Source organism: Danio aesculapii, chromosome 9 (assembly GCF_903798145.1).
Source record: "Danio aesculapii chromosome 9, fDanAes4.1, whole genome shotgun sequence".
NCBI lineage: Eukaryota > Metazoa > Chordata > Actinopteri > Cypriniformes > Danionidae > Danio > Danio aesculapii.
In genome coordinates this window covers 44,736,590-44,880,768 of record NC_079443.1, presented here as the reverse complement: position 1 = coordinate 44,880,768, position 144,179 = coordinate 44,736,590, and the positions used below count along the sequence as shown (strand labels likewise).

Genomic DNA, 144,179 nt, shown 5'->3' with positions numbered 1-144,179 from the left:
TAAGAGAATAAGCACAACCCTGTTAGACCATGCGCCTGTAGTTTCTGTTCTTAAAATAGCAAAAGTGGATTTGGATACAGCCTTAATGCCTTTGCACCATGCGCTTTAGACTTTGCGCCTAGATTGTTAAAATAGAGCCCTAAATTTGTCTTTTGAGAGGTGAAGGGGCAGCATGCCAATTTGTTTTGTACTTTTTCTACCGAACAATGTATTGCCATTAGAGTCAGAATTGCAACACACAAGTGCCATATTACACATAGTAAATGCACACCTTGACCTCATGCAGGAGATATTGGCAAACAACATTGTTTTTGCCATTTTCTTTCTGCACAAATGTTTTTTTGTTTTTTGTTTTTTTTTGTTTTGTATGATTACAGTTGAACCACTGAATGTTTTACACATCACATGGAATGTTTTAACAATCTTTTTGGTTTCTTTTCTGGAATTTGAACATTTCAGGAGTCTTGCTGTCTATGGACAATGAGAGAGCTCTCTGATTTCATCTAAAACATCTTCATTTGTTATCTGATGATGAATAAAGGTCTTGGGGGTCTGGAACAACATGAAAGTGAGTGATTATTACAGCATTTTAATTTTCTGAGTGAAGTAAATGTATTGTGTTTCCTTCTTGTGCATCAGTAAATGTTTCCACCTCTCAGTTGCCCTCAGTTATCCTTGGTGTGAAAAGCTGAATCTCAAAATCATATAATGACTGTTGGAAAGGGGGTTAAATATGCAGAAAGTGCTGGAAAAGAACAGAACCTGGAGGAAGAACAGCAGGTGGGAAACAAACAACTATCACAAGCCATAAAAACTCTGGTGAATTATCCAGGTTAAGAGTCAATGGTACATTTGAACAGGGCAATTTATATTCATTTGATTAATATTTTGTCTTGTGGAGTATATTGTTTATGTAGGGTTTTTATGATTAATCTTATTTTGTTAATAGTTTTGATATGTTTCATATCTTGAAGAAGTGTAAAAGTGTTTCTGCTGTTTACATTAATTGTCAGTTACAGTTTGCCCTAAAGTTCAATTTAAATTAAATTAAAATTGGAAGGAATCTAAGATGCTTTTCAGATATTATTGTAATTTTAGCACCAGCTATTTAAAATTCCAATCAGTTACTCAAATTTTTTATTTTAATGCAAAAATAAGTTACATGTACAGTATTTTGCTTCAAAAATAAATAAATAAAACCAAACTTATTAGAAAAACCAACACTTTAACATCAACCAGCTTGATAAAACTGCCTAAAATGGCAGAAACTATCTATATGAAACTTCCAAATTGTACTTATATTATTTTTTAATATATTTTATTTCATTTAAAAATATGTATTTTACTTTATTTTATTTTTATTCTTTAACCTTATTTTTAGCTCTCAACTTTGCTATTGGTGGACCTCATAAGAGTGACAGTCTGTGAAGTCAAAGATTTTGATTGATTGTTCAAATTATTTTAAATGTTACCAAAAAATGTACTCAATTTTAATAAATGCTGCTGCATTTCAAAAAAGTAAATCAGGATCAGTCCGTTTTGGGACGACACAGTGGCTCAGTGGGTAGAGCTGTCGCCTCACTGCAAGAAGGTCGCTGGTTCGAACCTCAGCTGGGTCAGTTGACATTTCTGTGTGGAGTTTGCATGTTTTCCCCGTGTTCATGTGGATTTCCTCCGGGTGCTTCAGTTTCCCCAAGCGGCAACATCCCACTCTCCATCGTGAAGTAACTGAAACAGCAGTTCATCGACTCACCTTTGGGGGCTGGCTCCAGGAACTCCAGATGTTCACTGACTGCAATGCTAATATGGCCAATTTTACAGGTCATAAAAACATGTTTACGGCCTGGTACAAAAGATGGTTTTGGTGCATATAACTAATATTACCCTTCATGACAACTGTAAGAGGGTGATTTTTTTTTTATAACTAATCCGTTTCCTTTATATTAGGTTATATTAAGTCTGCATAATTAAGGGCGTGGCCACTTGAGTGACAGCTAGGTCTTGCTGGTCGCCGTCACTACACCTCAGTTGATTCTGGCTGATTAGCCACTAAACTTGGCTTATAAAGTTGAAGTTAGAATTATTAGACACCCTTTGAATTTATTTTTCTTTTTTAAATGTTTCTCGAATTATGTGTTTACAGAGCAAGGAAATTTTCGTAGTATGTCTGAAAATATTTGTTCTTCTGGAGAAAGTGTTATTTGTTTTATTTCGGCCAAAATAAAAGCAATGTTTAATTTTTTAAACATGATTTTAAGGTCAATATTATTAGCCCCTTTAAGCTAATTTTTTTTCGATAGTCTACAGAACAAACCATCATTATACAATAACTTGCCTAATTACCCTAACCTGCCTAGTTAACCTAATTAACCTAGTTAAGCCTTTAAATGTCACTTTAAGCTGTATGACAAAGATAAAATAAATCAGTTATTAGAGATGAGTTATTAAAACTTTTATGTTTAGAAATGTGTTGGAAAAAATCTTCCCTCCGTTAAACAGAAATTGAGGAAAAAAATAAACGGGGCTAATAATTCAGGGGGGATAATAAGTCTGATGTCAATTGTACATTGTATTTTTGTTTTGTTTTATGTGGCTTTACACAGTCAGTTGCATTTTGGTATAATTTCCTACAATTATCAGATAATACACTCTCAGAAATAAAGGTATGCGATCTGTCACTGGGGTGGTACCTTTTCGAAAGGTACAAATTTGTACCTTAAAGGTCCATATTAATATCTCAAGGGTACATATTAGTACCTAAAAAGTACAAAAGTGTTCCCCCTAAAATTTTTAGATACTAATATATACGTTTAAGGTACTAATATGGACCCTTTAAGTACAAATGTATACCTTTTGAAAAGGTACCATCCCAGTGACAGCTCGGGTACCTTTATTTCTGAGAGTGTAATATAATATTATGCCCCGGTCGGTGCAATGATGCGTGAACAAAATGGCGATGGTTAGCCACGCCTACTTGTAGCTTCATTTGCGCTCTTCAGAAACCTCTGGGTGACGTCACGGATACTACGTCCAGTGCTTCTCACACATAGACTTTACTTGGGCGGGCAGCCCAGGTATATTAAAGTCTGCCCAAGTATATTTCTTTCTATATTTTATCATCCTTTTACACTTTTTTGTATGCATCCAAGAAAGCCAAACATTTGCGATTGATTAACCAGTGGAAAATCTTCTCTCACTTTGCACGTTTTATCACCTGCTCTGCAGACCCACAGAGACATGCCTTTTGCGCCAAAATGCATCCAACCGTAGTTTCTGAATCCCATATAGAAAATGTCTGGGATTAATTTTTTACTTTAGCTTTCTAAAGTTGCCGTTATTTGTATGCGTTATTGCATTACCTTTTTCGCAGTTGACTGCACATGCACAGCCGTGAGTGAAAAATTAAATGATTAATCATTTTATAAACGACTCAGAAGGGGGCTGCATGGTGGCGCAGTGGGTAGCACAATCTCCCCACAGCAAGAAGGTCGCTGGTTCGAGCCCCAGCTGGGCCAGTTGGCGTTTCTGTGTGGAGTTTGCATGTTCTCCCCGTGTTGGCGTGGGTTTCCTCTGAGTGCTCTGGTTTGCCCCACAAGTCCAAAAACATGTCGAATAGGTGAATTGGGTGGGCTAAATTGTCTGTAGTGTATGTGTTTGTCCTAGTGATGGGCTCCGCTGCGTGAAACATATGCTGGATAAGTTGATGGTTCAATCCACTGTGGTGACCCCAGATTAATAAAGGGACTAAGCCGAAAAGAAAATGAATGAATGAATGACTCAGATAAAATTTACTATATACTCGGAGAGAACAAAATATACTGACTGCAAAATGTTTGTGCACCTTTAGAATCGGCTAATCAACTAATTTACCTTATTATATAATCTACATTTTTTATTCTAGTAATTATTACAATTTTTAGCAATAATGTATATTTTTATTCCTTTTTTCTGTTCTTTATATCTCATTGGCTGTATATATGCATACCTAAAATTCTTTGGCAATATTGACATTCCAATAAAGTAATTTTAGAGAGAAAGAGAAGCAGCCTTTACCTGTCAGTGGGTGTACATGGCTTCTAAATTGCATAAAAGTAAGATAAATAGTGGATTTCTTTTATTTCAACAGCCTTTCTTTAATAACTTTAACCCATTGAAAAGAAAAGGTGCGTAACAGTGTCATATTAAATAAAAAATATAGTTTAAAACCACATTTTTTGTTTGTCGCATGTAGTTGACCCTTTATGTGCTGTGGGTAAAAGGTGTGTTTCAATCAGGCTACCATCACAAGTATATTACAAACCTGTGGAAAGCACTGCTACGTCCGTATCTTTTACAGTCTATGGGTTTCCCCCACAGTCCAAAGACATGTGCTATAGGCGAATTGAATAAACAAAATTGGCCGTAGTGTATGTGAGAGTGTCTGGGTGTTTCCCAGTACTGGGTTGCAGCTAGAAGGGCATCCGCTGTGGAAAACATATGCTGGATAAGTTGGCAGTTCATTCCGCTGTGGTGACCCATGATAAATAAAGGGACTAAGCTGAAGAAAAAAGAATGAATGATTGAAAGTCAGTTTTGATTTCATGGTGACTTTAACCATGGTAATAAGTGGGCTCATTACATTAGTTTGTCACATTTCCCTCTCTCTGAATCTCCCCGAGCACACACTCTGAATTAAACATTAACATAATGGGCCGTTTTAATTATTTATGCTGAATTTCAAATTGTGTTTGGTGTCATAAGCAATATAGGTGTCAGGCGAGTGTCTATTGTCGGATTAAAGCAGCGCTATCATCTCACCTGCTTTTGACAGGCAAGGCTGTGCTGCCTGAGCAGACATGAATAGACATTTATATCTGTGCGGAAAAGCTAAATGCATCTGAACACACAATGCGGATAAGAGAAGTCTCATGGGCTTAACCGCAAAGATGATACTCCCTCTAGAAAAAAAAGCAGGATGACACCACAAATTGTGTTAAATCATGTTTAATGAAAAGGTACCTCCGCAAGGCAGTCAAGTTAGATTACATAATTATAGGAAACTGGGGCATCGGCACAGCAGCGCCAACACACAAGGCATTACACCAGGAGACAAACACCTCAGGGGATGAAAGGCCCAGAAAACAAACAATGATTTATCATCCTCGCTCAATATTGCTTTTCTTCTCTCGCCTTCGCAGATTTTCATTAATAATCAACATGAAGTCAAAACTGACCCTATTTGCTGTCTTAATAAATGTCTCTGGTCTCGTTGTGCACAATTTGTTGCTTCCAAAAAAGTCTCACTATTCTTTCATCAACTGAAATTGCTTCAGCCTTTTCTTTTGTGGAAAACATCAAGAAAATCCTTCATTTGGCCTCCAATCGCTCCTCCATTCTTTAATGTGGACTCCACTTCTGAAAGCACAATCAATTTTTGATAGGTCAAGTCCAACCCTACAATTTTTCTGATTACTTTTCTTTCAGTCAGAATTGTCTATCTAGTTGCTGTATGAGAAACACATTTAACTTTTAAGCATTTGGGTCTAAGATTAATGGTTTTATTCAATAAGAGATCTGATCAAAACTTAAAATAAAGACTACTGTGTCGTTTTTCAAATACACTCACTGGCCACTTTATTAGGTATACCTGTCCAACTGCTCTTTAACGCAAATTTCTAATCAGCCAATCACATGGCAGCAACTCAATGCATTTAGGCATGTAGACATGGTCAAGACGATCTGCTGCAGTTCAAACCGAGCATCAGAATAGGGAAGAAAGGTGATTTAAGTGACTTTAAATGTGGCATTGGTGCCAGATGGGCTGGTCTGAGTATTTCAGAAACTGCTGATCTACTGGGATTTTCATGCACAACCATCTCTTGGGTTTACAGAGAATGGCCTGAAAAAGAGAAGATATCCAGTGAGTGGCAGTTCTGTGGGCGCAAAAGCCTTGTTGATGTCAGAGGAGAATGGCCAGACTGGTTCGAGCTGATAGAAAGACAACAGTAACTCAAATAACCACTCGCTACAACTGAGGTATGCAGAAGAGCATCTCTGAACACACAACATGTCCAGCCATGAGGTGGATGGGCTACAGCAGCAGAAGACCACACCGGGTGCCACTCTTGTCAGTTAAGAACAGGAACCTGAGGGTACAATTTGCTAGGCTCATCAAAATTGGACAATAGAAGATTTGAAAAATGCTGCCTGGTCTGATGAGTGTCAATTTCTGCTACAACATTCGGATGGTAGGGTCAGAATTTGGCATCAACAACATGAAAGCATGGATATTTTCTGCATTGTATCAACAGTTCAGGTTGGTGGTGCTGGTGTAATGGTGTGGGGGATATTTTCTTGGCACACTTTGGCCCCATTAGTACCAATTGAGCATTGTGTCCATGCCACAGCCTACCTGAGTATTGCTGCTGACCATGTCCATCTCTTCCTGACCACAGTGAGTACTGAATCATCTCAGACTGGTTTCTTGAACATGACAATGAGTTCACTGTACTCAAATGCCCTCCACGGTCACCAAATAGATCCAATAGAGCACCTTTGGGATGTGGTGGAACCGGAGATTTGTATCAAGAATGTGCAGCTGACAAATTTGAAGCAAGTGCGTGATGCTATCATGTCAATATAGACCAAAATCTCTGAGGAATATTTCCAGTACCCTGTTGAATCTATGCCACGAAGGATTAAGACCGATCTGAAGGCAAAAGCGAGTCCAACCCGGTACTAGTAAGGTGTACCTAATAAAGTGGCCGGTGATTGTATATTCTGTTCATTAAACTTTTCATTCATCCGAAATCATGAACACAAATTTAAAGGATATCACAAAAATATATCAGTTCTGTGAACAAGGAAATTGTACTTTTTTGTTTATCCGTGAAGTATATTTTAGGTGAAAGCAGTTATCTACAGTTATTCCAATAGAAATTCATGTGATTAGGAAAATCAAATAAGGATAGAAAAGTTCATCACACAGATTTGTCTTGTGTTTAAGTTGGTCATGCTTGATTTTGAGTTTTGAATGTCTTCTATTTAACTTTCTCTTTACACATGTGAATGCTTTTAACAATGGACAATGTGCCTTTTAGCACACAAAAAGCAATTGAAACTGTTAATTTAACAATAACTTGCACATGTGTCAAATCCATTTCATGGAGGGCTGCAGCTCTGCACAGTTTATTTTCAACCCTAATTAAACACACCTGATCAAACTAATTGAGTCCTTTAGGCTTGTTTGAAACCTACAGGTAAGTGTGTTGAAGCTTAGTTGGCGCCTGTGATTTAATGGCTGAAGGACGTTCAACTGTGCATGGATTAAGTGTTGTATTGTATTAAAAAACAGAAAAGAGTTTTACTATTGTGAAATAGTAATATTTCACAATATTACCATATTTTATTTCAAATACTGTTCATACAGTTTTATGGTGAGCAAATGAGCCCTAAAAACATGTTAAATGTTATAAACTCTAAACTTTTGCACCTCTCACACAGTAAAATCCTTAACCTTTTAGTAAAACTTTTTTAACATCTTATTTAGGGGTTGATTCCTAGGCAAAACAGGTGTAAATAAAATAATTACCTAGAAATGCACTTGCCTCAGATAAAAAGGAAAGAAAAAAGTTAATCTTTGTTTGACGTTAATAAAGCTTTAATAAGACCATTTCAACAGTAATCTGCTGGTTTTATGACATCCTGCTGCTAGACCTGCCATTTCTTAAACATACCAGAGTGCATTAGTGCCACTTTATGAACAGTAGAGATCTGTAAGTATTTTCCCATTCATGGAAATTCAAATAAATGACATGAACCAAACCAACAGCCATGGTGAACAAAGCAAACTCCAGATAAAAACAACCCAGACTCATACACACCCCTATATATATTTCTGGAGATTGCGAAAAAACGTCCCAGGAGGTATGTTTGTGCCATTCGCGCCAGCTGTTCTCACGGAAATCCACCAGAGGTGGCGACTGACTGACTGACCGACCTGTCGATTCTGCCACCCACCCCCTTTCCTAAACCCAACCAATTGTGTTTTCAAAAACACAGATTTACCCAATCACTCCCTTCACTAAACCCAACTGACAGTGTTTTCAAAAGCAACCCAGAAAAAGAAAAGCCCTTGCCTGATTTTTTAAATATTTTCGATCTTACTACGTTCCCACCCTGTTATTCACTAATTTATTTTTTTTCCTTTTGTTATATCTGCTTTCTGGAACTGTTCTTCACCGGATTCGAACCTCATTGTCACGGTCAACTCCTCTCTGCTTCTCAAGTCCACAGACGTGCATGGCGAGGTAACTGGATAAAATGGCAACAGCAGAAAAGCCGTCCATACGGAGGTAAGCGGTCAGCTGGGAGCGCGAAAAGAAACAGGAAAAGAAAAAGATCTATCCATCTTTCTTTCTTTCTTTCTTTCTTTCTTTCTTTCTTTCTTTCTTTCTTTCTTTCTTTCTTTTCTTTCTTTCTTTCTTTCTTCTTCTTCCTTCCTTCTTTCCTTCCTTCCTTCCTTCCTTCATTCCTTCCTTCCTTCCTTCCTTCTTTCCTTCCTTCCTTTCTTTCTTTTTTTCTTTCTTTCTTGAGAAAGCAAAATGCATCCCAGGACCTACGTTGTTTTCTTTTTGCAGTTTTTGTTTCTGTGAATCCACCAGAGGCCGCTGTGTACACTTTTTCACGAGAGAAATTTGATATCTCAAGAAAGAATACACAGCGGCCTCTGGTGGATTTACGTAAGAAGAATAGGTGCAAATGGCACTCGTGAGAGATATTTGAGATCTCAAGAAAGCATACACAGCAGCCTCTGGTGGATTCACAAAAACTGCAAAAAACGTACCTTCTGGGATATATTTGGTGCTCTCCAGAAATGTATATAGTGGTATATTTTTTTAGAATGAGACTGGGTTGGTTTATTGATTGTTTGCCATCTGTCTCAACCCCTTCGCCTGGTTCATAATTTACTCTTTAGATTGCCCTTGTATATCTGACTGCTCCTGTAGTGAACCTTGCATGCCGGACACTCAATTAAATCTGCATTTGGATCCGACTCCTGTCTTCATTACAATAATCAGCGTACATTCTCTAGAACTATTTCACTTTATTGACCTGATTTTATTCTTTTGAACTTGGACTTTGTCTTGTCATGAACTTGAATCTGGTGTCAGATTTTGATCTGGACTCATACTTGAATGACCCAGTTTGTAAAATACAATGGAAAAAAAAGGGGGCTTCCTGATTGGAATTAAAATGTTCCACCCACAGTTTCACTTCCTACTGCTTCACTTCATTACATCCTCCGCTCATTTAGAAAAGAACAGAATCACTGCGGTTGCCCACAGTGTAGAGGCAGATTCCTAAATAAGCATTGGTATTCAGATCAGACAGCAGCTGCATCCCCTCTGGTCCAATCGCCCACTATTCAATTTATACAAATACAAGGTTGCAGGGGTTATGAAAATTGTCAGATCTCCCGCTTTTCAAACACAGCTTTGTCAGATGTAAATGACAGACCAGCATTAGATGTCTGCCTTGCAGCATCACACATCCATTGGCAGCTCTTTCTCTCTCTTTGTGATGTTTAATGGACTGGAGAACATCTCAACAGGTTGGTCAAAGCAAAGCACTGGGAACGAGGTAGGGGGACTGGATTTCTCACAGTGGACTGTTAAAAAATGCATTTATTTTACTAAGATGCAATCTTAGTATGAATGTATGTATGTATGTATATATAAAAATATATATATATATATATATATATAATATATATATATATATATATATATATATATATATATATATATATATATATATATGTGTGTGTATACGGTTGAAGTTAGAATTATTAGCCCTCTTGAATTATTAGCCCCCTGTTGTTGTTTTTTCCTTTAATTTCTGTTAAATTGAGAGAAGATTTCTTCAACACACTTCTAAACATAATAGTTTTAATAAATAATTTCTAATTACTGATTTATTTTATCTTTGCCATGATGACAGTAAATAATATTTTACTAGATATTTTTCTAGACACTTCTATTCAGCTTAAAGTAACATTTAAAGGCTTAACTAGGTTAGTTAGGTTAACTTGGCAGGTTAGGGTAATTAGGAAAGTTATTGTATAATGATGGTTTGTTTTGTAGACAGTCGAAAAAAAAAAATAGTTTAAAGGGCCTAATAGTTTTGACCTTAAAATGGTTCATAAAAAATGTAAAACTGCTTTTATTCCAGCCAAAATAAAACAAATACGACTTTCTCCAGAAGAAAAAATATTATCAGACATACTGTGAAAATATCCTTGCTCTGTGAAATATCATTTTGGAAATATTAAAAAAAGAAAAAAAAGAAAAAATCAAAGGGGGGCTAATAATTCTGACTTCAACTGTGTATTTTTATGTCTCCATAAAATGGACATTGTGAACTTGTGAACAGTTTAAATATGTATAACGTAGCAACACATAGCAATTCACAATACACAAATTGTTCTTTATTTGTTGTTGATTGTATCATTTATCTGAAAAATGTATTACATTATATATACATGTAAATATAATACATACTACATATTCATGGCTTGACATTATCTTTCTTGATCACCAGCCACTGTAGCTAGTAGTTTTTCAACATTACTAGCCACTCGCCATTTTCACTAGCCACGATTTTGTTGTTGGGAAAATATATTTTATATGCATAAATTTGACTTTAGCTTGCTATGTGTTATGTCCACACGCCTCCTCGTTCATTTAATTTTATTTTTGTGTGCTGTGAGCTTGCTCAATAAGAATGAGCAAATGGGCTGTGGTTTCATAGTGTCTCGTTGCAATTAATTTTATTTCACGTGACTTTTCAGGGCTCAACACTAAGGATTTACCAATTTTTTTTCTCTGGCCACATCAAACTAATTATTTCCTTGCCACAAATATTAAATAGTTTGTCAAAACAAGCAAAATACTGTAAAACTGTGTACATACATTTTTATTTAACACAATTTTTTTTAAAACAATTGACTTTTAAAACAATTATTCTCATGTATCTAAAACTATGCACAGTCATTTGTCCAGGCTAAAGGATTAATCCCAGATCACCATTTAACTATATAAACAGAGAGTTAATCTTCTATAAAGCAATGTTATTGTAAAGGATAATAATTAAACATGTTAACAAAAATAACTGTAAGCAAAAGAAAGCAGGTGAAAAACATTCTGTGTGCGATAATGAAAGGATAATCGCGTGCACACAGTTAACATTAGGCCCGTTAATAGTCTGTTCAAAGAATGGTTAAAGTGAAAGCCGCAAAGGAGCAAGACTGTGGGTGTGTGAGCAATGCTTTTTTCCAGTCATCCCCTCATTCGGTATTCATCTGCTTTCTTGTTCTCACTCAAACAGTTATCATTCGTGCTGCTTCTCGATTCTAAGGGCACATTTGCAGGCATATTGACAAACGGTCTTAAACTAAAGTTCTAATCTTTAGCGACAAGCCAGCATTGGCAATTTAAAAATGATTTTCAGCCAGCCAAAGTGGCTAGTGGGGTTGTCTGTCCAACCTGTCACAGCTGAAATCTACCTGCATTTGGTGGGTTGGCTGGTGTTAATATCAAGCGCTGTATGTATTATATTGTATATACTTAGATATCACTGTTTTGAAAGTACACTATTTATTGTATACCTGCAGGTCAATGAGGAGTATGCTTGACTGCTGTACAGTCCACCGGATTCTCAACACCTTAACTCTTTCTGATTTGGATTGTAATTTAATTATGTGCACATTTATAAAGCTGCTTTGGAATAATAATTATTGTGAAAATTGCTACACAATAAACTTGAGTTGAAAATTCAATGTCAGTTTAAAGAGGGGCACGATGGCTCAGTGGTTAGCACTGTCGCCTCACAGCAAGAAGGTCGCTGGTTCGAGTCCCGGCTGTGTCAGTTGTCATTTCTGTGTGGAGTTTGCATGTTCTCCCTGTGTTCACTTGGGTTTCCTCCGGGTGCTGAAGTTTCCCCCACAGTCCAAAGACATGTTCTATAGGTGAAATAAATAAACTAAATTGGCTGGAGTGTATGTTTGTGAATGTGAGAGTGTATGGGTGTTTCCCAGTACTGGGTTGTAGCTGGAGGTGCATCCACTGTGTAAAACATATGCCGGATAAGTTGGCGGTTCATTCTGCTGTGGCGACCTCTGATGAATAAAGAGAAAATTTATGAATTAATGTAATTTACAGTCTGCATGAAATCTGTAACATGGGGAGTCGGAATGACAATGGAGGTGAGGGTCCAAATGCATGTCAATCATGTCAGTCAGGCAATGGTCAAGGCAGGAGCAAACAGAAGCATGAGAGTAATCCAAAAGCGTAGTCGTGTTAACGTGCAAAATGGTCGATACAGGCAGCAGAAAATATACACGAGAAATCAAGGCAAAGGTCAAAAGCATGGCAAGACTAGACAAGGGAGTGCTTTGAAATGTTACAGCAATCAAGACTCAATCTAAGTCTATGTGTGTGAGAGTGTGTGTGTGCTGTTTATATGGTCTATCTGATTAGTCCATCATGAAATTCCAGGTGTGTGTGTGTAATCAGGGGGAAATGGGAACTGGTGTGTCTGAGGTACATGATGGGAGTTGTAGTTCATTAAATTAACATATGTGTAGTTCTCCAGCAATCTCCACAGGCTAGATCACTGGTGATTGTGACAAAATCAAAGATTATTTACTTCCAGGGCCATTTAGATCAAAGTTGATATTTAGCCGAACCATTTTGGTGTTTCGTAACATGAACTGTTTACGAGGTGGGTCGTTAGCCCAACGCTCAACCCCCAACCTGAAGGACTAGGACATACACACATACACTACAGGCAATTTTGCTTACCCAATTCACCTCCAGTCTTTGGACCTGTGGGGGAAAATCGGAGCACCTGGAGGAAATCCACGTGAACACGAGGAGAACATGCAAACTCCACACAGAAATGCCAACTGACCCAGCCGAGGCACGAACCAGTGACCTTCTTGCTGTGAGACAACAGCGTTACCCATTGCACCACCGTGCTGCCAAAATCAAAGATTACAGTGTTTAATTTGCAAGCATATATTGACCATACTTAGCCATGCCCCTCCACCAATTAGATTGTTGCATCTCGCGAGTCAAAATTGAGAGGGGAAGGGCAAAAAAAACACCCCTATTCAATGTTTTATTTCAAAAAGTTAACGATTTTTGTTAATTACACAGTATTTAACTGTAAAATGACAGTTATGCAGTATGTTACTGTATTTTAAAGTTGCATTGTGACAATTACTGTATATTTTACATTAAAGACAAATATACAGCAAGATAAACGGTGCTGTAAACATAAATACAGTATTTTGTACTGTAATTTGCAGTAAGTTACTGTAGATTCTACAGGAAATTGTTAACAGTGCAGTTGAAAATACATCATCATACTGTAATAAAGTCTACTGCAACTTCCATAGAGACTTTCATTTTAATTTCAGTTAAACATTGGGGGAAATTTTTAATTTACATACAAATTGACACCTAAGCAGCACTTAAACGCGCCATCTTTATTTTTTTAGCTTTCAAATATGTTCTTCACAGGATTGTGGGATATCGAAGGCAACAAAGGGCACCTTTATGTCTTCAAAATTCAAAGAAGATACCTCCCAAGGCAGAAAATGTAGCAAAATGTGGATTCAAACGTGTCTTGATCCCTTTCTGCCTTTGAATGCTGCCTCTGAAGGTAACATTTTAGAGCTTTTGGATGCAGCCATTACTGCCATTCATTAACAGCTGCTGACACAGTTGCTAGACAACACGATCAATTCTCTGTAGGCTAGACTGTCTCATTTCACAATACTCTGTTCAGTCTTTGTGGACTTCAAAATCTGCATTCTGGAAGGATGTTGCCTTTGAATTTGGATGTAGACTTCATCTTCCTTGCACTCTAAATCACTTGCACTAGAACCGGGCTGATGCCAGATGCCCAAGTCTTGCCTATTCACTAACCACAACAAAATACATTTTATATTTGTCGATTCCTTTTCACAATAAGGCAACATATTAAAAATGTAACTGAAATACAGGCATGTCACAGTAAAGACAAGGCCTCTGGTCACCTTAATGTGCCTAAATAGCAATTTTTCTGGTCCATACTGACAAATATTCTGGTCTCAAAATGCCTACAGAGAGGAAGAGATGTGCAAAGCAGCTATGCTCATTTTGGTTATTTAAATAAGAATTTCCATGTTCATTCAGTATAACATATAGACTTACAATGTAAATTATAGACTTTAATACAATTAATAATTCCGTATATGATTACAAAGAAATAGTAGCATGGCAGCCTAAATTACTAGTTAGACATAAAACAACATGCAAATGTGCATATTTTGCTCATCAAAAAGAAGTAGCACAGAAGTACTTTAGTGAGCAGACAGCAACTGAAAGTACAGAGACTGTGATATATCTGGCTCCCTCAATTCAGAACCAAGATGTACTTTTCGTGAAAACACCAGGAGCATGTCGATCAGTTTCTCTGTTGACTCTGAGAACCCCAGAGATCTGTTCCCTGGGATGAAAACCAACAATCAGATTGTGTATCACACAATTTATTTACTCTGAGAGCTCATCTTTCTCAAAAAACGCTCAGTGGCTCTGTTCCAAAACCTACTGAGCTGCCTTGATATCTTCTGGCTATAAAGACAGCTGGTGTTTAAGGAAACATCCTGACTTAAACAGATCTTCATAAATGACTGATTTGGAGTGCCCCACATAGGAAACAACATATTTTATTAACACAGCAGAAGATCAGATAACAATTGATGTTAATGCATGTAACGTTTCATGCTGGTAGTACAATGCTTTGCAAAGTAACCAAGTCACTTCATCAAAATGCTTTACTTTTGTGGAAAACACAGAGATTAAAAGCAGCACAGAGTAAAATTAAAACTAAAGTTTCAGAGCGTTACCGCAGTCAGAAATAAGTGGAAAGTGTAAAAGGAGGCTCTTGTTTTCATCATTAGTCTCTCTGCTCTGATGTAATTTTGTTCAATCTTCTTCAGTTTCTTCCACAGTGTACTGTCTGTTGTAGGTTTCTTAGCCATCACTTTGATTTTCTAATGATTTTCATTAAGGTTTAGGTCAGGACTCTGGGTTGCCATTTCATGATTTGAATTTTTATAACTTCAAGAACGTCTTTACCTATGACAGGGCTCACTATCCTGCATGAAAATCACGTTCTGATAATTGTTTGTGTGTTCACTATGCCATGTAAAGTGTCTGTATAAGAACCTTGCTGTCTGTGGAGAATGAGGGAGTAATAAATAACATAATTTTCATTTTTGAGTGAAATAACCATTTAAAAGCATGTTGTCAGACAGACAGACAGACAGATAATTAAGGAAATCACCAGCAGGTAACAGATTAACACAAAATAACGGATACATCTGAAATTGTTCTTTAATTTTGATCAGTGTTCGTTTTGAAATATCTCATTTTTATAATAAGCGTTCTGTAATTCTAAAAATGCTTAAAGGATTAGTTCACCCAAAATTAAAAAATATGTCATAAATTATTTTCCTACATGTTGTTCTAATCCCCTGAGACCTTTGTTCATCATCAAAACCCAATTAAAAGATAGTTTTTAAATCCAAGAGCTCTCATCCTAACACAATTTTGGTCAAAACATTTCTGAAAACGCACAGCTATTTAGATTTCTGGAGCGCCAAATACGTCTCAGGAGGTAAAATTTATTTTATTTTTTTGCAGTTTTTGTTTTTGCAAATCCACTAGAGGCCGATGTGTATGCTTTTTCAGATCTCAAATTTCTCTTTCGAGTGCCACTCGCGCAGTGCCTAATTTGTAAATTGCGAGGTCCTGGAACAGATCGGGGTAACGGATCCAGCATGTTTCCAGAGGAGGGAGAGGTGTCAAAAGTGAAGAGAGTTGGGGGAGTTGCGGAAGAAAGTGAAGAGCGGGATGAAGCGGGAATGCGTGTGAGGAGAGGGATCAGTAAAATGAGGTGCTGGATAAGATTATTTTTTGGCTTCTGTTTTTGTCTTACTCACTTTCTGGAACCGTTCTTCATCGGACTCAAACCCCGTTGTACTCAACTTCTCTCTGTGTCTCAAGTCCGCCGACATACATTTCGAGACACTGGGCAAATGTAACAGTGGAAAAAGTCAGTTGGTAAGAATGAAAAGTTATCACACCAGCCCCGTAGCTTTCATTTTAAAGACAAAATGCAGCCATACGTACTTCTGGCTACATACGTAATTCACGATCTCCAGGAATGTATATAGGGCTACATTTTCAGAATGAGCCTTTGTTGAACATTGAGTAGTTGTAAAGCCATCCTATTGATATCATTGTCCTGCTGGAAGATGAATCGTCGCCCAGTCTGAGGTCAAGAGCACTCTGAAGCAGGCTTTCATTCAGGAAGTCTCTGTACATTGCTGCATTCATCTTTCCCTCTATCCTGACTCATCTTCCAGTTCCTGCTGCTGAAAAACATCCCCACAGCATGATGCTGCCACCACCATGCTTCACTGTAGGGATGGTATTAGCCTGGTGATGAGCGGTGCCTGGTTTTCTCCAAACGTAACGCCTGGCATTCACTCCAGAGAGTTACATTTTTGTCTCATCAGACCAGAGGATTTTGTTTACTATGGTCTGAGAGTCCTTTAGATGCCTTTTGGCAAATTCCAGGAGCACTGTACATGCATACAAACAAACAAACATACATAATTCAGGACAAAACTTTAGAAAAAAAGTAAAATGTTTAACATGTGCAATTTTTTATTACTTTTTTCTTGCTTAATCCATCAACATGAACACATCTGCAATCTCTGTCTGATATTTATAGTTGCTTTCTGACAGTCCAGCTCTTCAGTTTTCTCTTTAATGTGAAATTCTCTTGTTATTCTTCCTGTCTCCTGTGGTGAAACCACGCGAGTCGCCTTTGATTTCACATTCAGACATATAAAACTCCAAGCTGTGATAACCTACCCTCTAAACAATATTGTGTCTCATAACATCATGGCAGGACGGCAGTAATGGCTTGAACTCATGTCAGCTAAAACCTATTAGTCACACTTAATGGAACAGAAAGGAGATAAAACGGGAATCATTTATTCATATCCTCCGCGGACAACATGAAGAAAAAATCCGACCTCTCTTTTCTTTTTTTATTTGATTTGACTATGTGATATTGCATTTAGAAAGCAGCCGACCATTTCTATTTTAATATCCATCTCATATCTGTGTTTGCAGTGCTATGAAAGCATTCCTGCTCTCACGTCCTGTGGATATTTGTTCTGGGTCACATTCAGCTATTGAGTCTACATGACGTACTGTAAACTGAAGTAGCTGGTGGATTGGCATGATTATAGAACATAAGATCTGTTAAGGCTGTGCTATAACATTTCTGCCTTTATCCGTATATGTTTGCCTATGATATTTTGTGTATTTCTGTTTCATATTAACACATGGCATTATCATCACACTACCAGTTTTGGCCTTATTAGAGTCTCTTAGAGCAGTGTTTCCCAACCCTGTTCCTGGAGGCACACCAACAGTACATATTATAGATGTCTCCCTTTTCTGACCCATTAACTTCAGGTGTTGGAGTCTCTTCTGATGTTATGATAAGTTGATTCAGGTGTGTTTGATTAGGGAGAGGTTGAAAATGTGTATTGTTGGTGTGCCTTCAGGAACAGGGTTGGGAAACACTGTCTTAGAGTATCAAGCTGCATTTATTTGATTAAAAACAGTGAAATTGTAATATGTTAAATTATCATACAATTTAAAATAACTTTTTTTCTGTGAGTGAATCATTCTTGTTAATTATTCTAATTTGTGAAATATTTCTTATTGTTATTAATGCTGTAATCAGTTTTGTCACTTCATATTCTAATACTTCGTGTTCTTCTATGAATTCTATTAATGAATTTTGCAAACAAAATATAGTTATAAAAGTGTCAATTCCATTCATTCATTCATTCATTCATTCATTCATTCATTCATTCATTCATCCATTCATTCATTCATTCATTCATTATTTCCTTTCATTTAATTGTAATTTCATTTTAGCTCAATATTTTATAATTTTTAATATTAAAGTAAATAAATTACAAAATTTTCCATTCAGGCGTCACGGTGACACAGTGGGTAGCACGATCGCCTCACAGCAAGAAGGTCGCTGTGTGCAAGCCCCACAGTGTGCTATAGGTAAATTTACTTTTCTTGACTAACCGCATCTGTTTAATGTTATCATTTTTATTTTATTTTATTTTATTTTATTTTTTATATTTATTTTGTGTTGTCACTTGTCACTTTATGTACACTGGAAGCTTCTGTAGCCAAAACAAATTCCTTGTGTGTGTGAAGCACACTTGGCAATAAAACTGATTCTGATTCTGATTTAGTAAGCTAAATTGTCCATATTGTATGATTGTGAATGAATGTATGGGTGTTTCCTAGTGTTAGGTTGTGGCTGGAAGGGCATCTGCTGCGTAAAACATATACTAGATAAGTTGGTGGTTCATTCTGCTGTGGTGACTCCTGATTAATAAAGGGACTAAGCTCATAATAAAATGAATGAATGAACAAATTCCATTCATTATTATTTAATTTTATTATCATTTCAGTTTAGATCAATATATAATTATAAAAATGTAAGTTTCATGTATTCATTATTATTTCATTTCAGTATCATTTAATTTTATTGTCATTTCATTTCAGCTCAGTATTTAATTCTAAAATAAGTTCCATTCAATCATTATTTCATTTCATTTCATTTCATTGTAATTTCATTTAAGCTCAATATTTAATTACAAAAATTCAATTTCCATTCCTTTGTTTTATTATTGTTTAACAAAAATACAATTTCCATTTATTCGTTCATCATTTATTCATTATTATTTAATTTTATTATCAGTTAATTTTAGCTCAATATATGATTACCAAAATGTAATTTCCATGCATTCATTTCATTATTATTTCATTTCATTATCATTTCATTTTATTGTCATTTCATGCAGCTCAATATTTAATTACAAAAAATAATTTCCATTCATCCATACATTCATTATTTCATTTCATTGCAATTTCATTTTAGATCAATATGTAATTACAAGAATATAATTTCCATTAATTCATTAATTCATAATTTATTTATTATTATTTCATTTTATTATCATTTAGTTTCAGCTCAATATGTAATTACAAAAATATAATTTTCATTCATTCATTCATTCATAATTTATTTATTATTATTTCATTTTATTATCATTTACTTTTAGCTCAATATATGATTACCAAAATGTAATTTCCACGCATTCATTCATTCAATATTTCATTTTATTTTAGCTCAATAAATAATTACAAAAATGTAATTTCCATTCATTTATTTCATATATCATTTCATTTTATTGTCATTTCATTTCAGTTCAATATTTAATTGCAAAAAATGTTTTCCATTTATTCATTATTTCATTTAATTTCATTGTGATTTAGCTCAATATATAGGTTCGCATTCATTCATTTTTTTATTATTTCATTTCAGCTCAATATTTAATTACAAAAATATAATTTCCATTCATCGATTCATTCATTTGTTCATTCATTTTCTTTTCAGCTTAGTCCCTTTATTAATCAGGGGTCACCACAGCTGAATGAATCGCCAACTTATCTAACATATGTTTCACGCAGCGGATGCCCTTCCAGCTGCAACCCACTGCTGGGAAACACCCATACACACTCAATCACACTCATACACTATGGCCAATTTAGCTCACCCAATTCACCTGTACCACATGTCTTTTGACTGTCGGGGGAAACCAGAACACCTGGAGGAAACCCACGCGAACACGGTGAGAACATGCAAAGTCCACACAGAAATGCCAACTGACCCAGCTGAGGCTCGAACCAGCAACCTTCTTGCTGTGAGGCGACAGTGCTACTCACTGCGGCACCATGTCACCTTTGTTCATTCATTCATTATTTCATTATATTTTAGCTCATTATGTAATAATAAAAATGCAATTTCCATTAATTCATTTCATTATTAATTCATTTCATATCTGGTCAATGTAATCTATTACTGCTGAATAAAGTATAATAATAAATGGAATAAAAAACAATCATAATAATAAACTTTCTGCCCCCAAACTGATGAAGGCAGTGCCAATTTAATATCTATACCAATAGATTTGTTTAATTTTATTTTATTGTAAATGTATTTTCCTGGTATTCCCAGTATCAATTCATTTGTTTGTCCTGTTCTATTAGTTGTCATTTTACACTCTCATATTTTACCACCATTTAAACAAACGTGGGTTTATCAATTTAGGTGTTTTGAATCTAAAATATATTTTAAAATAATTTGGTCATATGAAGAGTTCAGATGCAAAAACCTCTAAGTGCCATCTGGAATTTTCTTCCGCAATGAGCCTTTTTCTCTGGCTCTTATGTTTATGTTCAGTTATTTCATGTTAATATTGATGAAAATAACCTATTCTTTGTCATAACAGTGAAATTACTGAATCAAGACATAGGAGCCTGAGAAAAACTGCTAATTTTAGAGGAAAATGTCAGATGACACTTCATATATTGCTTAATCTAGTTTAGTAAGTACAGGTCAGAATGATTTTCTTTCATTTTTATATAAATACATGTTGAATGATGGGGCATTATTTCACCCATTTTTTATGTTTTTATTTTAACAAAAGTTATTTGGAGTATTTAAAATTAATAGTTCACCCCAAAAATAAAAATCTATCATATCATCTAATAAACCCTTGACTTCTTCAAAACCCATCTCAGTTTTTTTCCTTCTTCTTCTTCTTCTTCTTCTTCTTCTTCTTCTTCTTCTTCTTCTTCTTCTTCTTCTTCTATTGAACACAAAATAAGATAGTTATAAAAAATTGCTGGTTGCTGGCACACACTGACTAGCATAGTCATTTTTTTACTATGGTAGTCAATGGGTGCCAGCAACCGACATTCTTCAAAATATCTTCTTTTGTGTTTAACAGAAGAAAGAAACTCATAAAGGTTTAAAACCACATGAGGGAGAATATATCACGAGTTAATTTTCATTTCTGTGTGAACTTTCCCTTTAAGTGGGCACTTTTAAAAATGCATTCTTTGCCATTGTCTAAATGCGGACACCAAAATGGGGCAGCTCGTCTTTGACCCAGTGGTGAAATTTAGTAGATTCAATATAAACTTTTATGTCAGGCACAGAGATCTGATCTTCATACAGATACATTAAAGACACTCATTGTGCTGTTTGTCTATCTGAAGTTCACATTTAGCAGCACTTAAGAGACATCAAATGCATTGCTACTTAAGCAGAAGCATTGATCTTGTTGTGTATAGCATATACATGCTTGTGCTTTAGCTGCTCTCAAAACTCTCAAAAGTCTTTTTAGCAGCACTCGAATGTAAAACTGTCTGTTTAGGGTCAATGACAGGACACTCGTTTGATTGAGTTATTCAACGAACTCCTTTCAGTAATGAGTATAAGTTTTTGGTTGAAATGTTTGATGTTTACGAAAAGGATAAGATTTTAATGTTATTTTGAGTGTATACCCTTATGTATATTGAATGGGGGAATGTTTTATTACGTTCTTCGTGTTATACAATTTGATACTAATATTCAATCAAATTTCAGCTGAAAATGATGAGATCAGACCAATATGAAAATATATACAGTTACGAAAACATATACAGTTGAAGTCAGAATTATTAGCCCCCCTTTTAATTTTTTTTTCTTTTTTAAATATTTCCCAAATTATGTTTTAAAGAGCAAGGAAATTTTCACAGTATGTCTGATAATATTTTTTCTTATTTGTTTTATTTCAGCTAGAATAAAAGCAGTTTTTATTTTTTTAAAAACCATTTTAAGGTCAAAAATTATTAGCCCCCTTAAGCAATTTTTTTTTCGATAGTCTACAGAATAAACCATCGTTATACAATAACTTGCCTAATTACCCTAACCTGCCTAGTTAACCAAATAACCTAGTTAAGCCTTTAAATGTCACTTTAAGCTGTATAGAAGTGTCTTGAAAAATATCTAGTAAAATATTATTTACTGTCATCATGGCAAAGATAAAATAAATCAGTTATTAGAAATGAGTTATTAAAACTATTATGTTTAGAAATGTGTTGAAAAATCTTCTCTCCGTTAAACAAATTAGGGGAAAAAATAAACAGACAGGCTACTAATTCAGGGGGCTAATAATTCTGATATATATAATCAATTCTTTATCGCTGATAGATATCAGGTAAGGTATTTTACATAATTTCTTACAACCGCCATTTCAATTTTAAAACGGGTCAATTAGTATTTTTCAATACGGCTTCTTAGAAAATGCATTGTTTTTAATGTTACAATTATTCTGCATTCAGTTATTCATTGTAGCTTGAATACGATCGTATAAGTGTTTTAATTACTTTGTGTCTGCCTTGAACGTGACTGAAATATGTGGACAGTCAATTGTTTTGATTGCCAGTAGATGGCAGTGTTGTCTTTCGGATTAGAGATGCAAGTCATTTGAATGAAAATATGTATAGAAAACAATATTACGTTATTAATTATTAGTATTTCTAATAAAAAAGTAAAATACCATACAAAATAGCTAATATGTCAATTTGTAGGGTTGTTTCAGACGCATTTATTATTAATTAAGAAGCAATTCATACTAAAGGTTAGTGAAAATAATTAGTCCCACTATGATCAATTAAATAATATGAAGTTAAACAAAATACTTCATTTAAACTGTTAAATAATAACTTGCTATTGTCAGTTACTGTGTCGTTTTAATTACTTTATAAATGTATTGTTTGTTTCCTTAATTGTAGCTTGTCCTGTAACTTATTTTTAAACTCAAACGGATAGAAATTCTCATTTATTTTAAGTTATTTTGAATATTGAACATTGGCTGTGTTTGTTGTATATTTCTGATATTTCATATCTTATTAACTTTATTATTATTTCTTAATTATTTTGTGCTGCATAATTGTTTTACTAAATAACAAACTCTTTTAAATGAAACGTGCTGCCAGACATTATATAGTGAAATGCTGGGTTCCTGGAAGAGGACGAGATGTCTTGAGTAGCCTGAAGCCTGACACAGATATTTTATGTCTCTTGACATTCACGCTTTCGCAGACTAACTGCTCTGAGAGAGTCAGAGGTGGAAATAACAACAGCAACAGGGAGACACTTCAGGTCACTTCACAGCAACAGTGTCGCTTCACTTAAAGAAAATGTCATCTAAGCCCTAAAACAAACTGAAGGAAAATAAATGTCCTCCAGGAAAAATAATAATTAAAAACTAAATCATGGTTGCAAGAAAGAAAAAACACTGTCTGTTTTGAGATTTTAGGCTTTGGGTTTTATAGTTTAGTCTAATGTAAAGAAAACAAAAAATATACATTTGTTTAGTTTCACCGTTTGTCAATTTGTGTCCTTAGATTTCAATTGCAATACAAAATTTTAAAGGATTTTTCCTCAAAATTAATTTGTTCTCAGATTTTCTTCACAGCTTTTTCTATTATATTTTTCTGCTGGAGAAAGTCTTATTTCTTTTAGTTTGACTGTAATACAAATAAATTGTTTTAAAAATGTAAAAATGGCCAAGATCAATATTATTAGCCCCCTTAAGAAATTACTTTTTATTTGACTGACTACAGAACAAACCACTTTTGTGATTTGCCTATATATATATATATATATATGTATATATATATATATATATATATGTATATATATATATATATATATATATATATATATATATATATATATATATATATATATATATATATATATATATATATATATATATATATATATGTGTGTGTATATAACACTCAAAAAAATTTGTAATTTTCACATGATTCTTTCAAGTGTTTTTTGCTAAAAAAAAATCAAGTTTTCAAACTACTTAAAAATAATACGTGCAATAGTGTTACCAATATTTTTTTAAGTAAATAGCACATAAGATTGTTTACAGTGTACTTAACTTGCCTAGTTTTCATAGTTAACAAAGTCCAAAAAAGAGTAAATTAGATGTATAGTATATTATATATTCATTCATATAATTTTCCCTCGGCTTAGTCCTTTTATTTATCAGGAATCACAAAGGGGAATGAGCCGCCAACTTATCCAGTGTGTTATGTGTGCTATGTTCTATACACAGCGGATTCCCTCCCAGCTGCAACCCAGTACTGGGAAACATCCAAACAAAATAAGGCTGATTTAGTTTATTGACTTCAGTATTTGGACTGTGAGGGAAACCAGAGCACCTGGAGGAAACCCACACCAACACAGGGAGAACATGCAAACTCCACACACAAATGCCAAGTGACCCAGCCGGGACTCAAACCAGCAACCTTTGTGCTGTGAGGCGACAGTGCTAACCACTGAGCCACCATGTCACACCGCTATATATATAATATTATATATAAATATATGCAGTATTATGTATGACTTTCAGTTCTGCAGTAAGTACAGAATATTTGTAACTTAATGCTTGTCAATCTATGATACATTATATATAAGGAAGACACATTAAAATAGTGAACATATTTTTATGCCTCTGAAATATTATGCAATAAAAGAGATTCATAAAATCCCCTCTGTAAAATCCTTTTAGTCTAATATGTCAAAAAAAGAGAAAGAAACAATAATTCATCCAAAATGTATATTTTTGTGCTAGACATTTATGCAAATTAGTGCATAATAAAAATGGCTGATTTGCATATTCAACTAAATATTTTTGAGAACTTTGTGAGTCATAACAGTTTGCAAATCTTAATATATGATCTGAAGAATATGGTTAAAACGATTCTTTTTTTTTCCTCCTTCAATTTTCACCTGCAGTGTCTTGTCTTGGGATAGGAATGCTTCCCTAGTGGTTGTTAAATGCTCACAAAGACTTTTTGTTTTGTGTGAGTATGAATGCAGCTTGTTTACAGCATCAAACATGTGGTTTGAACGCAGGTGTAGGTGCTGTATTTTTAAAACCACAAGCTGTTTGTGTCTCATGCCTTTTTTTCTGCAGGCAGAATTCGTCTGATACATCAACGGCACGATTCTTCTAAGAAAACACGAAGGCTGTGTATTTAAAGCTACTATGATTATTTAAAGCTGTTATGATTATTGAGTCAGAGATGGTGTCAATACATTGGTGTTGGCGTGGGTTTCCTCTGAGTGCCACAGTCCAAAGACATGCGCTATAGGTAGATTGGATTAACTAAATTGGCCATAGTGCATGAGTGTGAAAGTGTACAGTATGGGTGTTTCCTAGTACTGGGTTGTGGCTGGAAAGGCATCCGCTGTGTAAAACATATGCTGAAATAGTTGGCGGTTCATTCCGCTGTGGTGACCTCTGATAAATCAGAGACTAAGCTGAAGGAAATGAATGAATGAAATGAAAGGTAGATTTTATTAAATAAATAGAAAACTGCAGTACTATGCATAGTAGATTCAGATGCATTTGTTGTTAATACACAGAGGATGGCAATATGGTCATGATTTTTATTTAATTATTTTAATTTAACATATCAATTCTAATATAATTGTTTTAAGCTCAAAACAACATGTTATGGCCTTGGTTTTAAATTATAAAAACGAACAGTTGCCGTTTCTGTGTGGAGTTTTCAATGACCAAAATAATGGCTTGATATTTTTAGTTTTTTTCTATTTGTTAAATATTATTCTTTACTACTACTACTACTAATAATAATAATAATATTCATAAGTCATTTAATTGATTTATTGATCAATAATGTCATTAATTACTTTATTTTAAGGTTGTTAAGGTGCAAATCCTAGATCATCAGTTAATCAAAACGGACAGTTCTGATAGACAGTATAGCTGTGATTCCTGGAAACAATATTTGCAAAAATCTACAGTACACTTCTGATTCCTGGAAAAATGTTTTAGGATAAAGGTTACATTTGTTTGTCCTATTAATCATTAAATTTAATTTCCTACCTCTGTTCTGAACAGCATCTTAAATTAGTTTCAAGACATTAATGTAATGTAAAAATAATATCAAGACATCTGTTTCCTGACGCATAGTTGTTTTTTTCCATCAGTGATGATAATCATCCAACATATGTTCAGTAATGCAGTTTGACTGCTGAGGAAAAACGCGTTTGCCACACTTTTAGAACCTCGCGGGCCTCCGTAGCATCACTTCCGGAATACGGCGGAAAAGATGGCGGCTGAGTCAAACGAATCTCAGACGGCAATGAATCTGAGGCCTACATCGAGAAATGAGGTAAGAACTTCGCTGTTAGTTCCAGGTTATGAAGCCGATATGTTTGTTTGACCGCGCTGAACAGTTTTAAAGCGGCTCGTGGATGTGTTCCGGTGGGTTTTTACGGTTTGTGGGCCTGCACGCGTGGAGCAGATGGCGCTGCTTTGGTTTGTGTGAGATCATGTGTGTACAATATGAACATAAACACACTGATTTAAACCCATAACAAACAATTGTGTTTAAAATTTAGTCCACTGAGTGTCTCTAAAATTCAAATTATGATAGGGACGAGGCCATACAACAATAACAGTTGACTAATTTGAAAACAGTAACATTATGAAATATTATTGCAATTGCAAAATCAGTTGTTTTACTTAAATATATTTTACCATGTACTGTCAATCTCTTTAAACATTTTTTTATTATTAGGGATGCGCTTCGATCGATTGACCAGAGATCAGTATTGGCCAATATCACATTTCATGATTCGATTGGTACTCGCTGATCTGGGGTGCGTTTCCCCAAACAACAACAAAACTCGTGGCTGAACTATCAAAGTACGATGCTTCGTTTGGGAAAAGAACAATGTAGTGACGAGTGTTTCCCAAAACCCACAATAGTGCTAAATATCTGATTTCAGACCAAATATTCCAAGTAGCATGGTAAACAATAGAGGGAGCATGTCACAAGTTGTCACTGTCCAAAAATGAATGATAATGCAAATATAAAACCAACTTTACTTCAATGTTTCTCTGTCACATATCCATCATTTGAACCACGTTAACGTAAAACACCCATAATGATGCTCTAAACGAGTGGTAAGTGAAGATTGAAGATTGCTAAAACTGAACTGTAAAAATTCTTTGAAAGCAAGTGTACAAGTTGGCAACGCAGTTTGCGAATGTTCGTTGGATGGATGGATTTGTGAAACGCCAAATCAGCAAACTATGTTTGTAATGACGGAACTTGCGACATTAGTTAGCTTATGATGGTTTTTGGAAACACACCTCTGGCCGATCTCATAAATCGATCGCAAGTGTTTGTTTATGAGTTTACAACCCGGGTTATACATCCACAGCACTACAACACGTGAGCAATGTCTCCAAATTGCATTGTCAGTTTTTTTTTCTTATTATTTCTACTTGTTTTATCTATTTTTTTGCATCTGACCATTACATGTATGCAACATCCTTAATTTATTCTCTTAGGTAAAGCGAGATCTCATACATGGAGGGAAAAATGTGCTTATGCAATGGCAAAGTTATATAAAGCATGAGGCATCAGAATCGGTACTTGTTATCATCTGATCACAATCACAGGAAATCAGTACTCAGTATCGGCTGTAAAAATCCTGATCGGAGCATCCCTATTAATTATTATAAATATTAAAAACTAGGCATGGGCTGGTATAAGATTCTGACGTTATGATAAACTTGGATAAAAATATCATGGTATCACGATATTGTGATTACTGCTCTTAAATATATTCGTTTTAAATGTCTGGGTAAAAAACAACAACTTTTCCCCCCTTTGAAAACAATATATTTTCTTTTTTGAGAGATTTATAATATTCTGGAGCAGTAAACATGTTAGGCTAAATTATTTAAATTAATCATTGACTTTTGCTGTCTTCATTAGTTCAAAATTTCTTTACATTTTAAAACGGCATCTTTGGATATTTTTTCTGCTGGAGGTACTGTTGTCTTAAAAAAAAAGGTAAATAAAAAAAAAATCTTACACATACCTTGGGAACGGTATTACAGAAAATTTTGGCAGTTTCAAAACCTTGACTTTTCCAAACTGGAATACCTTGAAAAAGGTTATTAAAACGTATTGCCAGATTAATATTCTGCATGTTTCTGTATGGTTCATTATATGGTATTTTTGGTTCAAAAGCACTGGCACACAACTCTACAAGGAAAGATTGTACTGAAATGACCTGTTCTTTTCAATTTTTACCTTGTACCTAACAGTAGATTTGAGTTGCATAAACTGAAAAATATAATCAAATATAACACTGCTGTGTCTAATCGTCACTGTATAATTTAAATAAAGGTTAACCGTTACTGAGCTATACAGCTATTCAGTCAAGAGCAGAGTGATTTCATGTTTTGTAGTTTGATTAATATTAAAGGTGCATTCCTCCCCTGCTGTCCAAAAGCCACGTCTCCTTAAGTCATGAACGAGCTTGTATAACACTAGATCATGTCATTCACCAGTTAGAAAACTCTATGAAGACACGCTTTTTGTCCAGCGTTCTAAAAACAGAAATATACTGCATCGTTTTACATTACACTTATATTACCAAGACAGCAAGTGACTTTTCATTTTCAATTGTGCTCACAGATTCTCACGTATGCCACTTGTTTTCATCTCCTTTTCCACTTGAACAACTAAACGAATGCTTAGGTCTATTTAACTGAATATGCTTTCAGTGGCTGAAAAACACTTTGGTGCATAGAAATCCATTCTTAAACAAGAACACAATTTCCATAAGCTTTGCGTGACTCAAATAGTTTTAAAACATACCTGTCTGAAAGCAACACCTCAGCCATGGTGTCACCCTTCAGATCGTTGTTTTGAAAAGCATAAAGTCATTTCCCTCCAGCATGCAAAAGTAATTCTGATATTGCTTCAGGATTTAGAAAATTTTGATTCTGCATTTTGGGCTGAAGCCCTTTCTAAAACTAAATCTTTTCACGGATACAAGACCACGTTGGTCTTTCAGAAAGAAGTTCAGATTGCAGAGTTTACCTGATGTCTCTCTCTATCAGCTGTAGGTGGCCATGCTTCACGTGTATGTACATTGATGAATGGATCTGCGTGAAGAAGCTGCACAGAAATACTAATTTAAATTTGTTGACAGACAGTTTATCTGTGGTAATGAAGTTATTTGTCAGCTCTGAAAATTTTAATTGAATGAACATTTTTTTTAGTCTTATTCCTCACCCAGAAAATAAAAATGCATATAAATACATTTAGATCATTTACTTTAATCATTACTATTAGAATGCAAAGAGACTTTTAACGAGCACAACAAAAAATGATTCTGAAGACAATCACCTACTGCTCCTTTGAGAACACAGACAGCAGGACTAAGATGTTTTTACTTTAAGATGCAGCACAGTGACACTATTTCAAAGGCATAACCATTCCTGTTGCGTGACTTTTTATCCCCAACACAGCTTGTGAAGGTCTTCAGGATCACTTGAAACATTCAGGCTTGTGGATTATCTGAAGCTAAACTCTACAGCACAGTGTGGCCCTCCAGGAGCAGAATTGGACATCGCTGGTTTAAATCATGATCCGGCTGTTAGTTATTTGCTGTAATTTGCAATAATGCCACTCTTTTCATTGGCACTGAAAGAAACTCCAGTCTAGCTTTTTTAGGTTTATGTAGAAGTGCTGATATTGCTCTCGCTCCCCTTTCTCACTTATTATCCTTTTTTTGTTACCGGCCGGGCAGTGTGTTTCTGAATGATTTATTCCTTGAGTGCTCAGCGTTCTCAGTGTGTGTGTGTGTAAGACTGAAATACCAGCCTACCTGCTGAATGGCAGATCCATGTTTGAAAGACCAGTTTGCCATAAGTTTGCAAAATTCGAGTTGCCTACTGTGTAGAGCCTGGGATTAGGCTTAGTGGGGACATATAGGATGGCGAGTGTGTGTATGTTTCTTATACAGAGGAAAGCAAGCTCATGGCTATTTTTTGAGAGTCCCGTATCCGTCTGTGGCAGATGCAGCAACAGCACAGAGAGATTCGCATTACTGACACCCCAGAAAGCACGCATCTGTTTTCCACCCATCCTGCTGAAATGGCAAATTGAATTTTGATTGAAACAGTGACGGTGGCAGCTGTGAGTGGCATATTCAGTGAAATCGAATTGTGGGAGTGATGCCGTACTGCTGCTCGGGGAGAATCAGACTGTAACTGCAGATGTTAATTTACCGATCGCTTGTCTGCTGTCTGATCACTTCCCCGTGCTGCTTGCAATTGAACTTTGCATTTTTTTTTACTGCAAAAGCTGCATTATTTTCTGAAGTATTTTATATGACTTTCAATTCTGGAGTAAATATGGTAATATTGTGAATAGGGCTGCACAATATATTGTTTCAGCATCGATATCGCAATGTGTGCATCTCACATCGCAAGATATGCAATGTTGAGTCTGAATCACGGCTGTCCAGGAGCCACAGAAGACAAAAAGAGTTTAACCATAATAGAGTGAAAGTTTATCATTTGCTTATGTTTTTAAGGCCTGTGACTGAGCGTTTCAATAATGTTTAAATTATTTGGGCACAAAAAATGATCATGTTTGGAGGTGAAACAAAGATTAATTGTATTAAAATATTTATACGATTTATGGTGGGAAAAATGAATTTCTGTCTTGTTTGTTGTACAAATATGTACATTCAGTGAAAATAAGATTAATTTACTCTTATTTAGCTTGTTTTAAGCAAAAAGGCTTAATTTTGACTTATTTCTTCTAAAGGTGAAAACAAAACACAATTTTTACTTCTAAGAATCTAAGATTTTTTTTTCCATATTTGTACTAGAAGTGGGACAATGTAAGGAAAGTGTGTTTTTCCTTGTGATTATTGAATGTCTATTGGAATACTGTTAGACTCCCCAGAAAATTATTACTAATTAAAAAAATGATTGCTATTCAAACCATCTTTTGAAACTTTTCATATCGCAATTATTTTTTCATTCATTTTCTTTTTTGGCTTAGTCCCTTTATTATTCCGGGGTCGCCACAGCAGAATGACCTACCAACTTATCCAGCACATGTTTTACGCAGCGGATGCCCTTCCAGCTACAACCGATCTCTGGGAAACATCCATACACACTCATTCACACACATACACTATGGCCCAATTCACCTGTACCACATGTCTTTGGACTGTGGGGGAAACCGGAGCACCCGGAGGAAACCCACGCGAATGCAGGGAGAACATGCAAACTCCACACAGAAACGCCAACTAACCCAGCCGAGGCTCGAACCAGCGACCTTCTTGCTGTGAGGCGACAGCACTACCTACTGTGTCGCCATCGCAATATTTTATCACAGAAATAAAATCACAAAATCAGATTTTTTTCAATATCGTGCAGCCCTAATTGGGAATTTGTAACATAAATCTACCAGTTTAGCTTTATTAAATTTAATCATAGATTAGATATAATGATATTAACACCACAATCTATTTGTTTTTTTTTTCATTTATTGTGTTCAAATACTTTGCTGAGATGTAGTTTTATATTTAAAGTACTATTAAATTTATTAAATTGTATTATCAGTTATTTTTGTAAATATTTCATTCAATTGTAGTTCGTTTATATGTTGTACTTAAAATTATGTATTTTTTTTTTTGTATTTATAAAATGTATTTATTAGTTATAATTAAACATTTAATTTTGATTAGTTTTTTCTTCAGTTGTTCAAGCAGTATTTATTTTTAATTTCATTTAGCATTTATTCCTGTTAATGAAAAGAACTTTTAAACATTAGTTGAATTATTATGAGCATAACATCATTTTATAAAAATTCTTTTTAATTTTTTTTATTGCAGTTAGAACTTCAGAAATGTCCAACTTAATAATCAGTGGAATTTATTTTATGTAAAAAACTATTTTATTTTAACTTATTAATGACATTGCTAGCTTCATAATTAGTTTTATTATTCTTTACATTATTAATACAATTTTCAAAATACAATTTTAGTAATCTGTCATTTGAGCCATAATTACCTCGACATCTTCATCAATAGCAGTGTAAATTGAGTTTAAAAATGTTTTCCCAAAAGCTCAAACCACATTTACAGTTCACCAGAGACTTTTGGCTTAAAATTCACTTCTGGTCACAGGAGCCACATTCATATGCATGTTAATACATGTAAAGATTGTAAACTGCAGTCTTTTTCACTTTTTAAACACCTGAGTCAAATGTATGAGGTGTAAACAGAGCTGTAGTTACACACAGCTTTAGAGTTTTATTTAGAAATCCAGTCCCCCGCTGATAGACTGCTTTTATAGCACATTGCTCTCAATGGACACACACAGACACAAGTACACTTAGACCTACTGTATTTTATTACGGCACTTGTGTGTTCTTCTTACTCTGTGTCCTCTCGCTGTCTTCTAGCCTCCCAGCACAGAAGAAATGGAGCAGCGACAGAGAAAGGCCAGCACAAGTTCATCTGAGGATGGAGAGCGTGAAGATAATGACCGCAGGAGAGATGTTGGTAAGCTTGTCCTTTGACTTTGTTTGGCACCAACAAAATAGTCATTAATCAGTGTTTTTCTACCCTTTTGCTCTTTTTTTTATGCACTGTGGTCATTTATATCCGTTTAATGTTTTTTTAGCAGACGTTTTGTGCACAGTGGTCAACTACTGTTATTTTTGTGTTTTAAAAATACATTTGATTTGATACCATTGGTTAAATAGTCCATTACACAGCATTGCAGCAACACACTTGTCAATCATGAATTATTTTTTTTCATTTGTTAAATTGTTAAATAGATATATATCATACATTAAAAAAAATATATATTTTATGTTCTGATTCATTTGTCTGTGGAAAACAAAAAAGAAAAGATTTTGAAGAATGTTTCACTTCTTTTGGTCCATACATTGAAAGCCATTGATGTAATGTGCAATTTTGGGTCTACTGTCCCTTTAACTCAAAATGCCACCTTCCCAATATTGTCTGAATGTTATGTTTAAAAATAATCCAAGGTAGAACAAACCGCACATCTGATGACCGGAAAACTGTTACCTCAGCACTATACTGGCACATAAGCCTGCTTGTTTCCTTACAGCTGAGACCTACTTCCAACATTTCCTAAGTCAGCACAAGGACAAGCACAGTCAGTGGCAGAGCAATGCTTCACTGTACACGCACCTGTTGTGGATGAACGCGCAGTTTGTGTAGCTAGCACGTTTCGGTTGACGTGAAAAATGACCTCAAACAAAAGGCTTGTTTCTACCAACTCTGTGAATTTTTTTTTTTTTTTTTTTTTTGACACTCTGTAAAATTAAGATTTATGCTTTTTGAAGTTCTAAGCCTTTTATAGAGCTGTACTTTTGAATAATTGTACTTTTTATAATTACGTTTTAGTTTTTTTTAAGCTTTTATAGGACAGTAGAGTTGAGACAGGAATGCAATGGGGAATAGAGAGAGAGTGTAACTACCCGTCGGTTATTAAACAGTCCACGCTTTCGAAATACTGATGCCCATGCGTTTTATTTATTAAACACCGGGAAAACTAAAAAGATCGACAAACAAACAAATCAAATGTTTAACACCAACACAACAAACACAATCAAAAGGAGATCAAAATAAAATACAAACAATGTTTCGTTTACAGTGTTGGCCTGATAACCAGCAGGAAAAGAATCAGGAGCATTTAACATGTGTCTGCATTGAGATCTCACAATGCTGTCTATACCAACTCTCGCAGGTTAAATTAATCAAGGATCACGTGACCTCCGACTCAATCCAACCGGAAACAGGGAAATTTATTAAATAAACAAACCAATACACATTCAAATAATGAAATATGAAAAGAAATAAACATTAACAAACTACAAGCTGACCGATTAGCATCAGCTACAAAGGGAAAGAATTGGCAAATGAGTTGGGTTGGGAATCGAATTCTGGTCACCATGAGCACCTCGGAGTGCTATGTGTCGAAACATTAACCACTAGGCTATTGGTGCCAACTTAAATTCATTATTAAAAACTATCCAAAGCAATAATGTCAGTCCACAAATGGTGTTCTATAAACAACACTCTGCAATGAGTCAATCAGTTGTTTATACCTGTGGTCCTCAACCACCAGGCTGCAGACTGGTATCGGTCAGTGGATCAATTGGTACCAGGCTGCAAAAGAAATCATTAATTATTTCCGTCTTGAGTGCCCAAATTTAACCCACAAGTAGCAAAATGAGTAAGAATCAGACGTCTTTGGAAAGTTTCTTTGCGAAGTGGAAAAGGCCCGGTGAAGGACCCGCGAACTGCCAAGGAATGAATCCGCAACCCATTTGTCAACAAATCGGGTGAATCCAGCATGTCTGTGCAAGAAGATCAACTGCTGGAGATCACAAATGACAGCGACCCTTGATAGGCCATTTGCATATTGCGTCTTTTGCACAAGTTCGTGATTTCCATTAGAGATGCACGCCTTCCAGATGCACCCAGCTGAATGAATGCCACGAGTGCACTGTGAGTGATGTGGCAAGAAAACGGCTTCATACTTTGCATAGAATATACACATTTCGGTAGACTAATTATCTCAGACAAACACAGAACTACCCAAACACTGCAGTAGTTTGTAATTTTCTCTATAAATAAAACTTGTATCAGAGTGACATCATCCTCAGTAAAATTGTCGAATTGACTGGTCCGTGGTGATAAAAAGGTTGATGACCACTCTTTTATGCAACTCATTATATTATAAATCTATATATATATATATATATTTATTACTAACAGGGTTCCCACGGGTCATGGAATTTATGGAATATCATTAAAAGAAATTTGTCCAAGTCATGGAATATCCGAGATTTTTGCCCATCGTTTAATGTTTTACTTGCCATTTATCAAACTAAATATTTTTTTATGTACCTTGTTTTTTTTTTTTATCACATTGTTTCACATGTTTTGCCAATTGTTATGGTTTATCTTTTTTTCACTGCTATGTTTAGTCCTTTTCTACTTGTCAACCGAAATATCTAATTAATTCAGCCTAAAACGACAGATTTTGCGAGTTTTTTTTTAAATTAGCAGCAATATCTGCTGCATTTTTTTGTGCTGTTTTGCTGTGAAAACATACACAAATCTGCACATTTTGGTTCTTCATTACATTTTGACCTCAAGATCCATTGGTATTTATATGAAGTGAACACTGAGAAATACAAATAGAGAGATTGTTTACCTCTTAACCATATAAAGCCTACCACATCGTGTTTGTAAAATAACCAAAACTGTTAAAATCTCTTCAAAATTAGCACTAGAAAAATCATGGAAAAGTTTCTCATTTTTAGCGATTGATACAAAAAATGTAGCCTTGTTCAAATAGGCTTTGGCTGAATTCACATAGTGATAATGTCGTGAGATATGATGCGTCAAAAATCATGTCACACAGCTAAGGAGAAGCGCAGAGCTGTCTGACAACTCAAAGTATTTCACACCGGATAAGTGCTTTCTATGAATGAATAAGATGTTATTTAATATAAAACAATGCAGATAGCATGAAAGGAATTTGAACAGTCTGCTGGCTGACCGAAATCTGCCTCAATAAAGAAATGGTAAGCTCCTCTTAATGTCACACCATTTGCTTAATTTTACATTAAATTCAGCAATCGCAAAAATGCTCAGTTCTGGAGGGACTGCTCAACACCACAGTTGGCTGTTTTTGTATTCATTATAGGTCATTGAAATTCAGGTTTTTATTCAGTCAACATCAATGAAAAGTCATTTGGCTCAGAGTGGGAACCTTAAAATACATTTTATACTGGATGACTACATTTTTATTGTTAGCAACTGGCTAATAAACTGTTAGATTTTACTCAGCATTGATTGAGTTGGAGGCTTAGGTTCTGATATATTTTTCAGTTGTCTACTCTTGAACATTGACTGAGCATTTTACTCTGTGTCCTGACAGCACAGTCAGTACACTGTTCCTTATATCAGTGAATGCGGAGTGTATCTGACACACCATAAACTCTGGAGCACAAATACTTGATATACTGCCTTGTGGCTGATATCGCTCTGTCATATGAGTCGCTGTCTTCCCGTGTGTTTGAGAAAAACACAGAGAATGAATGCACTAAATGTAAATGATCTTAATTGCTTGTTTCTGGGGTTGTTTGCCAGAAATGGCAGCAATTCAAAGACCAGCGCTCATGTATTACCACAGGCATTTTAATTGCAGCAAATTAGCAGACAAAAGGATTGATATTAAGAAGACTGACAGATTATCAATAGCAGTAATTGTATTTATTATGAGTGTTATTGTTCTGTTTGTGTATTTTCTATGATTGAGGTGTACAAAGAAGACTGGATAATAATAGAGCTGCACGATATTGGAAAAATCGGACATTGCGTTTTTTTATATATATTGTGATATACTGTATACAATTTAACCAAATAATCGGGAAAGCACCATTTGGAAAGAATTTATAGTCACACTTTACTTTTAAGGTTCAATTCTCTCTATAAGGAATCATTAAATATGCTTTTGCTTCTTATTAGATATTAAGGTAGTTTAGGTATTGGGTTAGGTATGTAGAATAAGATCACAATAAGAACATTATAAGTGCTATTAAGCTGCTAATATCTCAATAACATGCATGCTAATAAGCAACTAGTTAATGGTGAGAATTGGTCCATAAAGTGTTATCAAATGTATTTATTTTGATTGAATGGGCTGATTCTGTAGGGGAGTGAATCATGCATAAAATGTAATCAACAACAAGCATAGGTGAATGCAATAAAGCTAAGATAAAAGTGAAACAGTGTGTGCTTTATGGCTTTGTATATTTAAATGTAAAAAATAAACTGCAAAGTCAACTCTGCATTGTATATCTTTGCGATGTGACTATTGCGGATGCACACATTGCGATATCGTTGCTGAAACGATATATTGTGCAGCCCTAGATAATATTGTAATTGATGGTTTAACAATGTGTGAGGTGTCATTCCCCGTTTCAGAAAACAAAGCAAAAGATGTATTTTTATTAGTCTAATGCTGCACCTTTCTTTGTGAAATTGAAATCTTACTTTGATATAACAAAACTAAATTTTTTAATTTAAAATATTAAATTTTATTAAATATTCAATTTAATATAAGCATTTTTGGGCACAACCTATAATAAGGTTTCATTAGTTAGCGTTAGTTAATCTATTTACTGACATGAACATTCCAAAGTCATGCTTGTTAATATTAATGAACCATGAGTTAACATAAACTAACAATGAACAGCTGTATTTTCATTAACTAAAAGTGACTCTTTACATGGACATCAGTAATCAAATGTGTTTACATGAGTTGCTTTTTGAAGGTTCCTTTCATGTTCCTGTTTTACATGTTATAGCACATGGTTCGATAAACGTCATTGCGTCAGCACACTATTCAATGTTTCTTCTGGAGTTTCATGTAATTTTGGGTGTTGTATTTTTAATTTTAACTGCAGTTTGGCACTATCACTTGCATTCAGGAACATTTCATGCATGTATTTGCTTTGCTATTTTCCTTAATCAACCTCGCAGGACAATGTCATGTCTATAATCAGTGTTTTCCCAGAGAGCTCTCTGTATCTCAGAGCTCATCTACATCCGGTCTCAGTGTGGCACTGCGGACGCGTGTAACCTCACCTCTCCTGCTTGTTTATCTGATTTATTGCTCCCTGCTCTCTGGAGCTCATCACCAACAGTCTCACTTCAGTAGCTCTCATAGCCTGCATTATCATCCATAAAATGCTTTCAATCATTCCTTCTGAGCGGTTGCAAATCCAAAATCTCTTTAAATGAAAGCAACAGCCTCCTGACACCTGCACAAAGATACTCGTTCACACATGTGATTGTTGTCAGTTTACTTACAAAAAGTGCAGTGGGACATAAATGGAGGGTTTTAGAAAGCTGTGTTAAGTGGTCAATATGTAAATTAGGGATGCAGGATTAATCGTATTATGATCACAATAACGAGATTTGTGGCCCACGATCAATAATTAAATATCGGCGCGATTTTACAGTATAAAGACCAAGCCATTATTTTAATGGGTAGAGTTTACGGATTGTACCACATCACAAGCATGAGGTGACTGTGTCTATATTGCAAGTGTTTTTTTTTTTCGAGGAATGCAATGTTAATCAGGTAGCCTTTGCTCTTGTTCACTCAACCTCCCAAGGTAACACAACAAACCTCATTAACCACCTTAAAAGCCATCACAAAGTGGCTGTCGTTAGTGGGTTAATGAGCTCAGGAGAATTCAGCTTTGCATTTTTCTATGCATTACTAACATCACTAAACCAGACAACATTTGTTTTATAAGTTAAGCAAATATTCGCGGAGATTCAGCAGTTTTTTTTTTTGCCAGTTATGTAGACACAAGACACTGTATCCAATTGTTTTGATGTAAAAAAAAAAGTCATTGTGGCCCTGTTCACGCAGGTATTCAGGTTCGTTTTCATCAGTCTGATGCAACTTTTATTATTTGCAGGAAATAAAAATGCAATTAAAAGTTTCAAATCAATTAAACTCAATTTATAAAAAGACTAGCCTATTTTATGCATTAAATAATGAAATGTATAACTAATTTCCTTTATTTCTGATTAGACCATGCACTTTAGTCTTTTTTACAGTTTTAATATGTATGTATACTTTTTAAAAATAACATTCATTTAACAATTATTTTAGCACATCGAAAGTAATTAAATTACCTGTCTTTTGATTAAAACCTTTATGCAAATGGATCAGGAATTGATCGTGCGTGCGCAGGAAAAAAAGGGAATCATCCGACACATGCATTGCTCTCATGCCTCGTTTTTGAGGATAAATTCACATCTAAGTGCTGCTTTGAATAGAATAAAATTATTAAAAAGCACATTCTAGACTTTACTCATAAAATAAAACATTCATAAAGGTGTATCTTATGGAAAAACACCAATTGACGGGCTCCGCTTTGGGTCTTAAAAGAGTCAAGCAGCTTTAAAAAAAATCTAATTTGCTGAAGGGAAATGACAAAAAAAGATTAAACATATCAGGACTGTTAAAAGAACATTCTGCTTTAATATATTCTTTCGACTCCGATACAAAAGCTAAGATTATGAATGACAGAGTGTAAAGCTGTTTCTCCTGCATGCGTGCTTCAGCAGCACGTCCTGCTGTTCGTGAATGAGGCGGCGGAGAGAATTGAGGTGTTTAGTTTTACCTCAAGGTATTTAAATAAAACCAACACCAAACTACTCAAAAAGTTAAACTAAAATGCACAACGCTTGTTGGTTGCACCTGCAGGATGCACAATGAACCTAAAACGCCATTCTTTTAATTCGATATTTGTGAAGTATGAACCAACTGCAGATGCTATCATGTTGGTCGCAACACTCTATAACTTATTCGTTTATTACAATAATTGCACTTCCCTTTGCCATCGTTCTTCACCACATGTAGCCACTCTTTTGAGCACATCTTGGTCCATCTCTAAACAAATGTTTAGATTATTATTGAAGGTGCTCTCCAGCTGCGAAGTTCCAGAGTAGCGAGTGAAATAAATGTGCATGCAGAAACTGGACAAGAGGAATCGAAATTTAAATTATATAACAAGCATTTTATTCTTAGGATCTAATCCCCGCCCAGTTTTATTATTATGTTTTTTTTTTTTTTTTATATTTGTGGCTGTGAAGTTTAATTAAAATATATATATATACATACATACATACATGCATACTAGGGAATAATCGTCATTATTAATCCTGATTAACATTTTGAGCAAAATAATCGTGATTAGCATTTTTTTCTATTATCGTGCAGCCCTAATGTAAATTAGAGCAGGGAGCTGAAATTGAGGACAAGTTGTATACTAGTGTGCTATTTGTATCTAAAAGAATATTGAAAACTGGGAAATACTGTATATTGAAAGGCTACTTTCTGAACTAAGTCCATTTAATGTCTCTTTGGAGTGTTTGTTTTGAAACTAAGTGCATTCTGAACAATAATGTCCTTTCTAACCAGTCTGTCCAACAGGAAAAACAGTTTTTAAACAATGAAATAGAAAGTGTCACCACCACAAACTGGTATATTTTGCTATCCAGACCCTATAACTTCCACCATCATTTAGTGCATTTTAAGTCATGATTTTGGCCCCTGCTTGCATTTGTTGCTTCAAATTGTCCTAGCAGGTTTATTTAATGTCCTTAATCAACCTATAATGGAGGATTTCCATTTTTTCATGCAATCTGTTCACATTGCTTGAATCAGTAAATCTTAGACTGTCAATCTTAGAGTTTAATTTAAATGTTGAAATAGAAAGTGTCACCACCACCACCACCAACTGATATATTTTTCTTTACAGACCCTATTTTCCTCCATCATTCAGTGCATTTTAAGTCATGATTTTGGCCCCTGCCTGCATTTGTTGCTTCAAATTGTTCGACAATAGCAGGTTGACTGCTGAAACTGGATATTAAGAGTGAAGCTGCCGCAGAGATTGACTCCATATCTGCAAATGATAGCAGCTGCCTGGGAGCCACTTCACACAGTGACTGCAGCAATTATGCATTTCAAGATCATTTAACAATAATCCACCCCTTCATGCATTTTTAAAAGTGCTGCGCTGTTGTGCATGTTGTGATAAGTCATTATCGTAAATGCCTCGGAAGAAAGAGCGAAAACTGCATTGCTAAAGGTTTCAGTGTTTTTGTTCTCTTTATTTGGTGGTTGTGTTTGAACTGACAAAAGGATCCGCAGGAAAACAGCAGGTGTGGAGTCATGGGACCAGTCGCAAGCTCGGCAGAATCATCTGCTCTTTATGATTTTTTCATGGGCTTTTATGCTCTCCGGCACTGATTCAATGCTCGGTTATTGAGCTTTGGCTTCTGTTTGGTGTGAATGTCACTTCAGGTTTGAGAGAATCATGAATTGAATCATTCTCCCAGCAGCAATTCAACTTAAATAGAAATGTAAATCAGCATTTGTCTCCAAGCCTTGGCAGTTTGATGGCATTTGTACAGTGCAACAGTAAGCGAATGCTTGAAACGTTGCCATCCGCTTCGGGAAAACCCATTTTAGTTCCTTGCTGGCCAGGAACTGTGTTCTTCACCTCTTCAACATGCATTTGAAATGCACCTTTTATGGCATTTTAATAGGGATGGGAATCTTTAATGACTTTGATACGATTCAGACTCGGGCGTTACGGTGCGATTGCAGAATGATTCTAACTCACATTTTCGCTCTTTCTTCTGCTATACATTTACATCTTTACCACTTTACATTGTAACCAGAAAAAATTCTATGCTTTTGTATAATAACTAGGGATGCTTTGATCAGGATTTTTGGAGCCGATACCAAATACCAATGCCTCTTCGTGGTGATTGGTAGATACAGAGTACCGATTCTCATGCTTCAAGCTTTAAATAACTTTAACATTTGATAAAGCACATTTTCCTTATAAGTATGATATTTAAGTGGAGATCTCTCCTTTCCTAAGAGAATAAATGATGTTGCATGTCATCCCTTTAACACATTTCTTATAACCATTTAGTGTGGACACGTCATGGTTAGAAGCAGCTTTACAGAAAATAATAGATAGAACATGCAAAATTTGGTAAGAAAAATGACTAATAATGCAAAAATGATGGAAGAATAATTCAACGTACCTCAATGAAGAAAAAGTTTAGAGTACATATTTGATGCATAAGAAGTTAAAATGCATCTTCCTCTGCTTGTAAACCTATGAACGAACATTGCGATCGATTTATGTGATCGGGCATATTAGCGAATACTGATCAAGTCATAAAATGTGATTATTGGCCGATAACGATCTCCGGCCGATCAATCGGAGCATCCCTAAAATTAGCTGGAATCTCTGCATGACTGTACTGGCATCATTAAAAATAATTTAGTTTAATCAAGCTCTGAATGTAAAAAGCCAATTACAAAAAGCAATTATGAAAAACAGGCTTATTCTATCCAAAATTTAGCAAGAGCAAGAGGTGGGGCGACAGAGTAAAATGACAACAGTGAAGTGCGCCTGACAAAATACAAACTGTGTGCAAATACTGCAAAAAGAGGTTTACTTACACTTACAAAACAACGAATGTTATGCAACTACGGTCACAGATGTCTATAAGCAAAAAGCTATTAATAAGCCAGACCACCAGGACCGGATGATTTGCAGTTCCACTTGCTCCAACGATTGCTACAGAAATCACATGGTGTATCAGTGTTTTCATAGCGAAAGTATGAAGATGTTTTTCAGACTGAGAGAGTTTTTCTGTTACATAACCAGGTATTAGATTTTTACCTTATTATTATTGAATATTTAAAATGTTCAAGATTATCTCTTCTTAAGTGTATCACACTGATACTTGACCACCTCTGTACACACTGCTCTCTGGTTTAGGAAAGGCTTTTCTCTCCACACCAGCCATTTCAGTCCCCAGTGAAAGAGTTTTTTTCTTTTTCTTTTTTCAGCAGCGGACATTGTAAATGTGCAAAGACTTTGGCTTATACCAGAAAACAAGAGATTTCTGATATTTTGTTTTAAAAATGTAAAATCCTAGCACAGTCACCGTTTTAGCTTGTTTACATTGAGTTTTAGTTTGTATTATTGTTTTTTTTTTTAAATAGCAATTTATTTATGGCAGAAAATGTATTATTTTGCAAAATATGTGCAGCATTTAAGACAAAAATGAAAGGGCTCTTCACCTTAAATTTGTTTCTAACAATTTTGTTAAAAAATCGTGAGTGAATCATGAATCGTGAGATTAGTGTCGTGAGTTAGGTGAATCGTTACATCCCTACATACATTTTAATAACTAATTTCTACTGATTTCATTTGTCATTGCCAATCATAATGACAGTACATAATATTTTACTAGCTGTTTTGCCAGATACTAGTATTCAGCTTAATGAATAAAGCAAGCTTTAAAACATAGTAATGCTTCATTGGTTTGCAACACAGTGCAGGATGCTTGTTCTTGATTCTAACTCTAACTAATCCAATTCGAACTTTTAAGAATCGATCCAGAATCCTTAAGAGAAAGAATCGCGATGCATCGATTATTGTTTTTACTCCGACCTCTGCGTTTTAAAGGTTACAAATAAAAAAAAAAAAAACACTTTACACATAACTTTTTTTATCAATGTGTGAAATGGTTTGTGACTGTAAACACATGAATCAAAGTGGACATTTTTGAAAACACCCAAAATGAGAGTAGTTGAGAACAATGACATTGTTCATTTATCAGCATAGTTTATTTTAAATTGTGGCAGCTTTTTAAAAATCTTTTTCTGACGTTTTGATTTTTTTTTCAGGGTCTCCAGGCTCCAGAGATGGAAGTCCACAAGTTGGAAGCCCCGTGGCGAGGGCATCACCCAGAGCCAAACGTGATCAGAAATCCAGCGACTCGAGCAGTGACAGCAGTGAAGATGACAGTGATGATGGCGTAATGCATAAGATTAGGAGCAGTATCATGCATATCAAGGTGAGTTACAATCACACAGCATTTTCCTAAATACAATATAATGTAATGGAAATACAATTACTTTTGGCATTTTCATAATTGATTGATTGCTTGTTATTTGATTGATTGCTTGTAATCTCTGTTGGTTAGGCTGATGAATTTTTTTTATCATTATAAATGTTATCATGTGTAAAAAAAAAACATATAAAACTGTATACAGCAATGTTATTGTTACATTTTAGTTCATTGTGTACTCTTCCCATGTTGTCCCAAACCCAATAAGTCTTTTGTTCAACACAAAATATTTAATTTAGAAATACTATAATAGAATGCAAATAATACCTTAACAACATTGCTGAACTTTATCCAGAGATTAACACTATTAAATAGTGGTGTAACAGATCACAAATCTTTTTTGTTACGTATTGGACCATTTTTCGGAGCAGCCGATTTTTGATTTCCATTTATTACAAAAACAGTACTGCAAGACACTTCTGGTTTTAACAAACATAACTGAGAACCTGCAATTTTATTAATGATAAAATGAAGAAATAATCAGCTGAATAAAATATTCAGTACTGTGAAAAATTCACCATTACAACTACTGTTGCTGATAACACTAAATGTAGAAATCTAACATCATAATTTGTACAACCCATATTTATTTTTAGTCCCATTTTAAATAAATGATTCAGTTATTCACTCAAAATTTCGTTTCATTGCTAGATGTATAATGTTTGAAGAATTATTCAGTGGCATATTTTTGATGGCTGGTTGTCGCCACCTATTGGTTAACTAATGTTACCTATTGCTTTCTACAACTTTCATTTTTGAGCGTCGTTAAATGCATATGGCGGTGATTTTAGTCTTTACCATAATCATCAGTGGTTTTATCTAAGCTATAAACTTATCCCATTACTTCTGTGTTATTTGACTGTTTGAAACTTTAAAAGTAACTCAAAAGACTAAAGACTGAATCTCTTTCTTCGAAAATTTTAGCGTTTTCAGATTTTAATGCAGCTATTGGAAGGATTAATAAGCATAAGCAAATCATCATCATTTATAATTTGTTGCGTGGGCGTTGAGATCCCATTCTTTTAATGATTAATCGTGCAGCTTACGCTGAATGCATTAATGCAGGCTAAACGAGTAGTGACAGAAAACACCTTTAATGAAACCCACCACATCTCGAATAACCTACCTCAGCTTCTTCCATTGTCATTATATTTTACAGGAAAGCCTAAATGCTTTCATACATTTCATTTCATGCATCTCTCTGCAATCGTTACAAATTTAGGATTAATCTACCAGTTAAAAAAATACGAATCATACGAATCACGATCAACCATGATCCATTACACCCCTACTGTTTAATGGTCCTATTGAAATTCAAATGGAGAAAGATTTTCAGATATTTCCAGCTTTATTTAAAATTTATACAAATATTAATATTTAAGGTATTTTAACTTAAACTTATTTGTATGTTACATAAATTATTTAAATATTGTTAATATTTACAGTTTGTGTATTGATTTTATGCACGTTATATGGAGTATGAGTGAATGAATCAAACAATAAATTGATGCAGAACATTGTCAAAATATCACTGCTTGTTTTCTTTCTCATTAATAAACCAACTGTATTGATTTATAGATTGTTTATTTAATTGACCGTTGATGATCAATAATGAAGATGAAAACTCTTCAGAATTCTGTATTTTAAATGCGTAGATCCCACAAAAATGTGTTTAAAATTCGATTAATGCCATTGCCAAGAAACTCTCACACAGGTGCAATGAAATGTGTTTTTGCTATTACCATGAATAAAACAAACATTGTCGATACACAGCTAGTCTTCACACACCCGGTGCTTGAGTTATGGCTCTGTTTTTCTAATGCTCTTGTTTCAATTTCAGCGTACCTCTGATGATGAGAGCAAAAACAGAGGAAGAAGATCCTCACCTGATGGGTAAATCTTGTGTTAGCATCGACTTAGCAAAATCAATGCAGAATTAAGACCTGTTTTAAAAATGTCGTCTGTCTGTATTACAGGGATGAAAAGAAGTCAAAATCCAGATCCCGCTCCAGATCCCACTCCAAATCCCGCTCCAGATCTCGCTCTCCTCGTGAACGTTATAGAAGGCCTCGTAGGTAAGCGGAAATGAGTGTTTGTATGTCCCTGACAGATTATCTACCATCATCTTTTGGTCTTTTTCTGGAGTATTGATCTAACTGATTCATTTAGAACAGAGGTTTTCCAAACTTTTCAGCCCTTGACCCCCAAAGTAACAATGCCAGTGACTCGCAACCCCCTTCAGGGATTTTTCACCTGCTTTTAACTGTATGCAGCATATTTTGGCCGATAGGCTTTTAAAATTTTCAAGCATTGACCTGGGCACGGTATGCTGGCTGGTTAATTTTTTTAACAGTGAGGCCTCAGAGAACCCGAGTTAACAACAAACTGTCTAACTCAATTTATTGCTCAACAGGTTCTCCACAGGGATGTTTTTTATCACCATTATTGTTTGTACTTTACACTAATGACTGCCAGAGTAAATTTAAATCAAGGTATATACTTAAGTATGCTGATGATTCTGTCATTGTTACTCTGTTGCATGATCATGAGAAGGGCCATGGCCCAGTGTTGGACAACTTTGTTGCTTGGTGCAAAGATCCATATTTCCAACTTAATATCTCAAAAACTAAAGAGATGCTGATTGATTTTCGCCGCAACTCTATTTATAATGCTACTACTACTACTATAAACGGTACTGTTGTTGAGACAGTGAGTAAGTATAAATATCTGGGCACCGTCTTGGATGATAAACTGAATTTTGAGGCCAACACTAGTTTTATCTGTAAAAAGGCAAATCAAAGACTGTTCTACTTAAGGAAGTTGTAGAGATTTAATGTGGATAGGCCTCTTTCTAGGACATTTTATTCTTCTTTTATCGAGTCTCTCTTAACTTTTGCAGTAGTATGCTGGTATGGTAATTTGAGGGTGACAAGTAAAAACAGACTTTCAAAAATTGTTCATCAATCTCAAAAGATCTTGGGCATAAGACAAGTATATAAGGAGAGAGTCATAAAGAAGGCTAGGTCCATTTTAGCAGATGAGAACCACCCACTTTAAAGTTTTGCCTCTTGCCATCAGGCAGAAGGTATACTTATTCTCGACGGGCAAGGTCAAACGGATACTTGTAATCATTTGTTCCAACTGCAGTTGGGTTACTAAACAAGCTTTAAATGATTACTGTATTGTTTACTGTTATTTTATGTTGTCTAGTGTGACTTGTTGCTCTCAACTGTCGGCTATTACTGTAAACCCAATTGCCCTTCAGGGACAATAAAGATATTCTAATCTAATCTAATCTAATCTAATTCCTGTAAAAAATATAGATGTAAAATATAAATATACAAACATTGCACACACAACAATAGGCCTATATAACACAAGCATACAGACTCAAAAAACTTGTCTATCAATCATATAATTTTTATAGTCATCTATTAAATTTGTATAATTTAATGTTAACCTGAACTAATGAGACCAGGGGGCACAATGTTTTCAGCACAAATCTATTCTTGCTTTAATTTTGGAGACGGCCAATCAGAGATCATTTTCAATATTCAGTTGTGGCCTGTATTTATTTTTAATGTATTTTATTGCCATAAAGGAGTCAGAAAGTTTAACCTGGTGCTATAAAATCAATCTGCTGCAGCTGACGGTATTGCTGTGTGGTTAAACTAAAGTAAACACACCAATCCTATGAAAAAAAATAATTGAAAGACTGACGGCTTTTCAATTGCATGTTGTTGTATTTATGTAATTATTAATTACTATTTTTATCTACTGTGGGTTATGGTTAAAATATAGTAATTCTAATAGTTTTATAAAAATTTATTTGACCTGAAATCACCTAGCAACCCCCTGTCATTGTCCCGTGACCCCCACTTTGGGAACCACTAAATTTAAGAAACAAAAGCTCGGCGAACAGTTCTCAGGTTTGTGATTCTTCCGTATAAATACAGATTTCCGTATTTTCCGAGCTCAATGGGGCGAATCCAAAGTTTTTTTCTTTTGAAGAAACCTGACTGATGGTTTGTGCCTTCATTGCTCATCATTGTGCGCAAGAAGGAGCATTACCTGCTTCATTCAGGACGTCATTCAGGTATAATGATATTGTGTAGTCCTTTAATGTGCGCATATGACGAAGCCACTGACAATATTCAAGATATGTAATCACTTTGAATGTGTGCCGCTGTGTACTTTTTCGGCGCTCGCATTTGCCTGTCACAACCATGTGCGCTCTATGTATATTATAAATAAAGCCAGGACGCACTTTTGTTATTATCCTCTGCAAGTCATCTGTCCTGATGTTTTCATTTATTCAGTGCTACAGCATAGCAGCTGAAATGTATTACCTGTAATTGTCATGAAATTGTTTAGATGATAATACCAATTTTAAAGTTTATATTTTATAATGAATTAAACCTATTAAAAACCAGGGACTATGCCGAAGGAAAGTGAAAGTGATAAACTCTTTTTAGCAATACATGATATATTTTTCAGGGTGGAATGTTAAAATATATTAGGCTGCTCAATTTAACTGGACTTAATAATTTTACAGTTTGAATTGTTGACTGACTAGTTTATTTATCGAGTGGAATAAAGAGTTGACTAAATTACAGAAAAAAATATATTTTTTGCACACAACAGGACTATCCAGTTAGTGGCGCCATCTAGCTCATCTTCCATTTTTTTTTTGTCCTCGGCTGATCACATGCCTAAGTTTTGGAAAAAGGTTTCAAAGAAGGCCACTGAGTGAAACGACTTTCATTAAATAAACTTTGGTATTACATAAATGTATACTGGCAAGTGAAATGCGGTGCTTTGAATTAATTTCTGTTTCAGTATGAAAGGGAACTGTCGTCATTTGCTTATAATTGCACTAGAACAGAGATGTCCAAACTAGGACCCGCAGGCCAAAGTTGGCCCATAGTAACCTTTGATTTGGCCCACCATCCCATCTGAGAAGAGGAGAATGTTGGGGAGAATGCTTTTAACAGAGATAAAAAAACAGAACCTTTTTGTTTGTTTGTTTGTTTGTTTGTTTGTTTTATTGTTCAGCTACAACACAGCAAACTGGAATTAAACGTTTCAATTAAATGTTGAAAATGAATAAGATTTTTAAAAAATGTAGCTCAATACTGTCTCTCGACGGATAGAGGACAATACACAAAACATTGCAAACAAATCAGTGCAAAAGCTTTACCGAATAGTGTATTCGGTATGGAACTCTATTGTGTAAATAACTGATTATTTTTGTTTTGGCTGTAATACATTCATTATATATATTATTTTTTAATTATACTGCATTAGTTCATAAAAAGCAGTGTTTTCTATTTATTTATTTTTTTAATATTAGCAAAATAAATTAGGAAATTACTCATAGCAACTTTAATGTAATGCAGTTTGCTCTTTTTACTTTCGACCCACAGCCCTCAATCAAGTTTGGTTTTTGGCCCTTATAAGTAAAAGTTTGGGCACTCCTGCACTAGAACTACCAAGACAGTCATTTTGACTGTTAAAATTTCGGAATTTGATAACTTTATTAAAATGAACCCATATAACTATAGTACCCTGACTTGCAAATTTTCGTTCTGACATTTTCTTTGTTCTCTATTGTCCTTGCATCAGGTCCAGGGAGCGAGAGCGGGGCCGCTATGGTGATCGGGAGCGCTATGAGCGGCGCTCCAGCAGAGAGAGGGATTGGGAACACAGGAGGAGGGGAAGGTCAGCCTCTCCAGACAAAAATGATAAACCTCCCACTGAGGAACCTCCAGTGAAGAAGAGGAAGGAAACGCTGGACCCCATCCTGACACGTACCGGTGGAGCTTATATCCCACCGGCCAAACTGCGGATGATGCAGGCTCAGATCACTGACAAGAGCAGGTTGGTTTCACTTTACTTACCAGTTCTACACACTCATGTTTATTAATATCTACCCACTGAAAAAAATGACGCTTAAGATTTACTTGATAAAATCTTCGTAACAATTTGCACAAGTAAATTTTACTGTCTTGTATCAAGTTAAAAAAATGTTAATAAAATTCCTTATGATGAATAAAAAAACATGTCAATGTTTTTATTAAAATAATACCTGCATCAAAGTGTTTGGCCTAAATATTTAATATAAAAGATTTTTGTTTTGTTTTTAGTTTTCAAATGTTTGGGGTCATGAAGATATTTATTTTAGGAATATTTTCATTTAGCAAAGGTGCAATAAAAAGTTACAATTATGATATTTAGTATGTTCCAAAACATTTTAATATAAATAAATGATGTTCATTAAGCAATCTTCAAAAAGAAAAATCCACAAAATGTTTAATATATTTTTTTCAACATTGATAAAATTTGATAACAATTAAAATCGTAAGATATATTAAAATAGAAAATGTTATTTTATTTGATATAATACAGGGGTGTCCATGGGGTCCTAAAAAGTATTAAAAGTTGATAGATCAATGTAGAGAAATTTAAAGCCGTTAAAAAGTATTAAAACGTCTTAAAAGCTTACGTTTTGCAGAGGATTCAATTTTATATCATTTTTGATTATGCAATGTATGGTTGTATGCTAAAGTTTGCCTGAATTAAGTCTGCGAATATCATGATGCTGTGTAGTTTATAAAATTGATAAAATCCTGCTACATTTGACATCATGCTGCTTTGTTTACTGCAGTAACCAAGGCAACACCATTATTTCTGCAGTTCTATATGCGCCAACCTGCTGAATTAGCTTGATTTAATAGATTTTTATTCAGTATATGAATAATGTTTTTGGATAAGATTCTTACATTAATATTTACTAAATATGCTGTAAGCTAAAATCTCGCCAGTGTTTCCTGTTGAAACCTAAAGTGGCTATTAGGGTTGGGTCAATAGATAATGCCATCATCCATCGCCGATAGACATCATGATGCTGAGCTGGCGTCACGATTCTCCACCACGCCCTGTCGTAGCAGCAACTTGCTCGCAAAAAACACACACTTAGGCCCCAGTAGTACTTTACACTAATACGTCTTAGCTTTAAAATGGCATTTTAGAACGAAAACGATCCACAATTACACTGGCGTTTCATCTAGCATTTCTGAAAAGCCTTCCTTCCACATTATACCGCTGAAAATGCACATCATGTGACCACAAACACACACTCTAGTAGTCAGCAAGGCAAGTTTATTTATATAGCACATTTCATACACAGTGGCAATTGAAAGTGCTTTACATAAACAGGAATAAAAGAAACAAGTATAAGAGAAATAAAAACAAATAATAGAAATGGTAAAAATAGAAATAAAATAAAATAAAAGCTGATAAAATGTGTTATAAAAGAATCAAAAAGAAGAGAAAAACATAGTACACAGTTGCTGTGAGCACAAAACCCCAAAAAGCAGTGCACGTTGAGCAGTTTATCAAGGATGTCCTGCTGGATCGCGTCTCACTATAGTTGTTAAACGTGATATTTAATTAATCTTGTCTCTAACGACTCTTCGGTCATTTGAATCTATCAGGTAACGTGTCACAGCGTCAGTACACTTCAGTATCTTTTTTACCAACCAAGTTTGTGGACGCCATTATAAGGACTCAGATCACTCTGCCTATTCATGCCAGAGTCCTGTGAAAAAAGTAATTGACAGGTGGTACTTTGTGTGTAACTTATCTTTATTTATTTATGATTTGGTTATGGGTAAAACTAAAACCATGCAGGTCAGGTAGTTGAAACAGTAGGCTACAAATAATTAATTTGTTATGAATTAATTAATTATTTATAATTAATTCACTTCCACTTGCAACGACGATGCCATCGTCCATCTCAATGTTTCACATTAGACATCGTACGATGCCAAATTGGTCGACATCGCCTAACCTTAGTGTCTATGAGGTCTAAAAATGTATGGAAAGAGTCCTAAAAAAGGTGTTAATGTAATGATATTCACTCTCTGGTTCCTGTAGATACTCATTCTTGGTTAGCATTTATAACTTTTTTAAAAGACAAACAAACAAGTAAATCAAACCCACAATATTTGAATGATAATGTGTTAAATAATATTCATTACTCTTTTTGAGTTTGTATTTATTAAAAAGAATATAGTCATGGAGTAAACAATATTAGGAGAGCATACTTTTTAAATTGTATTTTTTAGATAATCAGACTATAATGAAGTCAAAGCAAACATGAGTATTTGCTCTCAGAACATTGAAAAATAAATAAATATAATTTACAGCTTTATTGCCCGCTCTAATAACGAGTGATCATCAGGTTAGAAAGGTGGTCTTTGTGGATCCATCTTCAAGTCTATTGATTTTTAGGCCCTTTCAGACACTGCGATAAGAATAGATTGTGATTTATAGATGGCGGGAAACGCATCCACATGAATTTAGTGAAGGGGTCGATTAGATTTCCTCATGTAGAAGAATGGAGGTCACCAGCCAGGATATAAAGAGGTGTCCCTTAGGGATGCGGGATATCTATAGCGGGAGTGCTTTAGGCCAGACACTAGAAGACAGGTGATGGAGATAATACATCACAGATCAGTCTCAAGAGCAGCTAAGGGCAGGAAATTAGATAAGGTGGAGGGGAAAAGCTGTTCTCCAAAAAACTCCTCACCATCAGCAATTTATATGCTACAGACTGGGGAAAAAAGACAACGCAGACGTTTTTGTTATAATCGTTGAGCAATCTGTGACCTTTAAAATACTCTATTACGGGGTGCTAAAGACAGGGATTAGATAATCTACATCTTTGCAGAGTTAACAGTATGAAATAGTTCCTTTTAAGAGAGGAAGCGTTAAAGAGTCAGTGTAGTTGAATTTTAATCCATTGTTTTCTTTTTATTTTTCCAGTTTGGAGTATCAGAGGATGAGCTGGGAAGCTCTGAAGAAGTCCATCAATGGTCTGATCAACAAAGTGAACGTTTCTAACATCGCCAACATTATTCAGGAGTTGCTGCAGGAGAATATTGTGAGGGGCAGGTAAAAATCGCCTCTTTCTAAGCTCCTTTTTTATTTTTTGACTGTTCATAATGTGTTGTCTACATAGAGAAAGTGTCACAGTCCAAGTGCAGTTGTCTGTTTCATAAGGTATAGAAGGTCTTATTATATGTATAAGTTATTGACAATAAAAATGATTCAAATATAATATTATTTTTATTATAATACATTTTTAATATCAGAACAGAAAGTGAACATATGGCTCAGTATTTTGTGTTTTCCAATACAAAAATATAAACCTCTCAATTAAAGATAAAAAATAAACATGAGTCTTAAAGAGATAGTTCACCCCAAAATTTTTATTCCGTCTGTATAGTTTTACTCACCCTTTGCTTATTTCAAAGATTTATATGTTTGTTTCTTCTGTTAAACACAAAATAAGATATTTTGAAAAATGTTGGAAACCTGTAACCATTGACTTCAATAGTAATTGTTGTTCTTACTATGAAAGTCAATGTTTGCAGGTTTTCAGCTTTCTTCAGAATATTTTATTTAATGTTTAACAGGAGAAAGAAACTTATACAGGTTTAGAATCACTTGAGGGTGGGTTAACAGTGAGGACATTTTCATTTTTGGGTGAAATATCCCTTAAAAAATCTCATTGGCAGATATTTGTTGATGTTAATCTTTTTTTATCACGTTGTGCTCATTTTTACATTTTTGACTGGTCGACCAATGAGGTACTTTTTGTTCATGTGCCTTGAGTTACAGTAAAACACGACTTGGTGGTGCTCAACAAAAAAAACAAGCACACAACAATTGCAGATCAAATAGGATCCGGTGTTGAGCGTCATTTCACTTGATGGCTAATTCACTTTCATGGCTTGTTACTTTTTAACTCAAACTTTAGACCAGGAGTTTGTGTGCTGTAGCGGAGGACATTAAACAAAAATGGAAAAGCTTACATGATAAATGACTGAGGGTGACTACTACTGTACAACAAACTAATTTCAGATGTGTACTTTTGTGCAGCTCCACCTTGTGTACTGGAGTATTTCTGTTTTTCATTAAGTAAAAACCGCTTGGGTCTGAATGCCAAAACAAAGAGGTTAAGGGTTTATAGTCAGATATATTTTTGTCATTTGTAATTACTGTGATGTTTCTCTATGCAGGGGTCTTCTGGCCAGGTCTACACTTCAGGCTCAGGCTGCGTCTCCCATCTTCACTCATGTATACTCTGCAGTGGTGGCCATCATCAACTCCAAGTTTCCTCAAATTGGAGAACTTATCCTCAAGAGGCTTATCCTTAATTTCCGTAAAGGTTACAGAAGGAATGATAAAGTAAGCCCTTAGGAAACACAGGGTACAGGCTTCTAAATGGAGCACCGGTTTAAATAATATCCTGACTTTTCTTTTTCAGCAACAATGTCTCACAGCATCCAAGTTCGTGGGTCATCTCATCAACCAGAACGTGGTATGTCCTATTGACCCTTTAAAGGGATAGTTCACCTAAAAAATGAAATGTTTCGTTCCAAACCTAAGTTTCATTTTTCTGTTGAACTCAAAAGAAGATTATTGTAAAATGTTGTAAAACCTATTAGTTATTGACTTCCATTATATTTGATTTCTACAACGGAAGTCATTAGCTTTGTTTTATACAAAGATGTGAATTAAATTTATGCGCAAAACTGAAATACTGCATAAAACATTTGTGAATAAAGCACCTTTTCCATCCAGTCCAAATAGCAGCAAATATCAAAATAAAAATAGAAGTTGCCGCGTTACCAGAAGGCCTTTTTTCATAACTAATAAAATGTGCTCTTATCACCTGCTCCACTACGTCTGAGTTTTCTTTTTTCAGTCATGTCATTTTGCCAGGTTTGTCATATTCTTTTAGAATCATCTCCGCTCGCGCTTCTTGAAAGATTTGTGCGTACCACTGATGTTTTCCATCAATGATGGTCATCACTTCTTTCTCATGAATAACATTTAAAAATGTTCGGACCTCATCGTTCACCCAAACATATGTCACTTTCTGCCATATTTGTTATCACTTAATAGTCAACTTTATTAAATAAAATGAGTGTAATTAACTCAAAATTGTCTGAAAGTTAATTCTACTCATTGGAAAAGAGTTTTTAACTCTGCGTTGAAGGTAATGAGTGAATTAAATACATTACTTCAACTTAAATGGAGCAAGTTCACAGTACTCGTATAGATTAGTTTCTTAACTCAAATGGTTTGTAGCAATCGCTTTCCTCAAACAGTTTGAGATGCCTTAACTTATTGGGTTTTACAGTACTCAGTTAGAGTTCTTTTCATTTATCAGGTTTTACTGTGCTCGAATTGCTTCTTTTACTCAAATGGATTAAGTTCACAGTACTCATTAGCATTAGTTTTGAACTTAAATGGTTTGTAGTAATCGGTTTCCCCAATCAGTTTGAGTTACCTTAACTTTTTGGGTTTGACAGTGTCACATTCCAAAATGTGCATACAAATAGGTTTATGGAAATGCACATAATGGCTACCAGTTACCAACATTCTTCAAAATATATGTTGTTCTAGAGAAAACAAAAAGGGTTTGAACCACATGAGGTTGAGTAAAATGTGACCTAAGTTTCATTTTTGAGTGAACTGTCCCTTTAACAGATTTTTGTGTGTAGACTACAGTATGTTTAAATGTATTTTATCTCCCTCAAGGCTCATGAAGTCCTCTGTCTGGAGATGTTAACCCTGCTGTTGGAAAGACCTACTGATGACAGTGTGGAGGTGGCCATCAGCTTTCTAAAAGAGTGTGGTCTCAAACTGACAGAGGTTTCTCCTAGAGGCATCAACGGTACTTGACTCCCTGCTTTCTTTGATTTGATAATTATAGACAAGAAAACTGATCATTGCAATAGTCTTATTTTCATTTAGTGATGGTTAGCCATGTAAAATAAAAAAAAATAGTAAAAAAAGTCTAGGGTTTAGTTTTGTCAGTGATGAATTGACTTGTGGTTTGCTATTTGTCAATCTCATGTGATTGACAGGTTGATCACCAATAAACTCTTCATCAGATAAAAGGTTTTGTTTGCTTGTCTATTAATACAGACAAGAAAACAGAGTATTGCAATAGTCTCATTTTCATGTAGTGATGTAATCCACGTAAAATGGGAAAATAATAATAATAATAGTAATTGTTGTTAGTCATGAATTGACTATTGTGGTTTGCTATTGGTCGATTTCATGTGATTGACAGGTTGATCACCAGTTAACTCTTTATCAGATAACAATTTTTGTTTAAGAGTGAAGGGAAGTTATTATGATTTAAAGATTACAAAGGCGAATAGATAAGCATTTATATAATACTGCAATTCTCCATGAATAACTTTTGATTTCACGGTGACTAACATTATTATCAAATGGATGATTTTATCTGCATCTTTACGTTGTCATTTTTTCCAGCCATCTTTGAACGTCTGAGGAACATCTTGCATGAGTCAGAGATAGATAAGCGTGTACAGTACATGATTGAGGTGATGTTTGCCATCAGGAAGGATGGGTTTAAGGACCATCCCATCATCCCAGAAGGGCTTGACCTAGTGGAGGAAGAGGACCAGTTCACACACATGCTTCCTCTAGAGGACGAATACAACACAGAGGACATCTTAAGTAAGACTTTTCACACCCTTTAAGAGTGTGTAAAAGAATTGTACTTTCTCTGTATAAGCAATGGGACTGGGAGTTGAATGCATGATTTGAGATTTTTAGATCAGTTTGACAAGTATATTAGTGATTGGATTTTTTTAAAAATGTCTTATTATTTATTATGTTTTCTTAAAGAATAAATAAATGTATTTATTTAGTGCTTTTACTGTGTATTTAACACCCAAAATGCTTTACAATCGTATTAGGTGTTTTGGAGAGACCCGAAAGTAATTATTTGACATTTCTGTAAACTATAAAATGGACATTTTTCCCGCATCTCATTTGAGAATCCAGAAAACATCTGATTTGTTATTGTATTGAAATTTCAGTAATATTAATTCATTTGGTAACACTTTATATCGCAGGAGTCAAAGCCAGTTCCTGGAGGGTCGCAGCTCTGCACAGTTTAAATCCATCCCTGCTTCAACACACTTACCTGTAGGTTTCAAACCAGCCTGAAGGACTCAATTAGTTTGATCAGGTGTGTTGAAACTAAACTTTGCAGAGCTGCGTCCCTCCAGGAACTGGCTTTGACACCTGTGCTTTATATTAAGGCCCTGTTTACACTAATTCGTTTTCGTTTTAAAATGCACAAGTTGCTACGGTTACGCCTTCCATCCACACTACCCCAGAGTTTTCGAGCGCCGAAAACTGAGCTTTTTGGAAATGCTGGAGAGGCTGTTTTCATTTTAATACGCTGCTGCTCCGTCTCAGTGTGGATGGGGGAAAGCTACACAAAGTACAGTCTTGCCTCCTTTCCTAGTAAGTTCAGACTTTGCAAGTTTGATATGGAAAACAAACTCCCGAGGACACATTGGGTGAATCTTCGAAGGGAACAGTGTACTTTATAACCTCATTCACATCACCCTGGCTACGTTGTTTCACTTTTTTAACAATAAAATGAAAACATGATATGAGGAGCTGTCAATTTTCATTTTGATATTAACAACTTAACAGAAACTTAACAGCTACATATTTATATGGCCGTCAACACTGTATGCATACTTATAACAAAATGGAGCCTATAACATAACTGCCTCCTTTCATTTTCAGTAAGAAAATATGAAACATACCCTTGCTTTTGCTGAATATCAGTTTTAATAATCAATAATGGCCATTTTTAAAGAATAATGTACAATATTTTGGTACATTATAGGGAAAAAAAGCAAGCAATCAGTCAAATATACAAACTAAGAGTACATGGTTACATTAATTAATATATTAACATATCTTTGTGCTCAGCCAAAACACGTTACCTGAGAACAAGTAATAGATTTAAAAGACCAAAGTCTGGGAATATGTCGTTAGGTATAGACAACAAGATAAATATCACATTTAACAAATATAGTGAGATTAGATCCAGCGGTAGATCCTTGATGAACTGTCTGACATGCACAGTTCTCACCTGGGGTTCTGTGCTTAAAGCACACGGTGACTGCCTGGAGCTTAGACGCGCACATACATTGCAGCACATGCCAGAGTGTGTGTGTGGTCATGTGATGTGCGTTTTCAGCGGTATAGTGTGGACGGAGAGCTGCTCAGAAATGCAAGGTGAAACACCAGTGTGGACACAGATTGTTTTCATTCTAAAACGACATTTTAAAAACTAAAACATATTAGTGTAAACAGGGCACAAAAAAAGTCACAATTCACACTGTTATTAAGTCATTAACTGAGACATTTACCTCAGTAAACTACTAATTAGCAACTTATTAATATTAAGTAAGAGAAATTGGGTTTAGGTTTTGGGTAGGATTAGGGATGTAGAATAAGATCATACTTTATAAGTGCTAATAAACAATTAATATCTTAATAGGCTGGTAATGCGGCAGTAAAAATAGCATTTATTGTGAATAAAGTTAAGGTTGTTAGATTTTATAATTGCATAAAATTGTCTGTTATTGCTCATTTTATTTGATTGCAAAATAGATGTAGTTAAATATCATAGCAATCTTATTTTAATGTATTTAAATGCAATTTATTCCTGCTATGAATGAATTTGAAGTGTCTTCATTGCTACAGAAGCCTTCAGAAATTATAATGTGCTGATTTGCAGTTCAAGAACATTGAATATAATCAATTCTGAGAACAGCTATTACATAATTTAGTTGTGAAAAGCAAATTTGTTTTCTTCTGGGTATATTTTTTTGTAAATATAAAGTAAAAAAAAAACATCAGTAGTTTGAAATGGAAATCTGTAACATCGTAAATGCCGAATAAAACTTAAAGTCTTACTGACTCCAGATATTTGAACAGAACACATATTTGAGTTCATAACTGTGTCAGTGATGATTAAACCCCATGCTTTAAGAGTTTAATTTTAAGCATTTCATTTAAAAGCATTACTGCTTTCATCGCTGCCGCTGCAGGTGTTGAGTGAATCAGATTCACCAGCTCGCTCACCTAACCTGCCAGCCCTCAATTTCTCATGTTTAGCAGCTAATTACCTTGATATGATCATAATAGATGACTTCCTTCTCTCTACAGCCACACACGAAGGGAACGCATGCTCTCAAACCAGAGGCTGCTGTCCCTGCTCTGTGTCTGTAATTGAGGGTTTTGCTCTCTCACTTCTCATATTTAGCCACTGTTTGCACTGATGTTTACAGATAAGCATCTTTTCTGAGGCTTCTGAGACAAAGTGCGCTAATTGAAAATCCATAGAAGCAGCCCTTCGGGGAACAGGAACAGCTATTATCGCATAAAGCTCTTTTTATGCATTACGACTAATACACAGCAAGTTTTTTTTTCTTTATGGGTAATTGCTTCTGATTACATCTCGTTGGCACTGACTTAATTGCTGTGAAACGTGTAATTGCAAGCGAACGTCTGCTTTACATCAACAATATTCCTTTTGCAGATGTTTTCAAGTTGGATCCTAACTTCCTGGAGAACGAGGAGAAGTACAAGACAATTAAACGGGGTAAGTTAATGGCTCATTTTTATTTTATGCGTTCTCTGTTCTTCTCATTACGGTCTATTAAAAAAGATGCCCTCTGATGCAGCATCTCCACTTGCGCATTTGAATTTTAATTGTGCAGTAATTGTACAATGGACTGGAGATGGCCATATGGTACGGGAAGCTGAAATAGTGGCCCTTGATTGCAACAATTGGAGATGCTTGTTCTCTGATGTGGAAATGATGACTTTATTTACGGCTTGAGAAGCAAAGCTAATGGAATCGTTCAGCGGTGGAGAAGGTGGCAGAACGTGATTGTGTCACCTAAGATGCCAACAAGAGACCTGGGCGAAGATGAAGAGTGTATTTGTGTGATACGCTGGTCACTTTTTCCTGAAGTCAAGTTTAAATGAATCCCAAGTAGGATGAAGTTTTAATTGATAGAGATCTAGTTTTCCATGGATATGCAGTTCTATCTATTTTTCCACTTTTGTAGATGGACATCATTTCCAAGCAGTCATTTAAAAGAATGGTTCATTCAAAAATGAAATCTCTGGTTCTTGGTTACTCATCTTTCACTTGCTCGAAACCTTTTTGAGTTTTTGTCTTCTGTTGAACACAAAATACGTTCTTTGAAGGATGCCGGTTGATGGTACCCATTGACTTCCATAGTAATTTTTGTCCTACTATGGAGGTCAATGGGTACCATCAAATTGCATTTTTCAAAATATCAATAAACGAAAGAAACTCAAGCGCATTTAAAACCAGGGAGAGTAAATAGTAAATGTGTGATTCAAAAGAAATCCTTTCATAGAAATGTTATTGTATGTTTTTAATTTATTACATTTATTTCGAGCATTAAAATGGAATCAAGAAAAATGTAAATTGGAAAAAGTAAAACTGACCTTTAGGGAAAAAAATCGAACAGATTTTATTTGACTGTAAATCTTGATATAATTCTATTTGTTATTAGTCCATTTTAGTGTGTCATAGGCAGTTTGTGGTGGTTGAATTACTCAAAATAAAAAAAATGTGTAGACATTAGAACTATTTTCATTTATTCATTTTCTTTTCGGCTTAGTCCTTTTATTAATTAACAGCGGAATGAACTGCCAACTTTTCCAGCATATGTTTTAGGCAGCGGATGCCCTTTCAGCTGCAACCCACCAATTGGAACACCCCTACAATCTCATTCTCATTCACTCATTCACATACACTACGGACAGTTTAGCTTACCCAATTCACCTATACTGCATGTCTTTGGATTTTGGGAAATCGGAGCACCTAGAGGAAACCCATGCGAACACGGGGAGAACATGCAAACTCCACACAGAAATGCCAACTGATCCAGCCGAGGCTCGAACCAGCGACCATCTTGCTATGAGGCCACAGCGCTACCCACTGTGCCACCGCGCCTCCTAGAACTATTTTTACACCATTAAAATCAACTTGGAATTGACTGAAATGTAAAATAATCTCAACTGAAATTACAAACCCAAAATATAGAGTGCAAAAATCCTACAGCTTTGTTTAATAACTGAAAAACACCTTAATTTGAAGTTCGATAAGTGATTTAATCTGTCTTCTTTTCATATCTCAGAAATTCTTGATGAAGGAAGCAGTGATTCTGGTGACGATGCTGGCGGCAGTGGAGATGATGAAGACGATGATGAAGAAGATGAAGAGGAGGCAGCTGGAGAAGGTATTTCACTTTTCTGTATAGTCAGAGAAAATGCGTAGTTTAATAATATTTAGTGTTACTGTAAGACTTAATTTTGGTAGCACTTTTCTTGTTCTTATGCGAGTGCTAGTGTTTGGGGACATTGCTCTGCATTAGTTCCAGTAGATAATCCTGCTCATATAGTCTCTTGGGTCCTCGAGCTAAAGAGAAACTGCATAAACCACTGCGGCCGACAGGAGACTGCCTGTTCCAGACTGTTGCACATTGTGTTTCGACTTTAAGGCATCATATCTCTTTTTTTGTCCTCCCTGAGGTCCACTAAAATGTGTTTTTTTTTTTTGTATTCAAAACAGTCGTAATTTAGTTTGAGGCCAGACACATTCTCTGTAGACTTGGGCTGTTGAATGCACACACACACACACACACACACACACACACACACACACTGTTGAAAATTTGCATCATAGGAAACCTCAGTAAGCTAGTGGGTAATGGTTAGTTTCAGATGTCTCATTCACATCGCTGCTGTAAACATGTAGACCTCAACACACAAAGCATGATTCTCATTAAACTGTTGCTCTGTTTTGGAACATAACAGATTTAAATGAGATAACTGGCCATAGATGGTATTTGTTATTTACTCATTTTAGAAACACTTGTATTGATGCTTTAACTGTAACTAGTGTAGTTTTGGAATCGTTTTGAGCTGATTAATTCTTTAATTTATGGATGCTTGCTTTATAATGTTCATTAGATACATAATGCATTACACTAAATACATTTTGACAAAATATAATGCTAAAATATCCAAGAAAAAAAAGATTATACGTATTAGCCATAGACTGTAAAAGATATGGATATAGTATTCGTGACGTCACCCATAGAGCCAGATGGAATCTGCAGAAATCTTTTGCAGAAAGTCTCTCAAGTATTATCTCTACTAAAAGACAGAAAATATTACTTTACAAACTATATTGTAAATAAGTCATATAAATATTTTCATATTAGTCAGTAATATTACTGAAAGTAATTTAATAAATGAAAAAATATAAATTTACACACATTTACACAAGTAAATAAACAGAATCAATGATGGGCTAAAAATCGGCGGAATTCGCACAGATTTCGTGTGGGCCTACCCATAGGTTTCTTAAGAATGCAAAAGAAGCTACCAGTAGGTGTGGCCAACCGTGGCCATTTTGTTCACACGTCATTGCACCAACCGGGGAATACCAAACAAGGGCAAAAGAGGCAGAGCGTGAGCGGAGCTACAGATGCCTGCTAGCATTTTGCTTAGACAGGCTTTTCTTTGGGAGAAACACTTAATACTCTATTACCTGCGACTCGTTTGTGTTCTGACCACATGTGCTTGGTTGTACACTATATATTATTATTGGTTGTAAACTAAGTTTTTAGACTTTTAAAAACACTGTTGCAATACATTGAGCCACTAAACTTTGTACTTGTGATGTTTTTCTATAGGAAGAAAACGTGAATTACTTCCAAACACTTCAAATATAGTCTGTGTTAGTAAATGCAAGGCTATTTATGAAATCCAGGCATAACACTGTATGACAACATTTCAGATGACTTTTCTATAGCCTACAGCTTAAACAATCATTCAGATTTTGGAGTGCATTCAAGTTCTAAAGAAAAATACAAATGATCTTACAAATACATTTATAGAGATGGTATTAGTATATAATTTCACTCACCTGGGAAAAGGAGGCCACGTAAATGGTTTGTGAGCACAATTAAGTGCAAACAGCATGCCATATCATCTGATAATTGTAAAAAAAACAAATAATTCCAAAAAGTATTCTAATCAGCCGGAATCAGCTGAGGTGAAGTGATATATTTAATATAGTTATTAAATAACACAGTAAATGAAAAAAAAAAAAATATATTATTAAATAAATATATAAATAACAAAAAACTAACAATAAAAGTAATAAAATAATAATAATAAAAGCTAATAATAATAATAACAAAAATTTACTTATTACAAATTCTACTTGCTGCAGCTTTGAAGTGCATCACATGCAGATGGCAAAATTCTGAACCTCCTTTATAAAATGTTTGGATTCAAAAAGTGTGGGAACTGTATCAAATGGAACAAATAACATGCATTACGACATCAAAAAACAATTTTCCTAAAGAGATGGTCTCCTGTCATGCCTTTTATTCAATAATGAGCCATACTGAACTCCGAGAAGTATCGTTGAACAAGGCCGCTTTTTATCTTCCTTTCTCTATTTTATGCTTTTTAGAATTTTTTTAAATTAATTAATTATTATTTTTTTTATTAATTATTATTAATATCGCTTTCGTTTTTATCTATTATTATTCTTTTCTCTCTTTCACATGTGCTAAGGATATTTTTGTTCTGTACATGTAACTTTCAGCAGTAAAACTTAAACCATACTGAACTAAACTGAACTTCAACTCTGAAATCTGGAACTTTACTAGAACCATGTTAAGCTGCTTTGACACAATCTACATTGAGAAAAGCGCTATATAAATAAACATGAATTGAATAGAATTTAATGAATTTACAGCCGTTTTGGTAGCTAGAAATTTATGGTCTAACATGCAGAAAAAAACTGTTACACTGTATTGTACACCATGCAATTTTGTATTCTCTAATAAAATAAAATAAAAATAAAAATAAATAATGCTCACATATACTAGAAATACATTTTAGCATGATTTACTATGGTTCAGACCATTAGGTTTTGCCCATTTGTAAGCAAGAGGTTATTAATCATTAAAAAATATTACACAATTCCATGCATTATCATTTATTCTTTTAAATATTTTAGTGTATTGTATGTCACAGTATGTTTAATTTTTATAGAAATATGGATGACTTTTCTCTTTATATATTTTTTGTAATTGAAAAATTACATATTTTATTTTCTATTTAATTTGTTTCTATTAATTTGAAATAACTTATTTCTATCAAATTTTATTTACAAAACAAATCGTACGTCCAAGGCATTCGAAAAAAGTTAAGCCTTTATTGAATTGTGACTTTTAAGTGGCTTGGACTTGTGAAAATATAAATTTATATAATCTAGTTTCAAATTAACAATAATTTTTATATAACTAAAAAGTTATTTTCTTTGGTTTTTGGAATTGTCATTTCATTGAAAACTATAACAGGAAAAGTGTTAGAGACATTTTATCCTATTGGTCTTTATGCACTTCCTGACTATGGGCATGGTCTAACTACTGTGTCTTTGGGTGGTACTTTCAAGCTGGTCAGAGCAGGTGAATCCTCAGGATCTAATCAAGACCCTAAAACAAGATCTTCAACTAAAACTAGTCATGCCCATTTTCTTTGTCTCCACCTACAAACACTGGGCCCTCCTAATATGCATAATAGACAGGATGACTCTGTCTCAAATAGGCATTGGATGATAACCGTTTGCAAGGTGTACCATGTTTGACAAAAGTCAAGGTTTTTAAACCGCCAAAATATTCTGTTATACCGTTCCTACAGTATAGGTAAGATTTTATTTTATTTTTTTTACTTTTTTGTTAGGACAACAGCAGAAAAGATATCCAAAGATGTCTTTTTAAATTGTTATTAAATCTTTGTTTTGCAACCTAATGAAGACAGCAGAAGTCAATAATTCATTTGAATTATTTAGCCTGACATGTTCACTGCTCCAAAATATTTAAATGTTTCTCAAAATAAAACATATTGGCTGTGTCCGAAATCGTCTACTACATTACTACATTTGAATATACTACTCGACTGATAGAAAAGTACGTTTTATACAGTATAAATGTAAGTAGTATGAATGAACATGGCACGTACTACATCTACCATTTTATCATGACCACTTGACCTACCCACATCACTCTAATTCACGAATTCTCTCACGGGGCATCATGGGATAGCATAGCGTCCATTGGATGCACACTTTAGAATCTCACCGGAAGTTGTAGGTCACTTCTCGCATACTGTTTTTCGATGTCTATGAATTCTATATAGTATGGAGGTCTGTGATTTCGGGCGCAGCAATTGTATTCAAAGGGGAAAAATGTTCTTGTTTTTTTTACCCAGACTTTTAATAAGAATATATTTTAGAGCAGGACCGTGAAACCATTATATTTTTATCCAAGATTTTTATACTGTTAAAATCTTATACCAGCCCATGCCTAGTCTCAAATTATACTCATTTTATGCTTGATTTTAGACTTGTGATAAAACTTGCAGACTGCAGACCTATGACTTCTGTAGCCTCTTGCAGACTCGTGGACTTCTCGAAGACGCTGTATGACTGCAGACTAACCAACACGTCTCAATAAATCAATTCTGCTTGTACGAGTCTCCTGGACTGGGTGCTCACTCATTTTATTTTTTCAACAATATCTATTTGAATCCCTTATCCAAAGAGCACAGACACGTTAATGACCCCTGAATCGCTTTTTGTTTGATTTTTGGATTAAATTGTTGTATTTGTTGTGATGGACACCTAAATGCAAATTAATTTAAGTTGATAATAATTCTGTTTTTTTGTTTGTTTTAATTTGTGTATAAAATGTATTAAACAAAACAGAGCTTTATGCAGTATTTTAGATTAACCCCCCCCCCCCCCCCCCCCACCTAAAAAAAAATCATAGAGAACTACATCTAACATCAAATCTATTATCTCTCTAGTGTTTTTAGATGTTCTTGAATTTGTCACTTGTTAAATATCCCATTGATTATAATGAGAATGTTCAAGTGTTCCCTGTCATTGAGCTCAGATGGTGTAAAAGTCTGTGTTCTTTAGTTCTTTTCTTGTGATCAGTTGAACTTAGCTGTGTTAATTGCTTCATCAAAAAAAGACAGTAAGCCTGTGAATTAAAATAACTCTACAAAGAGCAAGTGCTATTGACCTCTGGAGGGAGACATATCATATGACTAAAGCTTCAGTCAGCCTGTTTTATCTATGACTCTTTGGTTATTCTTCTTCTTAACTGTATTTTTGGTTCTATCTAGAACAAGAGAAAGTCACCATTTTCGACCAGACAGAGGTGAACCTGGTCGCGTTTCGTCGAACAATTTACCTCGCCATCCAGTCAAGGTGAGTGTGTGCATCATGTTCTTCAATGATTCTGTGTCGTCTTCCATGAGCAGAATGAAAATGGCTCTAAAAGCCACCAGAAATAGTCAGTGCAAAGGCTTGTTTTGGCTGGAATTGAAAAACAACCTACATTTGAGATCCCATGTGCAGAGATGAAGCTGCTTTTTTTCTTCTTGTTTTGAGACCAAAGCTCCTGAGGCTTCAGTGAGCAGATTGAATTAATAACATTTCAGATTAGTTGTTTTTAATTGAATTTCGCCGGCACAGAGCAGCAGACGTGCCATCGCGGATCACAATTCACTTTGGTGACTTCAAAATAAGTCATCCTTTGATATTAGCAGGGTTTGAAAACGGTCTAAACAACAATTCAGGGCGCTGATTGACGAGAGTAGGAGAAAGACTGTTTTCCTTGGCCGTTTCTCAATGTATCTGCTTATCACTAGGGTATAGAGATGGAGTTTTTTTTATCTGTTTGGTGATATTTACTATGTCTTGATGTTGATTTTTGGCTTGTTGATTCATAACATCCATGAGGGTTTTGTTTAATGACCAAGACTTAAATTCTGACATCAGCTTTTGATTATTTTAGACAAGTCTTTATTTGAACGTCTTTATTTGAGCGTGCCTAATGTTGGAGCACATCTGATCATTTCTGAAAGCTGATTCCAGCAGCAGGGGGTGTAATAGCTGAAGGCGGATCCACCCTGCTTTGACTGAACTCTTGGATTTTCTAATTTACTTGATCCTAATAATCCGAGGGATATGTTAGTTTTGTATTCCGTGAGCATATCCATAATGTATTGAGGTCCTAGGCCATTTAGTGATTTATAGACAAGTAAAAACGCTTTAAAATCTATTCTGAATGTAACCGGGAGCCAGTGTAAAGACATGAGGACAGGTGTGATGTGCTCTGATTTTCTGGTTCTGGTCAGAATCCTGGCCGCAGCGTTCTGGATGAGCTGCAACTGTCTGACTGTCTTTTTTGGGAAGGCCAGTGAGGAGTCCATTACAGTAATCCACCCTGCTGCTGATAAAAGCATGAACAAGTTTCTCTAAGTCCTCACTGGGAACAAAGCAAATAATTCTTGTTCTGTTCTTGCAATGTTTTTGAGATGATAGTATGATGATTTACTTACTGTTTTGAGATGATTGCTGAAACTCATATCTAACTCCAGAATCACACCAAGATTCTTGACCTTATTTTTTGTTGTTTGACCCCTAGAGCCAAGGTATGCATTCACTTTGAGAACCTCATTTTAGCATTTCTTTAGAATGTAACGTGTATTTTAGGATTTAAAGCAAGGTTTATTTTTTTTCTGTTTTTTTTTTTTTTTGATAGGTTACTTTGAACCGTTCTGTGGTGTGACAGATTCATAGATTTGATTTGAAATGTGGTTAGCAGGTCATAATAACTACAAATGTAATAATAATAGCAATCACTTTTTTAAATAAAGCTTTTCCATTAATATGAGGTGTATATGTACTGCAGTGGGAGAAATTAAGAGACCGCTTGACAATTCTTAGTTTCTTTGGATTAATTAGGTATGGGTTTGAGTGAAATGTTAATGTGTATTTCATTCTATAAAGAGATAATGACATTTTCCTATTCCTAAATTGTCATGTATTTCTTGTTTTAGGATGATGCCAGGGATTTTACAATCGTCTTACTAAATGTTGCATCTTACTTTAAATTTGCTTGCAAAGGCTATTTAGTGATTGTTACAAATGCTTGTGAATGTTTATATGGTGTGTTTTTGAGTGTAGTGCTAGCTGTGTTTATGGTCGTAACTCACAGGCAGCCTCGCAGCTTTCCTTTTTCTCTTCTATTGACCTGAAGCTTTAAAAGGCTTCTGTCGTGGAGTATGTTTGAAAGCACTAAAGCTTTCAGTGCCTCCGGGCTGTTGAGCACTCGCACACCAAAGATGCAGCAGAGGCTGTTTCTGTGTCAAGAAGTTTGTGTGGTCAAGAGAGGCTACACAATTTTTTTGGAAAAACAAAAACGGCTCCATAATTCCAGATTATAATAATATAAATAATATAATAGTAGAGTTTTTAATTTATTATTATTATTATTATTATTATTATTATTATTATTATTATTATTATCATTTTATTATTATTATTATTATTATTATTATTATCATTTTATTATTATTATTAGGCTGCATGTCCACTGAAGTGTTTTTTTTTTTTCTTGAGCTGAGCATTAGTTTTCTGATTCTGTCAATGGTGGAGCCGTATTTTTGAGCGCCTGCCTTGCAGTGAGGTCCATCAGTCTGTACGTTTACATGGACACCAATAATCTGATTTTAATATGATTAAGACAATACTCTGAATAAACCATGTCTGATTGTACCATGTAAACAGCCATGTTTAATTAATTTAATCAGATTAAGATCATGATCGAACTGAAATGAAATTTTAGTAAACACTTTAATCATATTATTGTCATTCAGGTTAAGGCAAATCATATGGCTACATGTAAATGTAGTCAGTGTCACTTTTGAGCTAGCCGTCCAATCACAGTGGAGAATATGTGTGACAATACTACGCTACTGTCTACAAATAATCTGCTGAAGATTTTTAACTTGTAACAGTACATCGGGGATACTCTGTATTGAAGCAACAAACTGAAAAAATGCTGAGCTGCAAGAATAATCACAGCTGAGCATTTTTGTTTTCATGTTTCTGCAGCACAAACACACTTTTGTGGACACGCAGGCAAATTAGAAATTTTGAAACAAAAAATATTGTGGAAAAAAATATTTTAAAAGTATTATTAACCCTTTAACTGCCCCAAGAAAAAAATATTGGATTGCCTTTCTTAACACCTTATGTCGCTAGTTAACACACTCGATGCATTTTTTTCAACACGTCCCATAATTTCTAAAATCTCAACCTTTACCAAATGGTTGATATGTCAGTTTATGGTAAAAGTACCGGAATTAATACGTGTTCTATGGAAAATCTAAAAATATGAAGTGTAAGACCAACTTATTTAAAAAAAAATATTCAAAATAAAACATTTTTGAATACTAAATCTTCTTTATTTTTTAAAGTATACCTTAAAATATTTCAGATTTTCATTTAAAATGTTTTTTTTTTATAATAAAACCTATATCAAGTGTAGTAGTGCAACAGGATGTTTGTTTGTTTGTTTGTTTGTTTGTTTGTTTGTTTGTTTTTTTGTTGTTTGTTTCCAACCATACTGTGTGTGTAACCCATTATTTAAAACAGTGAAAACATGGTAAACCATTTAAAAGGGTTAATAGCAGCAATAGTATTACTCTTTAAACATATTTTTGTGAAGTTTACTGTTAAATGTACATTTTAAAATAAACAAAAATCTGTTTTTTTTATTTATTTATTTATTATTTTTTTGGTACGGTTCTGTGATCTTAAATCTCAGAATCTTTGATAAGGATTAGGTTTACGTTATTTAAATTCATTTTAATTAATAGCAATAATAATAATAATTTCTATTTAACCTTATTTATAAACTAATTTCGAGAGGATCACATGCTTATGATTGCTCACAGCTGGTCCCGTATTATTCAATTATGATTCACCAATCAGGTTATTTATGGATCCTCCCTTCCTCCCCTACTACTTCTTTCCTAGAGGGCTGGCACAGCGGCCCAGTGGTTAGCACTGTTGCCTCAAAGCAAGAACGTCACTGGTTCTAGTCCTTACCAGACCAGTCGACGTTTCTGTACGTCTGTATGTTTCTAAGTTCACATGTTCTCACTGTCCTCTCGTGGGTTTACACTGTGTTCCCTAGTTTCCTCCCACCATCTAAAAACACGTAACTTTAATTGACTAATCTAAATCGGCACTATAGACGTGCTCCTAGTAAGTAGCAATCCCTAATTGTACACTAGCTTCAAACAGCAGGGGAGTTCTCGAGATCTATCTGAGCTCAAACTCCCCTCTCGCCCTGCAAACGGGAGGGAGCCCCGGGCTCAAGGATCTTATGAGCTCAGGGCTCTCTCCCGGGACAGCATGCCAAACACCCTTTATAATCAATCATCACCTAAGTGTGAAGTCTTGCATTAAAATGACTCCGGATTTGCTGTGCTTGTTTTTAGAGCTGCTCAACTTTGCATACACTTTTTAAAATGTATATCAATTTGACTGTAGAATAATAATAAAGCTAATAATAACTATAACAATCATACATCTACAACACAACTGTGAGAAAATGTAATGTAATAAGTTGTTTTTTGTTTGGAGAATTTACTGCAAACCAGTCTTTATTGTGATTAAAAGTACAGCCCTACATTGCATGCATATTAGCAGATAAATGCATGATCACAGCTCTACACAAATACATAAAATGTGAAATTCAGCTTCCCGTTCCAGCTTCATTCATTCAGCAGCTGTATGTGTGACAAGCCTTTAAATATTTCACCAGCTGCGAGTCAACTGGATTTCTTAAGGTCTTTAAACTTGCCTGCTGGCAGCTGGATTCACCTCTTAAAACAAACCCAGCATCTCACAGCTTTCTATTGCTGTACTGCAGCTCAGCTAGGGGTCGACCGCTCTGTTAACTGCCCCGAGTGCAGAAAGAGGGCACAGGCTAAAAGAGAAAGGCTTTACAAAGCTTCTCGCTCATTCCTTCTACAAAGTGCCTTTGAGGTTGATTTGGCCCACAAATCCCCTGGCCAGAGGCAAGGCTCGTGTGCGTGTGTGTGTGGACAGGAAAAAGTATGACCCAGTAGGAAATTAGATTAGCCCAGCCATTTTTCTCCCGAAATCAAGTGCATTCATTTTGTGGCACAACCCTGTGGTTTCTGTTGTGGGGTTTTCTTTCTGTTTGTGTAGAGAGGAAAGGAAGTAATATGAAGGCATTTTGCCATTCGTGTACACTGCTACAGATTTAAAGTGATAGTTCACCCAAAAAATAAAAAATCTGGATTCATTAACTCGACTTCACTGATCCCAAACCTGCTTAAGATATTTTTTTTGTTCTGTTGAACACAAAAGAAGACTTTGTGAAGAAAGCTGGAAACATGGAAGCATTGACTTTCACAGTACACTGTAAAAAATATCCATAAATTAGCAGTTTTACATATTTTGTGATTCATGTTTTTATGTTTCCTGCTTTATTTATGCTTTTGAATTGCATTATGTAACCTTGACTTTTCTTTCAACAACTTTTAACCTGGAAGTTTGGATAGGTGACTTTTATTAACATTTTTAATAGTTTAAAGTGATATGTTGTCTGGGTTGATGTTGTATATTAAGGCACAAACACCTTGTAATAAACTGTTTGTACATTTTCTGTTCTTTTTACAGACTTATTTCTCTATATATTATTTCTTATACATTATTTCATTTCAAACTACTAAAATGTAGGGCTGGGCAATACAGCAAAAAAAAAAAAAATCACTATCATGTCATCAGTATCGATAATTATTGAATATATTAACAATCCATTTAGGAAAATTAGGATTTTGTTATTTTACCACTTTAATTTACCAACTTTACAAAGGCAAATAGTTTTAATAGTCAAAAACAAAAAAGTAAACAAAAATATTTCATTTCTTTATAATAAAATAAACAAAAGTGTTAACAAGACTCTTAAACTTGATACATAAAATGTTACAAAGTGTGTGCAGTGGTAAAGTTTAAATCAAAGCAATGATTTGAGGTGTGAATGATCATGATAAAGTAAACCTCAAACTCTGTAAACTAAAACAAAGTATGATAATCAAATCTGAGCTTTCAAGTAAAGGAATCAGCCATCATGATTTAAATACACACACTGTAAAACTCTAAGTTAACTGAAACTGTTTAAGGAAATTGATTGTGGCAAACTTATTTTAAAAAACAATGGTTTACTGTAAATTTATATAAATTAAGTCATATACACTTATGTTATTTGAGTTGATATCGTCAAACATTTAGAGTATTAGTAATTTAAATATTTTAAGATCAGTTATTAAATCTGCATGAGTTCAGTTAACTTAAACAAATTAAGTAAAAGCAGCTGTGTAGTTACTCAAACAGTTTTAGGAAACCAATTGCGGCAAATGGTTTAAGTTGAATGGTTTGCAACAATTGGCTTCCTCAAAGCATTTGAGTTAGCCGTACAGTTGTTTGGAACACAAATAGATTTAAACATGAAGCAAAAACTTGTGGAAACAAGAAATTGCATAAAAAGGAGGTATTTTCAGAAAATTAAAAAATTATTTATTTCGGTCAAGCATGTTAAGAACAAAGGTTTTCCGGTAATAAACCGGATCAAAAATCAGTTTCAACGTTACCTTTTTCACAAATTTCAGGAGGTAAAAAAAGTCAGAGTTCATGCACTGTAAAACCCAACCGTCAACTTTATCAAATGAAATTAGTGTAGCTAGCTCAAAATTTAAGGAAAGTTAATTTTACTCATTTGAAAAGAGTTTTGAACTCAGTGTTGAAAGTAATGAGTTAATTAAAGACCTCAATACTTCAACTAAAATGGAGTAAGTTCACAGTACTCGTATAGATAGGTTTGTAGCAATCAGTTTCCTCAAACAGTTTGATTTGCCTCAACGTACAGTACTCAGTTGGATTGAGTTCTCTTCATTTATTGGGTTTGACTGTGCTCACATAGCTTTGCTTACTCAAATGGATTAAGTTAACAGTTCTCATTGGTTTTCCTCATGGTTTGAGTTACTTTAACTTTTTTGGTTTTACAGTGTGAGAATAGCATAAAAATTATGTATCTCAGAATATTAATAGCACTTTAAAATTAAAACAAAAAAGAACATATAACAGTCAACTTAAATTATTTCTTAAAATACTTTTACATCCTGAAAATAATAATATAATTGTTAATAATATTATCAACCCCACATGGAGTGCTCAGATTTGACAGTGGGAGCTCAGACTCTCCAGGATTTTGGAAGTCAAATGGTTCTTAAGATTGTTAAAAGAAACAAAAGAACACGTAAAAAGGTTCGAATGTATTTTCATAGCAAAACACAAGTATTGAAGCAAAAAAAAGGTGTAAGACTTAAGTAAAGCAGCCACATTTTACACCGCAAGGATAAAAAGTGTCCCTGCAAAATCCTTTAGGAACTGTAATAGTATTGTACACAAATATCTCACACCCCTATTGGTAATCAGATCATGTTGGTAACTACTGACCTCCATTGTATTCCATTACAGGGATAACAAAAAGGGTTGTTTCTCAAAATATCTTCTTTTGTGCTCCACAGCAGAAAGTCTACAATCTTAGAAGGACACAAGAATGACAGTGTTGACAGTTTTGATTCAGTATGTGCGGTGTACGCTTCTGTACTGCTGAACTGTCCTGTCAGTCTGGTGATGTGTGGATCGGTATGGGCTTGAGTGGCATTTAGATGGAGTTGCTCTGAGCTCTGACTGTGCACCATGGGGCCTGTAGTGTCAAGTTGAGCCCTCTTTTTCTTTTTTCTTTTTTTGGGGCTGCTCGTGCCCTTTGAAGTAGTCTTGGCACAGCATTCAAACATTAAAGAAGTAGAGCAGAGTCAACTTTATTTAGAGCTGAAATAAAGTATTCATAGGGGTTCTTCTGGTTTGGTCAGACTTAGCCACACATCCCTACTGTAAACCGAAGCATTTAGCTGAGCTTGTTTTGGTCTGTGTGTTGGACAGATTAGTATCTGCGGGCATCACATGATGCTGTTTGTCAGCACTTTGTGAAACTAACTGATAGATGCAAAATTCTGTCTGAAATGTCTGAAGGAGATGCGAGGTTCATGACCATTGTTTGCTTTGTGCAGGCTGAGTGTTGGAGCCTGTTTGTTTAGCCAGACCTCATTTAATTAAAAATCAAGTTAAACATAACTGGAGTAGCACATTTATATTGTGTTTGCAAGCTTTTATTTTATATATTTTTTTTATTTTGGAGGCCTGTGTCATAGGTAGGGCCAGACAGAATCTGCTGAAAAAAAAGATCAGCGAATGTATGCCTAGTGATTATGGGATTATCAGAACTAAACTTAATATATTGTGTAAAAAATAATATCTTTTTAACTTTTATTTAATGTTTACAATGCACATCCAATTAGATCCAATCAGGAATGTTTTAACTCTCGGTCCTGGAGGGCCAGTGTCCTGCAAAGTTTAGTTCTACCTAGGGCTGTGCGATTTAGGGAAAATATCTAATTGAGATTTATTTATTTTTTTGACAGATATTGTGATTGCGATTTGATTTGCGATTACATTTTGTAGTCAAGCTTCAGCTCAATAATCAGCAAGTCGTGGCAACAAGCTCTTAAAAGTTGTTTGTTTGGTGTCTGTGACTTTGAATATACCAAAATATTCCAATATTACCAATGCTGTTTTTCTTTTATATTAATTCATCTGTCAATGCTTTTGAAGCAGCAGATGCCATCATCCCAATTATCCACGCTTTTCTGTTTGTTTTCTTTTTTTTTCTTTTTTATTCTTTTTTTATTGTGGGCGTTCTGCGTAGTTTGGTTGCTCAATTCTGATTGGGCAGAACGAAAGTGTGCTCACTCAGTTGGCTAGTAAGACTGTCACACACAGATGGTAGTCATGCATTTGCTCTGGGTGGGGGAAATAAAAATAAAAAACATTTTCATATCGCAGCCTTCTGCGATTTAACTAATTGCAACGTTTCAAATTGTGTTTGTGATTCGATTTCGATTAATCACACAGCCTTATTTCCAACCCCAATCAGACCTGGGCTAGCTAATTAAGCTCTTACTAGGCTTTCTAGAAATATCCTTATAGAAATATTTCTCCATCTAGAAATTGGAGCTAAAATCTGCAGGACACCGGCCCTCCAGGACAGGGTTTGGACTCCCCTGAATTAGATCAACTTATTTGGTAAAAAAAAACAAAGTCTCTCAGATAATATATCTACTAAAGACACTAAATATAACTTTATTAATTGTAACGTAAACAATCATATGATCGATATTAGTTTTATTAATGAAATGCATTTACAAACTGAATAAATATAAATGTATACACATTTACACAAGTAAATAAACGATGGGCTAAAAATCTGCAGAAATTTGTGAATTTCTGCGTGCACAGATTCCGTGTGGGCCTAGTCATGGGTCATCTAGAATCTGAAGGTGCACTTGGTGATTAAAGACAGGTGCGATTGATCAAGGTTGTAGCTGAACTCTGCAGGAAGGTAGATCTCCAGGACCAGGGTTGAGCACCACTGATATACACTTTACATAATCAAACCTTTACTTTTATTTTTTTCATTTCTTTTAATATATTTATTTAATTCAGAGATGTGATGAATAACCAATACTCAAGCACTTTATTTCATTTTAATTCTTCACTGTAAAAATGCCACATAATCGATTTGTGTTGGGACAACATGAAGGAATTAAGTTAATTTGTTTGTAAATTTGAGTGAATTGAACATAAAACAGTTAAGTTATCCCCGTAAAAATCTCAAGAATTGTGTTTTTTTACTCTCATTTTAAACAAAAGTAGTTTGATAAATAATATTTTGAGTGTTAGAGACCTTTTTCATGATTCAACTTTGCAAATCTCTTTCTTGGATATTCTGACCGATTTATACAACAAGCTTTTTAGTTTAGTTAGTTTTATGCTTGTCTGTGTGTTTATTTTCTTTTTCTGGATACCGTTTTTAAAAACCATCTTGACTGAATTACATGTTAAATGTTTGTTATTCTTTCATCTATTATTTTGTATATTATTCTTTATTATTTTGGCATCCTGTTGCTTGACATCTTGATTGATTGATTCATTCAAAAAAATTATGTATGATATGAAAGTCATATCATCCATTTGTGTATTTTTTCCTTAACCTTTGTTACATTTTATTTTGGCGACTTGTTTGAGTCATCTTGACCAATTTATAATAAAGAATTTGCCATAGGGGGCATTTGTCTGAGAATTGCTTTTTCCTGCTGATCATAATAAAAAGATTTTTTCTATTTTTTGTCTTTATATTAGTTGACAATGCCCAGTCTATTATCTCTATACTCTATCATCACATTCAATTTAGACTGCAAATGTATACTTCAGTTTAATATAATGTCTCATTACATCCAGCAGCTCTGCAGTAAACACTGGCCAAAACATGTCCACATAAACAGAATCTTGCACTGACCTTAAGTGAAGCTCCGGAGAGCCAAAAACATTACCAGGACAGGCAGAGAGGTTGACCTCCTTAACAAAGAAATCCTCATTTCTGTATAGATCAAACCTATTTTGTAATGTCTTTTTGGTTTAGGTCTGTATTATTATTATTCTGCTCATGGTGTTCGCAATGTTAACCTTAAACAAACCAGCTTCATCCGGTGCTGTGATAGTTTTGCTTAATTTAATGTCGTCTGGTTCATTTAATGTTAGATTTGATTTATTATGAGCTGCAGTAGCATGTAATGTATTTAAATAATATGCATACCTTGGGATCTGTTTAAAGTCACCGTGTTAGATTTCTTTAACGCACGAGTTGCAGAAGGTGACATTTTCATGTTTTCCTTTCACAGCTTGGACTTCGAAGAATGCGCCCACAAGTTGATAAAAATGGATTTCCCCGAGAGCCAGACGGTACGTAAATAAACGCTGCTGTTCCTCTCTAAAATCCTGCAGATCTGCGCTGCTTTCCGTGTCCCTGCACACAGCTGTTTATCGGAAGCTTTTAACTTCATCTAAATATTTGTTTTCGGCCTCAGAGGTAATTTGTGCCTTTGTGGTCACTTGGGAAGCATTTGTCATCTTAATATCCTTGTTTTGCAGTTTCACAGTGGGGAAAAATGGCTGTTTTGGCTAATGGTGACTGGGTGTTCCCTCCTGTTTTAACTGATCAAATGCCTTTCTCCAGAAATGACCCGTTTGTGATTGTCACCCTGCTGTTTCTTCAGGCAAACTGAAATTCAGTGCCAGCAGCTCATCAGTTTGATGGAAAGTCCTGGATTTGTCTACACCTGGGCTGCGCTGCTTTTTAGGATAATAAGTTTTAGGCTAAGGTTGTGCATTATCTCTAATGATCTAGGTAAAACTGTATATTTTGCAGGGAGTTTAGTGTAGTTTTTATATGGCTATTAAGAGTTTTTCTTGACTGTTAAATTAATGTTACAATTAATTTTCTCTACAATGACCATGTTTTTGCTGACATTGAATTTAAAGCAAATTAGACACATTACACTATTTGACCAAAGTCTTGTCGTCTATCCAAGTTTTAGGAACACCAAATAATAACTTGACTTCTAGTTGATTATTTGGTATCAGAAGTGGCTTATATGAAAGGCAAAGGCCTCTAGATTACGCTTATTTTACTAAAATAAAATATGATCATGCCTTGATTTTTAATTATTTAATTAGGGCAGTAAGGTCTGACTTTGCTTAAACAAAAGTTTTGTCACTTAACATAAATAATGTACAGTATAGAATATAAAGTCATGGTGCAGTGGAAAATAAATTAATTTTGTGTATGAATCCTATGAGCTTGGATGACTGCATCCATACATCTCTGCAATGACTCTAAGTTATTAATAAAGTCATCTGGAATGGCAAAGAAAGTGTTCTTGCAGGGCTCCCAGAGTTCATCACGATTCTTTGGATTTATCTTCAATGCCTTCTCCATCTTACCCCAGACATGCTCAATAATGTTCATGTTTGGTGACTGGGCTGGCCAATCCCAGAGCACCTTGACCTTCTTTGCTCTCAGGACTTTGGAGGCTGAAGTATGAGAAGGAGTGCTATCCTGCTGAAGAGTTTGCCCTCTCCTGTGGTTTGTAATGTAATGGGCAGGACAAATGTCTGTCAGACTGTTGATGTTGCCATCCACTCTGCAGATCTCTTGCATGCCCACATACTGAATGTAACCCCAAATAATGATTTTTCCTTCACCAAACTTTGACCTTGGCTTCCAATAAAAAAGCTTTGACTTTAGTTCCAATAGGTCTTCTGCAGTATTTGTTATGATTGGGATGCAGTTCAACAAATAATTCATTGGAAAAGTCTACCTTCTGCCACTTTTCCAAATGATCAACTAGAAGTCAAGTTATTATTTGTTGCTCTTACAACTGGGCTCGACAACAAGACTTTTGTCAGGTAGTGTATAGTTTGGAATTTAATTAGATGAATAATAGGGTTAACTCAAGAATCCTTTCAATTGGCCTATTTAAATAGATTCACAAAAATCAATCAAATATATAAATGTTGCACAAAGCAAGAATGTTCAAATAGCATATTTTAGCTATGGATAATTATTATTTCGTTTTATATGTGATGGGAATTTTTCAGAAAACGTGGGCAAAACTTTTTCATTAGACTGCTTGAGGTCCTTGGGCAAAACAAAACCAGGCTTACATCAAAATGGCATGTAAAGGATTTAGCTGTATCTACAATTCGTCAAAAGATGATGGTAATTTTAAAATATACAGCTTGTGGTTGTTTCGTTTGGTTATTGTTGGCTTAAATTGACTCGTGTTTAGAATGAGATCATTTGTCATCGTTTGTTAGACTTGATTTGTTGGTTTTCACTCATAGACTGTGCAGTGTTCAGCTGAGCTTTTGTTAAATAAGCAAGTGTAACTTTTCATATGTATAGATGCTTGTGTGGTTATGATTTACATTGATAATGGCAGACTGCAGTGTCAAGCAATGATAAATTATATGCAACGATTATATGCATGGGAGATGGCCTAGTCTAACATTTTGTCACTGTAATGTGGAAACAGCTTCACTGTGCACTAAGGGTAAAAAGAGTGTTTATTTATACTACCATTGAGAATGTTAACCACACTAAGTTATAATTTTTTCACTAAGACCATAAAGAATTATAGCAGCTTCTGTAAAATGTCCATTTTAATTTGTGTTGAGCTATTTTTATTACTGTTCAGATTTTAGATTTTTCTTTATTACCCCTGCTTACATTTGCACCAATAATACTATTGTTTACTGTAATCATTTTAAGGACCAGAATAGGTTTTCATCGCTCGAGCAAACTTCATCACTCATGTTTACCTGCAAGACATTTGTGGTTAGGCATTTTTAAGAAATGTGGTTATTTTTGGCACCATTGTTTGCATATGCAACAGTACAAATAACATCATGCAGACAGCCTTTTGATAAATCTGTAGAAAGTTCACTGATTAATACTTCCAGTAATTCATCAAAATTCACTTGGTCAATATTATTAGCCCTCCTGTGATTTATTTATTTATTTTTATTTTTTGGTTTCTCATTGGTTGTTTCTCGTTGGTTGCTAGGTGACCATTAACTGTTTTCTTGGATGGCAATTCTGTTACTCTGATACAAGTTTTATTCGTGGAGAAAATTACAAAGCACTGCAGCGTTTGGGTGTTCTGTGTTTGTCTGAGTTAATTAGTCCACCCAAATGTGTATGTTCCATACAAGCTGAAGTTGATTGGTCAGTTCTTGTCACGTGACTCGCGATGTGCTTCCGGCCTTCAATTAACTGTGTGTGACTGGAAGGTGTTAGCACACTGTGTCGCTTGCGCGTGCAAGCCGCACACCTCCATCGGGACTAAGGATCTTGCACAAACTCTAGAAAAGATGTGATATACGAGCAGCCACCAAAAGGCCGCCATCATTTGCGATCTTCTGATGATCTTTTTGCACAGACATGGTGGATTCACCTGACTTGTTGACAAACAAGCTTAACTGGCAGTCTAGGCAAATGATCGTGCCACCTCACAGTGTTTATGCCGCCTATTCGCAGACAAAAGTGAAGTGTGGGGTGGGTGTTCGAGGTCCGAAAGGGGGGTGGGGGAGTCTCCATGCCCCCCTAGCAAGATGCCGCCCTTGGCGATCGCCCACATTGCTAATGACTAAATCTATACCTTCACTGGGCCTTTTCTCCTTAGCAAAGATACTTTCCAAAGATGTCTGTTTCTTAGGGTGCTCAAGTGACCAAAAGGTAAGTGAGATAATACGGTCATTTTTCAAAATAAAAGATTTTTCTAAATAAAAGATCCTTCAGACTCAGATAATTAATTAATTAATGATTTCTTGTGCGGCCCGGTACCAATTAATCCACAGACTGGTACCGGTCCATGGCCTGGTGCTTGAAGACCACTAGTCTACAGGACAAGCTACTGTTATACAATCACTTACCTCATTACCATAACTTGCCTAATTAACCTAGTTAAGCCTTTAAATGTCACTTTAAGCTGAGTACTAGTATCTTGAAAAATATTAAGTAAAATATTATTTACTGTCATCATGGCAAGGAAAAAAGAAAATAGTTATTAGAAATGGGTTATTAAAACGATTATGTTTAGAAATGTGTTGAAAAAATCTTCTTTCTGTCAAACAAAAATTGGGGAAAGAATATAGAGCAGGGCTGAAAACTTTGACTTCAACTGTGTAATAAGAGAGATTGATGTGTTTTCAAGCTACATCTTTAAGCCCTACTCGAAGCACATTGGTTTTCTTGGCTCTCAGTCTGTTAATCAGTCCATTTGACCTTTTAAGAGCGATGAGGATGATGACCAGATTCAATCCCCCGAGTCCGCTCTGCCTTCTTAGTCCAAATATGGGTCTTTCTTGCCTGGCGTAGTACAGATAAGTCTGTATGTTCTCCCTAGAGCGTATATGTAATGTCAACAAAATGCACGGTAGGGATCATTATGTTTTTTGAAAATGACTTCCGCTAAGACGAACCGTATCAAATAAGACGAGATAGTAAAAATGGCTGGAAATAGAAAAGAGCCCGCTTTTTATCCCCACCGCCACTTTTGCTGCTTTTGGCCATTTGAGAAAAGAGCCAGTGAGGTGCACAAGATGGAAACATTGTGTTTGCAGGCCTGAGGGAGATTGTGGAACAGCGGTAGCATCTTACAAATGTCTTCTTTATCGCATGGCTCCAGCTCTCGGCTCAGGCTCAGGAGCGGGTGCAGGTCGGCATACAAACATATGTCATGACATCATCATCACTGTCACTTCCAAATTTATTCATGATGTCCTTGCATAGCTCACCAATGAGTTTTTTCTCAACAATAGTGAATTACTGTTATTAATACTGTTATACTGTTGATAATATTTATTTATTGTTTACTTATTTGTTTATCTTTGTTTCAAACTTTTTTCAGATGCTTATTTTATGCACCGAAATTTAAATTCTTGGCTGAAACCGAAAACCGGAAAAAGAGGAAACCAAGGCAGAAAAGCGAAACAGAAATAAATTATGCCAATTTTTTAGTGCTATTGCAATTATGGCTATTACTCTGTTCTAACCTTGCTATAATTAGGGCATTGGAATTGCAGTTTCAAAAAATAAATCAATTACATTCATTCATTCATTTTTTTTTTCCGCCTTAGTCCCTTTATTAATCAAGGGTTGCCACAGCAGATTAAACTGCCAACCTAGCAGCGGATGCCCTTCCAGCCACAACCCAACACTGGGAAGCATCCATACACTTTTGAATTCACACACACACAGTACACTACGGCCAATTTAACTTATTCAATTCACCTGTACCGCTTCTCTATGGACCTCTTGCTGTGAGGCGATCGTGCTACCCACTGTGCAACCATGACACCCAGGATGGGGACTTATTACAGTAAAATGTAGCAATTTTATTTTACCCAATAAATGCATTGATAATATCCGCTGATTTTCAAATAGTCAAACTAATCAGCTTAAACGATTAAAAGTGCAACAAATATTTGTTTGAGCTTGAAGTATAAACCAAGATTTAAACAATTTCAGTATTAGTTTTACTTAAGTTTGATTTAAGTTTAGGCTTGGGTCGGTATAAAATTCTGAAGGTATTATAACCTTGGATAAAAATACCTCGGTATTGTGATTACTGCTCCAAAATAAGTTCTTTTTAAATGTCTGGGTAAAAAAACAACAACTTTTTCCCTCATTGAACACAAAATATTTTATTTTTAAAAGTTTTGGACCAGTAGCTTTTGATGTAGAGGTTTCTTTTCTGTTGGAGATATGGAGATACTTTTGGCCAAAAAAACTAAATAAATATTTGTGAAAAACTACAACTTACACATACCTTAGGAAACCACGGTAAACCTCAAATCCGGTTATTGTCCCATGCCTATTTAGGGTTGTCACGATACTGGAATTCGGTACCGTTCGGTACTGGAATTTTAAAAACTTCCATTTCCTGTTAAAATTTGTGCGCTGTTGAGCACGTTCTTAAACAGCACTGATTTGCCACAAATACAGGGACCTGGAGCATTTCAAAGTCACATCGATCAGCTGGTTTGTCTATAAGCTGACATTTGAGCGATTCGCTGATGAAAGGATCCAAATAGAATGAATAGACACCGCAAACATGCTGCTTTAGAAAAGCATGTGCAGGCCACGTTTTCTGTTTGCGTCATCACAACATACTGTTTCTGCCATGTTGTTTTGGCGATGAAAAATCTTTCAGAAAATGGCACTTTTGGGACATTTTCGGCCGAAATTTTTTCGTGGTTTAATAGTCTGTGCTTCCCTAGCTTATTTCTATTTCTGGAAATGTCACTATTTTTTTATATTTATATAATATAATTAGAATTGTATAAAACTGATTCAGAATTTTCATGTTGAAATAAATTTTGTATGTTTATTTACATTTAGAACTGAATATTTGTACATATGTTAATATTGCATATATGTACTGTGTATATGTTAATATTATATTTAGACTTAATATATTTGGAAAAAGAAGATTTGAAATGGATAAAAAATTTCAAAAATGTCCCAAGAATGGGTGTTGGTCAATAGATTGACAACTCGGAAAAACAATTTTGATCCACTTCAAATGTTGACTACTCTATGTAAAGCTTTTCTTTTATGTATGAGTATACATGCATTTATCTGCGGTATTGTAAAATAATATATGTAATTTTAATATTTTTCTGGTTTCTGAATATATAAACTCTTTTGTAGATTTGATGTTTGCAACCAGTTAGTTAATTAAATAAAACATAAATGTGTGTATAAATGATTACCTCATTGCAAGGAAGTGCTCATGTTTGCCAGTTTGTTGGTGGTGGGCCATACTCGGATCCTTCTCTGAAGCCAGAACTGGCAGATCATGGCTCACATCCAGACCTACCACAGCCCTCTGCGTCATCTCTCTCTCTCTCATACACACACACACACGCACACCTGAGCTCTGCCTCAAAACCCCTAGAGTGTGTGCAACATGAGGAAACACGTCAACTGCTCTGGTTTCCTTAACATCACTGTTTGATAAATAAGTTATTATTGGAACTAGACATCTGAAACTGAGAATCTGAAAGTTTGCCTGGCTTCCATTCAGCCAATTAAGTGCGCACTTTTATAGGTGTCTCAATAACATTAACATGTAACATAACGTGGGATTCTGACCTGATTTGATATGTCAGCCTGATTTCATTTTAGTGGTTTGATTGATGTAATGTGGGGCATGTATCTTTAAAGGTCGTTCACTTTAATGAGATGCTGTCTCTCTTATTTTAACATCACGTTCTCTGCTGTTTTTTTTTTTTTCACGCTTATGGGTTCGCGTCCTTGGACCCACTGTGTTTTGTCCCTCCTGAATCGTCGTACCAGAATAAACCGTCCTTGAGTCTATAGCGAATGCTGAATGCTGTTTCTGCCCAGTGATCTGGCTTTGCTCCTAAATGCAGGGTTCCCACAGTTATGGAAAAATGTGAAATCTGAGGGATTGTAAAACAGGCCTGGAAAAGTCATGGTGATTATACAATCTTTAATAAGTCAAAATATGCGGTAACACTTTACTTGAAGGGGGTGTTCATAAGTGTGTCAGGAGACCTTTATAATCATGACATGGCATCATTTTATTCATTCTAATGACAACTGTTAATTGATATTTGCTCATTTATGTAATTTTTAAGTGCAAAGATACTAACTTGACACAAGCAAATTATAATTATAATTGTCGTGAACACACTCACCGGCCACTTTATTAGGCACATCTTGCTAGTACTGGGTTGGACCACCTTTTGCTTTCAGAACTGCCTTAATCCTTCTTGCATAGATTCAAGAAGGTTCTAGAAATATTCCTCAGAGATTTTGGTCCATATTGACATGATAGCATCACGCAGCTGCAGATTTGTCTACAGAAATACCAATTTCCCGTTCTATCACATCCCAAAGGTGCTTTATTGGATTGAGCTCTGGTGACTGTGGAGGCCATTTAAGTACAGTGAACTCATTGTCATGTTCAAGAAATGATGATTCACGCTTTATGACATGGTGCATGATCCTGCTGTAAGTAGCCATCAGAAGATGGGTACACTGTGGTCATAAAGGGATGGACATGGTCAGCAGCAATACTCAAGTAGGCTGTGGCGTTGACACGATGCTCAATTGGTACTAATGGGCCCAAAGCGTGCCAAGAAAATATGCCCCATACCATTACACCACCACCAGCAGCCTGAACTGTTGATACAAGGGTGTTGACGCCAAATTCTGACTCTACCATCTGAATGTCGCAGCAGAAATCGAGACTCAGTTGACCAGGCAATGTTTTTTAAGTCTTCTATTGTACACCAACAACCATGCCACATTCAAAGTCACGTAAATCACCTTTCATCTATCCGATCCTCAGTTTGAACTGCAGCAGATCGTGTTGACCATGGTTGCGTCCGAAATTGCATACTTCCATACTATATAGTACTCTAAAAACAGTATGCAAGCAGAGTAGTATGTCCGAATTCATAGAATTCGAAAATCCATATGCGAGAAGTACCCGGATGACCTACTACTTCTGGCAAGATTCTGAAGTGTGCATCCCATGCACTCTGCATTATCCCATGATCCCCTGAGAGAGAATTAATGAATGAGAGTGAAGCGACGCAACTCGGGTAGGTCATGTAATCATGACAAAATGGCTAATGTAGTACGTCCGAGCTCGATTCATACTGCTCACATTCATACTGTATATAACGTACTTTTCTAATGATCAAGTAGTACGTCTAAATTTAAATGCAGTACCTACTGAGTAGTAGGCAGTTTCGGACTTAACCCCCTGTCTACATGTACTGAGTTGCTGCCATGTGATTGGCTGATTAGTAATTTACATTAACAAGCAGCTGGACATAATAAAGTGGTCGGTCAGTGTATTTTTCTGATTACTTTTTCAGTGGAACAAACATGTATTTGTCATTAAAATGTTTTATTTAAAGTGTCATTACTCTGTGAAATATTTTTTAAGAGCGTTATTAATATTTAATGACAAATTCAGTTTGTGCCACTGTAGAAGTCAAAATAATATTAATAGCACGGTTCATCACGTTAATGGCAGGTTTATCATAAGTTTTTGTAATGTCAAGTTGTTATGACATACGAAAACAGGTTGTGACGCATTTGTTTATGCCAAGTTGTCATAAACAATGTCCTCTTTGCATTTAGGACACGACAGTTGATTATAAGGGTTTCATCACAGTCTTATGAACACCCCTTCAAATAAAGTGTTACCAAATATGCTTTTTCCTCTTGGTTTGTTTTCTAGATGTAGAAATACAAGTGTTTTTTTTTTTTGTATACTAGTGTAGAAGTGTGTGTGCATCTATGTTTTAAAATAAGCACTTTTTAAATATAGGTCTTGAAATATAAACAAAAATGGCCACTAACTGATGACAGTTGATCTCTCGTTTTTCCCTCCTGCTTTGCCCCATCACACCCACTCTACATTCTGCTCACAGCTTTCAACACCCATTTAGGTTGCATAAAAATATTTGAAAAATTCAATCTGAGGTAGATTTGAACTAAGAGGAGTTTCATGACCCTTTAAGTCAACTGGTCACAGGTTCAACTGAATGATAAATTAGAGATTGTTTGAATTGAAATGATGTTGAAGAGTTTGTAATTAGCTCATTCATTCCTTCATTCTATTTTAAATTCAAAAGTGTGTTAAGGTTGTAAAGTAAAACACCCTATTTGCACAACATTCACAGTTTTAAGATTTCATTAATAGGAACTTTTCTATGTAAGGACGATTCCTCTAGATGATGTCAGCTTTTTGCGTGTTTTAAAGATGCTATTAAAAGGTGGAATGTTGCTTTGAACTTACAGCTGCTACTGATTGGCATGTGTCTTTGTTCGGGTGGAGTTTGTTTATAGTCTGCAAAGAGAAGTCCACCACATGTTTGGTTTTTAGTTTCCACCCAAGACGTTGACAGCAGCATAACAGAGCTGAAGATCAACATGGAACTCATTTGGAACGCCCATCATTTCCAATCTTTCCCCCATGTGTTCATTACCTTTTTGGACTGTTAGTTGGTTGTATGCTCCACCCAAAAATGAAATTGTCATTTACTCACTCTTCACTTATTCAAAACCTATTTGAGTTTTTCTTTTTATTAGCACAAAATATGTCATTTTAAAGAGTTCTGGTTGATGGTGTCTATTGACGTTTATGGTATTTGTTTCCTTTTGTGGAGTTCAATTGGTGGCGTCAACCAGCATTTTTCCAAATATCTTCTATTGTGTTCAACAGAAGAAACAAACTCATAATGGTATAATATTACATAAATGGTGAGGTAATTTTCATATTTGGGTGTACTATCCCTTTCAGTTGGGGTGTGACGAGATCTTGGGCTACGAGATTTGCGAGGTGAAAAGTTGTCTTGTGAGTTGTAATGTTATGATGGTACGTGAAGGTGATTTTGAGGGTGAGATTGGAGGCAAGATTGGATTTGAACCGCACATCAAGTGCTTTGCACACACCTGGAAACCTGGGCTACCTTGGGGTTGCGCGTCACTTGTTTACTTGGGAGAGTGTGACGTAACAGATTTTTTCCACCAAAAGGTTAAAAGGTTGCCAAATCCCAAAAAACAAAGGCTGCTATAACTGCAACCACACACATTAACCATGCTATGGAAACTATTAGAAATGCTTAAAGTCATCGATGTGAACAATAAATCACGTGGAATATTCCTATTTTGGTAGCATTATTGAAGTGCTGTACAGACATGTAAACTCTGTAATCAAACTATAACTATTGTGTAGGACTTTTAGCCGCATTTAGCGACAGGATAAGCCATAAACACACGGCTGTTTGACATTATTCTCTGCACCTACTGAGTCAGTAAATAACCACAGACGCACATCTCCTCTGAGTGTGCACACACACGGTGAACTCCTGGAGAAACACACACCCATCATCATTTATGCCGTCTGGAAAAAATGGAAGTTTTCTTTTCATTGGTCAAATGCTATCAGATTCCATTAAAACAGCTCTCTCCTATCAGTCCAAACTCACATCCAGTAGCTCAGAGTTTGTCCATTCAGTAAAGTTTAGCCAAATATTTTGCAGTGTTTGCATAATTTATTAAAATAAAAGTAAAATGGCATTCATTACAAGTTTATTTTAAATAGCACCTAAATAATTTTGCATTGATTTAAAAAAAATTTTGACTTTTTTTTATTTTATTTAATTTTTTTTAAGTTGATTATCTATTTTCCATTCATGTTTTAGCAAATATTTTGCTAAGATTTAAAATATATATAAACATTATTTTCCATTTATATATTAGCAAATTATTTTGCAGTGTTTGCTTGTCCTTTACAGCATAGAATTCATTCAAATAAAGTAAAATAACATTCATTACAAGTTGATAAAAAAGCTGGGCTAAATAGTTTTGCTTTGTTTTTCAGTTGAAGAAAACACTTTTTTTTTTCCATTCATTTCGAGTATTCAAAACAAATTGTATAAATCTCATCTCGTCTCCTCGTGAACCCAATCTTGTGTCTCGTCTCATCTTGCGGAGTAAGCGTCTTGTCACACCCTTACCGTTTAGTATACACTACCTGACTAAAGTCTTGTCGTCGATCTCAATTGTAAGAGCAACAAATAATAACTTGACTTGTAGTTGATCATTTGGAAAAGTGGCAGAAGGTAGATTTTTCTGATGAATCTTCTGTTTAACTGCATCTCAGTCATAACAAATACTGCAGAAGACCTGCACCTTTCCCTTGGTAAAGGAAAGTTCATGGTTTGGGGTTACATTCAATATACGGATGTGCGAGAGATCTGCTGAGTGGATGGCAACTACAACAGCCTGAGGGTATTAAGACATTTGTGCTACCCATTACATTACAAACCACAGGAGAGGGCAAATTCTTCAGCAGGATAGCACTCCTTCGCATACTTCAGCCTCCACATCAAAGTTCTTGAAAGCCAAGAAGGTTAAGGTGTTCCAGGATTGGCCAGCCCAGTCACCAAACATGAACTTTATTGAGTATGCCTGGAGTAAGATGGAGGAGGCATTGAAAATGAGTGCAAAGACTCTGGGAGTCCTGCAAGAACACTTTCTTTGCCATTCCAGATGACTTAAGTTATTTCAGTCATTGCAGAGATGTATGGATGCAGTCCTCCAAGCTCATGGGAGTCATACACAAATATACAAAAATATTATTACATTTATTCGGACATCTTTGTAGTCAAATAACTGTAGTCAATATTTTGGCGAAGTGTTTAGTGGTGACAAATTGGCTGGTCTACGCATTAATTTAGTCTTCAGTGTCTCAGGATCTATTAGAAATCTAATGTTGTTACATAACCATTGTGGGTAACAAAGATCTTTAGTTTAAGTTATGAAAAGTCAGTCTTTATGGTTTGGTTTAATGCATTCTTGTCAAATGAAAGCATAAGTTACTTACCAGCAATCATCTTCAAACTTTTCTTTTAACATCTAGTGGAATAAAAGCTCTCAAAAACATTGGGTTTGAAGACTGGAAAGCCTCATTTTCATTCATGTCACATTAAGTATGCTGTCTAGTCTGACTGAGGTCCATGAAGCTGAGATGATTCACTCTTATTCAGCCTTCAGTTTAGAGAGATCATTTAATGGTGAAAAAAAATGAAGGCCAAGCCTTGTCATGTGAAAATTTGAATGGTTTAGCTTGCTATATTAATGTTTACATAGAAATCTCCAAAGGATTGAAAACATTACAGCCGGCTTCATCATGTCTGTGTCGACGCATCAAAGTTTCCCCTTCAAAAGCCGATTGTAAAAGGTTTCATAATGCTCACTTTTCGACAAGGTTCAAGTGAAAATTAGCAAAGGCAACGACAATTGATGTGAAGCAGCCGCTGTCTGGCAGGAGAGTTGATGGCGCGATTATTAGTCTTGTGAGCAATAAACACATCACAAGTGTGGAATGAATCATGGGACTTCACAGATGGCCTGTTCATTATTCAGCCACATTTCAGCCTCCGCCACATGGAGTATAAACGTATGGATCGAGTGCATCGGACTACATTCAGCTGCAAGAGACACTAATCGAAGGATGATTCATTTCACAAGGAGCCTCTGCTGCTATTGTGTTTGTTATTGAGTGAGAATGCATTAAGAGTAGTTAGGGTTATGGATGACCGTTCATCTTTAATTTTGTTTATTTGGTGGGCTTTATTGTTTGCAACTAGCTTTCCTGTGTCGTCAGTTTTCAATTAGTATGATTGATTTGGATTATATCTAGATGAAGAGATTTAGGTCTTTGTTTCCCAATGTAACTTGATTGTCTGAAGATGCATCACATTGTGTTTGGCAGGACATTACTGTGTGGTTGCTGGGAAATTGTAGCTAGTTGCATATTAGCTTGAGCTTCTATGAGATTCTGTCTGTCAGTTTTATATTCAATTACCTACTTTCTTTTGTGAGTCTCAATATTGAGGAACAAGTTGTAAGCAAGTGTGTTTAATAAGGGCTGCAATATATTGGAAAAATTGTAATATAATTTTTTTTTGTTTTGTTTTTCTGCCATAAATATATTGCGATTATAAATATAATTTCACCAAATAACTTGAATAGCTCTATCTGTAAAGAATTCATTAACTTTGATTGGTTAGGATGATTTTGTAGGTGTCTGAATCATGCATACAATATAATAAACAAATTAGATAGGTAAATGCAACAGAGCAAAAATAACTGTATTTAATAATACTGGATAGTGTTCATTGTATAACCTATTCAATACAGTTAAATGTGCTGTATGTAAGTTTTTGACTCGTCTAAAGCATAAAAATACCATAATATGTTTACAGATATTTAAGAAACATGCTAAGTGAACAATCTAGTTTATCTGAAAAACAATGCTAAAGTCAGATATTCTGCTTTTAAAATGCACGTTGCATGCCGAAACTTTTGTTTTGGTTCTTTTAACCCGCCTAATGCCAGTTTAGGTAATAATATTTCAGCACCCGGGTTGCCTCGATGGAAAACAGCATATTTCATTCCTTCATTCAGAAAGGCTCTTAAAGAAAGCGCTAGTGACCAAAATGCGATCTCCGGTAGACAGTAGCAGTGTCCGAAATGAGACTCAGATTCAGAGTTCCACATGAGGTGGTTATTAATTAGCAAATAATATAAATATTACGAATGTAAAGATTAGTTAAGCTGGTTACATTGTAACCCCGTGTCCTAACAACATGCTACGGGATGAGATTTGCAGTGATAAGCCATTTGGCTGTTTGCACCAGACAAAACACGACAGAAATGTAAATACAGCCATTCAGAAGCATAGAATATGCACTCACTCAGGAAATGCTAAGGTTTATAATCTAATTAATACATATTAAATCTATTTAACATTATTAAATGTACATGCTGAGGCACTATGTCTTTGTTTTGAGTCTAAAGTTTTAAAAGTTCAATTTCAAACGGTTTATTTTATTTTAAGATCTGAGGTAAATCTGCTGCTGCTTTCAGTAGTATGGCAATAAATATCATGTGAAATGGCAGTCAAACTCTCATTGTTAGTATTTAACACTGAATAAAGCACATGATGTATAGCTGAGGTGATCATTGTCAGCTTTCTGTTGTTCAGCTGCAAAAAATAGAAGCCATTTCTAAAATATCAATTCGAGGTGCTGCTTGGGGAAAAAAAACTCCCTTTAATAGGGAAAATAATCCTTCTATCGCGTGTCGTTGCTTTTATGAAGAACACTATTTAAATCAGCCTTTAGGCTCGATCGTTAGACTCACTCCTTTTGGTCCTCAATCTGGCAACCTGCGTTTGTTTTGATCCAGGAATGCAAAACCTATTGGTTATAACTTACATAATGCACCTTTAATCTTTATTATAGTTGTAAATGGTATCATTTCTTAAACTCTCTGGAAGAGCTTGCCTTAAAAACATGTGCAAATAGTAAAAGTTTCACTCTATTTTGGTTGAACTCTGCAGTGACTCCACAAATTTTTTGTGTTCTAAAATGTCTTTTGGTCAGCTGTAAAACTTGCATGTAATGTGATTTTACTATTGCAGATGTGCACATTATAATATCGATGCTGAAAAGATATATTGTGCAGCCTTAGTGTCTTACTGATGCTCCTTTATTTGGGGATTTGAACACATCCCTAAAGTTAACTAGTAATACCAGACTAGCAATGCTTAAACATTTTAGGTAAGAGAAGTTTTTGAAGGGAAAGGGATAATTCTATCATTTACTTATCCTCCATTTGTTCTAAATCTGTTTGAGGTTTTTATTCTGTTGAACACAAAGGAAGGCATACTGAAAAATATCGACTTATTTTGACAGTTGTTTTTTTTCTTCTTACTATGGATGCCTGAAGGCTGATTCGCCCTGCTTTAAATGAAGTCTTGTAATTTCTAATTGACTAGATCCTAATGATTTGAGGGATCTGTTAGGTTTGTATTCAGTGAGCATATCTGTAATGTATTGAGGTCCTACCTTATAGATGAGTAAAAAAACTTTAAAATCTATTCTGAATATGACTTGGAGCCAGTGTAAAGACCTGAGGACAGGTGTGATGTGCTCGCATTTTCTGGTTCTGGTCAGAATCCTGGCAGCAGTATTCTGGATGAGCTGCAACTGTCTTTTTGGGAAGGCCTATTAGGAGTCCATTACAGTAATCCACTCTAATGGTCATACAAGCATGAACAAGTTTCACCAAGAGACTTACCAAAGGCTGTATTTGTATAATCAACAATACTGTAAGAAACGCCTTTCTGCATGCTTAAAACACTCTCAACAGTTGTTACTACTGATAACCAATTGGAAATCCTAGTATCATATTTTTTGTTGAATTGACATTGTTAGTGTGCGTGTCCTTTTAACTTCTAAATTAGATGGCGTGCAACACTTCAATTCTTGGTAGTGGAGTGATTGAATATGTTTCTCCAGTGCATTGCTCTTCACCTGAACTTTCACTCATTGGATGTATTGATTGAATCCTCTAGCTTGTTTTTGATGGCAGATCTTCATCTTGACTTTCTCTAGTCATCCCACAGAGGTGGATGCAGAGTACTCATCCAATCAGAAAGAAAGAGGTCATCATGCTGAGCCCGGGTGCACTTAGGGAATGCTGTTTAGCATCTGACTGAGTTCATGTGTATTAGTGATTCAGACGAGTCTCAGTTGAGGTTTCAGCTTCTCATTTTTTGAATACTGAGTTCTAGCAGTAGAACCTGAAGTTTCTTTATTTTTTTGCTCTCAATATAGAAGTTTTATTGTGTTGTGGATATACTGGAGGTAAGTGGTTATTGATTGTCTGGGTGTGAGTCTGGGTTTCAGTCCTCGCGCTGTTTGTTCGATTTGACAGCCCTGCCAATTTCTCTTCAGAGGAAATGAAATAGGCTGCCGTAGTTTTGAAGTTTGTTCAAATGGTTCAAGCCCTTCATTTGTTTCTTTTTGTTCTTCATCTTCTGCTGCTTTAATAAAAGCTAATGGCATTTCATCATTTCTTTTCCATCAGTCTTTGCAGAGCAGATGGCCGGTCATCTGTGGCAACAGTCTTGCTGTGCACGATTACAGATTTCACATCACGGACAGTCTCCTGCCTGCTCTTCCTCTCATATCTCGACAGAAATTACTAGACTGTCCTTAGGGGAAAGCTTCTATCAACTCTGCGTCAATCATAGATCATCTATAATTCCGTAGTTCCTGTAGTTATAATATATTGAAGCAGTTAAAATGAGGTGAGATGGTTGGAGTTACAGTAAGGGCAGCTCAATTGGGCCGCAGGTGTGAAGAGAGAAGTGCTAAAATGGCTGTTTTGAGCATGTAATCCCTCTGGTTTGCTGGGGAGTGCCACAAAGGGTCACTATGGGATTCGGGCTCTTCAAGTTGGAAGATTTACCTGAGATCTCCCTTGAGAGTCTTTCAGGTTTCACCATGGTTTCACTACTTGCCTCTCAGTGGATTGAAACAACAGGATGATTTTAATGAGTAAATCAGAGTGTAATACAGCAAAGTCTAAGCCTGGATTTGTACCACTGCTTTGTCTGCTGCACAGTAATGCTGTCTGTCTCATTAGGGCAGTTTGATTAATAGGGATTTCCTCCGAAAAGGTATTAGCTTAGAGTCAGAGAACTGTAGTCAATTTCTTCTGGAACTGTAAGCTTTACTGACAGTTGAGTTTAAAGTTTTAGAGACGCTCAGGCTTAGTGATTTAATAATAAAAAAAATAAAAATTGTTTACAAATTTTTTTTGTTTTAAATTATACATTACTGTTTAATCCATTTTGCAGTCTGTACCATTTTTCCCTCAACATTTTTGTTCATTAAACTAATTAAACAACAGTGTGAAAAATGCTGGGTTTCACACGTTGTCCCAACACAAATCGATTAAGTTAACTTCATAATTTTTTACAAATTTAAGTGGATTGAACATAAAACAATTAAAGGCTGATTTATACTTCTGCATCTCCGGCACATCTTTCGCGCAATCGCATAGCCCTCGCTGTGGCTGACGCAGACGCTGACGCGCACCTCTCAAAAAATGTAACTACACATCGCAACGACACGTAGCGCAAGCTCTGTGATCGGTCGACTTGGTACCGGTGACAAGTGTGGGCGGTTCTGAAAGCCGCATGAGCCTGATGGAGTGAGTGTTTACAAGTGTCGAGTCCCGTGAAGGAGCTCAAGATGGAGACTTTGGTTTTGTGTATACCTTAAGATTAAAGTTGTTGCTCGTCTGCCAGTTTCCGCCTCTGATTGAGCAAGTTTTAGCTACTTGTAGCATTCAGAAAAAACAAAATACCTGCGAAGAAACTTGACATAGAGGAACATAAAAACGTACATCTAGAGTTTTGAAAGTGTTATTGCGGAGCAACATGTACAGCATGCAGAAGTATAAATGCACGACTATGCATAAGGCAGTCGCTGTGGGTCACGCCGATCACTCGATGCAGAAGTATAAACCAGCCTTAAGTTTTCCCAAAAAACAATAAGAATTGTGTTTTCTCAACTCATTTTAAATAAGTACTGTATTTTCTGCACCTTAAGGCACACCTGATTATTAGACGCATTACGGGGTTTATTTCTGTACTTAACTCATACATATAAGGCGCACCATATTATAAAGCACATGCTAAAACATAGTCTACACAAAAGGTAACGGAAGCAAGTTTAATGAATTAAGTTGAACTTTATTCTACTGTATAACAATACACTCGCATTATTTTTTTAATCAATCTTATCCCACAAATGCATCAAAGTCCTCATCTTCTGTGTCTGAATTGAACAGCTGGGTAATTTCGCCATCAAACATGCCGGGTTCCCTCTCATCGTTGTCTGAGTCAGTCTCGTTGCCAGGTGGCTGTTCAGCAATGATGCCGGCTTTCGTGAAAGCTCGGACAACAGATAAAAGCAGATACCTTAGACCAGGCATCCACAATTCATTCACATATGGTGGTGTAACTTGCCTGGCGCTGCCTCTCAGTCTTAGTAAAGGTGTGTTCGCCTTCTGTCAGCCATCGCTCCCACGCTGCTCACAACTTCACTTTGAATGCCCCGTTTACACCAATGTCCAGCGGTTGGAGTTCTTTTGTTAATCCTCCCGGGATGATGACAAGCTCCGAATTCATTTGCTTCACTTGGTTTTTCAGAGTAGCGGTTGTTGTTGTTTTGATTGGTTTATTGCCGCCAGTGTACACATTACATCCATGTGTTGGCAGGAAATAGTCTGACAATCAATCAAGCAGAGCACTTACCAAAGTTGCACAACATTTTTACAAATTTTGGAACACAAAGCGCACCGGATTATTAGGCGCACGGCCAATTTTTGAGGAAATTTAAGAGTCTTAGCTACACCTTATAGTGCAGAAAATACAGTAGTTAGAGGATTTAACTGCTTTGTTAAGATTTTTGATAAGTAATTGAGCACAGTGTGTAGGGGATTTATATAAAGAGAGAGAGAAAGAGAGACTGGTGCTGAATGTGTGACCCTGCTTTCTGCTTCCACCCTATCTGAAACGGTCCAGTGATCAGAACACCTTACTGTCACACTTGGCACATGTGGCTCCCTGCCTGCAGGCACCTGTTAAAAGAGTCAGAAATGATCTCATCAGGGCTTTAACATTCAGCCGCACCTCAAGTGCTCAATACTTGATCATCCTGGACACTGTTTTTGATATCCAGTGCTAGTTTCATTTGCAGATGATACAGGCCTCCTCAAGATTTCAGCTACAAGTTTAATTTGATGCCAGAGTGCAGGCTCTCAGGGTTTAATTTAAACCGTGATGTTCATAATCCTGAGCTCCTTGGTGAATAATATGAGGTAGATCATGAAATCAATGGGTGCATGGAGTGTTATAGAGGTTGTCAGGATAAGATGTTACTGATACAGTGAAGGTTGTGCAAATCTCTGGAGCTCAGATGAGCCGCAGATGTGAAGTGGGAAAAGCCACATGTCTGTTCAGAGCGTGTAATCCCTCCTGTTTTCTGTGAGGGCTATAATGGGCGTCTGTAGGTGGGATCACAGCAAGGCCAGGCATGAGGAAGGGTTTGCTAAAGGATTTTAGCCCTTTGGCCTGAAGAGAATTACCTGACATCACCTTGACTAAATCTCTCCACCAAAAGTTTTCTTTCTGTGACTCTAGTCATAGCAGACTTTTTTGGCATTTCTGCCCTAGATATTTGGAAAAGATGCTATAAAAAACATGCAAAAGTGTATCTTAGAAAGCATGTTTTAAAGGCAGAAGGCGCTTATCGCCAGTATTTTGAGTTAATGGTTAACAATTTGAGATTTCACCACAACTGTTTTTAGATCCTCACCTCTAATGCGTTCAGATTGAATTTGTTCAATTGATCATGCGCCTGTCTGTCATGCTGTCTCTCTCTGAACACTAGACTCCTTGGTGAAGATACAAGGTTATGAAATCAATAAGTATTAGTGGAAAGGTGCCGAGAATGAACAAGCAGCTCTACATTTGCACTTTAAAGGTTTTTTTTCTCATATGTGTCTGTTTATTTCCACAGAAAGAGCTGTGCAACATGATCCTGGACTGTTGTGCTCAGCAAAGAACATATGAGAAGTTCTTTGGTCTTCTAGCTGGGGTGAGCAACAACTTTCTGTAAATGTTATGCTGTGTGTTATATCAAGTTAAGATGACCAAAACAAGATGCTTTTATTGCATTTATTTATTGACTAGATGAACATTTTTACCGTTTTTATTATGCTTTTCTGTTAAAATATTAGGTTATTTTGTCTGAACTATTATAATCTTGATAATTAGTTTATATTTAAATTTAATGGAGACCTATTATGCAAAAATCTATTTTTTAAAAGGTTTAATCACAGTTTTTTGCTTACAGTCAGTGAATTTAAGCAACTTCTAATGGTAAAAATGTAGTAATTGCATTTTTTATAGTCACATTTTATAACAAACACACCTTGATTGACATTCGCTCTTTGTGTGTGTCATCTGAGGGGGAAAGACCCGCTCATTAGTGATGATCCCTTCCTCATTAGCATAGGACAGTAGTCTTGTTTTTAACCTGCCACTATGCTGATACATAGGTATTTGTAGCTCTGCCCTCTTTTGAAAACAGTACATCTCATTTGAATTTCAAGTGACAGTCACCATGGTACAATGGCACATTATTATTAAAACAACAAAAAAAAAGAGTTTTAAACATTACTGGTGGGATATTTTGAGATGAAACTTAACATACACACTCTAGGGATGTCAGAGACTTATTTTACATCTTGTAGAAAGGGCCATAATAGGTCCCCTTTTATGTAAAATAAGTTTTATTTGGTGATTGGATAGACGTACAACAATCACAAAATCCAGGATTAATATTCTGATATGCATAAACTTACAAAAACAAACAAGAAAAAATAATAATAATAACTAAAACAAACACCCCAACTCGAGCCTGTAAGTATGCACTACAATGATAATCAAAACAACTTTTAAGTTGCAATACATTGCTTTGGGGAAAAGAATTCCCCATGAAGTGATAGAAGGGCTCCAAATCTTATTAAATTGTCTAAGGTGACCTTTTAAAAGATATCTGGTTCGTTCCAAATGCAGAGTAGATATCAATTCTTCAAGCCATAGTTTAGCAGTTGGAGGACAAAAAATGCTTCAGTACAATAATAATAGTATTTTTGGCTGTTATCAAACAATATGTAAGGTCTTTTTTGTTGTGCACTGCTCAATGAATTTGAATAATCAGAATGTCCTAATATCTGGGTTTATACGGTCATGGAAAACCTGGAAAAGTCATGGAATTTAGTTAAACAAAAATCTGACATTACGATATTTTGTATTTCTGTTATATATATATTACGATGTGAATACAATTTCACCAGATGATTTAACAGGTTTATTTGGATTGATTGGGGGGATTTTGTAGAGGAGTGAATCTCGAATAATATATAACAAATAAATGACAAGCATAGATAAATAAAATATGGCAAAGCGAAAAGTGAATTATAGTTTTCAGGTATTCACTATTCAGGTTCAGATATTGAATAATCAACACTGCATAGTCTTCATTGTATATTATTTAATCTTTATTAAAGTTACAAAAAAATGTCTTGTGGCCGGATGTTTTAAAATTTGAAATATTGAAATGTTCATACAGTCACAGGCCTTAAAGGGACAGTTCACTCAAAGATTAAAATGTACTCACTATTTACTCACACTTCACTTGTTTCAATACTATAGGAGTTATTAAATTATGTTCGTTTTGTGTTCATTAAAAAAAAAGATACCTCATAAATGTTTGGAACAAGTGAAGGGTGTAATGAATATGGTAAGTAATTTTTGGGTGAACTATTTCTTTAAAAATGCATACAGATGATACTTTTACTCCGTTACGATTAAACTCTATCAATATCAACATCCTCTAAGCTATTCTGCCAAATCTCTTCCGAAATTTTGATTCCAATCTCTCGTTCCCATTCTTCTCTGATCAACTTTGCAGTGGGGACAGTAGCTGCAAATAACCTTTCATAAATTAGAGATAACTGATGTTTGTGTCCCCTGAACTGTGTAAGACAATCATCAGCGATTGAGGGCAGGACCTCCTCTAGGGAAACATTATGTGTAAGCAGGTCATAATATGGTCCCCTTTAAAATAAAAATTTTAATTAGCTTGCTAAGATTGTGCAATTAGTATTAGTAGATTTATAAAATAATTATTTCATATTTATTGATTTAATTATATATAAAAAAAAGATTCCAACAGGACGATATTTTGCTCTTTTTACATTAATGAATATTTAACAGATACACACCTCATCTGCAACATTTGTGCACAATTGCAACAGTTGTTTTGTTCCCCTGTCTGATATTTTCATATTTTATGCAGAGGTTTTGCCTGCTGAAGAAAGAGTACATGGAGAGCTTTGAGGCAATCTTCCAGGAGCAGTATGAAACAATCCACCGGCTTGAAACCAACAAACTGCGTAACGTTGCTCGAATCTTTGCTCATCTCCTATACACAGACTCCGTTCCATGGAGTGTAAGTTACTTTTATTGCTGGCTTCTTTACATTCATTGCTTCAACATTTAGATGTGATCCATAAATGCATTCATCCTGCAAACTGTAATTACGATTATACAACACATCAATATGGACTCTAGTATTGATTTCCTAAAGTGGGGATTTATTAAAAAAACTGTTTTCTTTTAGGTCCTTGAGTGCGTTAGAATGAGTGAAGACACAACAACATCCTCCAGTCGAATCTTTGTAAAGATTTTGTTCCAGGAACTTTGCGCTTACATGGGTTTGCCAAAACTGAACGAGAGATTGAAGGACACGTAAGTATTTTCTTAATTTAGTATGCTTTGATTGAACAACAGTAATCAATAAAAAGCTTTATAACGAAGATAATTTCATTTGTTTAATCTTCAGGACTCTTCAGCCATTTTTTGAGGGCCTGTTTCCACGCGATAACCCGAGGAACACAAGATTCGCCATTAATTTCTTCACATCTATCGGCCTTGGAGGACTAACGTAAGTGTCTGTGAATCTTCTCTTTTTGGGTCGGCTTTGTTTATTATGAACTAAAGCTCATCTGAGTTTTTATTTTTATTTTCTTCAGAGATGAGCTGAGGGAACATCTGAAAAACGCTCCTAAGATGATCATGACTCAGAATCAGGAAGTGGAGTCATCAGATTCTTCCTCATCCTCCTCATCCTCTTCAGACTCCTCTTCATCTTCAGATTCCTCTTCTGAAAGTGACAGCAGTGAAAGCGACTCTGATTCGTCCAGCGATTCTGACTCTTCTTCCAGCAGTAACAGCTCTTCAGGTATGATCTTTTTAGGTGAAATTAGTTTGGAATCATTAAGGAAAATGAGTCTTTATGTGGAGTCAGAATCATAATGGATTCATTTGGTTTAAGTAGAAGATATATTTGTAAATGCAATGCTAATTTATGTAGTCTTAATCACTGTATAAAGAGTGTGATTTCTTCTGTAGTCTGTGATATGAAACCACATCTGCTCATAAAAATAACTTATTTTAAACAGTCAACTGATGATATGAAGTGAATTTTGAGTCTCACATGATACTGTAATGTATTTATTCATTATACAAAACAATTTTTGGTCTCACTGTGCTGTCCTGACTAGCTCCAGATTGTAGAGGCAGGGTCCAGATTGTAGGTTTTATTGTTATTATTGCTGAAAGACTAATTCTGATTGTGGAAAAACATTTTTATGGGTGTATCAGAAATATATCGTAGTGATTTGTCTTAAAAATACAAAATAACAATACAATATAAATCATATTGCAATAGAATTATTATAATTTAAAAATTTAAGAGTATTTAATAAAATGTTTGTATATCTACTATTTTTAGTGCAGCATACTATTACAATACCTGCATGTGCATTAATTTTTAAATTACTATCGAAAATATATAATATATAGCAATATAAATAAATACTCACCGGCCACTTTTTTAGGTACACCTGCCCAACTGCTTGTTGATGCAAATTTCTACTCAGTCAATCCCATGGTCGCAACTCAATGCATTTAGGCTTGTAGACATGGCCAAGATGAACTGCTGCTGTTCAAACCGAGCATCAGAATAGGGAAGAAAGGTGATTTAAGTGACTTTGAATGTGGCATGGTTGTTGGTGCCAGACGGGCTGGTCTGAGTATTTCAGAAAAGCACAACCATCTCTAGGGTTTACAGAGAACGGTCTGAAAAAGAGGAAATATCCAGTGAGCGGCAGTTCTGTCAAATGACTTGTTGATGCCAGAGGTCAGAGCAGAATGGCCAGACTGGTTCCAGCTGATAGAAAGGCAACAGTAACGCAAATAACCACTCGTAACAACCAAGGTATGCAGAAAAGAGCATCTCTGAACGCACAACACGTCCAATCTTGAGGCAGATGGGCTACAGCAGCAGAAGACCTCACCGGGTGCCACTACTGTCAGCTAAGAACAGGAAACTGAGGCTACAATTCACACAGGCTCACCAAAATTGGACAATAGAAGATTGGAAAAACGTTGCCTGGTCTGATGAGTCTCAAGTTCTGCTACAACATTCGGATGGTAGGATCAGAATTTGGCATCAACAACATGAAAGCATGGATCGCATTGTATCCACGGTTCAGGCTGGTGGTGATATGGGGGATATTTTCTTGGCACACTTTGGGCCCATTAGTACCAATTGAGCATCATGCCAACACCACTTCCTGCACAGAGTATTGTTGCTGACCATGTCCATCCCTTTATGACCACAGTGTATTATATTGAAATTAATACTGAACATATATATTTATATATGTAATGATTTGTCTTACTATTATTTTTACTATTATTTTTTTATTAAGTTGCAATAAAATTATTATAATCTAAAATATAAACGTATATTTTTTTATGTACTATGTAATTACAATACTATTGTATTTTCTAATTAATTTACAAATGTCAAATCATCTTTTATTTTTAGTGTAAAATAAATATTTCTGTCAGGAATGGCAGGAAACGAATGAAATAGCAGCTTTTAGATTAGGGCTTATTGCACTGCTTATTTTATATTTAAATATCATGCAGCCCTACTTACAATTCCCTTCAGAATTGTTGTCATATCCACGACTAAATGTCCCATTTTTATGGTTCAGATTGGATTAAAAGCCTGGAATTATGAACAGTACAGTGTGTTTGCTAAGTAGACAAAACTCATGTATTGAACCAGAGCATAGAGACCATTCAGTTGTCCAAATATGCAAGCTATGATTTGTGAAAGAAAGTGTAGCCATTGAAACAGTGCCTAATTATTCATGCTGTTGATGTCTGGACTTCAGTTGAGATCCATTTTGTGTTTGTTTTTCTTCCTTAATTATTCTGCCTGTTACGGAGTGTTTCCTCCTCCCTTCCTTATCCTGATGAAGGGTCAATCAACAGTCTGGACATCAGGACAGAGTGTCCACTTTCTAGATCCCATCACACAAATTCACAAAAATCTTGGAAAAATCATGAAATTTTGGAAATAACATGTAAAAAGTGGTATAGTGGTAGGAATATCTTCATCCCAGTCAGGAATTTCTTATGATTAGTTTCATTTGAATTGCGGCATGATGACAAACACCGTCATAAACACTTGCTGTCCCAATCTGCCTACAAATAGACACTTTTACGGCTTCAGTGCTGTGTATAGGCTGATTATAATTAGATTTGAGAACAGGCAGATTCTGACAGGAGTCTGTGAACCACAGCCATTCAAGTGCAATAATTTGTTCTCAAGGCTGTTAATGAAGTTACATTTTTAGAAGAGATGTGATGTGAGGCCTCTCTCATCTCTTCTGCTACCATTTAATGAGCGTTAATTGATGTTTATTGCTGCTTTTCGAGGAAGACACACTTCCAGTACTCCAGCGTTTCCTTAAAAAGTGTTCATTTGCGACCCCATTTAACACCGATTTTTTTTTTCAGACTGTGAATGAGGTAGTGGTTTCATCTCATTCGGATGATTGAAAATACAGTAGGCCATATTTTAGGCTGCAGGTTTACCAAATCGCACAAACTGCTCATTAATACAACTGCAGCGACACTGCACCTGATAATTTAGCAATGCCAAGAAGCCTATATTAATCATAGAATTAATAATGATAGACATTGTCTATCATATGTTGTAAAATCTGACAAAAACTGAAAAGATTTTAACGTTATTACTTTTCAAAACTGGAGGCCCCCATGAGTAATAGAGCGTTCTTTCCATACTGCACATGCGTGAGGTGTGAGCGCTTCAGTCAAAGACACTTTCAGCCAGTGTTGTTGCCAACTAAGCAACTTTTCAGGCCCCGTTAACAGCAGAATTTTTAGATGGAGTTAGATTACTGCGACCACCAGACATACATATATACACATACATACAGTGTTGGGGAGGTTACTTTGGAAATGTAATAGATTACAGACTACAAATGATTATTTAAAATGACTATTTAAAATGTAATATGAAGTGTACCTTTTCAATTACTTTATAAAAGTAAAGTAACTGATTACATCCAATTACTTTTTGATTACTTTTAAGTTTCTAATGGATATTTTTAACTAAATTATTTTCAAGCATTTATACCAAGCAGGTGTGACCTTACAGTAGCTCTGTTTACTGTTAAAATTTCAATATCTTTCATCACTTGAATTAAAACTATATTAATTTAATGTTAAAGTACAGCCACCACAAGACCAGACCATATAACAAATAAATGTTTTCTGGTTACAAAATTTTGCATATTGTATATATATTTACAACTTTTCATTAATAATTTACACTACATAATGTAGTATCATTAGTAACTATCATAGTATACTTTAGCCTTAACTACAGTAAAATATACATATGAAGAGTTTAGATGCAAAAACCTCCATATGCCGCTAAAATGAGCCTTTTTAATAGGCTTCTGTGTGTTTGTTCAGTAATATCACTTTTATGGCAAAGGATAAGTCCTTCTCCTGGTCTTTAAAGTGAAATATCTCAACATAAACAAAGGAGACTGAGAAAAATTCATTTTCGATGGAAATTTTAGACGGCACTTAGAGGTTTTTGCATCTGAACTCTTCATATATAGACCTCCTTTCCCTTAGTCATCTTTCCATCAAGCTAATTTCTCGTGTTAGTCTAATTGGTTGGTGACGTCACTGACCAAACTGAGAGGTGACAGTAACGCACAAAAAAGTTGGTTGTCAACAACCGAAAAACAGATAGAAGAAATCGTCATTCTCGCCACCTTATGGATTTACTTTCATCGGCTAGACACCGGCCCCGTGAATGTCGGTGCCATCACTTATTGAACCGCGATCGGTAAATGTAGCTTGTGTGGATGCTACTGAGTTACCTAACTAATAAATTGCTTCGCTACTAAAAGGCTATCTGATTTATAAAGTAGAGACTCTACCGCCACGCTACTGAGAAATGTAGTTGAACTAGTAGCGTCACTACTTGTAGCGACGCTACTGCCCAACACTGTTAATGTGATAAATTTAGATACACATTTTCTCTTAGTAACAGTACAAAATAAAAGTAACTGTAATTTGTTAAATTACATAACCTCGTAACATGTAACTAGTTACTCCCCAACACTGCGTGTGTGTGTGTGTGTGTATATATATATATATATATATATATATATATATATATATATATATAATGTATGTATTATGTTCCAGAATGAACATCTTTTCCAAATTTGAACACATCACTTTTTTGATTTGATCCTTTAAATAGTAACACAATTCTTTTCTCCCTATTCAGACTCTGACTCCAGGCGCAAGAAGGCCTCAGGCAAGAAAAAGGACAAGAGCAAGAGCAAGAAATCCAGCAAGGCAGCAAACCAGCGATCTCCCCTAGAGGAACGACCCAGCAAGAGACACGAGAACCGCCATCAGGACACCAGCAACGAGGACCGACGTGGATCTGACAAACACCACAGAGATCCTCAGCGGCGCGGACACCAGGACGTGTCGCCTCCTGCTCGACAGAGAGGAGAACCAGAGCGCGTAAGAGGACAGAAAGAACCGCACCGACACACTCAGGACCACCAGGACAGACCGACGGATTCACGCAGGCACAAGGACGACGGCAAAAACTCCCGAGCGGACAAGGACAAAGATAGACGGCGCAGCAGAGAGAAGGAGCCTCTGCGGCGGAGCAGGGACAGGTCAAAGTCACGAGAGAGGAGCCGCAAAGAGATAGACTCCAGGGACTCGTACGGGAACGGCTTAGAGAGGGCAGACAAAGAGAACCGCCATTCTGACAGATACAAAGAGTCCAGGAGGAAAGACGACAGGAGACACCGATAGAAGGTGGAGTTGTTCAGTCCTCATAATTCTGTCCCGATTTTGAGCCTTCACTGTGGGTTTCACCTCTGTGCTTTTTGCTTAGCCTCTGTGTCGTTCTACAGTAAAGCCTCCTAATGTTTTTTTTTGAGCAGACCTTTGGAAGAACTCGTATGTATACACTCTGGTGGTGTAAAAACTGTTCCCAAGACGAATTTAGCAGTTAAACTGGGACGTTTCGTATTTTCTGTATCCTTTGGCCAATTGTATTTTTGCAGTTGCTTTCAAAGTAATTGGGAGAACAGAACGATTAAAGATGACGTTTGATAGAAATTGGAAACGTTCACTGTGCTTATTGAAGGTTGACGGGAATAAAGCTGACTAAGGTAATGAGTAGGGGTGGGAAACTGGAAACACTGGTCCCTGGTGGGTTTGATTACGATTATCATGTCATCGATTCAATTGGAAATCACAGTGCATTGGCAATACTTTGCAATTTTGTATTTTACTTCATGTATATAAGCAGTCAGAACAATTAACAGAACATTCATTTTACCTGCTCAAGTACCTTGCCGTAGTATGGTCAGAAAACCATCAGTACATCATCTAACATCCAGAAAAATAGATATTGGATTATAGTAATGGAAAAGATCCATAATCCGGTACCGAATCATCCTCGTCTGCATCACAGTGCACCGTACAAACGATTTAAGTTTGACACCCGTAGTAGTTAGATATTAAAATCGATTTATTTAGTGATGGATATCTTCTGATGTTTTTTTTTCTCATTAAAAATCAATTTATTTGATCAGAAATGCAGTATGACTGTAATATTATGAAATAATAGTATACTTTACTAACTATTTTATTTTAGAATGTTGTTTCTTCCTGTGGTGCCAAGCTGAATTGTCAGCATCTTTACTCCAGTCTTCAGTCTCTCATCAGGGTTTCCTCGAGGCATTTAAAAGCATTAAAAGTCATTAAACATTTAATTTCAAAGATTAAGGGATTATTAAACATTATACTTGATTTTTACTGGCATTAAAATGATCGGTTTTAGGAATAATACTGTGTTACTAATTTATTTTGAATATAGCTTCAATTTATTACTTCTATCTACACACCTTAACTTTTTTGGCAAAGTGTTATTACTTTGAACCAATTTGGTCATTTGTTTCTGGAAAGTTAAAAATTGGTTTGATGCAGCCTCTTTAGATAAGCTGTCATGAAGCAGATCTTGCTTGATTTAGTTAGAGATGTGATTATACCATAATAACAGGTTTCCCTATTTTCTTAAGTCTGTGGGATGCTGTGTGTGCATACAGTGCATTCAGAAAGTCTTCACAGCGCTTCACTTTTTCCACATTTTTTTATGTTACAGCCTTATTCCAAAATGGATTAAAATAATGTATTTCCTCAAAATTCTACACACAATACCCCATAATGACAATGTGAAAAAAAGATTTTGTGAAATTGTTGCAAAGCCATTTGCAGAGCCTTTTTCAGATCTCTCCAGAGATGTTCAATAGGACTTAGGTCTGGGCTCTGGCTGGGCCACTCAAGGACATTCACCGAGTAGTTGTGAAGCCACTACATTAATATTTTGGCGGTGTGCTTTGGGTCATTGTCCTGCTGGAAGATGAACCTTCACCCCAGTCTGAGCTCAAGAGCACTCTGAAGCAGGTTTTCATTCAAGATCTCTCTGTACATTGCTGCATTCATCTTTCCCTCTATCCTGACTAGTCTTCCAGTTCCTGCTGCTGAAAAACATCCTAAATACTAAAAACAAAATATTTGTTATAGTTTGTTATTATAATATTTGTTATAATATTAAAGTTTTTAGTATTTGAAATTTTGAAATTAGAAAATTATTTGAAAAGTCTCCTTCGCCATTTCTAATTCAGTTTAGAGTAGTAGTTTAATTGTGCCAAAAATGTTTGTAAAAAAACAAAACGGCAACATGAGTGATGCCCATGGTTAGTCAAGGTTGTACATGGCATTACGAATAGTAAATGGTCATCAAAAAGCGTTAAATCAGACTTGAAGAGACCTTCAGACTCCCTGCAAATGATCTTTCATAAATCACTCTAATATGATGATACGTAAATAAAGACATTTGTCTTGGCAGTGTTACAACCTTTTGATAATATAAGACCATTTAAGACCATTGAAGTCAGAATTATTAGGCCCCCCTGTTTATTTCCCCCCAATTTCTGTTTTTTCTGTGGTTGGTTATTTTTTTTCATTTAATCAGTTAGCATCTGCTTTCAAATGGAAAATATATCTATATTTGTTATATCTTAGTGTCTGTTCCTCTGATTGAGGAATCCATTTCAGATATAAAATCAAAAAATAAAATGGAGATTGCACATTTCTCCACTACATCACCCAGTTCAGATTTTCATTTTAATTTCACAAATCAAAATTCAGCTTCTCCCTCTCTCCAGCATTTCCATCTAGTTTGTAGCTCAAGTTAGTGTTGGAGCTTAATGAAGTCACATTTTTCTGTGGTACACAATCTGTTGGGTGTTGAGTCTGGTGTAATGCACCACATGCCATTTCTGTCACATCTCATTTCAGATGCGCTGAAGTTTCATCGCAGTGTTTCAAGCTGCATTCCCAGCACTGAACATCAAGACGCTTTGCTTACACTGATTTCTGCCGTGCCGCCCAATAGGATTCACATCTGCTGTGACCTTCAGGGTAACTAAGCCTAGACTGCATAAGCAAATCCTGATATAGAAACAACCCTTTTCTTTGGAGCTGATGGTAATGGGATGCAGGACAAACCCACTGGGATTGTAAAGCAGCGAAACGCATACGATTTAAAGGTCATCAATTTAGAACTGGCAATCAATTTAAATTTAGAGAGGAATGGAAAAAATATATGTATATTTCAGTATGTTGATATACTTGCAAATGAAACTGAATACTGAGTAGCTTTTTGAGCGGGGTGTGATTAAAAATATTGTGTCTGAAGCCGTCTTCGTCAGAGAAGGACCGCGACGCCAAATGCAGAAGCAAATCTAGGGATGCACCGATCCTGATACTTGGATCGGATATCGGTTCGATATGGGATATTTTTGCTGGATCGGGTATCGGTCTGCCAGTACCGATCCTAATCCGATCTTGTGCGTGCGCTATATTCTGTGTAATTTATAAGCCAACAAAAGCCATGAAGGTAGCCTATTATGAGGGCCTAGAAAGTTGTCATGTAATAGGCCTACTATATCCCTAATGTTCTGAAGCCATTGTAGAGTTTAATGTGAAGTACCAACGCAATCTCACGGCAATTCATAACTTTTTGATTTAGTGGCTAATTCATATGAATTCTAATTCGTTCTTGTGGAGAGAGGTCTTGCCAGGTCACCTCGGAAGAACGAACTCGGGAGACCATGAGAGCAGAGAACACGTCCGGTGCGAAATGAGATGCAGCGTTCCTTTTCCTGATGGTCACATGACCTTCACGTATTTTTAACCGAAAATTATTGAAACATTACAGCATTTATACAGGGAGTTATTGTTTTTCCTTTTTTCACAATATATACTATACATAGAACCTTACAAATATACGTTACACAATACAAATAAAACAGATTTTAATACGAGTTTCAGCAAATAAACACCCTTAATGTTTTTAACTAAGATTTTCATGATATTGTTTTATATTCACTGTCTCATTTAGAGAAACTCCTGAGGTAAATAAGGTAAATCTCTGAACTTTGACAATAAATCTATATAAAATGCTGCTCTTCCCACCTCCAGTCACAATGACTTCTGGGACTTCTAGAGTGAGTTGCTGTGCTCAAGTCTGCATTGGTGCGTCATCGATACCAAGAACACATCCGAGAACTTTCACGTGTTCTCCAATCTTGCGGGCTTGAGTTTTGTAACTGAACTTTGGCAGTTGCTGATGATGTTACACGAGGAACACTCCATCAAACACTCTGAGCTGGGATCCCGGTCCCATAATGAAATTCGATAATGTATATAAACTGAAAAACACATAACACGTGTAGTACAGAAAAATTCTTACTGTACGGAATCATCTTACTGTTATTGTACAGTTTGTTTTTTACAGTATAAGTCTAAAATTTCATTCCTCATGGTCAGTGATGGTTCTAGTTTAAATGGTACCCTGGGCGAACCACCTACTTTTAGAAATGTACTTTATTAGAAATAAATACAATTATTATTATTGTTATAGTTATATTCTAAATAAAAAACAGGAAACAATCCTAAATGTAACTAAAAAATGTAAAGACACAACTGTGAAATCACTTAAGAAATCTTTTGCTTGAATATTAAAGACAATTCTATAGAATAAAAATGTTTTATGTAGTTATCTGTTGTCTTAGACCCGACTCATGGCTGAGAATTAATGTTATTAAGTTTTGCCTCCCTCACTCATCATCTCTTTTTTTCTGCTTCATAGCCATGCAGTCAAAATAAAATCGACAGCGCAATAGTGGTTAGCATGCGGTCATATGGTGCAGTAGCACTTCAGGGCGTCCCGAGTTCAAATCACGGCTCGTGGACATTTCCCGTCCCTACCCCCTCTCTCTCCTACTTCGCTTCCTGTCTGAAGCACTGTCCTATCAATTTAATAAAGGCAATAAGGCCAAAAATAAGTCTTTAAAAAAATAATAATAATAAGATCATCATCATATTATAACTTCAGTTTTGTCGACGTGCAAAGCTCACTGCGTGTCAACACCTCTGCATAAAAGTTACTCTGGTTTCACAGTGTATAAGCAGCTTGTATTTTATCGACTTGCATGTAAACAAGCGGTATTCACACCGGGAGCAGAGCAGCGCGGGAGGCGCGCAGGAATGGTTTTCTGCGCATGCATGCGTCCATTTGCTTTCACCAGCGTTGTTCCGGTTGCACATAGAGAATGACAAACTTGCAAAATACGCCAAATGTGAATGGCCACTAATGTCTTTATTTTGGGATTACTACTCTAAATTTATACACTCGCATAAAGTAAATCGTATGTCAAAGCTTTTACTGGGGCTCGTTTTTTTTTTTTTTTTTTATGGTCTCCCCATGCCGCCCTGGGCGATCGCCCATATTGCCCATGCCTAAATTCGCCACTGCTCATGGTCTTGAAAAGTCTTAATTTTGACTTGAAACCTGCAGAAACTCCAGATATATTGTGCAGCCCTATCAATTTATTTACTTATAATAATTTTAAATATGCTTTAAATATAAAATACATGCAATATTTTGGGTATTAACATTATTTTAATTATGGTAATGAGGGCTTAATTTCCAATAAAAATGGGTCAAATGAAGTATTAGTGATGCAATATTTGACTAATCTTTGAAGCCAAGTTTAATTTCTCAGCTCTTTTGATTTGAGTGTGAAATACGACCCAGGCATATTCTTAACATCTCTTGCGAGATTTAGAGCTTTTTTAAAAAGGGAATAAGATAATACTCAAGTGGCCCAATGACATTAATAACCAATGAGTATGTTTCTTTGCTTAAATCTCTTGTTTATCATCAGATGAGGAAGCCTCTTGACAGTAGCAGTGAAACAAAACCTCATTCTCTCTACAAGAGAAGTGGAAGAAAGCTCTGGAGAGAAAAGCGTGCCCGTTTCATTATCAGTGAAGCAAGACATAGACCTGTTATTTCCAACTCCTTCGACACCACTCTGTCAGAGTCACTTCTGGAAAAACTCCTTCTTCGTCACCAGCATCTCTGCAGGAATTTTGCACTTTGGTATCACAAGTACGTTTTTGGAAGCCTGAGTCCTTCAATTCACAGCTAACCGCCAATGTGACTCGCAAATCACAATGTTTTTTTTCTTCTCCTCCTCTTTGTATTTGGCGGAAGCTTTTATTCAAAACATTGCATTTAATGTAGACATTTGAAAAGTAGCTAATATCCCAGCTAACAAAAATGATCTGATGTTTCAAGAATGATGAATGTAATTAAGCATTTCAAATGTACTATTTTGAGAAGATTTGAGAGACCTGCTAAAATTTTGTTAATTTTATTAAATTTTATTTTATATTATTGGTTTAATTTTAATTTCATTTTAATTTAAATTTGTTTATTTAAATTGTATTTTTATTTTAATATAAATTTTAAATTTTAATTTATTTTAGTTTTAATTTATTTAATTTTTTTATTTTAATTACATTTTAATTTTATATTATTTTATTTTAACATTATCTTTTAATTTTAAATTTTTTTATTTTAATTTTATTTTTCAATGTAATTTTTATTTATTTTAGTTAAATTTTTTTTAATTTTTTAATTAAATGTAATTTTAATTTTATAAATGTTTTATTTTTATGTTAATTTTATATTATCATTTTTATTTCATTTTAATTTTATATTTTACTATATATTTTAGTTTTAATTTTAGTTTTATATTATTTTATTTTAACATTATCTTTTAATTTAATTTATTTTTTTATTTTTATTTTATTTTTCAATTTAATTAAATTTTTATTTGTTTTAGTTTTAATTAATTTATTTTTAATTAAATGTAATTTTAATTTTATTAATGCTTTATTTTTATGTTAATTTTATATAATTTTTATTTTTTTGTTTTCATTTTTATTTCATTTTAATTTTATATTTTACTATATATTTTTTATTTAATTTATTTTAGTTTTCATTTATTTTTCATTTTTAAACTTAATTATTAAAAGTACTTAAAGCTATCTAGAATAAAAATGTGGCAGCACTTATACTAAATAAAAATGCTAACACATGGACATGTAAGCTAAAATAACTGTTGTTATAATAATCATTTTTCATGTGAGCAGGCCTAAAATCAGATTTTTATAAAAACAGCGTTATAGTGGTTATTTGCAGATCACAGGCTGTAATAAATGAGTGCAGATAGTCGATTGCATTCAGAGGTGATGTGGGAATAGCAGCTTTCATTATACCCAGATCACTTCTTAGACACACGGGACAGACTTGACATCAACATCTGATGCACTCAAGAAGTATGCATTAATGTCTGTGCATTAATATTTGTCCTGATACTCTCATTTATGATTGAAAATATGTTGTTGTTTTTTTCCATGCACCAAAGTATTATTTTTTATTGCTACTGCACTCTAAATAAAAAATGCAGCAGCTTTGTAAATATCACAAAAATAAAAAGGTTTATTAGCTTAAAGTCCCCATGAACCGGAAGCTGCAATTGTTATGTTTCTCGTATTGTGATGTAGTTCTTAGAGAAATAGAATATTAAATGAGAAAACAGTGGGCGTGGCTTGTTTTTCTACTGCGAGCTGATTGGAGGTAGTAAAGTAGGCATTTCATTCAGTAAGATAGGGAAAATGGTTTGAGGAGGGTTATTATAACCTAACAGACTCCTCCTCCTCACCATTTCTGTTTGTTGTCAAAACTGACAGTTGGATAGGTAGACATTTTCAGATTTTAATTAAAGATTAGGAGGGGAAATTATTATTATTTTTCTTGATGACATGCAGAGATGAATTGTTCACCACAAAACTAGCAATGTGTAATAAAAAAATATATAATTTTATAAATTTATTTATTCTGTATTTTTTTATTTATTTTTAATTTATTTTAATTTTAATTAAGTTAATTAAATTTTTTATTGTAATTTATATTTAACTTTAATTTTTATTAAATTTTATGTCTATTTAGTTTTAATTTAATTTCTATTTAATTTTAATTTAATTTACAGCTGATCCAGCCTATAAAGCTCAAATATAGACTAATGAACTTTAGCTTCAGTTCCTGGTTTGCCAAATGCATACGTGTAAAATAATAAAAAAATATATTAAAAGTACTAAAGAAACTTAAAAAATAAATAAATAAGTGTAGTTATTTTGTCCGAAAATGTATTTATATAACATGCAAATAATATTTTGATTATTAAAAGGTAATTTTTTTGGCATCATGGTATTGCAATTTATAAACTATCATAAAGTATTTTCATTTAATTTTAATTTATTTTAAATTTTTATTTAGTTTAGTTTCTATTTAATTTAATTTATTTTTAATTTCATTTGTTTTATTTTAATTAAATTAATTTTATGTTTTAATTTTAATTTATTTTAATTTATTTTCATTTATATTAAACTTAAATTTATTTTTACTTAAATTTTTTAAATTAAAATAATTCAATTTTAACTTTTTAAATTTAATTTAACTTCTGTTTAACTTTAATTTTAACTAAATTTCTAATTAGTTTTAATTTAATTTCTATTTAACTTAATTTAAATTTAATTTACAGCTGATCCAGCCTATATAGCTCAGATATAGACCAATGAACATTGGCTTCAGTTCCTAGGAGGAAGTGTTTGCCAAGTGCATACGTGTAAAATAAAAAAATATATATTATTAAAATTACTAAAGTAACTAAATAAAAAAATGTAGTTACAACATTGGTATTTTGTTGTCTGAAAATTAATTTATAAAACATGGAAATAATATTTTGATTATTAAAAGTAAAAAAAAAATTGGCATCATGGTAATGCAAATTATAAACTATTATAAAATATTTTTACTTTATTTTTATACATTTTTGTAATTTAATTAAATTTTAATTTATTTAAAATCATTTTATTTTAATTTAATTTTAATTTAATTTAATTTTTATTTAATTTTAATTTCATTTCATTTACAGCCGATCCAGCCAATATAGCTCAAATATAGACCAATGAACTTTGGCTTCAGTTCCCAGGGAGAAGTGTTTGTCCAATGCATACATATAAAATAGAAAAGTATTATTAAAAGTACTAAAGAAACAAAAAATAAAACAAATTTAGTTAAAACACTGGTATTTCGTTGTCCAAAATTTATTTAAATAACATGCATTTTGATCATTAATTTTTTTTTGGCATCATGGTAATGCAAGTTATAAACTGTTTAATTTTCACTGAATATTTGTCAGATAACATTTCTTTTAGCATAGTTTAATTACTTATTATTTGGGTTTGCTGTGATATTTTGTTATTAAAAATATGACCCAGGCAAATGCTTGAGCTCTTTTGTAAAAGTTTGTTGAAGATCCTTTTAAAAAGCGAATCACACAACGCTCAAGTGTCTGGATTAATGTGGGAATTGATTTACACCACTCTCATCTGCCACTTACAGCTCGAGACACTGCATGGGAATTGCAGCGTGTGTGTGTGTGTGTGTGTGTGTGTGTGTGTGTTTCATGCTGATGTGGACGGCGTGAGAAGGGGCAGTTCCGTGAATGTCTGGAAACAAAATACCCCATGAATGGAAGCTCTGCCCAGCGTCACCACAGGAAGTGAATGAACGGGTGGAGTTCAGTGTGGGTGCTTCCTCAAACCCTGTTTTTAAATGCGAAAATAGAATTTTTGTAGATCACTATTACTGTAGCGTGCAATTAGGGGTCTATACGTTCTGGCAAGTGTGTCTCACCACAACACACATCTCCAACATTATTCAAACCTAGTGTATATTAAAGTCTAGCTCTGCTCTTGCAGCTCCAGCTTCATGGGATAGCTCCCTAAACAAATGAACATTTCCCTATTATTTGCTTAGACTCAAGTGGATCTAAAACAGACGGTCATTCTGTACTAATTAAGGCAGTGTTTCTCAACCACATTCCTGGAGGACCACCAACACTTTATGTTTTGGATGCCTCCTTTGTCTGTCACACCCATTACAGGTGTTTCAGTCTCTGCTAATGAGCTGAGGATCTGAATCAGGTGTGTTTGGTTAAGAAGACCTGGGTATTGTGCAGAGCTGGTGCTGCTCCAGGAACGTGGTTGAGAAACACTGAATTGAGGAATACTGCTTCAAGACAGTTGAATGGTAGTTATAGGTGAGTTTAAAATCTTATAGGAATATTCATTAAAATCAGCTAATGGTTGTCTAATAAACCTGTATTGGACAATATGAATATACACTCACTGGCCACTTTATTAGGTACACCTGTCCAACTGCTCGTTAACGCAAATTTGTAATCAGCCAATCACATGGCAGCAACTTAATGCATTTAGGCATGTAGACATGGTCAAGACGATCTGCTGCAGTTCAAAGCGAGCATCAGAATAGGGGAAGAAAGGTGATTTAAGTGACTTTGAACGTGGCATGGTTGTTAGTACCAGGTGGGCTGGTCTGAGTATTTCAGAAACTGCTGATCAACTGGTATTTTCACACACAACCATCTCTAGGGTTTACAGAGAATGGTCTGAAAAAGAGAAAATATCCAGTGAGTGGCAATTCTGTGGGTGCAAATGCATTGTTGATGCCAGAGTTCAGAGGAGAATGGCCAGACTGGTTCCAGCTGGTAGAAAGGCAACAGTAACTCAAATAACCACTCGTTACAACTGGGGTATGCAGAAGAGCATCTCTAAATGCACAACATGTCAAACCTTGAGGCGGATGGGCTACAGCAGCAGAAGACCACACCAGGTGCCACTACTGTCAGCTAAGAACAGGAAACTGAGGCTACAATTCACACAGGTTCACCAAAATAGACAATAGAAGATTGGAAAAACGTTGCCCTGTCTGACGAGTCTCGATTTCTGCTGCGACATTCAGATGGTAGGATCAGAATTTGCTGTCAACAACATGAAAGAATAGGTCCATCCTGCCTTGAATCAATGGTTCAGCCTGTTGGTGGTGGTATAATGATGTGGGGAATGTTTTCTTGACACACTTTGGGTCCATTAGTACCAGTTGAGCCAGGGGCGTAGCAACCGGGGGGGACGGGGGATACGTCCCCCTCACTTTTAGAGACAGACCATTTAGAAACAGGTTATTAATAATTATATGAACGTATGATCTCATACAGCCGTCCCCCCACTTTTAAAATAACCGCTACGCCCCTGAGTTGAGCATCGTGTCGATGCCACAGCTTACCTGAGTATTGTTGCTGACCATGTTCATCCCTTTATGACCACAGTGTTCCCATCTTCTGATGGCTACTTCCAGCAGGATAATGCGCCACGACATAAAGCGTCAATCATCTCAAACTGGTTTCTTGAACATGACAATAAGTTCACTGTACTCAAATGGCCTCCACAATCACCAGAGCTCAATCCAATAGAGCACCTTTGGGATGGGATGGAACGGATACGAGAGATTCTCATCATGGATGTGCAGCCGACAAATCTGCAGCAACTGCGTGATGCTATCATGTCAATATGGACCAGAATCTCTGAGGAATATTTCCAGTCCCTTGTTGAATCGATGCCACAAAGGATTAAGGCAGTTCTGAAGGCAAAAGGGGGTCCAACCCGGTACTATTACGGTGTACCTAACAAAGTGGCCGATGAGTGTTAATATTGGCTTCTTCTGCTAAATGCATAAAAGCACACACACACACACACGCACACACATTTCTCCTGATTTATAATTATAATACATTTGCTTGACACATATGCAAGCAGATTTTTTTTATTTAGTTTTAGTGTTATTATCTTCTTTATTAGCATCTAAATTGCAAAGTGACTGCTTCCCACAGAGAGAAACAGAGGAAGGGAGCGTACAGGCAGTGAAAGTAGGGCGTACAGTATGTGCTCTTCAGGTAGCCTTGCCCCTGAGGTATCGCGATGAGCATGCGTGCAGATTTCACAAGCCAAATTGATAATTCAACAAAAACATACTATGGCGACGTCTCAGTTTATGAATAGTAAAGACGTCGTGTGGTTGCCGTCCAATAGCGAACCTCAAAACACGAATATTAATTAGACTGCGCTGACGTTCTAAGTTAACTCGCCAACGATGAAACGTCGGCTGTTGAATATTAATTAGGTCAAGTCAGCGTAACTCAGGAAGCTGCCAATAGCAAAGCTTTGTGTTGTGAATATTACTCACGTCGCCGTAGCCATAGTAGGATTCGTAAAGTTCAGTCAGGACGCGGAGCATCGCTTCACAGTCCGTGTGCGCCCTGCAACCTGCAACACAGAGTGACGCCAAGTCTGTTCAACTTTACCGGGAAACGTCAGCTGCACAGGTATGAAAACCACTGGAGAATTGATATGCAAATACACGCTTAATACTGACAACCGCTCCGTCAGTCACAACTTCATTTTAGTCGCAAGATCAACAACTTGAAGCTTCAAGGCATTTTTAGATGTTTCATCTCGAGGGTGTGATTTAATGAATGTTTGATCAGAAAATATTCAATGTTTGCTCTCCAAGCGCGACTTTCTGTAATGGCTTTGGGACGTTATTTGTGACTAGAACGTACATCTGACAACTTTGTGCAAAACGTGTTCACTTTACCTGTTCACACTGCTTTCTAATTCAAAGTACATTTCTGTCATATTTCATATTTTATCTTTAGCGCTTGTGACGGTCAAAACTGCTGTTTGGTAGCGAACGAGGCTTTTTAGGATAACAGATATTTACATGACTTAAAGGGACAGTTCACACATTATTCTCATGCAGTTGGAAGCAGATGACTTTGTTCTTTGTGATGAAGAATGTCTTGTAGTGTGTATGTGGGATGGCGAAGCTTTTAAGTGAAATTACTCGTATATTTTACGTTTTAATATTCCTGAATGCACTTGCCCTTTAAGTAAGTTAGAAATGCCCGCTTTTGTGACCGGACGATTCTTATGAATCGGATCTTCACATTTAAGCATGATATCAAACAAATGAGAGATTTGTTCACCTGTTTCTTTAGTACTTCAATTCAATTTTCTTATGTAATCTGGTGTGTGTGTGTGTGTGTGTGTGTATATATATATATATGTATGTATGTATGTATGTATGTATATGTATATTTTAGGTCTAACCAGGAGTGCAATAGCAGCAAGTGCAGGATATAGATATAAATTGCAGTTATAGAAAAACTATGGTGATGTTTACAGATGGATGTACTATAAACATTGTATGTATATATATATATATATATATATATATATATATATATATATATATATATATATATATATATATATATATATATATATATATATATATATATATATAGGTATATATATATATATATATATATATATATATATATATATATATATATATATATAGGTATATATATAGGTATATATATATAGGTATATATATATATATATATATATATATATATATATATATATATATATATATATATATATATATATATATATATATATATATATATATATATATATAAACTCTGTATATGTGTGTATGTATGTGTAAATGTATGTATATTAGGGTTGCCGGTACTATGGTGGTAACTAGGACTCCAAAATACTCGCGGTGCCACTGTAGTTTGTAAACTGTAGTATCGTCATTTATCAACAATACATAATGTTGCACGTGGAAAACTCACCGAAATGCTCACCCTTTTTTGCAACAGTAGACCATTTTATTTGAATAGTCTGTGCTGTGGAGCACAATCATGTATGTGTGTGTGTATGTATATATATATATATATATATATATATATATATATATATATATATATATATATATATATATATATATATATATATATATATATATATATATATATATATATATATATGCTACATTTATATATAAATATTTTTTATTTATTAGTTATTAATATATAATATTATAATCATAATAATATCATAATATTCCATGTGAATACAATTTATTATACAACGTTGCTTAATTAAAATTATTTAATTAGTTTAATTATTTATAGTTAAAATAATTATAATTTGTTAATTAATAAATTAAATTTAAATAGATTTAATGGATGAAGTTAAAAAGTTGAATGAACCGCTAACTTATCCAGCATATGTTTCACACAGTGGATGCCCTTCCAGTTGCCACCCATCACTGGGAAACATCCATACACACCCATTCTCACACATGCACTACGAAAAATTTAGTTAATTCAATTGTCCTATACCGCATATCTTTGGACTGTGGGGAAACAGCTATAAACATAACCAAATCTTTGGCTAATTTAAATAGTAAACATTCTCATCTCATTTACAGTTGCTTGGTTAACACAACAAAATATGTGATCTTTGATTAAATGTTTAATCATTCCTCAAAGAACACGTACAGTACATTTTCTTACAGTCAGTCATCTGATTTATTTATCCGAGAGCACCAAGAAACTGAAATAAAAACAGCACTAATATGGCAGCACAATCAAAGGAACACCCAGAATCCCAAACCCTTTTCTAGTTAATATCAGTAACACAATAACAAATTATAACACGTCATTCAATCATTTTCCTTTGCCTTAGTCCCTTTATTTGTTAGGGGTCGCCACAGCGGAATGAACAGCCAACTTATCCAGCATATGTTTTACACAGCACACTCATTCACACACATACACTTCAGCCAATTTAGTTTATTCAATTCACCTAGAGCACATGTCTTTGGACTGTGGGGGAAACCTCGAGCACCCGGAGGAAACCCACACGAACACAGTGAGAACATGCTAACTCCACACAGAAATGCCAGCTGACCCAGCCAGGACTAGAACCAGCTACCATTTTGCTGTTATGCAACAGTGCTAACGACTGAGCCATCATGTCGCCCCTTATAAATATTTATGTTTTATTAAACGTACTTAATATAATCCTTTATTTCTATATGAATGTAATGAATAAAACACTATAATTTAAATACAAAAATGTGACAATGGAATGTAAGTACAGTACATGTGCATCATTAAAACATGATTTCAGGGTCTTTTTGTTTCATGTCATGTTTTGCTGGTTGTCCTTGGACTAAATAATCCTCTCTTATGTGCAATTCTGCAGTAAGCCTCATTATATATGCAACCTCAAAAGCTTTATACTGACTTTAAGCTTTAGCCCTTTGTGTCTTTTGGGCATCCTTTGTTCATCGATTCATTCATTCACTCTGAATAATCATAACAATAGTAGAAATGTCCTAATTGCAAATACACGGTGGACAGCTGAATGAAATTGCATGCTGGTCAGAAAGCATTTTGTACATAATTTCAGGCAAATGTACCTGTTTAAATGCAGACAGAGCCTTTGAAAATGTGACCTTTTACGTCAGTTTTTGTGTATGAGGTTGTTGCTCTCTCTCTCTTTCACTCTCACCCTCTCTCTCTCTCTCACTTTCTCACTCTCACTCAGATAAATTCAATTCAGTTTAAAACAGCTTTATTGCCATGACTTGTCAAGTATTGCCAAAGCATTACGGATTACATAAACAATGAATAAAATCATAAAGTGTTTATATAACACATATATGCATACAGAAAAAAAACTAAATTAGAATTCTGATAAATATCTGAATACAAATATGAAAGAAAAAAAGACTAATATGACAATTAAAAAAATAATGAAGGAGAAAAGAAAAAGTTAAGACTATAAAATACAGTACACAACTGTATATTAGAGGTGGCGCAGTAGGTAGTGCTGTCGCCTCACAGCAAGAAGGTCGCTGGTTCAAGCCTCGGCTGGGTCAGTTGGCGTTTCTGTGTGGAGTTTGCATGTTCTTCCTGCGTTCACGTGGGTTTCCTCCAGGTGCTCCGGCTTCCCCCACAGTCCAAAGACATGTGGTACAGGTGAATTGGGAAGGCTAAATTGTGAGTGTGAGTGAGTGTGCATGGATGTTTCCCAGAGATGGGTTGCGGCTGGAAGGGCATCCGCTGAGTAAAACGTGCTGGATAAGTTGGCGGTTCATTCCGCTGTGGTGACCCCGGATTAATAAAGGGACTAAGCCGAAAAGAAAATGAATAAATGAATGAACTGTACATTAGGCATGGGCCAGTGGTAAATTCTGATGGTATGATAATGTTGGACAAAAATATTAGTTTGACGGTATTGTAATCACTACTCTATTATGTTATTTTTTTAAACGCCTGGTAAAAAACTATTTTATATTAAGAAACATTTTTAAAAGTAGTTTTCCCAAGGTTTGCTGAATTGACGGCTGACCAGTAGCTTTTGGTGTGGAGGGTCATTTTCTGCTGTAGATACTATTGCCCTAAAAAATATAGAATAAAAAATAAAACGTACACATACTGTAGAAATGGCATAACAGAAAATTTAAGCAGTTGTAAAACCTTCACTTTCTAAACCGTGCTAAACCTTTAAACCGGTTATCATCCCATGCCTACTGTCTAAATTCTTGCTGATGATTTGCAATAGGGCTGTACGATATTGGAAAAATATAACATTGTAATTTTTTTTTATTCTGTGATATGTATTGCGATATGAATACAATTCCTCCTTGAATATCTATTTCGAAAAAAATATATTTCAGATGGATTAGGATGATTCTATAGGGCCGTGCATCTGCACACATTTTTTATAAACAATCTACAAGCATAGAAAATTTAAATAAAAGAAATGTACAAAATAAATGAACAGCGCTTTATTGTTTTCAGAGGAGTCTAACTGTATTCAGCTATACAGTAATTGAATAATCAAATGCAAAATAATACTGCATAGTCTGTTGTATAAACAAATCAATAAAATTTATTGTCCTTTAAGTTAAAACGGCACAATTTCTTAGGCCTGAATGCTTTTAAAGTCCTCCTACAATCACAGGACTCAAATAAACAAAAAAAAAACAATACAGACTCAACATTGTAGATCCTGCAATGTGACTATTGCTAATGATCACATTGCGATATCGATGCTGAAACTATATATTGTGCAGCCCTAAATTGCAATAGTATTTCTGACTAGTTTTTCCCACTGGCTGACTCTCTGTGCTTGTGACAAGCCAATACTCTACATACTTTGCTGCAGTTCTCTCCCAAAACTGCTTTTATTCTAGCTGAAATAAAACAAATAGGACTTTCTCCAGAATAATTTTTTTTTATCAGACATACTGTGAAAATTTCCTTGCTCTGTTAAATATAATTTGGAAAATATTTTTTAAAAGAAAAAAAAAATCAATAGCGGGTTAATAATTCCGACTTCAAATAAATATATATAATCAAAAATATAATGAAAGAGGAAAAAGAACTTTATTATTGATGGTATTGTTGTTTTTTTATTTTATTTAATAGCTGAAGGCTGATTCACTGTGCCTTGAATGAACTCTTGGAATTTCTAATTTACTTGACACTAATGATCTGAGTGATCTGTTAGGTTTGTATTCAGTGAGCATATCTGTAATGTATTGAGGTCCTAGGCCATTTAGTGGTTTATAGACAAGTAGTAAGACTTTAATATCTATTCTGAATGTGATCGGGAGCCAGTGTAAAGACATGAGGACAGGTGTGATGTGCTCGCATTTTCTGGTTCTGGTCAGAATCCTGGCCGCAGCGTTCTGGATGAGCTGCAACTGTCTGACTGTCTTTTTGGGAAGGCCAATGAGGAGTCATTACAGTAATCCACTCTGATGGTCATAAAAGCATGAACAAGTTTCTCCAAGTCTTCACTGGGAACAAAGCATCTAATTCTTGCAATGTTTTTGAGATGAGAGTACGCTGATTTACTTATTGCTTTGACATGACTACTGAAATTCATGACCTGACTCCAGAATCACATCAAATTAATGTTAAATTACAACTGTACATTCATTCAAATGGTTTGTAATAATGTTTCTGTCAGCAGTAGTAGAAATGCTCTTGCTTTAGGTTCGTCCATTGGCTGACAGAGAGTTTGTAGCAGGCTGACACATATTTGGCTGCTGTTGGTATCATTGTCTTTCTCTCTCTCTGGCTCTCTGTAATGTGAACACAGGGCAGAAGGTGTGTCTTCTCAGATATTCTCCCTGATGTGTGGTCTACCTGTGCATAATTGATAAAGCACTTATGTCCTTTCCTCATCAGGGCTAATTTGTTTATTAGTATTACGTCATGCATTGAGAAGCAAAACCCATAGTATGCTTAAAGCATCTTGGGAAATAGGTTGCTTTGAAACTTTTCTTTTTTTTCCACAAACACACATTAGTCTGCCTTTTTGTTCTAGGCTTCCATAAGATAAATGTATCCACAATGACAATAAACAACCATGTACAGTCATACAATAGAATAGTACAGTGAATATGATCTCTTTCTTTCTTTCTTTCTTTCTTTCTTTCTTTTTGCATTTCATTACTTCAGCAAGGGGTGTGTGAAATGGCAAAAAAAATCCCATGTAAGGTAAATGTAACGTAACTACAGTGTGTTTCAAAAACGAAATGAAGGAAAAGTGTACAAATTGTTAATTAACTATTAATATTTTTCATTTCATATTAAGTTATGATGGCGTGGTGACGCAGTGGGTAGCGCTGTCGCCTCACAGCAGGAAGGTCGCTGGTTTGAGCCTTGGCTGGGTCAGTTGGCATATCTGTGTGGAGATTGCATGTTCTCACCGTGTTGGTGTGGGTTTCTTCTGGGTGCTCCGGTTTCCCCCACAGTCCAAAGACATGCGATATAGGTGAATTGGGGAAACAAAATTGCCCATAGTGTATATGTGTGTGTATGGGTGTTTCCCAGTGATGGGTTGTGACTGGAAGGGCATCCGCTGTGTAAAACATGTGCTGGATAAGTTGGCGGTTCATTCCGCTGTGGCGACCCCTGATTAATAAAGGGATTAAGCCAAAAAGAAAATGAATGAATGAATACTAGTTAAGTTTATGTGCTTATTTTAATAATAAACATAAACAAGTTAGAGAATGGTAGCATGATGGCTCAGTGGTTAGCACTGACGCATCACAGCAAGAAGGTCACTGGGCCGGTCCAAAGACATGCGCTATAAGTGAATTGAACAAACGAAATTGGCTGTGGTGTATGTGTGTGTGTGTGTGTGTGTGAATGTGACAGTGTATTGGTGTTTCCCAGTACTGGGTTGCAACTGGAAGGTGAAAATAGAATTGGGATTGGGCCTAAGCTGAAGGAAAATGAATGAAGTTAGAGAGTGTTGTAGTCAGCTCATAAAGTCAAGGCAAATCAGACTGGAAATGACTGAAAGCTATTATTAGAACTAAATGTTTTGTAATAACAAGCCTGTCACCTTAATGCATATTTAAAATCTCACACATATGGTAGCTTTACGTTTTTCCATTGAACTGTGCTGTTTTTACACCAAGCACATGCAAACATGCACTTGACTGACATGTTGAACGATCATAGCATCATGTTTGACCTTTTGCAACATCTTCAGCATAATGCAGCTTAAGGGGCCGACTGAACTTGCTTTTTGTGTTGAGAGGCGCCTTTTTTGAATGATTTTTTGCGTTTTAACCGCCTGCTACACCTCGTGCTTTAACCCTTCCGTCCCCTGCACTCGCACTTTTTCCACGCAGAGTTGACTTTTTTTTAACTGCGCATCGTCAGTCTTGTCTTTTACATTCTTTAATCAAATGAACGCAGAGGCAGGGTTTCGTTGAGGTGATTGCAGTGTTTATGTTGTCAAGACGACTACAGAGACTTTTAAACATGGAGGAGAGACTTGTGATTGCTGTTTTGAGTTATCCAGTGCTGTATGAATACAAATCTTGAATTTCACAATATTAATACATTTCAAAATTCTATTAAAATCAACAGCAACACTCACGCACACACTCAAAAAAATTTATTTTACTTGTTCAAACTACTTAATTAAAATGAGCTGAAACAACACAGTTCTTGAGATTTCATTGGAACAACTTAATTTTTCAATGTTCGATCCACATAAATTTGTTAAAAGGGTTAAGTTAACTTAATCGATTTGTGTTGGGACAACATGAATGAATTGTGTGAAACCCTGCATTTTTTTTTACAGTGCATTACGCAGCTGGTTCAGTCGTTGCCTAGCGTCAAAAAAAGCGCAACAATAAAGGCAGTGAGGTGCGCCTTGCGTTTTTGAAACGTAAAAACACGTTTGGTGTGATCGGCTCCTAAGGCCGCTTTTTGAATGCTTTTCTAACGGCCACAATCGTTTTGCGCACAGCTTATGCATCCTGAGCGCCTCGTGTTTTAACCGCCTGCTGCACCTTGCGTTTTTGCTGTGCGCTCGCGCTTTTTACGCTCAAAGTTGAGTTTTTTTAACTGCGTTACGTCTGTCACGTCTGTTTCATTCTCCAATCAAATGAAAGCATAGGCGGGGTTTTCGTTGAGGTGACTGCAGTGTTTGTGTTGTCAAGACAACTACGGAGACTTTTGAAGCGCATAAAACAAAATTGTCAACAAAAATGGCAGTGTGGTGCGCCTTGCGCCTTGGAACGTAAAAGCGCGTTCGGTGTGATCGGCCCTTAATTGAAATCTAGTTAAAAGAGGTTCAACTTGCGTCTTTTAAACCTTCATATGATCATTCATAGAGCACACTCATACATGGTTAATTAAAGGTCCCATGAAGTTAAAATCAAGTTTTTTTTTTTTTTTTTTAGATGTTTCTAGTATCATTATTGTTACTTTTTAGGATATATATAAGCTTGTGTGCACTGAAACAGTGACAACATTTGCATGTAGAAGATATAAACCTGATATAAATATACAAAGCTGTCAGTTTGTCACTTCTGTCTAAATGGATCAATGCTTTATTTCACATAACCTCATACACAGCTTCTCATCAAATCGTGACCAATCAAATGCTCTCTTGTATCTAACATGCTCTGTACATTTGATGTGCTTGAGCTCAACCACTGGCAGAGTGGTAATAAAACAATTCACTACTGGCTGTTTTTTTTTTTAAAACAGTATAAAAATGCACATTTCAAATCATTTATAGGTTGTGTCACATAATCAGATAATCTTTTTTGTCATCTGTTTATTTTCAACAAGCCTAATAATGCCTTTTGCTAATAGTTTAATCAAAACAGTGAGTCCTTTTTATGAAATTTTCATGTAAAGCAATACATTCAAATGAATCGTTTAATCATAAAAATTCACCAGCCTTTAATCTCGCATATAATTTCCTCCTGAGTTTCTATTAAGTTGAATAAATCTGAATCATTGCATTATGAAACTCTGATCTTTTAGAGAAATACATAGAGCTCCCTAATTCAGCTTTGAGATTGTACTTCAGCTCAGCACTAAATTGTAACCCAGAGCTCTGAAATGTTCACAGGGCTGTTATTATACCTGCTGTCTCCATCAGAAAAAATGGTGCTGGTGATGTGCGCTTGCTTTCTCAATAAGTGTGGAGAAGCTCTCGTGGAGAGTACAATCAAAGAGCCGCCTTTCTGTTCATTGGTGTTTCTTTGCATGCTGTTTAATATCTGTGTTAATCAAACTCATAAATTCTCACATGCTTTTAGTTGTAAAATCCAGAGAGGAAGGCTAATATGAGCAGTGTTTATCCACTTTAGCTTTACATATGTGTGTACATGTGCATGTATTTATTCATTCGCTTTTCTTTGGCTTAGAGCCTGATTTATCAGCGGTCAACACAGTGGAGTGAACCGCCAACTTTTCTGGCATAAGTTTTTTTTTTCCAGCCACAACCTGTATATATTGAAGACAAAATTAGCAGCCCTCCTGTAAAAATGTCATTATTTTTCAAAAATATAAGTGCTGTTTAAAACTTAAACACTTTTAAACTCATTTTTAAGAGTTCAGACTTAATGCTTAATGGTAATAATAGCAGGTTTGGCATGCTGTCCCGGGAGAGAAGCCTGTGCTCAGAGATAATTGAGCCCAGGGCTTCCACCTGTTCAATGAGCATGTATGAGGGTACAAGATCAGGTAGTTCTTGAGAGCTCCCTGTGGTAAAGGAGTAAAGGGGGAGATAGGGTGGATGGGGGGATTCTTCAAAAAATGAAGATGAGGGAGTAACGTTAGTCGGGCTATTTATAGTGAGTTTGGAATGATCCGATTGGCCTACTAATGATTACAGATGAGAGACCAACCACTTAAAAAAATAAACTTTTGTCTTTGCCATGATGACATTACATACTATTTTACTTATTAGTTCTGTTGCCAATGAAAAATAAAATAGAAAGTAATTAATATAGATTAAGGGAATAATAATATTGAACTTATTTTTTTAATATAATCATTTTTTTTCACCTTTATTGGTTAGGACAGTAGAGAGTGTTGACAGGAAAGCATGGGGAGCAGAGAGAGGGGAAGGATCGGCATAGGACTGTGAGGCGAAATCGAACTCTGGTCACCGTGAGCACCGGAGTGCATGTGTCGACGCACTAACCACTGCACCATTGACGCCGACAATATTGAATTTCTTATTTTATTTTTTTATATTATAATTTTATTCCAGACAAACGAAGAGTTAGTGAACACACTTTTGTGGAATCAAAATCTCACCAAATGTATCGCAGTCTCTGATAGAAAAAGACAGACCTCATCAAGATGGCGCCGTGGATGGCCGCTTCGGTGTGGAGCTCTTCAGTGTTTGCACTGTTTTTGTTAGTCTGTCCTGTTTTATGTTTATCAAACACTAACCGCATCTGTTTAATGTTTAATGTTTATCTTTTTTTTTTTCATATTTATTTTGTGTTGTCACTTGTCACTTTATGTACACTGGAAGCTTCTGTAGCCAAAACTAATTCCTTGTGTGTGTGAAGCACACTTGGCAATAAAACTGATTTTGATTCTGATTCTGAAATAATAAGCATAAAAAAACAAACATTGACATCGCATGTAAAATGATAACGTACAAAAACTAAAAGCAGAATAAGAAATAATAAGGTTGCGCACTAAAAGATAACGAGCAAGAATCAAAAATGCATAAAATTGTTGCGTTTCCTTGTGAGATCAGGCTGGCATATCGCAGGTCTACTCAAGTGATACATTGCTCAAATGTAAACACAAGGTGAATAAGGACATCTTGGCAATTTCATAGATGCCTGTTTGAGAAAGGTCAGAGCAGTTTGAAGATATTCAAAGTCAGCAAGAGTATCTTGCAAAGGTCACTGATTTCCTCAAAGCTGAAGTGTGTCATTTCTTGTTGCAAATAAGTATGTTTTACTGAATGCTACATTGTTATTAGATGGTTTGATAAATATGATGTCACTTGAATGGCTAGTTGCCGTCATCCTCATTCTAGCTCCCACATCTGGATTTGACCATGACATGAGCATTTAAATGTGCAAGTCATAGGTTTACAGTACAAATGAAGCTTCTTGGGGAGAAATAGACTGTGTGTGTTATTTTGAAGTAACTACATGCAGATAAAAGTCTGCTTTAAGTAAAACTGAAATTAAGTTTGATCTTATTTAGTTTTTCTTTTTAGTTTCCAGCTCTTATTGTGTATGACTCGTGTTATTTAAGATAACACTGTGTGTTTTTATCATCTGTTTTTCAGTTACTCCACTTTTCTGACAGTGTGAATTCCTCATACACTTAACCACTCTCATTACTACTATGGTTCTTTAAATAAAGAAATGGTTTCGTTAATTCAGCAGGGAAGGACACATTCATTTATTTATCATTCATATACATTCATCAAGATCGAAAGTAAAATTTTTATATTGTCAAACAAGATTTCTGTTTGAGGTAAATGCATTTGACTTATCAAAAATAAATCCTCAAAAAGATTGCTGTTTCCAAAAACAATATTTGGCAGCACACCATTTTATCAATGCATTATATTAATGCATGTCTGAAATACATTGGATTGTTTCCAATAAAATTGATTGCAAAGGCAAAGGGCAACATGAACATGTAGTTGGTAGTGTTGCGATCATTGGAAAATGAATTGCAGCATTTGCACTGTAATAAATAATAACCTGCAATCATGAAAAAGTATTGCTGTTTCCACAAAAATATTTGACAGCACACTATTTTATCACTGATAACTATAAGCTGTGTAAATCAGTGTATTAAATTGATTTCTTAAGAATCACATTGTGCAGCATTCAAGACTAGTGTAATGATGCGGAACATTCAGATTTGCTGTTAGAATATTGAATGTCACTTTAAAACATAAACAGCAAATATTATGATTTATTAATACATTTCTGAAATGCATTGGATTGTGTCAATAAAATTGATTGCAAAGGCAATGGCAACATAAACGTGTAGTTGGCAGTGTTATGATCATTGGAAAATGAATCGCAGCGTTTGCACTGCAACAAATAATAGCCTGCAATCATGAAAAAAAAATAGCTGTTTCCACAAAAATATTTGGCAACACACCATTTATTGTTGATAACTATACGCTGTGTAAACCAGTGTATTAAATTGATTTCTGAAGGATCACATAGTGTAGCATTCTACAAGACTAGATTAATGATGCTGAACATTCAGATTTGCTGTATAAGAATATAAAAATAATTGACACTTTAAAAATTCACAAACATTATAATTTATTACTTAATATTATTACGTTTTTTATCTGTGTTGTGTCAAGCAGCCTAGTGTGAATGAATGAAGGGAGCAATGTCAGTGCAAATGGTAGCATGAACTTGCAGTAGAGCTGCACAATATGTTGTTTCAGCATTGATATCACAATATGCGAATCTGCAATGTTGAGTTGGGATTATAATTATAATTTAAACCACACTGTAATAAATTCCCAGAATTTCACAACATGTTACTGTAATTTTTTTTTACAATAAATTGCATTAGTGTCGCTTTACAGGATTTAACTGTTAAAATTTATGTATTCAGAATTTTATTGTGAAATTAAGGCTGGTATCATGATTACAGCAAGTTACTGTAAAATTGGCTATATCTTTTGCACATTAGTTAATAAAAATTCAAACACTTAATATTTTATTTAACATAGAAATTAATACACATAAACGTTTATGCTAGTACAGGATTTTTTTTTGATATCTAGAAATATTTACAGAAATATTGTTGTTATTATGGTTGCTTCCTGCTTCGCTACTGTTCGGACGTCTTTGCCTACTGCTCCGCTCTCTGCTCACTTGCTTTTATATCTTAAACCCTAATTTTAACTTGAGCCTATCAGCACAGTGCTCAAACGACACAACTTGATGATCAGCATCGATTCTACAAACTTTCTGGAATATAGCTTTACTAACAAGAGGGGAATTATCGTCTAAACAATCCTCCCGCTACCAGCTATCAGCTGCTCACATTCCTGAGACGGGAAAACACGGCTGTGAAAATGCCTCTGGATCGGATTAATTCAGATTCTCACTGCTGTACAAACTGCCACAAACTTCTACAAAAGATTGCAGTTCTTGAAACAAAGTTACTTGCGATCCAACCAGAACTGCAGCGTCATTGTGGACGCTCACAGCAAATAGCCGGTGAGTCCCATAAATCTATTCCTACCACTATTCCGAGCACTGAAAAACAGATTAAAGCTGTTGAAAATGAGCATTGGCATAAACAAGGTGCGAGACCAAAGGGTACTCACGGGGTCAGATCATACGCTGCCGCATTAGCGTCCTCTACCCCAAATACAGCTCGGACTCAAATACAGCTTCAGAACAGATATGAAGTATTGAGTGATATGGGTGAAGAATCCCCAAATGCAGTCAGACAGAGATCGCATGACTCAGCAGCTAACTCTGCATGGAACAGAGGCTCAAGGCCGACTAGACAGCGGCATTCTGCTCCGATCGCACCTGAGATAAGAACACTAGTTGTAGGAGATTCAATAATCAGGAATTTTAGGAGCAAATCTACAATGACATACTGCTTCCCTCATGCAACAGTTTCTGATGTAAACAAAGAACTTAAGGAAATTCTGAAGAAGCACAAGACTGCAAAACGGATTATCATCCATGTGGGGAAGAATGATATTCGGAAGGAACAGTCAGAACTGCTCAAGAGAGATTTCTGTGAGCTCTTGGAAACAGTTGAAAGAGTGAAAATTCAGCCGTTCATCAGTGGACCACTTCCTGCAAGAGGGACAAACATGTTTTCACGGCTGCTTGGTCTAAATGTATGGCTGCAGAAAGCATGTAACAGGAAAGGACTGAATTTTATTGACAACTTCAATCTCTTCTGGAACCAAAGACAACTGTTGACATCAGACGGCCTTCACCCAAACAAACTTGGTGCAAAGGTACTAAAGGACAATATCTTCTTCTCCCTCCATCATCCATCAGCTGTATGTGCCACTGACCTCAATCCAAATGGCACATACACACCCAGCAAATGTCCAGATGACCACAGGACCTCAAATCAGCTCCCGAGTGGACTTGGGGCTGACGCATCACCCAAGGACAGTGATAACGCCACGCAGCCAAAACACCCACTGTTGATAGAGACACTATCGCTGGCCCTCTGCTCAACACAGACAGACTGTGACGCATCAGAACAGCATCATGTCTCGTCACTAAAAAATGATCCTCAGGAAAACACCCAGGAAAACATATTTCAGCACCCAGAATCTCCAGAGCCACAGCCTCTGTCACCAGACACGTTCCCATTATCACCTTGCTCGCCTCTCTTGGGTTTCTCAAAAAAGATGGAGGAACTGGTGCATGCTGGAACTAAACTTTCACACTCCATCGCCGCAAGCCCCCAGTTACCAACCAAAAAGCGGCCTGCTCCACAACCACCTCTGAGCCCACGTGGAAGAGCCCTCCGACATTTGCCCCACCGCCAGGGCCCAAACAACAACGCACCATCCTCAGCTGGTGAACAAAACTGCTCTCCATGATGTGTCTCGGGTGCCTGCTTAGATAACAGTGTCTTTATCAGATGTTTACAGAACAAGCAGGAACCCAGTGTGCCTGTAGCTTTCTCTACACATATATGTGTTGTATTACGTGACAGAAAACCGAAGACTTGTTCAGGCCGTATAGCAAATCACTCAAATCTTGTGTCTATTAAATATAAATCTGAGACTACTGTAGCAGAAACAGCTAAAACTGTTAAGTTAGCACTTTTAAACATCCGATCACTCAACAATAAGTCACTTTTAGTCAATGATTTTATCAGCTCAAATTGCCTTGATTTTATGCTTTTAAATGAAACTTGGCTAGATGACAGCTGTAGCGCAGCAGTTCTGAATGAAACAGCTCCTTTAAACTTTGACTTTTTGAGTGTTTGCAGAGCCAATAGGAGAGGTGGAGGCATTGCTGCCCTGTTTAAAGATGTCTATGAGTGTAAACAAGTGTCATTTGGTGACTTTTTGTCTTTTGAATATCTGAGTATAGCACTAAAAGGTGCTCCACGTATCTTACTGATCATTATCTACAGACCTCCAAAATATTCTCCAGCTTTTATTGATGATTTTACAGAGCTGTTATCAATAGTAACCTCTGAATTTGACTATTTTACCATTGCTGGGGATTTTAATATTCACATTGATAATCCAGAAATCAATGCTGTAAAAGAACTGATGACTGTTTTGAACACTTTTGATCTGACTCAGCATGTTCAAGGACCCACACACAATCGTGGACACACTCTTGATCTACTTATAACTAAGGGTTTACACATTTCATCAACTGTTGTTAAGGATGTTGCACTATCTGATCATTTCTGTATTTTCTTTGATATATTGATCACTCCAGCTATTAAAGACAGATCTGTCTCTGTCAGAAAGAGATGCATAAATGAGAACACTAATGAGCAGTTTATGAAGGCCATATCGCTAGCACCAAGTATATCTGCAGACTCTGTTGATTCTCTTCTTGATTTGTTTAACTCTAAAGTTAAGAATGTCATAGATGACATTGCTCCTGTTAAAGCCAAGAAGATAACTAGCAGCCAAAGGGGTTCCTGGACTAGGTCCCCAAGAATTCAATTGACGAAAAGACAGTGCAGAAAAGCTGAGCGTATGTGGAGAAAGACGAAACTAGTAATCCATTATAATATCTATAAAGACAGTCTTCGTGCTTTTAATATGGAACTAAAAACTGCTAGGCAGACTTTCTTTTCAAGCCTTATAAACAGCAACGTAAACAATGCTCGTAAACTCTTTGCAACGATAGAGAAACTCACAACCCCCCCCAGTCGGATTCCCAGTGAGCTACTCTCTGAAAGCAAATGTAATGAGTTTGCTCATTTCTTTACTGACAAGATCAATAATATCAGAAAGGCAATCAGCTCATCCAATCAGCCAAATTGTGTCGACGTCAGACTAGCTCAACCACAACTTAAGAAATCAGACATTATGTCCGATTTCATGGCAATTAATGGCAAAAACTTAGAAGAGATCGTGCAAATTATGAAAACATCAACCTGCAGTCTCGACACGCTCCCCACATCATTCTTTAAAACGGTATTTACCTGCTTAGAAATGGATCTTCTAAAAGTGGTAAATGCTTCACTTCTCTCTGGGATTTTTCCTAACTCACTTAAAACTGCAGTTGTTAAACCCCTCTTGAAGAAGAGCAACCTAGATAACACCATATTGAGCAATTACAGGCCCATCTCAAATCTCCCTTTCATTGGCAAAATCATTGAAAAAGTTGTTTTTAACCAGGTTAACAAGTTCTTAAACTTCAAGGGGTGTTTGGACAATTTTCAATCTGGTTTCAGACCACATCACAGTACAGAGAGCGCCCTTATAAAGATAATCAATGACATCCGCCTAAATACAGATTCAGGCAAACTAACAGTGCTGGTACTGCTTGATCTCAGTGCTGCATTTGACACTGTCGATCACAGCATACTTCTGGATAGGCTGGAAAACTGGGTTGGGCTGTCTGGGACGGTCCTCAAATGGTTCAGATCTTACCTTGAAGGGAGAGGATACTATGTCAGTATAGGTGACCATAGGTCAGGGTGGACACCCATGACATGTGGAGTCCCACAAGGCTCGATTCTGGCACCACTCCTGTTCAACCTTTATATGCTCCCTCTGAGCCAAATAATGAGAAAGAACCAAATCTCCTACCACAGCTATGCTGATGACACTCAGATCTACCTAGCCTTACTGCCTAATGACTACAGCCCCATTGACACCCTCTGCCAATGTATTGATGAAATTAACAATTGGATGTGCCAAAACTTTCTTCAGTTAAACAAAGAGAAAACTGAAGTCATTGCGTTTGGGAACAGAGATGAGGTTCTCAAGGTGAATGCGTACCTTGGCTCTAAGGGTCAAACAACAAAAAATAAGGTCAAGAATCTTGGTGTGACTCTGGAGTCAGATCTGAGTTTCAATAGTCATGTCAAAGCAGTTAGTAAATCAGCATACTATCATCTCAAAAACATTGCAAGAATTAGATGCTTTGTTTCCAGTGAAGACTTAGAGAAACTTGTTCATGCTTTTATCAGCAGCAGGGTGGATTACTGTAATGGCCTCCTCACTGGCCTTCCCAAAAAGACAGTCAGACAGTTGCAGCTCATCCAGAACGCTGCGGCCAGAATTCTGACCAGAACCAGGAAATCAGAGCACATCACACCTGTCCTCAGGTCTTTACACTGGCTCCCAGTCACATTTAGAATAGATTTTAAAGTATTATTACTGGTCTATAAATCACTAAATGGCCTAGGACCTCAATACATTACAGATATGCTCACTGAATACAAACCTAACAGATCACTCAGATCTTTAGGATCAAATAGATTAGAAATCCCAAGAGTTCAGTCAAAGCAGGGTGAATCGGCTTTCAGCTACTACGCCCCTCGCTGCTGGAATCAGCTTCCAGAAATGATCAGATGTGCTCCAACATTAGGCACATTCAAATCAAGACTGAAAACACATCTGTTTAGCTGTGCCTTTACTGAATGAGCACTGTGCTACGTCCGACAGATCGAACTACTATGTTTTTCTCTTCTTTTTAACTCTTTTATAACACATTTTATCAGCTTTTATTTTATTTTATTTTTATTCTGTTTGTTTTTATTTCTCTTATAATTGTTTCTTTTATTCCTGTTTATGTAAAGCACTTTGAATTGCCACTGTGTATGAAATGTGCTATATAAATAAACTTGCCTTGCCTTGCCTTGCCTTGCCTTATGAAGTCGCCTCTCGGTGATTCTAAGCTCTTTGACGCAATCTAATAATTTAACTGATAACAAACAGGAAGTACTTTACTGTGAATTTACATACAGTACTTTACTGTGACAGTAATAATTAGTCCGTAATTTACTGTAAATTTACATACAGTACTTTACTGTGACAGTAATAATTAGCCTGTAATTTACTGTAAATTTACATACAGTACTTTACTGTGACAGTAATTATTAGCCAGTAATTTACTGTAAATTTACATACAGTACTTTACTGTGACAGTAATTATTAGCCAGTAATTTACTGTAAATTTACATACAGTACTTTACTGTGACAGTAATAATTAGTCCGTAGTTTACTGTAAATTTACATACAGTACTTTACTGTGACAGTAATAATTAGCCCGTAGTTTACTGTAAATTTACATACAGTACTTTACTGTGACAGTAATAATTAGCCCGTAATTTACTGTAAATTTACATACAGTACTTTACTGTGACAGTAATTATTAGCCCGTAATTTACTGTAAATTTACATACAGTACTTTACTGTGACAGTAATAATTAGCCCGTAATTTTCTGTAAATTTACATACAGTACTTTACTGTGACAGTAATAATTAGCCCGTAATTTACTGTAAATTTACATACAGTACTTTACTGTGACAGTAATAATTAGCCCGTAATTTACTGTAAATTTACATACAGTACTTTACTGTGACAGTAATTATTAGCCCGTAATTTACTGTAAATTTACATACAGTACTTTACTGTGACAGTAATAATTAGCCCGTAATTTACTGTAAATTTACATACAGTACTTTACTGTGACAGTAATTATTAGCCAGTAATTTACTGTAAATTTACATACAGTACTTTACTGTGACAGTAATTATTAGCCAGTAATTTACTGTAAATTTACATACAGTACTTTACTGTGACAGTAATAATTAGTCCGTAGTTTACTGTAAATTTACATACAGTACTTTACTGTGACAGTAATAATTAGCCCGTAGTTTACTGTAAATTTACATACAGTACTTTACTGTGACAGTAATAATTAGCCCGTAATTTACTGTAAATTTACATACAGTACTTTACTGTGACAGTAATTATTAGCCAGTAATTTACTGTAAATTTACATACAGTACTTTACTGTGACAGTAATAATTAGCCCGTGATTTACTGTAAATTTACATACAGTACTTTACTGTGACAGTAATAATTAGCCCGTAATTTACTGTAAATTTACATACAGTACTATACTGTGACAGTAATTATTAGCCAGTAATTTACTGTAAATTTACATACAGTACTTTACTGTGACAGTAATTATTAGCCCGTAATTTACTGTAAATTTACATAAAGTACTTTACTGTGACAGTAATTATTAGCCCGTAATTTACTGTAAATTTACATACAGTATTTTACTGTGACAGTAATTATTAGCCAGTAATTTACTGTAAATTTACATACAGTACTTTACTGTGACAGTAATAATTAGCCCGTAATTTACTGTAAATTTACATACAGTACTTTACTGTGACAGTAATTATTAACCAGTAATTTACTGTAAATTTACATACAGTACTTTACTGTGACAGTAATTATTAGCCCGTAATTTACTGTAAATTTACATACAGTATTTTACTGTGACAGTAATTATTAGCCAGTAATTTACTGTAAATTTACATACAGTACTTTACTGTGACAGTAATAATTAGCCCGTAATTTACTGTAAATTTACATACAGTACTTTACTGTGACAGTAATTATTAACCAGTAATTTACTGTAAATTTACATACAGTATTTTACTGTGACAGTAATTATTAGCCAGTAATTTACTGTAAATTTAAGTGCAATTGTGCATAAGAAGTGATCAAATTGGTAGCTTTAACAAAGATTAATTTTATTTATTTATACAGCGAAAACAGAAGTCAACATTTGAAACTGGATCAAAAAAGTTGTTCAAAATAAGAATGGGTGCTGTTGAATAGTTTTAGGACAACTTAGATTTTTGATGCATTTTAAATGTTGACTGTACTGTACACAGTGTGATTTTTACATTTGATTATTTTATTGCTTTACCTCAATTCTGTTAAACTCTGTAGAAAACAATAAAGCACGGTCTATTTCATTTGTACAGTATGTGTGTGCTTGTTTTAATGTATTAATTTATGCTCAAGTTTCTTTTATTTTATACATATACACACTCGATTGATGTAAAATTAGCAATTCTTCCCAAATAGAGTTATTTAAATCATCTCAGGTAATTATATTCAAATCGCAATATCAGATTTTTGCCAATATTGTGCAGCCCTAGTAAGCAGTATCATGATTGCTGGAAAATTAATTGCAGTGTTCTTCCACAAATGTTGTTTGTCCTTCTTTTTCCATATTTACTCAAAATCAGTTGCAGACCATTGTGCATTATCTACAGTACACAAATCCACATGGACCATTCTCACATGCATGTTACTGTTTACCTCATGAGTTGTTGTTTTTTGTAATCTGTCTCCAGACACAGACACTACTGTGGTTTGTTATCTTTTCCATGTGGTGCACAAAAGCCTCGCTGCCGTGCCACAGTAAAGGCTGGTTTTTTGGTATACTGTAGCTTGTCCCCTGCAGCTGTGAGATGCCTGTATAGGTGACTGGTAATTAGTCCCATTCTGTCTGCCATGATTTATGGAGCTCACCATCAAGCGTGAATGTGATCCATGAGCCAAAGAGGCAGTCGTTCTACACTCGTGCACAGTTAGGAGTTTGTATTTTAGCACAATTATTTGAGAACGATCTCAAAACAATAATGGATGCATTTGAAATGTAATGAAATTGTTACTGCCACTTTAAATATCAATGTCAATTAGTGTATTCAATATTTGCAATTCCAGAGAGGTATTGTTGTGACATTTGCAATAAAATCTCAAAACAAGAAAAGTATATGTTAACATTATATTGAAACTTCTATTTATATTTTCCAAAACAACTAACCACAGAGTTATGGGACCAGAAATATATCAATCTGTAAACATTCTTTATAGGCGGCACGGTGGCGCAATGGGTAGCACGATCGCCTCACAGCAAGAAGGTTGCTGGTTCCAGCCCCGACTGGATCAGATAGCATTTCTGTGTGGAGTTTGCATGTTCTCCCCATGTTTGTCTTGGTGCTCTGGTTTCCCCCACTGTCCAAAGACATGCGCTAGATGAATTGAATAAGCTTAATTGGCCGTAGTTTATTTGTGTGAATGTGAGAGTGAATGGGTGTTTCCCGGTGTTGGGTTGTGGTTCGAGGGCCATCATCTGCGTAAAACCAATGCTGGATAAGCTGGCGGTTCAATCCGCTGTGGCAACCCCAGATAATTAAAGAGACTAATCTGAAAAGAAAATCAATGAATGAATGAAAACATTCTTATTTAAATGAAGAAAAAAAACAGTAAACAAAATGCTTTGCAGAAATTCTGTGAATTAAACTGCACAACCCAAAAGAAATAATGCTAATCAAAAGGATACGAGTTGGCTCTCTATAAAACAAAAAGGATTGATTTCATTTTATTTAACATTTTTGCATTTATGAGGAAAAAGCTTTGTTATGAATGTGACATCTCTCGGTTATGGATGTGGCACATTTGAAATTGCCAATTGAGTAACCTTGGCAAATCAAATATAATTGTTTGAAAACACTGACAGACAATTTTGAGTATTTTTACAGTACTGTACAAGACAAGCCTACACAAAAATCTTTCGCTATTTTGGTGAAAACATATTTTTTTTTCATGGCAAGGTTGACAATTTACATGGAACTGCTCTATAATGTCTTAGTGATTAGGACTTGAGAGTATGACCAAAAACTTATTTTAAACTTATTTATTTATTTATTTTTTGTTTTCGTTGGCATATTAGATTTTTTTTTCTTTTTAACCGCTGCAAATATTTCTGCATGGTATAAACCACAGCAAAATTCAGAACCAGTATTTTGTATTAATTTTCATTAGTTGTATTGTTTAATTTAATTATTGGTTTTATTTTATTTTTAAATGCAGTGTAGTAGTGTGCATGAAAATCTCTGATCCCAAGCTTTAGTACACACCTCACAGATCTGTTTCAAATTAATATATTCTGTAGGATGTTTTATAATAATGTATTTGTGTATATACATTAGTAATGGGCTGGCATAAGTTTCTGACAGTATGACCTTGGATAAAAATCTAACGGTTTTACAGTATCATGGTATTGTGATTACTGCTTTAAAATGAGTTCTTTTTAAATGTTTGGGTAACAAAACAACAACTTTTTCCCCCAATGAACTCAAAATATTTTATTTTAGGAAACATTTATAATATTTTGGAACAGTAATAATGTCAGACAGATTTCTTTATAAGTCATATAAAATAAAAAATAAAAAAAAACTAAAAAAACCCTTACATATACCTTAGGAATGATATACCGTCCTATGCCTAATATACATTTATATTAGCTGAAATTAATCTAACATATAAAGTAAGACCAGAGTCTGAAATTTTTTTTACACCCTAATTAATATGTTGGGGAAAAATATGAAATAACTTTAATAAACAGGATAAATTAAGAGAAACAACAACAATAAAAAGGTGACATTTTATATATATATATTTTTTTCAAGATCTTTTTGTTTGAATTTAAATGTATTATCTTACTATTCCTAAAGATGTTTGGTTACCAAATTTTTTGTATTTTATTTTAATTTAACCCTTTACTAAAACAGTTTTGTTTAAATACACCAAAATATATTGGCTATATTCACTGAGAAATGCATAAAAATTTTAATTTTCATAAAGGAGTGTACTCATTCATGCCCATTACTGTATCGCTAATTTTTCAGAAGCAAAATAAAACCATATTTCTTTTTTCTTTCAGTGAATTTCTTCATTTCTTTTACTCAAAATCTCTGAAATGCATTCAATTGTTAATAAAATTGATCTCAAAGGCAAGTGGCAACATGAACATGTAGTTAGCAGTGAAAATGAATAAATCGCAGAGTTTACACTGTAATAAATAATAAGGAATGTACATTTTTTTCTTTTATTTTGTGGCACATCTGGCACATCTGTCTTTCATAGGATAAACCAGAGCAAAGTTTGACACATTTCTGCTGTCACAGTATATATCCTGTCTTTTCTTAATGTCCCAGGATGTCTATTAACATATGTCTCAGTTGGTCTAATAGTCATTTGTCACTGTGTGGCGTTACTACCGAGACTCTTTTGCCTGCTAAATTATATAAAAACTCATTTGCCGTTAAGGTCACGACTGCTGTGGAGTGATATGCAATTGTGACATGATGTCTAACGTGACCTGAATTAGCATTCCTATTACTGCCTATACACACACACATGCACATACGTGGTACGTATACCTTCGTTATTGTGCGCGTAGCTCCTTTGACCTTACATTTATTTTTACTGACGGAAAAGCCCGGGAGGAGGCTGCTGCTCCTTGCTGGGTATGGAATGGGGCAGAAATAAATTGCCTCCACATCTCCTGCGTCTCTGTGGAGTTTAACGAATGATAACATAGCTGGGAAACTAGGATATTGGGAAGGTCAGTTAGTTCTGGTAATTAGCAGGAGGGATGAAGATGAAGGGTGAACAAGGGATTGGGCAAAGATTCCTCTTTTGAGGGGATAATGAATCACTTTTTAATTTTTTTTTTTTATTTCTTCAGACAGGTCTGATGGATGCTTTGAGGGACTTAAAATCATATGATTGGGAAATTCTCACAAAATCCTTACAGTATAGAGAGCATTAATATGGTTAATCAATTAAAATAATTATTTGATAAGCTTTTATTATATGATAAGCTTTTATTACAGTGCACTCCTTACAAAAATAGTCATTATTATTAATGAATTAAATGTTTACCTACTACCTTACTACTGTTTCATTCATATATACTATATTTTATATTTCTTTAATATTCAATGTAATATTAATATTTAAATTCAGTTTTAATATATAATTGAGTGTTATTATTTTCTCTTAAATGGATTCAAGTCTATTTTTTATTTATATATTTAAATGCTACACTTTTGTCAAATCCAATAGCAAAGTTTTAATATGAAGCTTTTTTTCATTTTCCATGAAAGTTGTTTTACTTTTGAATTATGCTTTGGATTTGTGTTTTTTTTTTTTAGACGCATCCATACATGCATAGATACATACACTACATACAATACTTACTTAAAGTACAAATGAAATCAAAACCAACCATATGATTTTGTTAGCTCGCATTGGTAGTTTTGTGCTGAACAATTCATCTGTGCATGTAATTAAGAAAAAATTGTTTGCCATTTTAATCTAAAATTAAAATTTGAAAAATTTACTTCCTGTTTGTTATCAGTTAAATTATTAGATTGCGTCAAAGAGCTTAGAATCACCAAGAGGCGACGCTCAATAGAACGTTCCACAGCAACAGCAGCGCCCGTCGATTCCGCCATTCTGGAGTGAAAGCAATCAGCTGTCCATTGAATCTTATTGCTGTCGCGATGGCAAGCAGCTGCTTTGTTTTTTATATATTCATTTAAAAAGCGCATCAAAGCTGAAATACAACCTGAAAGATGACAATACGACACTTAAAATCATAGACTGGTGATTATCAGCACTTTTAATAGTTTATTTTACAGACTTAATGTTTCATTTATTAATATTTGTTTTCTTGAAACTGTCTCTTTTAGGTAAAATTACTTTAAATTACTTTAATAGTTTACACACTGACATTATATAGCGTCTATAGCGATCAATGATTGGCTCCAGTACTAGAAGGCGGGCTTTATTCACCATATAGCGATTGATGATTGGCTCCTGTACAATTAGGCGGGGCTTTATTCACCATATTGACCGTTACACTTTTCCCCATTCAAAAAATACGAGTGACATGTCTTGTGTATTCTATAGTCTTTGATTGCATCTGCGTCCAAAATCGTCTAGTACTCAGTAGGTACTACATTTGAATTTGAATTTACTACTCGACCAATAGAAAAGTTCATTCTATATAGTATGAATGTGAGCAGTATGAATGAAACTCAGACGTACTACATGCGCCATTTTGTCATGATCACGTGACCTACCGGCATCGGTTACATCGCTTCACTCCCATTCATGACATCTCTCGCAAAGCATGATGGGATGGCATAGTGTCCATCGAATGTGCACAATTCTATGAATTCAGACATACAACTCGGCTCGGCTACTGTTTTTAGCAATTCCGGACGCAGCCTGTGTCTGTCTGAGGCATAGTTAACATGCTTAGCCACGCCCCTCCAACTGCCAGTTTTGACAACAAACAGAAATGGTGAGGAGGAGGAGTCTGTTAGCTTGTAATAACTCCTTTGAAGCATTTTTCTCAGTCTTTCAAAATGAAATGCCTACTTTACTACATCCAATGAGCTCACTGTAAAAAAAAAAACTAGCCACGGCCACTTTTTTCCTCATTTAACATTTAGTTTCTCTAGGAGCTGCGTCACAATATGAAAACAAAAACCAAAAAAAAAAAAAAACAGTCACAGCTTCTGATTCATCTGGACTTTAAACTTTAAGGGCACCTAGGTTACCCCTTTTTCCAGATTTAATATAAGTCTTTTGTGTCCCCAGAATGTGTCTAAAGTTTCAGCTCAAAACACCCATCAGATTTTTTTCATTATAGCTTTCACTAGTTTGTATTTTATAGCTCTAAACAGCTTGTTGCTGTTTTTGTGTACTGCGCCTTTAAGGCTAGTCCTCTCCGCCCACCGTTCCCACGTGCCTGTCAGCGTGCCTCAGTCTCCGCCCTTGGCTGCCACAGGCAACAGACAGACATGAAGGAAGCACACATACAGTTCATACACACACACACACACACACACACACACACACACACAGACAGTGTGCGCGTTTAGCTTTGCACTGTTTTTGCACAGCAAATATGACAGGATACAGGTTAATATCCACTGTATGGATATCTGTTATGCTAATATACAAAATAAACCTGATTTAACGCCCACAAACCAGGATGGAAGATGGAAGCGTCTTCTTTTATTATTGTTCTGACACGCGGCTGTGCTGATGAAGCTGAAGTAAATCGCTGTAATTCATTACACACATGCTCTGTTTTAAAACATGTTAAACATGTAAAACTCACTCTTGATCACATTTGTTGATGATTGATGATCCTAGCGAACTGAACAGACCTTTTATTCCCAGTTGCTTTATGCTCCTCCTCTCTTGTTGATATGATTATACGCATTACTACAGAGAAATGTTAATACGCAGCTGTCAATCAATTCGGTGGGTCGGTGGGATTCTGCATCAAGTTGCGGTCGGTCTAAAAACCGCTCCAATTGGTCTACCGTTTTTTTATGTTGTTAAATTGAAAAAAAAAGGACTGGGTGTGTTTATATCACCCCAATATGACGGTATATACACTATACCTACACACATGTCTGTCCAAACAGCTTGGAAAGTAGATTTTTCACCATAGGTGCCCTTTAAGTAAATGTTGATCCCTAAACCTGATAATCTGTTTTTTTTTTTTTTTTTTTTACAGTGTATTTCTTCTAATCACATCATAATTCCTTTTGGAACAGATTTTTTTATTTCATTCATTTTGACTGATTTGGTTTATGGCTTTGAAGCTTATATTAAAAAAATCTCATGGAGCAAACGAGCAGGGAAAATACTTCCAGAATCCAAGGCTGCTGAAAAGTGTGCAGCAGTGTTTGTGCTGTATAAAGCACATGCTCCTTGAATATTTCATTGTGTTTCCGTGTGATCTCACCCTGCCGCCGCCTCTGCTCCCAAACCCCCATCTGGATGTCCCTATGTGCATCTTTCTTTTAACAACCATTAAGCTCCTCTGATTCCTAAGCCTTTTTACTTGGTTTTTACTTTCCAGAATCACATGCTGCACTACTTACTGGGGTCCCACCAAGCTGATGCTAATTTGGCAGATACTTGCTTGTTAAAAACCCTAGTTTGTCGCGTGTGTTTATCTTTATAACAAAGCTGTGAGAATTCACAGCATGAACCGATGCCAAGAGACGGATGTGATGGGTGTCATGAGAGAACAGCACAAGGACTGAGGTGACATTATGTTCCCCAAAGAGAGGCGAACGGCGTCTTTTGCATTATGAATTGCAGCACAACAAAGATGACAATGAATTGACAAGCTCAGTGGGAGGTTTTGCATTGCAGATGCATTAATGTCTATCATGTCTTTACTGCAGAAGTGCCATGGATGCTGCCAAAATGTATGTAATCTGACGGCAATACAGAATATTCACTGAGAAAAAATGCAGGGTGAGACTTGATTTTTATGCAGAGGGAACTGATCAGATTGCAGAAAGTGGCTGATTTCTGCCAAGATGAAGCCATGTTTTTTTTTCTAGAAAGGAGCTAGAACATTAAGGGGCTCATGACAAAATCTAAAAAGGACTGCCATTAACCAGGGAACATTACTTTGTTAATGTTCTAGTAAGATTCAGTGCTATGAGCTAGGGGTGTAACCGATCACGGTTGATCTTTGATTCGTACAGATCACAACCCACGGTTCAGAACACACGTGGCCCGTGGATTAATACATTTTTTTTTTTACTTGTAGATTAATTCTAAATTTGTAACGATTTCAGAGAGGTCGCCTCTCGCTTCATTCAAATCACATATATGAAAGCAATTAGGCTTTTCTGTAACATATAATGATGATGGAAAAAGTTGTGGTAGGTTATTTGGGATGTGGTGGGTTTCTTAGGTTATTAAAGGTGTTTTCTGTCACTACTTGTTTAGCCTGCATCAATGATTTCATTGTAACCTGCATGATTAATCATTAAAAGATTGGGATTTAAACACCCACACAACATACAGTAAATGATAAATGATGGTGATTTGCACATGTTTATTAATCCTTCGAGTCGCTGCATTCTAATCTATGTTTGAAAATCACAAAAATCAAGAAAGAGATTTTTCTTTAGTCTTTTGAGGTAGTAATGAAGTTATAGACAGTCAAATAACACAGAAGTACTGGGATAACAGTTTATAGATTAGATAAAACCATTAATGTTTATGGTAAAGATTAAAATCACTGCTATATGCATTTAACAAAGCTCAAAAATGAAAGTTGTAGGCAGCAAATACATTAGTTAATCAATAGGAGGCGACAACCAGCCATCAAAATATGCCACTGAATAATTCTTCAAAAATGATACATCTAGGAATGAAACAAAGTTTTATATGTGAATAACGGAATCATTTATTTAAAATGGGACTAAAATTAATGTGGTGTAAAAATATAAAAATAAATAGCGTTTATCAGCAACAGTAGTAAGAATTAATTTTTCACAGTTCTGAATATTTTACTATTTAATTTTATTGAGCTCATTAT

General features: G+C 35.3%; 2 protein-coding genes across 2 annotated transcripts in view; both read left to right on the top strand.

Moving 5' to 3' along the window:
• The first annotated feature begins 26,152 nt into the window (after positions 1–26,152).
• On the top strand, positions 26,153–104,515 carry cwc22 (CWC22 spliceosome associated protein homolog). The gene is made up of 21 exons (XM_056465833.1): positions 26,153–26,261; positions 32,382–32,481; positions 43,277–43,446; positions 45,341–45,393; positions 45,477–45,575; positions 49,126–49,380; positions 52,330–52,458; positions 53,589–53,757; positions 53,837–53,890; positions 55,117–55,252; positions 55,861–56,067; positions 58,964–59,026; positions 60,603–60,704; positions 65,680–65,764; positions 76,243–76,303; positions 95,906–95,983; positions 98,252–98,404; positions 98,576–98,703; positions 98,798–98,899; positions 98,988–99,196; positions 103,652–104,515. The coding sequence occupies exons 1-21, from the start codon at positions 26,199–26,201 to the stop codon at positions 104,197–104,199; spliced, it is 2,964 nt and encodes a 987-aa protein (XP_056321808.1). The 5' UTR covers positions 26,153–26,198; the 3' UTR covers positions 104,200–104,515.
• An 11,533-nt stretch (positions 104,516–116,048) lies between these two features.
• Positions 116,049–144,179, top strand: part of znf385b (zinc finger protein 385B) — a 316,695-nt gene continuing 288,564 nt past the window's right edge. The window contains exon 1 of the mRNA XM_056465829.1: positions 116,049–116,117. The gene's annotated coding sequence lies outside the window, so the exon portion shown is untranslated. The remainder of the gene's footprint in view (positions 116,118–144,179) is intronic.

What these genes read in the sequence shown, in the direction of transcription:
- cwc22 (XM_056465833.1), top strand. Translation starts at nt 26,199, where the DNA reads ATGGCGGCTGAGTCAAACGAATCTCAGACGGCAATGAATCTGAGGCCT. An exon ending in GCAGTATCATGCATATCAAG is followed by an intron (nt 43,447 to 45,340) that starts GTGAGTTACAAT and finishes TTTCAATTTCAG; the next exon opens with CGTACCTCTGATGATGAGAG. An exon ending in CGTTATAGAAGGCCTCGTAG is followed by an intron (nt 45,576 to 49,125) that starts GTAAGCGGAAAT and finishes TCCTTGCATCAG; the next exon opens with GTCCAGGGAGCGAGAGCGGG.